The sequence below is a fragment of the Furipterus horrens genome, unplaced genomic scaffold (assembly GCF_987537825.1).
Source record: "Furipterus horrens unplaced genomic scaffold, mFurHor1.1.pri manual_scaffold_4, whole genome shotgun sequence".
Classification (NCBI taxonomy): Eukaryota; Metazoa; Chordata; class Mammalia; order Chiroptera; family Furipteridae; genus Furipterus; species Furipterus horrens.
The window spans coordinates 196,865,708-197,009,886 of record NW_028327174.1 but is presented as its reverse complement, the minus strand read 5'-3'; the positions used below and the strand labels follow the sequence as shown (position 1 = coordinate 197,009,886).

General features: G+C 45.6%; 2 protein-coding genes, 1 long non-coding RNA gene, 1 other non-coding gene and 1 pseudogene across 13 annotated transcripts in view; 3 read left to right on the top strand and 2 right to left on the bottom strand.

The window, feature by feature from the left end:
* Positions 1–23,634, top strand: part of MAPKAP1 (MAPK associated protein 1) — a 231,243-nt gene extending 207,609 nt beyond the window's left edge. For all 4 annotated transcript variants that reach the window (XM_090274729.1, XM_090274727.1, XM_090274730.1 and 1 more), the window contains 3 exons: positions 1–48; positions 18,211–18,308; positions 23,104–23,634. The exon at positions 1–48 is cut by the window's left edge and continues 90 nt beyond it. In XM_090274729.1, coding sequence (XP_090130855.1) covers positions 1–48; positions 18,211–18,308; positions 23,104–23,226 — 269 coding nt within the window. In that variant the 3' untranslated portion in view covers positions 23,227–23,634. The remainder of the gene's footprint in view (positions 49–18,210; positions 18,309–23,103) is intronic.
* On the top strand, positions 10,886–11,016 carry LOC150013728 (small nucleolar RNA SNORA38). The gene has a single exon (XR_016511020.1). It is a non-coding gene; the product is annotated as a small nucleolar RNA SNORA38 (small nucleolar RNA).
* A 49,079-nt stretch (positions 23,635–72,713) lies between the features above and the next one.
* LOC150013726 (uncharacterized) lies at positions 72,714–77,210 on the top strand. 2 transcript variants are annotated; one of them, XR_016510826.1, is made up of 3 exons: positions 72,714–73,373; positions 74,789–75,071; positions 77,064–77,210. It is a non-coding gene; the product is annotated as an uncharacterized LOC150013726 (long non-coding RNA). The 2 variants fall into 2 exon arrangements; XR_016510825.1 differs by having other exon boundaries at positions 72,714–73,391.
* A 4,461-nt stretch (positions 77,211–81,671) lies between these two features.
* Positions 81,672–143,679, bottom strand: GAPVD1 (GTPase activating protein and VPS9 domains 1). 6 transcript variants are annotated; one of them, XM_090274721.1, is made up of 27 exons: positions 143,553–143,679; positions 139,149–139,258; positions 124,092–124,309; positions 122,482–123,325; positions 120,609–120,695; positions 119,265–119,399; positions 118,931–119,120; positions 115,931–116,091; positions 112,861–112,990; positions 111,644–111,769; positions 109,578–109,751; positions 107,537–107,677; positions 102,991–103,125; positions 102,391–102,510; positions 100,874–100,951; positions 99,984–100,354; positions 98,114–98,201; positions 97,046–97,126; positions 93,051–93,173; positions 91,944–92,073; positions 90,349–90,458; positions 89,924–90,083; positions 88,854–89,041; positions 87,787–88,000; positions 85,863–85,935; positions 84,837–85,034; positions 81,672–83,611 (listed from the first exon to the last, which is right to left on the bottom strand). In XM_090274721.1, exons 3-27 carry the CDS (start codon positions 124,274–124,276, stop codon positions 83,471–83,473), a joined length of 4,383 nt encoding a protein of 1,460 aa, XP_090130847.1. In that variant the 5' UTR covers positions 124,277–124,309; positions 139,149–139,258; positions 143,553–143,679; the 3' UTR covers positions 81,672–83,470. The 6 variants fall into 6 exon arrangements, with proteins under 6 accessions (XP_090130847.1, XP_090130849.1, XP_090130850.1 ...); XM_090274723.1 differs by having other exon boundaries at positions 112,924–112,990; XM_090274724.1 differs by lacking the exon at positions 97,046–97,126.
* Positions 96,102–96,191, bottom strand: LOC150013725 (small nucleolar RNA SNORA32; annotated as a pseudogene).
* Positions 143,680–144,179: the final 500 nt, after the last annotated feature.

The window sequence follows — 144,179 nt, the reverse complement described above, 5'->3', positions numbered from 1 at the left end:
ATTCTGACCTGCTCTGTGCCTGTGACCTTGCTGAAGAAAAAAGCCCCAGTGAGTAGTCCCTTTTATTTATGTCTCCTTCTCTCTTCCCCCTCCCTTCTGTGTGCTGGGTGCCAGGAGAATCTATTACCACCGTGTCCTTTTTTCCTTGGGTCTGTTTAATTCATTACCAGAAATTTCTTTTAATCAAAGGGAATTGTATTATGCTGCCCAGAGCCTGACATGGGTCCCCATCCTGCTCAGTCTTGATGGCAGCAGGGGACCTCATAGCGCCTGACCCCAGTACCCTCCCCTGGGGGAAGGGGGGGAGGGCAGATTGCTGCTGAGAATTTGCAGTCACCAGAGCCCTCACTTCGCTTTGTGCTCCCTTCCTCTTCCCTTCTGGGGGACTTGGCCAGTTAGACCCGGACCTGCCTTCCTTCCCTGCCAGACCAGGGGAAGCTGGGGCATTTCCTGTGTCAGAGGAAGACTAGATTTAGATATCCATCATGCCGGAAGTGTCAACACCCTCCAGATTATTGGCAGTTGCACGACCTACCAGCTCGTAATTAAACTACTGCCTGGTCCTGCAGAAGCGATTGCTGCGCGTTGGCAGTCCTCTGCTTAAATTATGAAAGTAGATACAGTCTGGTTGTATATTTTGGCATATTATATTTTTGCAGTTAAGTAATTGAGTATAGCAGTTAGATCAATCATGTTTAGGACTTTGGTCGCATCGAGAGACAGAAAGGACGCAGATCACACTGAAATTCCTTCGTGGAAGAAAAAAGTTTAAACTGTATAAAGACTTGTTAGTCAACTAGAGGCTATGAGACAGTGGTTATCAAGGTCTGGTTCATCTCAGCATTGCCTGTGGAGTTTATTCCAAATGCAGTTGCCCGCGGCCCATCCCAGCAGGCTCTGATTTGGTAACTTGGAGTACAACTTGCGCATCTAATTTTTGCTAATCCCTTTTTTTCCAGTGTCCACTAATTGGAAAACAGATGTTATAAGGAATGATAAGGGATGTAAAGGCCAGCAAGTGTTTATAATGTGGTTCAAGTTCTTGTGATAATACTGACTAAACAGGGGCCTACAGACTGGGCACATGCCACATTGGCAAGGAGGCAGAACTTAGTGATGGAGGGGACAGAGGGAGGCCAAGTCCACCCCCCTTCCCACCATTCCTGTCACCCCAGTGAGGTCTCAGCTCTGCAGTGGCCGCTGGAAAGGGTCAGCAGGAATATTGCCCACTGCTCTGCCCCAACACCAGCTCCCCACCCAAGACTGCCAGTTTCCCTCTGCCTTTAGATAAACATCTTCTTCCTAATCCGTCTTCCTCCAGCTGGTTGGTCAATAAAGATGTCATTGTTCTGGCATCTTTCTTCCCAAGAACTCAGGATGCTTTGAAAAGTAACATTTTATAAATTATCCAAGTGCCTGAGAAATGAAAGACAGTCACATCCATGTGCATAGAGGGACAAGCTGGAGTGGGAAGGTTAGGGAAAGAACTAGAAACAGTATTCAGGTTTCCCTTACATTCAGCTCCCGACTCTCACTGTGCCAAGGAAGGCTCTGCCTCGGGTGCTGAAAGGCGAAGGATGTAACGCACCCAGCTGGTGGGGAGTGAAGCAAAGATGCACAGCCACCACCTCCCAGTTGCCTCTTGGGATCATTTAGTCAAGAAGTAAGTGCACCTCTGTGAGTGAGGCCAGGCTCCAAGCACTGAGGTTCGGAGCAGACACGGGCCCTCCCATTTCAGTATTGACACTGCAGCATGGGAGCCCTCTGTCTTATTTTCAGATCTCTAGATGGTTCTGCGTGGAACTGCACATGTGGGTCTTCCAGAGCTTTCCTCCTCTCTCACTCTGGGTCCATAGACCTAGAAACTATGACACTTTCCTGAATAAAGAAGCACACTGCCACAGTAAAACACTTCCTGAGTCCCCGTCCCCTGCCACTTCCTCAGAGCTCTAGTTCTCGGGGGGCCTCAGGGACGTGTGTGTGTGTGTGTGTGTGTGTGTGTGTGTGGCAGAGTTGGGCATTTAAGGCCTCCCCTTCAACCAAAGGAACTCTCCTTTTTCTAGTTGGGGATTCTGCATTTAAAAAGTCAACTGATAAAAAAATTTTGACTCACCTTTTGTTTTTCAGTCACAGTTGATGTGCAATATTGTATTAGTTTCAGGTGTCCACCCCAGTGATCAAACATTATATAAATACTAAGTGTAATCATCCAGATAAATCTGGTACCCACCTGACACCACACATAGTTATTAGAATATTATCGACTGTATTCCCTGCGCCATACTCTACTTCTCTATCTGTTCGCCTTTGTCACTCGACCCCCAACCACTCTCCCACCTGGCAGCCATCAGAATGTTCTGTGTATCTGTGCGTCTGTTTCTGTTCTGCTTGTTTATTTATTTTGGTTTTTAGATTCCATTGTTGATAGATATGTATTTATTGCCGTTTTATTGTTCATATTTTTAATCTTTTTTTTTTCTTCTTCTTTTTAAAGAAGACCCTTTAACATTTCGTGTAATACTGATTTGGTGATGATGAACTCCTTTAGCTTTTTCTTGCCTGGGAAGCTCTTTTATCTGTCCTTCGATTCTAAATGATAGCTTTGCTAGATAGAGTAATCATGGTTGTAGGTCCTTCCTTTTCATCACTTTGAATATTTTTTTCCAATCCCTTCTAGCCTGCAAAGTTTCTGTTGAGAAATTAACTGACATTCTTATGGCAGCTCCCTTCTAGGGGACTAACTGCTCTTCTCTTGCTGCTTTTAAGGTTCTCTCTTTGTCTTTAACCTTTTGCATTTTAATTATGATGTGTCTTGGTATGGGCCTCTTTGGGTTCGTCTTGTTTGGGACTCTTTGCACTTCCTGGACTTGTATGTCTACTTCCTTCACCAGGTTAGGGAAGTTTTCTTTTTTTTTTTTCAAATAGATTTTCAGTTTCTTGCTTTCTTCTCCTTCCAGCACCCCCATGATATGAACGTTAGTACACTTGAAGTTGTCCCAGAGGCTCCTTACACTATTTTTTTTTTATTCTTTTTGCTTTTTGCTTTTCTGATTGGGTGTTCTTTGCTTCCTTATATTCCAAATCACTAAAAAAAAAAAATCCTTGAGAGTTACAGGCTTACAGAACGAAATTCAGACTCCTCAGCATAGCCTTTACAGACAGTGACCACTCCAGGCTCGTAGCCCCTAACCTCCTATCCTGAACTTGGCTGTGGTCACTGTGAACTACTTGTACGCAACATGCCTCAAATTCTGTGCTTCCGCCTGGAATATACCTTCATCCTGACCCTCTAACTTATGGACACCTCCATTTTCCCGTGCCCGGCCACCCATTTTTCAAGACCCAGTTCAAATGTCAGGCTCTCCCTCTAAAACTTTGCCCCCAGGAATTTTCACACACTGCGTAACCTCACACAGTGTTGTGTTTATCTATTTGGGGTTTGCCCCTCGCTCCCACCCCCTCTCCATACTAAACTGATTGACTGAGGACCTGGTTTCTGTATCCTCAATCCCTAGCACAGTGCTGTCTTGAAATTGAACTTAATGAGGCCAGAATTTAGAAACCCAAAGTTACTCAGCATAATTTATGTTGCAAAGAGCCCAAACAAAGATGTATTAAATGAGTCAGCTTGATGCTGTTTTTTTATGGGTTCCAGTATCTTCATCAAATTAATTCAGTGAGTTAATCTATAAAAAGTTCATCTTCAAGACCATCATCAGACCACAGAATTAATCTGCTGAGCTGCTGCTGTTTCTTTTTTTAAAGGATTAATGGTAACCTTTTTATCTTTTGTGTCTGTTGAACCCTAGAAAAAAGTTATTTTAACAGCACTAAAGAAATGAAAGTCACTATATTTCATAAGTTTAGCCCGTGATTTTTATCAGCATAGTGATGTATGTTTGTAGCTACGTTTACATCAAAAATTATTCTTGGGGCTTTCTTGAATGAATTATGGCAAAGAGAGAGAGTCTAGAAGTAGATAAGGTTTTTGATTTCTGCAATATATTTCCTTTTTCATGTTTTTATCTCTCATAACACAAGTGTCTTGCTGAAGACTGGAACCTGTGACCAACGGGAATAATTTAGCTGTGAAAACAGAGCGAACGTTTATTAAACAGCCTTCTTTACAAAAGGCATTAAGTGTTGAGAGGATAATGAAGTTGTTCTCGGTCTTACTTGAGACATGTTTGTCAGAATTGTGAACAAAAAAGAAATGGTTTTTAAAACCTTCAAATGTGGCCAGTTTGCAGTGTTTATTGAGAACTCGGCTGTCAGACCATTAATTTGGTCATCATAAGGAATACAGCTCAAGTGTAATTGATGCCACATCCAAAAAGTATGTGGACAGCTGACGTGGCAGCGGGACCGAGCGTTAGAGCGCCTGCAGTGAAACGCACAATTACGTACGTTGTGGAATCAGAGAGACCCAGGCTCTGAAGCCGTGCTCCATAAATAGCAGTTCTGTGGCTCTTCCCTTCCCCTACCTTCTCCCTCTTAGGCCGTGTTCTCAGAGGGAAGATTTATTGCTCTGTCCCTGTGAGTGTTTAAGAACCTGGAACTTAATGACTAAATAGATACATGCCTTTAAAAAAAAATGGACATATAAATATGGACTCTTACAAGAGTAAGTGGGAGAAATCTGGGTATCAAAAACCCTGACAAATTAAGAATAAACTGTCTAGATTTTTTTTTTTAACATATGCTGCCATTATTATTCAAATCAGTGATTTCTCAGTCTGATATTGCCACTCCTTAGGATATCTTTTGCTGTTTTGAAGGATGTCACAAACCTCTAAAAAATGAATTAATTTTAATTCATTTTTACTGAACAAAGATGTGTATGGCACCTAGCGGAGGAGAATGTTTCTATATCAGAAACTACATGGTTAAATCATCTTAGAGAAATAATTTTCCATCGTTATACAGGTCTAGACATAGGCTTTGAATGCACTGGGCTCCTTTTTAAGTGCTGGCCTCAAATTCCAACACTGAAGCAAAAGCAAAGGACCTTTCTGTGAAACTAGCACCCATCAGAAGGAAGTACCGGAGTCAGCCATGCCAGGTCTGGTTTTATCATAAGAACGTTGTGCAGGTTTAGTCTTTAAAGGAAGCAGCCTATCATTAAGAAATCAGATTTAAACCTTAATAAAGTAGCTGTCGTCTTTATAGCTGAAAAAGCTCTGTATCTCAATTAAGTGTAGGTAATATAAAATCTTAAGGAAGCAACATAATAGAGGTAACCTGATTACATTCTCTTGCAATAGTATAATTTAAAGGAAATCTGATTCTGTTAATGTTGGTTATGTTGGTGGAGGATTGTTTGTTTGGGTTTTTTGTTTGTTTGTCTTTGTTTGTTTGTTTTTGTCCGAAACACTGTTTGGACACAGGATAGCCACTGGGCTATGAGTTAACCACAACTGCAGGAGACCGTTATGCCCTCCTCGTGTGAATAGAACCCGCTGAATATTTGCAGTGAGAGTCAGTTAAGGTTGTGAGGTAAATTAGCTGGGCTTGCTGGTGGCCTCCCGCTTAAATGAATCTTTCTTTTCATAAGTACTTGACAAGATCTGTAAAGTAGTGTATTTAATTTACTAATTAAATTAAAGCTCCTGAATAATGGTTTGTCCACATTGATTTGGCTTAAATAGAAAAGATCAGCATTGTTGTGATCTTCAGGAACCGTAATGGCCAGGCCAGTGAGACACAAAGGCCTCTTGTGTTTTATAGGTCAGAAGCACATAGGTAAGCCGGGCTGTGATTGAATCGCCTGTGCTGCACCCCGCCGTTGCCGATTTCCTGGGCCTCCCCATTCCATTGTTGCACCGCGGCTTAAGAGAATGTTAACGCGGTAATAGGCACAGGGGCCTTCCCCATTATACCTCTCGCTATCGAGCGGTTCTGCATGACTAGTTAAAGAAGATGGCAAGAAGATTAATGAAAGCAAGGCTAATACAGAAGGGGGTACTTTTGCAAGACTTCTACTGAGGAGATATTAGAGCTGAACCAGAGCTTGGCTTTTTCTTTATCCTGTGACCTTTGAACCCGCCTTACTGTTGAGAGCTGCCAGGGAAGTCGACATTTTGATTGATGTTGGTACACGAGTCAGTCTTTCCCATTGAATTCCACATCTGCACGAAAATAGCTTTTCCAGCAGAATTCATACTGGCTAGAAGTGATAGCCAAATTGATGGCTGAAATGCTTTTATGTAGTTTTCATTTAAACCTGAAGCTATTTGATGTTTTAATTCAGTTTTCAGTTTTCATAGATTATAAACATGCACTTATATGTCCTTAATGGGTTCATCAACTCATAGTGAAAAAACAGTATTAAGAGTGTTCAAAGGTTTGCAAACAAAGCTCCAAGGAGGCTTTATGGGGTAGTAAAAGCAGTTATCAAACAAATCCTTCACCATCCTTAAAAAAGAAAAATCAGACTGCTGAGAGCCCAGGCAAACTGACTTTAAGGTTTTTGTAAATAAAGCAAAGCGTCTGTTTTTGGAAAACTGTAGATGGGGAACTCTGAAATCTCACCTGTGTGCTCAGAAGTTCTCTTGAGCTACCCAGACGTTGGGTGCCCTAACCTTGGCCTTGGGACACTAGCATTCCATCTGAAACAACCCTGTGTACTCACTAATTCTCTCGTTTGTGGAGCTGCAGGCCCCTGGTGTGTGCGTCCTCCACCCCCTCTCCCAACAAAGGGTGGTAGAGGGACTCCGGCGTTGTTACTGAGATTGACTTGGGTACACCCCAGCCCATGCATTGAAGTTTTTGGCCACCCGATTTCCTTCCTCCCTATTTGACAAGGGTAGCATGCAGGCACTGATGTGACAGGTATTCCCGCTCCTGAAGGGGAAGGTGCCCAGGAGTTTTGTCATATTCTTTAAATGCTCATGAAAATGTGTGAAAGGGAAATGAGGGTGATGTCAGCCACCGCTGAATGAAGGAGCTACACCAGAGGTGGCCATGTCGTTGGACTGTAGACCCCATGAAGTAGGGCCCTTGCATTTATACTCTCACAGACCTGCAGCCCATCCTCTGGCTCTGTCAATTCCCAGGACGTCCAGACACTTCTAACATTAGGTGGGCAGCTATGCTGTGTTTTTATTCTCTGACAAGGACTTATTTCATAAGTTCCAGATCAAATACGGTAAGTACTGCTCGATTACAGAACACAACGGACTCTAACATATTAAATGCCCCAGTTATTGAATTGCCTTTTCATAAGAGTACTCTGGAGCACAATCAGGAGCAGGCAGTGCCTCATCCTTTTAACAGATATGTTTCCTAGCCCTATTAAAAGGGGTCTTCATCTATCCTGTCAAAGAGAGTCTGCTGGGGTTTTTTAGTTTAATTACACTATCCAATTAAAACTCCTTGCTGCATTTGGATGCGCCTCTCCTTGGGCCTGAGTGGATATGACATTTACAAGGCTCGCCTTTCAAGCAGACAATAGTGTGATTGATGAGGTGCACGTTCAGTGAAGGAGGCAAGTGCCTGTGGAAGTGCTGCTTAGTGCATTTTGATTTATTTATCATCTTCTTCCAAAACAAGGGAGCTGCTGGGAGATGGGTTTAGGCAACTGGGGGACCACCTCAATTTTTCCAAGCGTATGGGAGGGAAAGACCTGGAGTGTGCCGTGGAACAAAGGTGGAGGAACACTGTAAACACAGAGCCAACGTGTGTCAGCCAATGCCAGGCTGCATGCTTCAGTTCTGTGACTCAGTTCGGTTTCCAGTAACCGCAGGCTGCAGTCCGCTGTTAAATCGGCCATCTCTGTGTTTCAAGGAACATTTCTCTGGGGCTAGACAACATGGGCCAGGCCCCTGAAAACTAGCCTGTGGGAGCCAACCCAGCATGTGTCCCATTGACTGACCTGGTCATCAACTGGTGACACCTGACGTTTGCACTAGGCATGCCTATTTGTGCTCCCAGCTGCTTCCTCCAGAAATTCAGCAGCTTCCATTCAGAGGCTACAGTCAGTGCTAGATGGCTCTCTAACTCTGCCTGGGCATTTTGAGCATTTAAAAGTTGCTTCTGGAATTTGGAATTAGCCAAGAGCAGGTATTTGTTCTCTTCAACAAAGAAATATGAAGGAACAGTGGAGAACTTCTCAAGGTTATAGTGAAAAGAAAAACCCAGCATCTTGTTCTTAACCTATTATTGCTGTGTACCCCGAGCATATGATAGATGAGGCCAGTGTGCTTGTCTCGGTAGTTCCTGGGGAAGACGTGTTTTGGTAGCGTGTGTAGTCTCTGGAAGGGTCAACACTCTGAATTTAGAAGGCAGGAGATTCTTCTCTGACCCCTGTTCGGATGATAAGAACCTCTCACCCCTTGTATTTGTTATCATATTCTATGGGTTGCTCATAGGGACTCTTGGGGGCATGTTTGCTAACTGTGTAACATGTAGGAAGGTGTTTGTGATCAAAATTGGCTGGTGGGTTTTCTTACATTTCCTGTAAACTTTCTTCATTTTTCCATAGGACTTATTAATAAACAAGAAAGAATTTACTTGCCTTGAACAGAATATTAATATTTGTTAGAACAGAAAAAAGTTTTGAGGATATCAACTTTTTTTCCTCCTGGAAGAAACATTCTTTTTGCTACTAAGTTGTCCCCTAATTGTTGACCCAGACCTATGGACCCATAATAAGAAAAAGAGTTATCTAGGTAAAATGAAAAATTTGATGCATTTCCATTTTTCTAGATTTGCATTACCATTTCCTTAAATTCTTTCTTGATTTTAACATCAGAAGAAATCCTAATTAAGAAGAGGGTAAGGGCACAGACTGTTTTCTACTGAAAAACTCTATGTGAAAGATTTCTCAGCTGGATAAATGATGGGAAAAAGCTGTTTCCCTTGCCTCCTGCCAAGCTCCAAATTGTGTTTTCATAATAAATAAATGGAGTGCTTAGATTTTAAGTTATTCTTATAGACATGGAAAAAGTAAGCCATTCTTTCATTAAGTCAAAATGTGTATTGCTTACAAGACCTCCCATAGGCTACTTCCAGGACAGGGTAACTGCTAACAGATTAGCCCTTCTATCATAAGTGACTGGAAAACTGCACAAAATAAAAGAACCTGTTTTCAGACCCTGGCAAACAGGCAGTACAAGCCTATGAGCCTTGAGAGAAGGAAAACAAATGAGGTGAGACCCACTATCACTTGAGCCTTCTTCCAGAGTTTCCCAGGGAGAGTGGAGCAGTCTCAGTGAGTTGGGAGGCAGAGATTAGAGTGGGAGGAGGCTGAAGGCAACTAAAGTTTGCAAAATAAAGGATGGAGAGGAGGAAACTACACTGAGAAGGAGCTCCAGAAAGAGGCCCTTGAATCTTTTGCTGTGTTCTGAACTATGTATGCCTAGAGTGGGGCCTCGCAGGCTGGTCAGAGAACAACTATTGAGTTCTGGCCAACCAGATGGGTGCATCCTGAGCGTTTAGTAGTGACTCCAGAAAGGACGATGGCTAAACTAGCCCTGTATTAAAGCCTGCTCTAATCTTTGCCTAATAAAGTTTTAAAAGGAGGAAACTGATCCCAAAGTCAGTTAACTGCCTGACAGAATAAAGCTCAATACTCTTTAAAGGGTGACAACAAAATGCAAACACCCCACAATATAATGTTTATAGTGTCCAGCATTCAATCAAAAATTACTACACATGCAAAGAAGCAGGAAAATGTGTTCTGTAACCAAGAGAAAAATCAATCAGTAGAAATAGAGCCAGAAATGGCAGAGATGATAGAATTAGCAGATAAGTACAGTAAGTCTTCGATTAATGTTGTCAATAGGTTCCTGGAAACTGCAACTTTAAGCAGAATGATACATAATGAAACCAGCTTTACCATGAGCTAATTGATATAAATAAACATTAGATTACTACAACATATTTCTGGTCACAAAAACACCAAACTTACGAATAAAGATCCAAAACACTTCTAATATTAAACATTGAAGTAAATGTGAACTATACATACTTTAAAGAAAGATTACTAAAAACAAGTAAGATAATTATTTTCCAGTTCCTTTATTCCAGTCCAATCTCGAAGGTGGCCAGAACCTGGACAGGCTGCCCCTCTGTCGCAGGGCTCGCTCACAGCCCCATGCTCAGACAGTTTAGACACACCTGTTACCCTAATGAGCACATCTTTCAGATGTGGGAGGAAAGCAGAGCCCCTGGAGAAAACCCATGCAGGCATGGGCAGAACATGCAAACTCTATGCAGACAGTGGCCCCAGATGGAAACCCGTGTTTTTTCTCATCAATGTTAATGAAACAGTGTGGAACAAAATGATGTTATTCAATGACCTGGTGTACTTTAAAATAGCTATGATAAATATGTTCAAAGATTTAAAGGAAAACAACTCGAAAAGAAGAAAAATAGAAACTATTTAAAAAAAAAGAACCAAATGAAAATTCTAGAGCAGAGAACTAAAATACCTGAATCAAAAAGTTCACTGATGGGAACAGACTAGGAATATTAGTTTTTAAAAAGTCAGTGTGTTATCTGTTGTGGCATAAGTTGCCCCAAGACTTGGTGGCTTGGGACAATAATTGACATGTATTATCTCATAGTTCTGTGGTCAGGAACCCAACGCAGCTTAGCTCAGGGTTGGTCACAAGACTGCAATCAAGGTGTCACCCAGGGCAGGATCTGTTTCCCAGCTCACTAAGTGGTTGCTGGCAGAATTTATTTCCTCGTGAATATCCTTAGTTCTTTGTCATGTGCGCCTTCCTGTAGGGAAGCTCAAAAGGCGGCAAACAGCTGGCTTCATCAAAGTAGCCAAGAGCAAGAGAGTACTAGCAAGGAAGCAGTCACAGTCATTTGTAACCTAGTCTCAGGAATAAAACCCCAACAATTTTGCTATATTATTCATCAGAAGTAAGTCTAACCCTTCTACAAAGGTGTGTCTGTGGTCCTCTGTTTTTGGACACATCAGAATTGGAGGCAAAGAAATATGGACTTGAGGAAGTCTGGGACCTGCTTGTTCCCTGCAGGCTCAAGAGCAACCATCCTGCCTGGGAAAAAAAAGAAACACTGTAGGTCTAGCCCACAGGCAAGAAGATTACCCAAGGTGTGGAAAACAGGAGCCATTTCAGAATCTGCGTACCCAATCCGTGAACTTTAAGGTAGGGCAATAGGTACTGTTCAAACAAGCACACAAAGAAAAAGTGGGTGAAAAGAGCAGAGACTATGGAATAATATCAGCTGTTCTAACGTATATGTCATTGGGTTCTCAGGGTTGGAGGAGAAAACTTTTCCGAATTTGATTAAAACTATCAACTTGCTGATTTTGGGAGCCCAGTGAAGGCTAAACAGGATAAATATAAAGAAAACTACATCGAGGCACATTGTAATCAAATTGCTGGAAACCAACGATAAAGAGAAAAATCTTAAAAGTGGCCAGAGACACCAAGATAAGAATGATTGCTGACTTCTCATCAGAAATAATGCAACCCAGAAGACAATGGAGTGACATTTCTACAGTGCTGAAAGAAAACTTGTCAACCTAGAATTCTGTATTCAATGAAGACACCCTTCAGAAATGAAGATGAAATAAAGACATTTTCAGACACTTAAAAAATGAAAGAATTCGTTGCCATTAAACCTACATTACAAGAAATGTTAAAGGCTGGAGGAGGGGAAACAAACCAGATAGAAACACAGATCTACACCAAGAAATTAAGAGCACTCAGAATGTCACCATTAGCAACTGTGTGGAATGAACCACAAGGAAAGGAAAGCAAGAGAGACCTCTTGCTAGGGCTTGGCAAACCCTGGCCCGTAGGCTCAGTCCAGCCCACAGCACCCGTTTCTGTATGGCCTGTGAGATAAGAGTGGTTTTTACAGGTGAACATCTGCAATCGATTTGATGATAGAGAATACCAATTTTGGATTTCATTTACTTATTATGTCCCTCGGGGGGTGGGGGGACAAAAAAATCTGTCCTCATTAGTAAACCTGTATTACCCCCCAGAAATGCGTTTGATAATTACATTTTTAATTTTGTCAATAAAAATAGGGAAGTTTTTTCTCCCTAGCTATGTAAATATTTATAAAATATCTTTAATTTTGTGTCTTGGCTCACAAAGGCTAAAATATTTACTCTGTGGCCCCTTACAGGAAAAGCTTGGTTATCTTAGAGAACGAAGGAAAAAGATAAAGGGACCCTACCGTGTGCCAGGCAGTGTCCCAAGTGTTTCATGCGCACAGCTTATTCTTGCAGCAACCCTGTGAGGTTTTATAATATGTACATGTATTACAGAATTCTAGGGTTGTTGATTTTACCCTAGCAACAACTCCATGAGGCAGATATTATTCCCAATTTATACATCAGAAATTGGGGTTCAAAGAAGTTACCTAACTTATCCAAAGTTACATATAAATGACGGTAGAGCTTTACATTCTTCCCTCTGCCACTGACATGAAGCCAAGGCACTTAAACTGCTTTTTTGGATGGAAGAGTATCCCTATCCCTGACTCAGAGTCTATAAAGGTTTTAGCAGATTTTCATCCATGCTTGGTTATCTGGTTTCTCTTCCTAAAGGGTATTAAATGCAGAAAATTAGAAGAGGGAAGAAGAATGATAAAACTTAATAAGCGACATGAAAACTAACAAGAGCTGACCAAAAATTAAACAAAGCAAAGCAGAAACTATTACAGAGCAGTCCAGGAACTTAGCAAGCACAGTAATGTGACAGTATGCGACTGTTCTGCAGCAACAGTGGGAAACCGTGATACACCGCACGCAGCTCGTCCACGGACAAGCACTCGTGTAATTGTTGGAGTCGCAAGCTGAACTAGCTGTGTGTCCCATGCACACCGTTGCTACTTGAGAGCAACTGGCAAGCTATGGTGGTTCAAATTTGAGTATTTAGCAGATATTTTCTTGAAAATGAAGGAAGTGAGCCTGTCACTTCAAGAAAAGCAAGCGATAGTATTTGATGCCAGTGAGGAAATTCAAGGGACATTTCAGGTGACAGTTAGAACTTTGGGCAATTTGTATCCAGCACTGTGAGGCTGGCTTCTCTTAGCTTATTTTTCTGATGAGATCAGTAGTGATATTAATGAATGTGATTTTTTTCGTATCATATAATGAAACGTGCCAGCATTCGGAATACCTGCATAACTCAGTGAACCAGTGTTTTCCAGGCTGCTGCATGATGTTACAAAATCATGCAGGCATAAAAGATGCATTTAAAGTGCAAGACAGACCCGATGGATTTTACTGTAACAGAATACAACAGGTTTATAAAAGTGGTTGTAGATCCCACGTTTCAAGTAATCTTTGGGAAACTAACATTTATCAAGTTTGGTATGGTGTGAAAGAAGAATATTTACAAAGAAGAGTTTAAAGAATACCTCCCTTTTACAGACTTCTCTCTCTGAGGCTGGCATTTCTTCATATGCTTCAGCCAAAACTGTGTTACAACAGGTTAAATGCAGAAGCAGTTAGGGGAACCCAGCTGTTTTCCGTTAATCCAAATAGTACAGAGATTTCAAAAATATAAAACAATGCCACCCTTCTCGTTAAACTTTGGGGAAATACAACGTTGTTCCATTAAAATATTTTTTTCATGTTCGCTTATAATGGGTTTATTATCTTTAATGAATTAATAAATAGTTTTGAAACTTCTCAGTATTAAACCAGAAGGGCTTTAGACAAAGGTGAGCCACAGGCTCCGTTGGGAAGCCCCAGCCCTGACCCGTCGGTGCTGGCAGGTTATGTTGGAAGGGAGCCCCTTCTAGTCACCTCTGTCCCATCTGCAGTGCACATTGGAGAGCAGCTCCTTCCACAGAAGGGTATAAGCTGCTCTCCCCCTTTGCTTAAGCTGCCCCGTCTTGTGATGATAGCAGCTTCAGAATGGCCGCTCCCCTGACCTGACCAGGGGAACCTGACGTTTCGCACAGCCTCTTGTTTAAGAGGATAAATTATAGCACAAAAGCCCAAACATCTCCACTTGTGACATTTGTACTGCTCGGTTCTGTGTTACAGTGCACCTTCTGTGTTTCACTTTGCAGGGAAGAACATAGTGAAGTACGTTTTTACGTGTCCAGACCCCCGTTCCCACATCCAGAGGCAGGTGTACAGTGTCAGTGTCTGCCTTGGGCATGTGACCCGTGTGCCGATGCCACCATTGGTACTCCGTTGTATCCCACTTAGTCCCACAGCGCTGTAAAACAGGTCTGCTCAAAGAGGTCCCGGTTAAAAACAAAATCTTCAAAATAATGATTTTTATCTTGAAACACCAGTTCCCTGCAGCGGCAGGAGTGATCACCTCCGCCCGCGGAGCCCCTGCTCCGTGCCGGCACTGGGTGAGGCACCCGAGTGGTGCTGCCTCCTCCGTGACCGCCAGGCCAGCACCGAGGGTGAGCCCGGCCGGGCTGGGGTCCCATCCTAACCGACCACGGAGCTCCTGCTTCCCCTCAGCCACCCCAGACTTTTCTCAAGGCTTAATTCCCAAACAAATGTAGCAAGCCAAGCAAAATAATTGGAACTGATTGGAATATCAGACTTAGCATTTTCTTTTAAGTCACACTGGTATTTAATTTTTTTTCTCAGATGACATTTACAAAAATAGTTTGCCCCTGTGGCTCACCCCTCCCTGTGAAAACTGACGATGATCTTTGACCTTTCAAGGGTTCCCTGCCCCTCTGATTCCCTCTGATTCCCCAGGACCAGTGCCCTGTGGGCTGTAGCTGAGGGGCCATTGGATCCCTCCTGCTCCCTTACCTGGGGTGAGCCATGAGGTGCCTGAAGCTAACACGGGGTTTGATACAGACTTTTCGGGTTCTGTGTTCTTACTCTGTTCAGCGAATGTGGAGGTGCCAGTGATTCCTTCTTCCTAGACATCTGTGGTGGAAATTCACTGCGCAGCATAAATTACTCGTGTTTATTGACAGATTTGTTTCCAGCAAGAGGTCAGTGAACTTGTTACACTTTATTATCTAGGTTTTGGATTGGGTGAAATTATACAAGTGTGAATTCTGCTTATTAACTGATTCACTATTATAAATGAATCCCCAAGTCCTGCCAGCATTCCCTTTACAATTCTCAAGTCACTTCCTTTCTCAGCATCCTTTCTGCTCTGGTCAGTTCGAAACCAAACATACTCCTACCTGGGTGACTGTGGCACAGGTGTCCCTGCCTCCGGGCCTGAGGAGCCAGGGTGAACACCAAAAAGCACAATTAAACCCTTTACTTACGCTGCCAAAGTAGCTTACAACCAACCCACTAGTTGCTTCTTCAGCTGGTGACGCAGGCATTCCCAGCCCTTTGTACCTGCCCTGTGTCATCCGGCTGTCCATTGTACATGACCTTGTCTTCTGCCTCCTGCCCCTGTCCACATTCTGTCCTGACCCTGTTGCATCCTTCTCCACCCCCAGCTTTACCCAGCTGACCACCCTCCCCACCAGGGTCTCCACAGCAAATTTTGCACTGGCTTGTGCCCCTGGCAGGGCCTGAACTGAGTAAAATTGCCCTTCTGGCCACGAAGCAAAACAGGGATCCCTAGAGTGCACCACCCCAGTGTGTGATAAAACATGGCTGCTGATGTTAACCTGAGCTTATGCAATAGAGCTTTCCCTGGAAATGCCCCCAACAGAGCAAGAAGGGACTGTGCTTTGGCTGTCTCGCCACACCTTAACCCAGTTATTAACATCTGCGGCTCTGCAGTGGTCACAAAAGGGCTGCCTCGTTGACATTCAAACACAGGTACTCCCGGTTACGTTCTCTGTGCTCTCAGGGACATGAGTGCTTTCACTAGAAAGGACAAACAAGTCAGAGGTGTCAGAGAGGTGGCGAGGGCTGGGGCTCTTTATCATTCCTGTCCACTTCTCTTCTCCTAGGGGGCTCCAGAATGAGCACTGGGGACAGGCAAGGGACACACACAGCCCCCTAGCACAGCAAAACACAGAAGGCGGGATGTTCGTGGTCACCGGCCTGTGTACGCAGCCTTTCAGGAGACTTGACTTAGGATGATTGCTTTCTGGTTTTCAGGGGACTGTTGTGCAGACCGCAGCCTGCCCTCTGTGAGCCCACAGTGGATCTTCTCTGTGGAGACAGTGTCAAGGCTCCTTCCAGACGCTCCTGGGCCCGTTCAGACTGCACAGCTCTCACACCACGAATAGCTTTAGCTCTGACCGAAGAGCGTGGCAAAGGTTTTTAATGGTGTCTCAGTTGCTCAGGCGGAACATGCTCGAGCATCTCGAGGTTTGGTTTTGTCAGTGACGAGTGGGAGCAGGTGGTGTAGACAATTCATGAGATCGCTTATCAGAGTGGTCAGTGAACCCCGAAGCTCCAGGTCCACAGGCCTCCCTGAGACCTTCTGGTCCTTTCAGCCCCAGGCCCTGGAGTCTGTTCTGTCATGGCCAGGTGTCAGCAGCAAGGCCTCCTGCACGGGTGTCTCTGTTTGTCCTTCACAGCCCCGTGACCTTCATGGATGGTTCTGCCTGCTAACAGCGTGGGCAGCAGAGGTGCCCACATGACTCTGCCTCACAGTGACATCACCAGGACTCCTGTCCCAAGAGGGGTCCTGGGAAGAGAAGGGGACCCACACATGCACAGACATGCAGATCCATCTATTTATGGGGCATTCAGTTTCTTATCAGAAACGAGGAATTTATGTATTAACACAATGATTCGTTTCTAGCTAAGAATTCTGACAGTTCAGTACCACAATTTAGAACCAGGTTAAATTTGTCAAGTGACTGAAAGTGAGGTTTTTCAGAAATTATTAGCTAATATTTTCAATGTGGAATTTATAGTCACAATTAGTATATCATAATGATGTTTCCAGGATAAAATACCAGCAGCTCAACTTTTCATGCCACAAATGTACAACATATATCAGTTTATTTTTGGAGATCTGAAGAATTACCTACTGTAAATAAAGTCCCCAAGAAAATTTCTCCGGGAAAGAGGTGAACTTACAGTAATATGGGTGATATATTATTAATTAATAACCGTGACTAGCTGCTGCTTCAATTAAGAGAACAACGGATGAGAAGGCCTAATAGAAAGGATATGCTGAATTTTAATCTTGTAAGCACTGAGGTCTGCAGAGCAGACTAGGCAACGGTTGGTTCTGAGGCCTCTATGTTAGAGATGTTCTAAAATAGCCTAAGCGGAAAAAGGACTTTTCTCCTTAAGAAAGAGGGGCCACAGGGGTCTCCCAGAACCCAAGGACAGCTGTGCTAATGGGACAGGGACAGCTTCACCCTGGACTGAGCAGGCTGGCATCTGTCTCCAGAGGAGGGAATCTGATTGTCATGTCTGGCCCAAAGGACAGGCACAGGGAGTGCAGACACGGCTGCAGGTGACACGAGACAGGTGTGCGAGGTGACACGAGATGGGCGTGCGGGGTGGCACGGGAAGGGTGCCTAGGAGTGTAGCTGTGAAGACTCACTCGAGGAGGTCCAGTTGAGCCGGGCCTCCCAGGATGGGCAGGTTTTTTCTGAGCAGGTCAGTGAGAAAGGAGACCCCCGGCCGGGCAGGTGGGGTGCAGCGCCGTGGGCCGGCCAGCGGCACGTGCGGGCAGAAGCCTCGGGACCAGGGAGCAGTCGCAGAAATGACGTTACTCTGAGGGTGCTAGGAAGGGGGGGTGAGAATTTGGGTCTAGGAGAGTTCAGAGGTTCTGCTTTGGGAGGCTCCAGCTCTCCATGGCAGTCTTTAAAGCACCCCCCCATCTCCCCACCCCACCCCCCACCCCCGTCCTTCCATCCTTACCCTGCAGAAAGGAGGCCTGGGCAGCAGCTCCCTTGCAGGGGTCACAGGCGCAGGGCTCCCCCTCCCGGCAGGAGCTGGGGCCTGTGGCAGAGGCTCATAACAGCATTACTATCGGCCTTCCTCCTTCCTGTTGCTCATTCATTTGACTTGAAGCTGTTATTTTTAGAGTCATAATTTGGAGTTAATTCGCCGTCTACCCCACAGATACTGCCTTTTCCACGTAATTATTGTGTGCGGGAGGCTCCGCAAAGCCTTCCTACCGTGATGTTTCCCGGAACACACTCCGTAGTAAAATGGGGCCTCACTAGCCATCGGACTTGATTTTGTCTTAACTGTCTCCCCAGCCCGTGATGAGAGACATGAGCGGCTCCTGCGAAGAGTAGTCGCCGCACAGCCTCCACTAGCTCTCTCTTGGGCTGGAATGCTAGGGGACTCTGCGGGGTCCTTCCCCGCGGGGAGCCTCACCACTACCTTTCCTCTCTCTCCAGGTCACGCAATATTTAAACTCACGTATCTAAGCAATCACGACTATAAACACCTCTACTTTGAATCCGACGCTGCTACCGTCAATGAAATCATGCTCAAGGTGAGTGTCCTTCTCCGCCCGGCCCTGGGGGAGCAGGGCTGGCGTCTGCGCGACCAGCACACCCCCTGGCCGGCTTTGCAGAGGAGGAAGCCAGCCGGCAGGTACTGCGCCCAGGGCTGCGCCGCAGGTCAGCTGTCCTGCACGCACTGCAGCCAAAGCAGCACCCCCTTTGGCTTCCTCACAGCCCCCAGTGATCCTCATTCTTTGTGTATTTATTTATCCTTTTTAGGCACCATTTATTTCCTTCATCCATTGTCAGGAGCCCCTTGGGACTCCTGGAACAGACTCTGAGGAAATTATTGTTGTTGTTCGAAGACACCTTAGGGTACCCAGGATAATTTTAGCAACCTGTTCTAAGCACACCCACCTTGCTGCTAGAGTTGTATGCTACCCTTTCTCAACAGTCCTCACTGAGCACCTTTGAGAGCTAGGCCAGCACTTGAGACGCAGCGGTGACACCCAGTCCCTGCCCTCAGAGCTTTTCCTCTCTCAGAGGTCACAGACGTTAAACGTCAAACCACAAGCAGCCTGTGAAGGGGCAAAGGGTCGGGTCCAGTGCAGTGTGGCCAGGGGCTGCACCCAGGCCTGTGTGGCTGGAGGAGCCGGGCCACACAGAGCCTCGCCCAGCGGCAGCCTGGGAGCAGCTCCCCTGGGGTATCTTCAGTTCAGGAGGGCCAGGGCACAGGACGGCTGGCATTCAGAAGGGCTGGGGTAGGGCCCGAGATGTGCACTTCTGAGGGGCTTCCGGGTGCTGCCCAGGCCAGGTCTGCATGCCTCGCTCTGAGTAGCACTGGAGCCGGAGTTTTCAAACATCCAAACTGAGAATCCTTTCTTTAAACTGATTCTTATGTAGATGATCAGAAAAAAAGAAAAAGAAAAAGCTGCTTTGGCAGAGCAGGTCTTAGACCCAGACGAGCTCAGAGTTATGTGATGTTGGCTGGTCACATCAGCTCTGAGGGCCTCAGTGTCTCTGCCTCTGAACTGAGGGTCGTGGCAGCTACACTGCCCCCCACCACCACAGGTCTGTTAGAACACAGTCAAATGAGATGTGATAAACCTACCTAGGTGATTATTTTTTCTCTTCTTAAGTGTGGAAGTCATCAGTAATAATAATAGACAGTAGCAAAGATGCACCAAGGGATTGCACAGTGCAGGGCCCAGGCTAGGGACGCATTTCACCGTCCCTGCACCCCTGAATCTTCACAGCGCTCTGGTGCAGTGATGAAAACTGTGCCCATTTCCGAGATGAAAACTGGGGCTCAGGAAAGAAAAGTCACCCGGGACCATGGCTGGCAGAGCCAGAACTTGACCCCAGGGTCAGGAGGTTCCAGAACTTGTGCTCCTGATCCTCCAGAGGTGTGTAGACTTCAGGAGTTGAATGGGGGGTTTCCACGAAATGGAATTGTTTTACAGAAATATTTCAAGGCAAAGTCCTTATGGCTGTGAACGATCTTTCAAAGTAGTAGATGAGAATTAAAAAGATAGTGCTGCTGGGAGGACAGTCTGGAGCCGAGACAGGAGCATGGTCGGTGGGTGGCAGGGGCGGGTCCAGAGGCCACCTGGCCCCCAGCTGCCCCGCCCCACCCCACCGCCAGGCCGCAGGGACAGGGTGCCTGCCTGCAGTGCTTCGGACCAGCAAGTGAAGAGTTACTTGCTGCGTCGGCACTGGAGAGCACAGGGAACTTGTGCAGAGTATTCAGGGAGTAGGTAGAGAAATATTCCATCACCCCGTCAGGGGCTGGGCTTTTTTTATAGCCAGCATTAAAATATTCAAGACTTGAGAAGGATTCTAGTAAAATTATAATCCTGTGTTTGACATCAAAATAATTTTCACAACAGCAGATTGATGACAGAAACACAGGTTTATGACTTCAGTATGAGACTGTGGAAGAGCAAGTGCAGAGAAATCATTTTACAGGACCAAATGCTCCCCCGAAGCAGATGCTTTCCTGCAAAATCCCCGAGGCCCATCGCCGCCCCTAAAATGTCTGTTTTCATATCAAAATGTTTGTAGAAATATTGCATCATGCATGAGACTCCAGGAGAGTCACAGTGTGCCCAGGCCTGATTTAGTTAGAGAGCTAACAGCCACGATCTTGATGGAAGATTAAATTTCACTTCTCCCACCTCTGATTTTAATAGCAGTTTAAATACTTAGCCTTATCTGCCACTCCCACGGTGTCTGTGTGAGCGTCACACTAATATCCAGTGACTGAGGCCCCTGCCCCTGTGTCCAGTAATTTTGTAGAAATGTCTCCATCAGAGGCTCCCAGGGGTCAGTCTTAGACTCCAGTAATGCAGGGGGTGGTTCTAGAATTCAAGTGTTTGACATAAAATGAGTGCTTTCGACTGAAACTGAAGGAGGAAATAAGGGCCAGAGGCTGATGTCAAAGAAACTATGAACAAGCAACTGTCCATCAGGTTATTTTATCATCTTGTTCTGTGTGTAGAAACATTAATGTCTCCCATTTACTGAGCACCGCCTGCATGCAAGACGTTTTATATATGTTACCTCACTCAGTCTTCACAGCTGTCCTGCGGTGCAGACGCTCTTATCCCCATTTTATAGACGAGGAGACAGAGGCCTGGGGAGCCAGCGGGAACCCTGCCCTGAGGAGTTCCGAGCCTCCCTCCGCGCCCCGCCATGTCACTGAGCCGAGCCCTGTGTGTCCCTAACTCTGCAGGCTGGGAGACAAGTCTCAGAGGAATCGTTGGTCTCTTCAAATCAAGTTCTTCTCATGATCGAGTGATGGAAACTGTGGCTTTATTGGCCATGAAAACTCCCTATATTTTTATGCCTCGAGCTATAAAATGCATTGGAAGTGAAACACTCTATAGTGCATAAAATTGTGCAAGTTTTAAGCCACAGCGTATTAACCAGCTAATGGCAGACCAAAGGGCGTTTTTATCTTTTGATTATTACATTAATCTTCCATTAAAATTATCTATGTGATTATCACAAAGCACGGAAGATAATAAATTTAGGAAATAGTTGACTTGTTAAGGATCGCTTTTAAATGCTTTTGTCAAGTTATATATGCCCAAAATACACTGAAAACACTAGATTGGTCGAGTGTGCAAACAATATAATCCAGAGATTGCTCTCATTAGGAATGATAAAACCTCTTACTTCCATACGTCTCTGTAGTGTCCTGAGTCGTCAGCCCGGCCCTGCGGCCCTCATGATTTATTGCTCTCAGCTGGTAGCGTGGCAAGGCGGTGGGCCAAGCGTGTCAGGCCTTCTGTGCGCACACACCAGCCTTGCGTCCCTGCTGCTGGCGACTATCAGAGCAGAAAGTTTGGAGGGGACATGGTGTTGGAGCCTCGGCCCCCTGTCAGGTGTGCCATCCTGCACTGTCCCCGCGCCACCCCCGAACCCCACGGTTCTTTCTCAGAGTCTGCAGGGGACTCCCCTGCTGTGGGGCAGGACATGTGGCCCTCAGAGGAGAGTCAACAGGAGGTGGCTGGTTTCTCCAGCCAGAGTATTCAGCGTTCTAGTCATAACTTTACCTGTTTGAGAGGGAAGGGAAATGGTGTTTGCTCTCACACACAAAAAAACCCTCCAGCCAGAGACACTGGGGGCAGCAGGAGGCGTGCGTGGTGTCTGAGGAGGCGAGGGGTGGGTGTCTCTGAGGGGGCGGGGCCTGCAGAACTGGGAGGTCTGTCCATCAGGGACCTGCGCCCCTGGGCCAGATCCTGGCCCAGGCACTAGCTTTGTGAACTTGAGTCAGTGACATTACCATCCTGTGCCTCAGTGTCTTGTCTGTACAGGCAGGATGATAACGATCTCGTAGGCTTTTGTGAAGGTTAAATGAGCTAATCCTTGAAAAGTACGCCTGCCCTCCTGCTGCCGCCCACTGCCCAGCCAGGGGCTGGTCCTGACGCTGGGTGCGGGTCTGCTGTGCCTTGGTGCATGCTGGTTCTCACCTGCCAACCCCTATCTATCTCGCAAAACCTGGCTCTTCCATTCCCTCCGCAAGCAGTCCCTGCCCCCCGCCCCCCGAGCAGTCACCCTGTTACTCTGTGCTGCTGCTGTATCTGTTGTCACACTCGTCATGCTATTGGACACTCACTAGGCTGTGAGCTCCTCAGGGCACAGACCAAGTCTTACTTTCCCTCTGTCCCTTGAACCGGGCATGGGTCAGCCACCCAGCATGTGGTGGTCTGTGTAGGGGGATATTTTTTTAAAAAGATCCAAGAGCAGCAGCGTGCAGAGGGCAGAGCTCCTTGTCTGAGCCGTAACCGGGAGGCAGCCCAGCTGTGTGTTCTTCCCCAGGGCTTTCCCGGCCTCTATCCCAGCTTTGCCCCTGACCTCCCGGTGGTCCTGGTCAGCTCCACACTCCCCGCTGAGCCTCACTTTCCTCTTTACCACACGAGGCCTGGCTGGTAGGGAGGAGCATTAGAGGAAGTCCCGTAGTTGGGAGCTCTTTACCTGCGGGTGAGGGCAGAATAGAGAGCCTTGTTTTGGTTCAGTTTTTGTTCCTGCGATGTTCTCGTCTCTCAGACGAGGAAAGTGGGGCCCAAGGAGGCAGCACGGGTGAGCAGAAATGCAGGCTCTGCGATCCGAAAAGTTCCCCCACTGACTGACAGGCCCAGACGGGCACCTGTGCCCTCCCGCCTCCGTCTCCCATCCTAGAGCGCCTCGGCCCCCACCTGCCAGGCTGCTGGGACCACCGGACTCCAGGCTCAGGGGAGCGCCTGGCCCACGGCACCCAGCCCGAGTTGCCTTTGGTCGCCCTGGGGAGCAGAGAGTGGCTGCTGGCAAGTGACCCGGCTGTGTCCTCTTGCTTTCCAGGTTAACTACATCCTGGAATCGCGAGCAAGCACTGCCCGGGCTGACTATTTTGCTCAAAAACAAAGAAAACTGAACAGACGTACAAGCTTCAGCTTCCAGAAGGAGAAGAAGTCAGGGCCGTAATGACACTGGCCTCACTCTGCTGCCATAGCTCCGAGCCTGCCTGCCAGGGCCAGGGGGCCTAGATCCCCTGCCGCCCAGGCTCGCGGTCCCCGGGGGTAGGCCAGCCCCTGGCTCCCCGGCACAGGGTTGGTTGGCTCTTGGGTCAGGGGCCTTAGAACAGAGCTGGGGGCATTTTCACGGGGCGGAGCCTGAGCAGCAGCAGCAGCTTTAACTAGCAATGCCCAGGGGCTGACGGCGCGGAGGAGCCGTGCGCTGGCCCAGCCCCGTCTCTGACTGCCTGGCGGCCCGCCCGAGGATGTACACAGCCATGCCCAGACTTGTCCTTGCAACTTGATCAAATTTCTTAAACGAAGAACAAAAATGTACATTTCTTTTTTCCTTTTAATAAACAGGTTACTCTTTATCATGGTTGGTATGACGGACCATTTTTGGGGGCAAAGGATTGATTATGTTATTCACTTTAAAATCTGTTCCCATATTGAACAGGCAGATTGGAAAAGCTGTGGCTCGATTTCTCAGAAGAAATGTTTAGGGCTTAGTCAATAGCTGTAACTATGCCATTTGTTTAAATGAGCACAGTGCTGCGAGGATGGCATCGTGCCGAGTTAGGAGGTGTGCCCGAGGCCACGCCGTTTCCCCTGCAGGGGCGTCCTCTCCTCGGCCGTCCCAGCAGCGCCCCTGCTCTCAGAGCCGCGGGACTGCACGGGAAGCGGGTCACCCGGTGCCCGGCCGGAAGTGTCTTCTCCGTTCTTAAGCCGCAGGTGTCCCCGCTCAACTAGCAGTTCGCTGCACGTGGGCTGTTCCTGGACCGCCTGCGCCCTGCCGACTCGGAAGGGCCTCGGTTCCCTTTCCCCAGCTCCTCACGGTCACGGTGCCAGCCCGACCGGCGGGCCGGAAGCTGCTGCGCTTCCCTGCATCGGGGAGAACCGGGGGAGGCACTCGGGGGCCGGGGCAGCCTGCTTCCGCGGCGGGAGGGCGGGACGCGCGTCCTCCAACGCCACACCTCTGCGGTCCTCACCAGCCTCGGGGGTCCCTCCCAGGGCGACATCCTTTCACACTGACCCTGGCCAGGGTCAACGACCAGACGTTTCACTGAGGACCTGCATTTCCAACAGTTTTTCAAATAGTTGTAGAGGAAGAGACGTGACGAAGACAGCATCTCAAAGTCAAGCGTGTTTCTTTACACAGGGCTCATTTTAACAAATTCCCCTTCCATTCCGATCTTTGTTCAGTCAACGGAAGCATCCTTTTCTAGTGTCTTCCATCCCTACCCACCCAAAACCAATAAAAGAAATATTTGTAGCTTGCTATCTGTATTTGAATTTTTAGCAATTTTATATTTAGATACCTTTGAAAACTATAAATGACTAATTTGGTCATTGAAGCTGGGATGTATTCAATATTAAAATAAAAAGTGATATACATACCATTTTTGGGGTAGTGCTTTGAATGCTTGAAGTCCTGAGCACATTATCCTAAAGTCAGTGACCCTATGCTGAATCACTGGGTGGCAGTGGATGTGGTACTGACCGTCGTTGTGAAATGCCCTAAGGCCTCCTGAATACTGAGCAAGACAGGATGACCCTCTTCACTCACAGGTGGCATTGCAATCATCAGCTCCAGTGACAAAATCAACACCCTCCTTGTACACATGCAGTTCTTATAAGACGGGTCCACTGAAGGAACAAGGTGAGCGGAACACTAGCCACCACCCATGTCCACCAAATGTCCAGGCTGTTCAAATTCCCTCCCTCCAGCCCCTCTCTTGTACCCACACGTGGACTTTAAGACAAGACCATGAGTTCCTCAAAGACAGGCTTTACAAAGTAGCAGGTCAGCACCCCGAGTTAAACTGAAGTGACTTCACAGGCTCCATGTCCCCTTGCCAGCAGCTTCTCCTGACCTGGCTCCAGTGTGAACCCCAACCCAAGGTGATGATAACTTCACAACCAGGACTTCGCCAAGTGTGGGTAGTCTGGCAGGCCCGGGCAGGAGTCCCTGGCGCCCTGGCCTCAGCTGGCCACTGAGAACTGCCTCCATGGCTGTGTGCCTGCCCTTTTTAATATGCATGAGCCCCTATGATCCCCACAGCCAACCTGTGACAGGTCCTGCCATCACCTCCGTGGCAGAGGTGAGGGCTTGGGGCCTGGGAGGTCCTCACCTTTTGTCCAGGACACACTGTGATGGACCCCACAGCCATGCCCTTAACCACTGAGCTCTGCCCTCTGCAGCTGGCGTCTCCGTGGCCCTGAGCCTGGCACTGCCTCCCCAGGGCCTCCGTTTCCTCATCTGTAAATGAAGGTGCTGGATTAGGTGACCTCTGTAGACCTTTCTAGAAAATGCTGTAAATGCCTCAGAATCACAGTGAGTCTTCCCTTCCTTCCCGGGGTTTCAGTTTGTCAAATCCTGCGGGAGCTTCTCTGCTTCTGAATGAGGATTCGAGGAGCTGAGACATACATGGTGGGGCAAAGGTGCGTTTACAGTTGTTTGTATGGAAAAGAATCCAGTAATGACAATACGAGAATAAACTCACTCTGGCCAGTGTGGCTCAGTGGGTTGGGCATCGTCCCACAAAGGGAAAAGTCTCCGGTTCAATTCCCCATCAGGGCACGTGCCTGGGTTGTGGGTTTTATCCTGGTCGGAGCACGTATGAGAGGCAACCCATTTACGTTTCTCTCCCACATCAATGTTTCTCTTCCTCTCTTTCTCACTCCCTTCCCCTCTCTCTAAAAATAAATTAATTAAGAAAAAAAAGAATAAACTTCTGGTACTCAGCACTGTAAACCTACTTTTGCCCCCCCCACCCCCCACCCCCGACGGTGATAGCATTCAGTCCAGCCTCTTTTGGGGAAATAACTGCATGTTCTCTCCCAGAGCCTTGAGCCTCTGCTTGCACACCTCCAGCAACAGGGCGCTCAGCACTTTTCAGGTTGTTGCTTTTCCTTGTTGACCCATCTGGTCACCTTCCAGAATTCATTCACCACCACACTGCTGGCCTCTGTGGGTCGGATTCCCCTCCGCAGCAAGCGGTGCCTCCTGAGCCCACTCTACCTGAGCCCGCAGGACCAGTGTCCCTTGAAGACCCATCAGCTGTTTGAAGACCACATACACATCCTTCTGAGTCTTTTCTTCATGCATTAAAAAGCTGGAAGATGGTCTCCGCCCCTGTCGTGTCCCTGAAAACCTGCCAGACGCTTAGGGTTCCTTGTTCCCCGGGTCAGGAATTGCAGAACATCAGCGCTCAACAGGTGAGCAGAGAGAGACCCGACTCCACGGGCAAGACGCTCACAGTGGTGAGGCCAAGAGGTGGGCAGGTGACCCACAGGCCACACCGCAGTGAAGGCCAGGCAAGGGCCGCGGTTACCAGGCAGAGAAGACAAGAGGGAGGAGAGAACAGTGGGGCGAGGACCTGGAGGCCTCAGCCACGGGCTGCAGCAGCCAGGCCGGCACCTCACCTAACCAGCCCTGCTGGAGCCAGACAGCCACAGCTTCTCCATGTCCCCCTGCGCACTGTGTGACCTTCCCCTCGTGGAGCTCCGGGACACCTATGACAAGGTAAGGCATTGAGCCAAGGCTGGGAGGATGGGGCAACAAGAGGCCCACCCGTCCCACGAGGGAGACGCAGGGGCTTCTCCCAGCCTGGGGAGGATGGCGGCTTCCGTGTGGGCAGAAGAGGGTCCCCGGGATGGGGGAGCGGAGTCAGAAGTGCGGGGAAGGGGGTTGTTCTTTCTGTCCGAGGCAGCCCTGCCCAGCTGCCCACTCCCTGCACCCCAGTGCCCACATCCCCATGTGGCACAGTCTCCTGCCACCTGACTCGTCAGGGCTGCCATAGGGCTCCCTCCTGGAAGGAGGGAAGGACGAGCAGGAAAAATAAGGAAAGAGCAGGGGCTTCCCCCACCTCAAGCTCAGAGGCTGAGGGTGCAGCCGTGGGGTCAAATCCCAGGACCCCTGATCCCTGGCCTGTCACATGGTGTTCCTGCCTGCGAGTTGGGGCTAAGCATGGGCCCCCTCCCACTGCTCCCCATGGGCATCGGCGGTCCCAGGGTGGGCAGGAGCACCGTGTGCAGGCTTCATGGCTGCGTCCCATCCCAGCTCCTCCCCTCACCAGCCTCACAACCTCCAGGTAAGTGGTTGACCTCTGTGCCTCAGTGTCCCATGTCCGTAAAATGGGATGAAAGTGCCCGCATCCCAGGGCTGGGGTCAAGATTGAATGAGACAATATGTGCACTGTGCCTGGTGCATAAACTCTTGATAAATGGCAGCATGACGTTGACATCTGTCATCTCAATCCTGTTGTCTGGATGCCATGAGCTTCCCAGTAGTCCCCTCTCTATGGGGAACCTGGCTGTGCCTAGCTGTCCCCCCCCTTGAATTTCAGAGCCCAAGGAAGTTGCCCATGGCAGCTCCCAAGGCCAGCTTCCTCAGTGACCAGGAAGAGGGGCACACGGGAGCCAGGCCTCAGCCCTCTGCCCCAGGGACAAAGAGCTTGGTTGGGGGCATGGCGCCATGGGCCTACACCCAGTCCAAGTCCCAGACCCACCCTCTTGAAAAGCAGACCCTGGAGTCGGGCAGGTGGTGCTCAAAGCCCAGCTCTGCTCCTGGTTGATGTGCCCTTGGATGAGCTACTTCTTTGAGCCTCAGTTTCCTCTTCTGTAAAATGGGGCCAATAATACCCACTTCTAAGGGGCATTGTGAGGATTACTAGATGAGTTTGCTAGTCAGGATGGGCTGGGCTCTGCCGCAGCAACGAACAGCCCCAAAGCCTCAGTGGCTTTACATTTCTCTTCACGCTCCCATCAGCTGTGGGTCCAGCCATCCTCGGGCTTCTACAAAGGCTGAGGCAGGGACAGAGGACTAGAGAATGAGCAGCAAAATTGAGATGCTGTGGTTTGAAAGTGACACATGTCACTTCCCACTTCTACTTATATCCCAGTGTCCAGAATTAGTCACATGGTGATGCCTACTTCAAGGGGACCGTGGGGTGTGGCTTTCTAGTCTCATACCAGTGCCTGCCCCTGCCTCTTGTTAAGCCCTCAAATAAGGCTGTTGACTATTTTATTAACCGTTTTCTTAGTCCGTCCTCATGTCCACCTAACCCTCATTTTACAAATGAGAAAACAGAGGCAAAGAGAAGCAAAGCCCCTTACTACAGGCCATGCGGTGGGGAAGTGGCGGAGTGGGCCCTCCCACCTGCCCCCACCAGCTTTTCCCAGCTTCGCAGGGCCTCTGTCTTGGCGGATGTGGCCCAAACACCCTAGATCCTGAAGCCCCTCCCCCCACAGGCTCCGCTGGGAGGACCCCTCTCTGGGAAGCAGCCAAGGAGTGGGAAGGGTTAAGCCTGTCATGTTGTGTTCCCACGAAACAGCTCTGCCTAAATGCAAAACCCGGGGGGGGGGGGGGGTCCCTGCAAAGGCCCTCCCAGTGCTCTGTGAAGGGCCGTAATCTCCTCGCTGTAATGGGAGTATATTTCAAATCACTGCTCCCGGTTTGTTACCCATTTAAACTCCTCTGACAGAGGAAAAGTTACATAAAACGCTCTCCACAGCCCTCACCCGACTTCCCCACTCTACTCCCTGATTAGACAAACAGATGCTGAGGTCTGAAATGAAAAAATAATGTGCCCATTTATTCATTTTTCTGACAAGTCACAATAGATTTCTTAACTGCCAATGAGTGACCTCCCAGAGGTGCCCACCAGGCAGCGGGTGGTCATTTCCACCAGCACGGGGCCCCCCCTGCCCTGGCCGGGCCGCTCCTGGGACCAGAGCTGGCTGCAGACTGACCCCTCTCCTCACTCTGTCCTGGCCCAAAGGGTGTGTGACGCCAGGGTGGTGGGCACGGTCTGCGGGGCTCTCAGCTGTCAACGTGCAGAGGGGCTGGGGGGCCTCCTCGGGGCAACCAGGACGCAGCCATGGCCTGAAGTCACACCGGCCTGGGTAGGGATCCCAGCCCGGCCCTTGTCCAGCAGGGGGATTGAGGACAGCTTTAATCTCCCGGGGCCCCAGCTTTCGCATCTGCAAAATGGAGGTAGTGAGAGAGCTCATCTCCCTACTGAGGGCTCCAGGGAGGGCTGGAGCTGGGCTGTGCTTAGCTCCCACTTCAGGTTCCCTGGGACGGCTGTGACAGGGAGGAAACAGGCCACCAAGTGCCAGGCCCTCCCTCCACCCTGACGGCTGGTGCCTTTGAGCTTTGCGGACAGGCTGGTCACTGGCTGGGTCACAGGGTCACAAAGCTGGCAGATGTAGGAGCCCCTCCGGCTCCCCAGCACGTGCCCACCTCCCCACCTTCCCCCCCTCCAGGAGACAGATCCCCTGACCCTGGAATCAGTCAGGGAGGGCGTCAGTGTAAAGACAAATGATCCCCCAGTGACACCAGCCCTGGCTTCCCTGGGGCCCGCACACGCCTCACGCTGTGGACGGCGCAGCCAGTCCCGGCTCCGATCACCCTATGCACGCCCCGTCTGTGGCCCATCCTGGAAAGGACTCAGCCCAGATTTCCTAAAGGCAAACCCACTCCTGGGAGCCGGGGGACAGGTCTGAGTTATATTTGGGTGCCCAGCCCCAGCCCAAGGCCTGGCACGGAGGTGGTGGCAGAGAACACTTGCTATACATGAACTCACCCCTTCACCCCCAAATATCTGAGCACATCTTCTGGGCAGGGACTGTTCTAGGCCCTCAGGCTGCTGTGAGTGGGAACCCAGAAAATGGTGTCCTCTGGGCCCCTTGCCTGACTGAGGGGCCTAGGGAAGATGGAAGCCAGAGCTCCAGGGTGGGTGGAGGCCGGGCCAGGGCTGGGACCCACGGAAGCCCGGCACCGGCCCCAGGGAACCAGTGACAGCGGGGGCAGCCAGGTGGGCGGATGTTCAAAGAGCCTCAAGGCTGAGCTGAGAACCTACAGAAGGAATGAAAACCTTCCTCCCTGCTGTGTGCCCTTGGACTCATGACTCAACCTTTCTGAGCCATTTTCTCATCTGCTCAATGAGATAAAAGTACACGTTCAGGGAACCGGATGAGGAGTAAATAAGATGATGTCAAAAGCCCCCACACAGTAGGGAATCAGGAGCAGGCAGCCATGGAGACAAGGGTACCTGTCACATACTCACTGAGAACACACAGACCAGGGCCTCTCTCTGCAGGCAGGACCTCGGGGCTCAGGGGGCAGTCCCAGCACCCCCGGGGGAGCCCCAGGTCCAGCCGTGGGCCTGCGCCCTCCCTGCAGGGTCCTACCATCACTTCTCTCAGGGGCACTGCGTGCTTCAGCCCCGCCCCAGGCAGGGTTCACATCTTTTTGTGTTAACTCTATGAATACGTAAGAAATACTGTGAAGCTAATTCTTTTTAAAATGATAAAATTTGTCTATATTATAGCACTCCAGCCCCCAGCTTCCTGAAAGCTAAAAATATTTTAATGTCATATTTCCATGTAAATTTTACTTTAGAATTTAATACCCTTTTAACATACATTAAATTTTTAGCATTCTTCAAGCCTTTGACTCTTAAGGGCCTCGCTGATAGGCGTTGGAGGGAAGGGCTGGGAAGGCTGTAAATTAGCAGAGAACGTTCAGAAGCAAGGTTACCCCCAAACCTTCATGCCCGTCTCATCTTGGGAGTTGCTCCTCCGGGCTGGGGAGTGTCTGAGCCAAACCGTGGAATCCTGGGGAGCTGTCAGAAGTCTCGGTTTCCTTACAAGGAGTGGCTGTGGCTGGTGGCTTTTTGGGGTTCCGGGAGGATTCACCACAGCAGCAAGCCAGGTCGGGGGAGCCAGGATGGCTGGGGGCCAAGAGCCTGGGTGCTATGGCCAGGTAGCCAGGTTCGGATCCTCATTGTGCCATTTGCTGATGAGGGGCCTCAGTCTGCAGTCTGCTTTCTGTGCCATTTTCTCGTCCAAAAATGGGACCAAGGTCAGAATTCGTGAGCCAGTTATCAGCTCCACAGAGGAAGGGCCTCCTGGGTGACTCGGCTGGCCTTGCTGAGGAATCCAGAGTGATGGCATGCGTGAGCCAGAGCATATCGCTGTGACGGATCTGTACCCCACTCCAGGTCCTAAAGAGAGAACTCAGTCACCCAGCAATGCAGGGACTTTGCAAAGTCAAAGTTGTCTTTGCAAAGCCCCATGATTGGCCCACGAGCTGCAGCCTCCCATTAGTTCTTGCCCTGGGGCTGGGTCAAGGGCAGCTTGAGGAAGGCTCTGAACATGGCAGGGAGGGGTCACAGCAGCCTTTGGGGGAAAGTGGGGTGGGGGGTTCATGCCACCCTGGGCTCACAAGGCTGAGGTCTGGGTTCTGCCTGGAGCATGCAGCCCACCAGCCTCAAACTCCAGGTTCTGGGGCTGCACTGACCTGGGTCCACACCCTCTGCCATGAGTCACCATGCCAGCATCCTTGGGTGAACCCCCCAATGTCTCTGAGGTCCCAGAAATGGCAGAAATAATCAAGCCTTCCTCATGGGCTTCTGGGAGGGCCGGTGAGACATGCATGGGAGGGCCCAGCACAGCCGTCTGTCCAAACAATCATTAACCAGGATCAGGAACTTACAGTCTGGGGACACGGAACTCAGTGAGGTGGGCAGCGCTGCTTTCTCATCATTTGCAGGGGGTGATATAAAGCATCGGTCAGCAGGGAAGACCCATAGTTTGGGCTCCGACCAGCATCTGTGGTGAAAGCAGTAGGCTTGTTAACCTAGATTTACAAAGCGCGCCTCCATCCTGGTGACAGGAAGGCATGGGTGGGAGGGAGCTGCTGCTGGTGTGGGATGCTGGGGGGACCTGGGAACCAGGTAGGGACACCTCCTGAGCCTTCCCAGAAAAAGCCCAAGGAATGCCTCCAGGCGGCCACTAAGAAGATAAGTTTCCTAATGGGGAGTGAGTTCCCCGACTCTGGAGGAATGTAAGCGCTCAGCATTTATTCAACAAGGACAGAAATGGCCAGACTCAGAGCCTCTTTGCGGGGACTCACAGCCCGTGGGCTGAGACCCATTCTCTAGGGCTCGGGTGACCAGATGTCTATAACAGGACCTGCTGTGCCTAGGGACTGCAAGCAGACACATCCTTCTCCCCACATACCTGAGGACACTCCTGGGTGAAGGCTCACCCTGGCTCTGATGGCTCTCATAGGAGTTGATGAAATGCTGGTGGATGCCTGGGGGGGACAGATTCTGAGGCCAGGAACCCTAAGAGGGACTCTCTAAGCAGGAGGAAGGAGAGTGCCAGGCAAGTGCGACCCCCTCCACGGGAGGTGTGTGGGCTCAGGGGGCCTCACTGTGGGGTGGTGGCTGTGCTTCCACAGGGTCTGGGAGCACAGGGATCAATCACAAAGACCCCTGCTGAAGGGTTATCTTCATCATTACCCCATAAATCCTCCATTGACTATGGAAAGTGGGGTTCTGGTGGCTACTCCCGGATCACTGGCTTCTCCCATCCATGTTGGGAAAGAAGGGGGATTAGGGGGAGGGACTTGCCTTGTCTCTGCCTAGGATGCTGTGAGGGACCCCTGGGAGCAGCTCCTAGCTGACACCCACACCTCCCCACACCGAGACCAGCCTTTCTTCTTCTTTTTTTTTTTTTTAAGTATATTTTATTTATTATGTTGCTATGGTAGTTTCAATTTTTTTCCCCTTTGCTCCCCTCCACCCAGCATCCCCCTTCCCTCCAGCAATCCTACCCCCCCTTAGTTCATGTCCATGGGTCTTGCATATAAGTTCTTTGGCTTCACCCTTTCTTATATTGTTCTTAACATCCCCCTGTCTATTTTGTACCAACCGATTATGCTTCTTAGTCCCTGCACCATTTCCCCATTTCTCCCCCTTCCCCCTCCCAGCTGATAACCCTCCAAATGATCCCCATACCTATGATTCTGTTCCTACTCTGGTTTGCTTAGTTGGACTTTGTTTTTACTTTTTAGATTCAGTTGTTGATAGTTGTGGGTTTGTTGTCATTTTAGTGTTCTTAGTTTTGATCTTCTTTTTCTTAAGGAAGTCCCTTTGACATTTCATATAATAATGGCTTGGTGATGATGAACTTCTTTAGCTTCACCTTGTCTGGGAAGCACTTCATCTGCCCTTCCATTCTAAATGATAGCTTTGCTGGATAGAGTAATCCTGGTTGCAGGTTGCCTTTCATCACATGAGTACTGCTTGCCAGTCCCTTCCTGCCTGCAAAGTGTCCTCTGAGAAATCAGCTGATAGTCCTATAGGCACCCCCCTGTAGGCAATTCTCCGCCTCTCCCTTGCTGCCCCCTGGACTCTGTCTTTATCTTTCACCTTTGGCATTTCAGTCATGATGCATCCTGGTGTGGTCCCCTCTGAGTCCAGCTTGCCCGGACCTGTATGTCCATCTCCTTCGCAAAATTTGGTAAGTTTTTCTCATTTTTTTTCAATTCTTGCTTCCTCATTCTGCACTGGTTGACTGTTTTTTCTTCCTTATGTTCCAAATCATTGATTTGAGCCCAAGTTTCCTTCTCTTCACCATTGGTTTTGTGTAGATTTTCCTTCATTTCACTTAGCATAGCCTTCACTTCTTCCCTTATGCGTTTGCCATAGTCAAGCGTATCTGTCAAGCCTATGAGCATCTTTATCACCAGTGTTTTGAATTCTGCATCTGTTAGGTTGGCTGTCTCCTCTTCATATAGTTCTCCCACTGGAATCTTGGTCTGTTCCCCCTTTTGGGCCATACTTCTCTATCTCCTCATTCTGACAGGCTCCTGTGTTTGTTTGCCTCCATGTCCCAGGTAGAGCTGTCGCTCCCGTTACGTTGTAAGGGGTGGAGCCTTAGGGATTCATCAGTACAGGGCGACCTGTTTCACCACGTTGTGGCGCTTTATGTGGGGGAGGGGTCTGAGAGGGAACAATGCCACCTGCTCAGCACTCGCCCCTTTTCCAGGCACCTCGCCCACTTCTGCATTGGACTGGTGCCTCTCTAGCTGCTGCCCTGGCCGTCGTTCCCAGAGTGGGTGGGTCTGTGGATATTCTAGGATCATGGGGCCCTTTAAACAAGCAGACTCTGCTGAGACCAGCAGTTTCTGCCTCCGCCCCAACCCCTACTGGTCGGCACAGTCAGAAGCAATGAGGCTTGATTTTCTCCAGCGCTGGGACTGTGAGCTGCACAGTCTGGTGAGGAGCTGGGAACGCTCCCCAGGTGTCCCTCCTGACTTTTTAAAATGTGTGACTGCGCTTTCTGCCAGCCTGCTGTTGCTGCTGCCACCATACCACGTCCTTTCCGCCCCAGCTCCGCCCCTCCTACCTGTCTGGATGAGTATTTTTCTTTATATCTTTGTTTGTTGGACTTCCATGAGCTCAATTTTCTGGAACTTCTGGTTGTCTCTAGTTTTGAGGTAGTTGTATTCCTTCTTAGTTGTAGAGGGAAATGCAGCATATCTGTCTACGCCTCCATCTTGGCCAGAAGTCAGAGACCAGCCTTTCATCAATGCAAGTGTCGCTGGTAGACAGGAATTCAGCAGCCGCCCAGCAGCACCGTGATCACCCTCAGCTCTGCTGTCCCATTTCTGGGCTCATTCTTGCCTAAGCGGAGCATCCCCCACATGGCAAGAGAGACATGGACAAGTATTCAGAGCCTCAGGAGGGACTTCTCTCCCAAATACCATACAGTATTTCCTCACTTATCACCAGTATTACGTTCTAGAGCCCCCCTCCCCGCAATAGATGAAAATCCACGGAGTAGAGACCTTACATTTATTTTAGTATTTATATATATTTAAGGCTTTATAAACCCTTCCCACACACTTATAAACCGTCCCAGTCCCTTATTAACCTTATAGTGAAAAATCTGCGATAAATAATTAAATATAATAATTTTTAAAATCCCGCAGTACAGTGAGGCCGCGATAAGTGAACCGCGATATAGAGAGGGACTACTGTATACATACAGATCCCAGGCCACGTCTCTGATTAGCCTGGCAGGGGTCACATGTCCATCCCTGGGCCAGTCCTTGCGGTGAGCTTGAACTGCTGTGACCTGCAGCCCCTCCAGGGCCTCAGGGCTCAGGGGAAGGGGCTCTAGCAGAGCAGAAAGTGTGCAGAGGGCCAGTAAAATCAATGGACCTCTTCAGCAGTTATTAGGTGCCAACCTTGTGCTAAATACCCTTTTGTGTTTTCTCAAAATCACCAGGAAGCAGGGGCCGATAGCATCATTTCACAATGACAAGGCTTAAAGGGTGAAGGAGCTTTGCCCAGTGAGGAAAGGGCATTCATGGGACACAGACCTGCTTCTAAGTCCAGTCCCAAGTGTCTGAGAGCACAAAGGAGAGGGAGGCCTCCCTTCAACCTCAATGTCCCCCAGGAGTAGTGGTGTGAGAGTGTGCGTGTGTGTACACGTGTGAGTAAATGTACAGGTGAGTGTGTGCATGTGTGTGCATGTGTGTGCTTATGTGTTTATGTACTGTGAGTGTGTGGGCACGTGCATGTGGGTGTGTGTTGCCTGAGTGTATCCGTGTGCGCATTGTGAGTGCATGAGTGTGTGCATGTGTGTGTGCATTGCATGTGTGTGCGTGCGTGTCCATGACTGCAGGTGCGTGTGAGTTTCAGCCCCGGCGGCCGGCCATGCGCCCCCTCCCGGGCAGGGGCACGCATGCCTGTGCTCGGCCCAGCGAGGCTGACGGCGTCGGCGCTCGGAGGAGGCCGTGCTCGGTCTCTGAGCCACCCTCCCCGCAGCCGGGCAGCTGGCCACCATCTCGGCACACGTTTCCTGTCACATCTGATTTGCAGAGTGATGTCTGTAACAGACCCACAGGAGTGTCCAGTTAGGGCCTTTTCAGGTCAAGAAGTGTTTTCCACGGTCTCTAGTTTTCCTGAGGAAAAAAAGAATAAGAACAGCCCTCCTGCCTCCCGTGGGCTAAGGCCTAAAGGGTCACCCTGAGGGTCTGTATTATCCCATTTTACAGATGAGGAAATCGAAGCTTGGGAGTCATATTTTCCCAAGATCACAGAGCAGTGCCAGGGTTTGAACAGGGCATCCCTGGCCCCCAAGCTCTTGCTCGTCACCGTCACGTCCACAGCCTCCCTGCAGATGCCTGAGCTGGGCAGTGCCTGCTGGCCTGACCTCAGGATCTCCTCCTCCAAGAAGCCTGCAGAGCTAGCACGGGCCACCTCAGCTCCTCAGACTGTTCACCACTGCTTTACGGAGCATCCAGGAGGGTACAGAGCTGGGCAGCTTTGACCCTTGATGTCATGGTCTTAGCCAAGGTGCTTTGACTGTTGGAGTGGAAGCCCATGGCGGATGTGGGCAAAGGGGCTCCCATAACACAGCCAGGCCCTCGAGAACCAAGCCATGTTCCCTTCTCAGAGGCCTAGGTTGTCAGTCACCTCTCCTCCGTGTCTCTGTTTGGTCACCCAGGTAGTGAAGACACCCATACCCCGGCCCCCCCACCCTCACTGTCACCGCCTCACCTTTGAGTACTAACTCCCAGAGGGCTGCAGTGGACCAGCAATGCAGCCCTGAATGGGCGAGGGAGGGGCTCCTATGCAGCATGTGTCCCTCTGTCCACAGGAAGTCAGGAGCACACAGGTGGGTGAGCACGCAGCCACCGACCGTCTCCCGCCCAGACATGCTTCGATCAGGTGAGGCCGACTGGCAGCTTCCTGGGAGCGGGGACGACACCTGCTTTTCTTCATCAGTACCTGGCGCATAGTACGTGCTCAGCAAATATTTATGAATGAACACTAATTAATATTAAAAGGTGTCCTGGTCCCCCAAAGGGTTCTGTGAACACAGAGGTTTGGGAAACGCTACGTTGATGTGTCCAGCAGGCTCCTCTTCAGCAGGACCCCTCAGAGCCTTTAATAGGCCACCGTGCATTGTGCTCCAGGAAGGAGTGACATGCAGTTTCCCAAGCACCCTTTCTGCCAAGGCACGTGTTCCCATTTCCAGAACAGGGGTAGCTCAGAACAGAGGTAAGCGATGCTGTTTCAGGCAATCCAAGGGACACCGTGGGAGGTACTGGCTGAGAACATGGTCTCCGGAGTCAAGCAAACCAGTCTGCGACCTTGGGCGTGTCACTTCGCCTCTCTGCGCCTCAGTTATCCCACGGACCCTTCCTTGGGGATCATCAGAGGCACTGCACCTTCATCCATGCTGCCATCATCACGCTCCCAGCACACACAGCAGTGGCCTCCTCCCTGACCTCTGTGGCTCCCGTCTGTCTCCCACACCCGAATATGAGCTCTGGGCCCAGAGGCCTCGAGTCTGTCTTGCTCCCCACTCACTGTATCCCCAGCTCCCAGAGCAGACCAGGCACAAAATGACATTTGTCAAATGTATGTGTGAGTGAATGAATGAATGGGCATTCCTATGAGAATACTCTGAGTTTAGTCTGCAGCAGGCATGGCCTGGCCAAGCAGCCCCTGACCACCCCCACCCCCTCCCTACCCCTCTGCTCTACCTCTGTTTGGCTTGAACCTCAAGGAAGCCCAAGTCCCATCCAGAAAACATTTACTCAATTTGAACAATTATATCTTATTGGGAGTTGGCAGACAGCAAAAGATTGGGAGAAATTCTCATATGCACATATAAACTATAGCCTCCACCTCTCGAGGGTGCTAGAGGCTCCAGGCCTGGGCTCAGGACCCAGATGCATTGGCTCCCTGTGACAGGACTCTAGGACTGTGCCCATTATACAGATGAGGAAAGTGAGGCTCAGAGTGTTCAGTGACTCAGCCACGCCACCCAACTAGGGGAAGCGGGACAGAAATTTCAATCCAGGACCCACCATCTTAAACCTTCATTGTTTTTGTTTTTTTTTTTTCTGAGCAGCATGGGACCCTGGGAAGAACAGAGTTCTGGAATCTGGATTGAAATCCAGGTTCCGCCTCCCCTCCTCTGTGTGGCACCAGGCCAGCTTTCCCCTCTGCGAGCCTCTGTTTCCTCACCTGTAAAATGGGGCTAATAATCCCTTCTCTATGGGGCCATGAGAATTAAATGACCAGTAGATGGGAGAGAGTTCTGAGGCAGAGCCAATTTTGTGGCTGTGTCTGTTCAGAGGGACAGAGAAACCTAGGAAACAGCTGCCTTGAAGATGAAGCCCTGCCCTGACTGGTCTGGCTCAGTGGGTTGGAGCATCGTGCCATAACCAAAAGGTCACTGGTTCAATTCCTGCTCAGGGCACATGCTGAGGTTGAGGGTTTGATCCCCAGTCAGGGTGCATGCGAGAGGCAACCAATCGATGTTTCTCTTTCCCATTGATGTTCCTCTCCCTCGCTCTCTCTCTCTCTCTCCTCCTTCCCCTTCCTCTTGAATAAAATAAACCTTAAAAAAAAAAAAGAAGATGAAGCCCTTGGCTGAGCCCAAGGCATAGGGCCCAACACAATGGCTGGCACATAAACAGTGCTCCATAAACTTTTGTGGAAGGAGTGATTGTCTTCTGCTGATGTTGCCAACTGTCCTGGGACACAGAGAGAGGCGCAGAGGCACAGAGCTTGAACCAGGGTCCCCTTGGACACATAATGAGAACACAGAAGATACAATGGAGCGGTGCTGTTGAGGCCAGGCCCCGCCCAGACCTATTCTCCGGCTTCAGGAGCTCTGTGTGTGCGCGTGAGCCTTGCTCTGTGTCTCCCAAGACAGCGGCCATGTTAGGCAAGCAGGCTGCCTCGACAGTCAGGACGACCCCCGCACGGCTACCATGTCCACCCCCTAATCAGGGTGCACTGAGCGCCAGAAGCCCCACCACCACTGGTTTCAAACAGAAAAAAATGAATTATTAAATTGTGACCAGACTCCAGATGGAGTGAGTCAAAACCTCAGGCAGCCTAAATTCTCAAACAAGAAGAAACAGTCAGCCTGTCCCTGTGCCCCTGAGAATGCTGGGTAATTACTTTTTTTCCCTTTTTGTTACTGTTTTCTTTAGCAGATCCACCCAGAACGGCCACAAAAATCAGTGAAAGCTTCCAAAGTGCTTCTTTCCACCAAAATCTTTTATAAAAGGTAAAAGATTTATAAGACCTGCAGAGCAAAGCAAGCAGGATAATTGTTTTTGGAATGACCCCAATATTTTCACCCCAGCGACCCTGGGTGAGAACTTGCCCCATATTTATGATTCCTGGTCCCCCACATGCCACTGGGTGACCTTTCTGAGGCCCCTCTGCCAGCCCCCTGTCCCTTATCGGTCCTGTAACCCACCCTGACGTTATCTCTCAGGAGGGTTTTATACACTTTAATTTAACTCCCCTCATCATTATTTCCTGGACTTCAAGGGTTTCTCTTTGGAGCTGCCCTTCCTGGGACAAGCATAATCTGTTTGCCATCAAGCCCAATAAATATGTTTGTGTGGGAGACAGAACCACTGGGGAGAACAGCTCAGACCTGGGAAGCAGCCTCCGCTTTCACCCCGTTCTGGGCAGCGAGGGCTGGGTGTGTGTCCTTGAGCCCCTGTCCCAGTGTAAACCATGGCCTGACTTCCAGGCCGGGCGCCCAGATCGAGCAAGTGAAAATGCAGGATACCCAGTGAAGTCTGAATTTCAATTAGCAATGATTTTTCTTTTTTAGTATAAGGATGTCCCATTCAATATATGCTAACAAATTATTTGTTTATCTGAAATTCAGATGTGATGCATGTGTGTCCTGTGTTTATCTGGTGTCAGCTCCTGGGGGGCTGTCCCACTCACTCCCCAAAATGCGGATTAATATACCAGAGAGTGTATTAGTTTGCTTAGGCAGCCATGACAAAGTACCATGTGTGATTTCCCCACCTTCTGGAGGCTATAAGTGCAAGATCAAGGTGTCGGCAGGGTTGGTTTATTCTGAAGTCTCTTTCCTTGGCTTGTGGGTACCGTCTTCTCCCTGTGTCCTCAATGGTCTTCCCTCTGTGTGTGTCCTAATGTCCCCGCCTGACAAGGACACCAGTCATGTTGGATGAGGGCCCCTCGTTTAACTCAATTTCCTCTCTGAAGACCCTATCTTCAAATACAGTCATATTCCAGGGCACAACAAGGATTAGGGCTTCAACATAGGAATTTAGGAGGACACATTTCAGCCTGTAATGAGGAATGTCCCACCATCCCCCACCAGAAAGTCCCAGAGTCTGGGGTTTACATGAGTTCAGCCCTGTGAAGAGAAGGCCCTTGACTGTCTGGCATCCATTGAACTTACTCAGACCATCCAATCCTAAGCCTGCCTGCCATGCCCGGCCCATGTCTTCCCACAATAAAGCTTCTTTGGACGCTGCCCAAAACAGGGCCCATGGATATTTGTTGAATGAATAGAATCAGCACAGGTTTCCTAACCGTGGTTTGTGCCAGCTGTGAAATAATCACCTGAACGCCTGACCAAAGGAGCCCATGAGAACTGCCCAGACTTCACCCTCCAAAAGAAGGCAGACTCAGGATGATACAGAGAGATCTAAGATCACCGGGGAGAAGTAGGAGGCTGTAGAAGGAGTGTGCCCAGGCAAGGGAAGGCAGTCTAGGATGGGATTGGCTGAGAAGCTGAAGCCTCCAGGGCCAATGGAAATAAAAAGATGGCTGGCTCTTTGGCTGATGAGCTTACTGGCTCCAGAGCTGCCTCGCTCTCAGGCTGAGTCTCAGGCTCTGGGTCTGGCTTGGGCTCTCAGGTTCTTCTTCCTCAAGGATGTCCGGATGGATAATCATGCACAGCTGCCTGCATTCCCCAACGGATGGTATTTTGGATGGGAAGGAACTCCAGGCACAGCCTAGGATCAGGCTGGCCTGGCAGAGGGTGGCAGGTTTATTCTTTGGGTGCTCTGGTGGGAACAGGCTCTGAGGCAGAAGCCTGCATTCTTCTGGAATTGTGTAGCTTTTATGTATTTTGTCATTTCAGTTTGTAAACTAACCCTATAGAAACTAACAGGGGGAAAGATAGGAGATTCAGGTGTTAGAATTTAGTCTTAATTGATAGGCTTCAGTGATTAAAGCTGTGACTTGATCGGCTTAAGTGACTGCTTTTGAATAAAGATTCCTTTTCCTTTATCACCAATCCTCTGCCTCTGGAATTTTGCCTAGAGGGTGGCGGTGGGCAGCAGGACCCCAACTTGCTGTTTAGGAACAAGGAGAGCACAAACTGTTACATACAGTTTAAGAACAGACACATCTACTCCGTGGTGCCAGAGGTCAGAGCAGCCGTGCCGTCTGGGGAGTGCTCACACGTGAACGCTCGAGTTCTGTGCACCTCCCATCATGGAAGTTAGGTCTCAACTCAAAAGTCAGGGAAAACTGAAATAATTGTTAAATGCATCTGAGTCACACAAGTCTGAACACATGGGATTAAAACATCATAAAAACATGAAATCTGAGTTAACTCTGTGTTTCCATGACAGGGTTGTAACCAACGCAATTTCCTGGTTTTGATGTTGTATCAGAGCCTCGCAAAATCTTACCTTTGTGGGGAATTTAGACCAGACTCTCCGTACTATTTTTGTAACTCCAGGTCTATAATTAACTTCAAAATAAAAGATTTTTTAGAAAATTTAAAAGTGAGAAATGTGTTCAAGAAGTCAGAACCAAATCTTTATAACAGAAACCCTAGTGAGAATACAAAATACTCTAGTCGCCCAGGTTGAACTATGAAAGATAAGACAGACATGATTTATAAACTCAAAGAACTTAGTCTGTGTGGGAAAGGTATTAATACATAACAAGGTTAACTGATGCTCGTGGAAAGAGGAATGGCGAAAAGAATAATAGGGGAAAAAAACATAAATGTTGCATGGAGTAGTAATCTCGTGTCTCGGTGCTGCCTGATTTTCTCTCCTGACCCCAAGATTGACAGGTTTTCATGATCATTATCCAATCATGTGCCTCTTTGAGGTGAAGGCTTGTTTTTACTTTTTTAGAATATTCTATCAGCTTCTAATATTTCTAAATATTATTAATTAATCTCTTGGCTTCTGTACTGGATAGTCCAAATGAAATAAAAACCAAATGGAAAATTATGCCGGAATCAGAGAAAACAGTACAAGAACAAGAAAGTTGAGTCAGCTGAATCAGTAAGACAAAGGCTTCCTCCAGAGGAGAGGCTATAACTCCGGGGATTTGGGGAGGGGGGCGGACAGGAATCTGTCTGTCTGTTTGTCTGCCTGCCTGTCTCCTCAGCCCTTATTCCCAGAGTCTGGCGCAGAGCAGGCACACAATGTGTATTTGTTGAGTTAGTGAGTGAATGGATGATGCCTCAGTTGGACTTCCGCCCATGGCCTCACTGGCTGCTGAGGCTCCCTGGGTTGGGTGCCCTAAGACTGGCACCCACAAGTAAAAGTATTGCCATGCCTGAGCCTGGGAGCCAGGGGCAGGCCCCGCCTGTCCATCCACGGCCCTGCCACCACAGCAGGGAGGGACACTCGGGCGGCCTGGCCTGGGCGCCCAGCTATCCGGGGAGACCTCGGGCCTATAAAGACACCACGCTTCTGCGAGGGTCTCGGGTGCAATAAAAGATTATCAGCTAAATAAAACAGGAAGTGACTGGGGCCACTATGCCCTGTTGGATTGAAATCGTGTGAACAAAGTGGTTTTCTCTGAGATATTTATTTCCTGCGCTGGCTTCGCTGGTCTCCCTCCATTTGGGGGAGGAGCACAGGTTTTCATTTAGTCTTCCAATGAGCTGGAACTGGGAAGATGGCGTGAATGGGCATTAATTCTGAAACAAATTATTAAAGTGCAATCTGGGATTCCGGGAAAGCCATCTACCCCTGCCTGTCTGCTACTTCCCCTCACCGGGGCCATAAAATCCTTCCTCTCCCCTCGAACCCCAATAGCAGGCCGCCAGGCTCTCGCATGCAGGCTGAGGAGAAAGGCCTGGAAGTGACCTGAGCGCCAGGCCTGGCGGCACTGCCCATGCCCTCAGGCCTGGACCGTCTGCCCGCCCGGACCTTGACCCCCGAGAAGGGCCCCCATACTTCCTGTTCCGTCATTACCTATATTTGTGCTCAAGGATGGCTAGGCAGCGGTGGCCGCCACCTCTCACGTGGGCTTGACTGTCACCCGCCTGCACCACAGGTACCTTAGCCACGTTGGACCTCCCGGCCCCTTCCTGACACCCAGCCCAGCCCAGCCCAGGCCAAGTGTGGAGGCGGCTGCTCCCCTAAGCTGTCGGGCCCCCCACACCCCACTTCCAGGCCCTTATGTTGCTGAACCCAGCCCAGGCCCTGCTCATCTGAGGCAAAAGAGACCTGGAATTCAAGTGGCGACCCAGAAAGCATGGTCTGGGGGGGGTCCTGGGGCCTCTGCCCAGACCCTGGTGACAGAGGAGGGTCAGACCCAGCGCCCCCTGGCGGCCGGCCTGGGAGACGGGAGACAGCCATTGGTCAGTGACTTCTGTTAAGAAAGCACACCAGGCATGGGGTGGCATACAAAGGGATAAACTGAGTCAGCAGGGTGCTGCGGTGAGCTCAGGGGGGCTTGCAGACAAGACTTCTAACATAGGCATTGGAGGAAGAGAAGGGTACACCAGCTGGACCAGGACATTCTGGGTAAAGGAAATGGCAAAGGTCTGCTGGTAGAACATTTACTGGGACTTCTAACATCTATAGTAGTAATAATAATAGTTCTAATTTATTGAGTACATATTGTGTGCCATGCCAAGTACTTCACGCCTGTCCTCTAATTTCAGTCATTCCAACAGCCCTACAAGGAGGTAGGAATTACCATTATTCCCACTTTACAGATGAGGAGACTGAGGTTCAGAGAGGCCCAGTTGCCCAACATAGAGCCAATATGTAGGAGAGTCAGAATTTGAACCCAGGTCGCTCTGATTCCAGAGACAATGCTCTTCGGCCTCCTCTGGACCGAATCCAAGCTTCCCCGATTGGCCCGTGCTGTGGAGGACCGGCAGGCTTTGAATCCAGGTCTGCTCTCCTGACCAAGACACCCAGGAGCCTGGGGCCTGGAAAAGCCACCTGGCCTGGCCCTCTCTTCTTCCCTAGTCCCTTCCTGTCCCTCTAAGGACAAAGCCCAAACCCCTTCCTATGGTGTAGGGTCCTGCACGCTGTCTTCCGCAGCATCCCCTGCCTTGGTCCCCACCACTCACTCCCTCTCACCATGGCTTGCCTCCCTGTCCTCAAAAATGACATCCTTCCTGCTTCAGGACCTGCAGCTGCCTGGCTGGTTCCTCTGTCTAAACTGTCCCGTTGGACCCTTCATTGTCTCACCCTTGAGGTCCCGGCTCGAGCACACCCAACGGAGACCAGGCCCTGCTATAAGTTCTTGAGCTTCTTAAAATCAAATAATGTGGAATTGGAGTTCAGCCCATGGCAGACTTGGGCCTCTCGGGAGGCAGGGCCCATGACGCTCAGCACGGCCCCCAGCAAACAGCAGGTGCTCAATAAGTGACCATTGTAGCATAAAGAAGAGCGCCAGCCCCCAGCCCTTCTTCAATGTCCCTCAAACCCTCCCCATGTCTGTCCTCTGTAACCAGCCCTTCGGGGGCCGGGGGCCAGGGGAAGAACCATACGGACCTGCCCCCAAGGCGCGCAGATCTGCCGGAAGGTAGGGTGAGACAGGCCAGGAGAGGGTAGAGCACCACGGAAGAGGGTGTGGGCTTGTGCTCCCCTTCACCTCCCTCCATAACTTCCCGGAAGCAGCAACAGCTGACAATGGCCAGCGACAGGATCACAGACAGGACAAGAACCAGGTACGTGGTAAATAGAAGTCGTCATTCTTTTGTTCTCCATCAATGGAAAGAAAGCACATTTTTCTTCAACCTAGACAACAAAAACAATGGGGAAAAAACAAGCATTTGGGAAGAACCGAGTTAACTCTCCAGCTGGTGGTGTGCTCCCCTCCCTGTCTGAGTAGCTTGCTCAGGTCAAAGTTTGCTCATCGGGACTCAAATGTCTTCCGCCCTTTGTCGAGGACAGAACGCAGGCTTTCCTGCTCATTGCAATTATCAGAAAAGTGTGGGTGAAAGATGGGCCACATGCTAAACCTGACAAGGCCAGGGGAGGCCTGCATGGCCGCCTTACACACTCAGAGACCAAAGTAGCCACACAAGATGGTCCGAACACAAAAACTCGTAAGCAGAAGCAAGTGGAGGCAGGTGAACGTCCTAGACCGATAGCTTCCCTGACAAAGGTCAACCTTTACCTTAAGCGAGCCTACCTACTGTCTTCCTGCCTCAAAGATAGCATACCTTTATATGTCACAGCCATCCCCTTTTCCCAGACCCCTCAGGGCGCAGCCTCCCGCCAGAACACAGGCCACAGAGCCCCTCGGTGTTATCCTGTCCCCGGGACCATCTCTCTGCGCTGTGAATGTTAACTACCCCGTACCCACCAACATTACACACGTGTTTCTCTACTTTGCCTTTTATCCAGGCCCAGAGATCTCCCCGCCTTGCTTTCTCCCACCCCTTCCTCTGCCCCCCACGGATTTCATGGAAGCCTCCTGAGGTCTCCTCCTTTGATCCTAATGTATAAAGCAAGCCGCAAGGCTGCCGTTCTCCAGAGCATTGTCTCAATCCGTTCTGTTTCCTGGCAGTTGTCATCAGTCTGGCTCAAATAAACTCTTATAAGACTTTTTCTTAGACTGGATGTTCTTTCATCAACAAAATGATGACAAAACCCCAGTGTTCCTTTATTCTCCTGGTCCCTCTCAGGGCTCTCTAAGGCCGGGAATGCCACCCCTCCCTGGGTCGGAGTACCTGGGAAGGGGTGTTAGAGATACAGGCAGCCGCAGTGGGTGATGATGGTGATGACGGCCCCACCCCAAAGGCTTTGGTCCCTCCACCCTGTGGGAACAAAACCTGAGGGAGGAGTGACGAGGGGCCACCAGTCTGGGTCAAGAGGCTGGATGGAACTTCTTTGAACAGGTACTGATGACCAAACTGTGGCTCACAAGAGTCTGGCCCTTTCTGGGTACCAGGCCCTGCGGTGCCACAAGCCCCTGGTGAGACGAGCACTTGCCATCCTGTAGATTAGGAAGCTGAGATGAAAAGAGGGTGGGATCTGCCTGCAGGTACACAGCTAGGAGAGAGGGGAGCCCTGATTCAAACCCCGGGCACCGGGCCCCCACCACTCTGCCAGACCTGGTGCTCAGGGGTGCCAGGGCCAGGAGAACCCAGTTCACCCAGCACAGAAGGGCGAGGGGTGCAGAGGGACAGAAGTTGAGGAGCAGACAGGGCCCTGAAGGCAGGTTAGGGACCCAGGACCTGGTGCAGCAGCGATAAGGAGTCATGTCTGGGCTCTAAGCCAGGGAGGCTCAGGGTCCTGCTCGGGTGTCAGAGCGGCCCGGCTGTCCTGTGGAGAGTGGGTTAGAGAGAAGGAAACTAAAGGCTGTGAGGACAGGAAGAGGCCGGGAGTGGCCAGAGAGAAGGGGCGAGGAGGGAGGGGTGGTCAGGACAGCCCACAAGTGTGACAACAGTCACTGATGGACTCCAGCCGGGTGATCTGAGCTGACAGGGATCTGGTGGGGGGCTCAGAGCATCCCCCGCCCTCGGTCCAGCCCAGCGGTTTCTCTGCCTCCTCCCTCCCTTCCTGTCTCCTGCTATCCTGGTCCCTTGTCTCCTGGCTGGAGGAGGGTGCTCTGCACCCTTCAGGGAAGCTGCAGCCCCCTACCCTGACCTGGGTAAGGCAAGAATGGGGATCCCCCCCATGGCCCTCCTTCAGGCCTGCAGCCCCTCACTGTGGGGAGCAGGGGAGGTTCTTCTGGTTCCTGTGGGAGCAAACCCACATTTTCTTTTTTCCGGCGTTGAGGACCTCCAAGCTCTGGCTCCTGCAAGGCCCTCGCCTGCTCCCCTCCTCCTCGGATCACACTCTGCCCCCACGTGCACCCACTTTGTCCTGCCTGCTCTGCTGGACCAGGCATACCTGACCCAGGTGGGGTTTCACTTCTCTCTAAATCCCCTCTCCCATCCCCTCCCCCTCCCAGGGCAGAGCCAACCCTGAGGGCAGCTGCTACAGAAATGCATGGGTTCTGGAAAGAGCTGGAAAGGACCTGAAAGACCCCAGACTACAAAACCTCCAGATAACACCCCCACATTCCCCTCAAGGGGGCCCCAGGCTTCCTTGGGCCTCTGGAGTCAGGAAAGCCCTGGAGAGCAGAGGGGTTCTGCAGGCCCAGCGCACATTCAAGAGGATGCCAAACAAAGCCACACACGCACACGCACACACACGCACACGCTTCCATTCCCTTCAGCTAGGGATGGTGACTATGGCTCATTCGTAGGGCCTGGAGGTGAGCAGTTGATGGGGGAGGAAGAGACACCCCGTATCTCCCCCTGCCCTTGCCCACTGCCCCGGGCCTGCAGCTCCTGGCCGGGGACCTTCCCTGCCCTGCTCATGCCGCAGGGCCTGCAGGGGAGGAGGGGCAGGAACAAAGGAAGCCTCCCCGTCCTGCCACGCACCGGTGCCCGCACTGACCCCGCCCTGTCTCACAGCCGGGCACACCACGTGCCGGTCTCCCTGCTGGCACACAGCCCCAAACACGCCCCTGTTCCCACCCGTGGCCACTCTCACGTCGCGAGCGGATCTGCCCTCAGAGACACGCAGCCACCGGGACTCCCGCGCACAGCAGCTGCGACGCGCACAGGGCGGCACAGAGCGACCCTCCCCCCCCCCCCCGTGGGTCCGGAAGGCCCAAGGGGCCCGCGTCCCTGCCGCCTTCGTCGCTAAGGCCCTGCGGTGGCAGCTGCGGGGACGGTGTACTGAGAGGGTGGTCGGACGCTCGAGGGTCCGCCTGTCTGATGTCCGCGTGTCCGCCTGGGCCTGGGCCGGCCGGGGTGCGACCCCTAGGACCCCAAACCCTCGCAGGGGTCTCCGCCGACCGACGGACCGACAGCGAGGGTGATGGACACGCGGGACCAAGAACAGCCAGGACACCCGGCAGCGGTGCCCGCGGCCCTTGCGTCCCAGCCCCGCGCCGCCCAGAGGCCCGGGCTCAGGAGCCGCCAGGGAGCTCCAACCGCAGCCTCATGGCGCCACCTGCGGTCCGGATCGCGTAGGCTCCCCGGCCCGGGGCGCGCAGTGGCTCCGTGGGGGAACTGAATCATCTCTTGCAGTGTCTCTCTTCCTTTCCGGGGACCGCCTTGAGGGCCACTGTTCTGCAAACCCCACCCTAGGTCACAGCAGACAGCCCTCCGAAGTCCCCGCGCCCCTCCTGGGACTCAGCCTGGTGGGGCTGTCCATCAGGTCCAGCTGCAGAGGCCATTTGCGCACCCTGCCCTGGCCTGGCCCGGCCCGGCCCTGGCACAGGAAACTGAGGCTCGGCCCATGACCCAGAAGTGGGGAAGCCAGGAAGGGACTTGGACTCCGGCACGTGTGGATTTGGGGCAGCAGAACCTGGCCTGGTCCCTCCTGGGCCACTGACCATGGTGGTCTCCTCAGCTGTACCACCTGCCTCACCCAGGAAGCTCTGCCCACCTCCAGCCCTTCTCTGAGCCCCCACCCCCACCCCCACTCTGTCCTCAGGAACTGCTCCCACCTCTATCGCTGTCCTGGAGTCTTAGAAAACTCCCACCAGGAATAAAGACCTGGTATCTCCGCCCCTTTGCTCTGGCCTGGACTCTGAGTTAACCTGGTTGTCTGTCTAGACTGAGCTCCTACAGCGCCCCCAGCAAATGCAAGCAGGGGTATTTCAGGGGAAGATACGGGGCTTAGAGGCCTGAGAGAACTCAGCTAGTTTCATCTGCACCTTGGTCGTTAAGAAAATGTGCTTGGGCACTAGGTAGGCTTGGGTCTGAGTCCCAGCCCTGCTGTGTGACCTCTGGCAGGTGACATGACCTTTCTGAGCCTCCATTTCCTTATCTGTAAAATGAGAGGAATGATGATGTCCTCAGACACAGGGCAGTTTCAGGGTTGGCACAGGGCGGGATGCGCAGGATGGGACACACAGGTGCCCGGCAGGGAAGACTAGACTATTGATAAGGAGCAGTTGGGGATACAGGCCAAGAATGACACGGTGGGTAGGTCATCAGAGGTCAGACAGACTGCCGAGGGACCTTGAATGTCAAGCTGAGGAACTTTGCTTTATGCTGAGGGCAGGGGGAGGTATGGAAGGGCTTTGAGCCAAGTTACAAATGTGATTTGTGTTTTAGAACGTGCCCACTGGGCAGGGGCTCAGGTGCCCTTGAGGCAGGATGGGGACAAGGCCCCTGATCTCTCACCCCATCCATGTCCCTGCCCCTGGACCCCCATTCCCAGCACCTTCTGTGAGGCTGAGAAGCTGCCCTGATTCTGAGGCTGAGCCAGGGCTGGGGAGAGGCCTGTTCTGCAGCCCCCTTTCCCACCACCCCGGGTACCCCCTGCCCAAGCACCTGCACCCCTATGGCCAAGCCCCTGTTCTCCTCAAAGCCACCCTGCCCCCCACTACACACAGAGACACACTCTGCAGTCCCCATTACAGGGAAAGGACAGGCGGCACCGCCATAATTTCTATTTCCTTCTAAATAGATGCTCCTGGGCCTGCTCCCACAAAACCAATTAAAGCACCTGCCGGGGACGGGGCTTTGTCAGCAAATTATTTCCAGGCTCCGAGGCCCAGGAATAAATCTCAGAAGGATGAAGTGGATCGGGTGAGGACGGGAGCTGGAGATGCACCCCCACTCACAGCAGGTAGGGGGAGGGTCACTTTTGGGTCCAGGCAGCTGCAGGCCCCTGTCTTCACTCGAGCCCCAGGCCCACAGCTCAGACCCCAGCACCCACCCTCTACAGTTCTGCCAGAGAAGCTGTCTCCAAGGAGTTGCACATCCTGGCTCCAAGTCAGGAATTCATCAGGAAGTTGCTTGAAAATGACTTCCAGGGCCGTGGGGACAAGGGGTGGGGTACGTCCAAGTCCTTGTCTCTATCACCACTCTGTCCCCACCAGTCAGGACAAGGGCTCCTCACTCACCCGTGGGACCTTAGGTAAGTTGCTCCCTGCTCTGAGCCTCAGTGTTTCTATCTGTACAATGGGGATGGATAGGAGTTTGGCCAGCCCTCCCCGCCCCACAGTTTGAGGCACCTATGAAACTCCATTAAGGCCTCCTTGTACAGGCCCAGGCTGGCCTTCTGCTGTGCCCATGGACACCCCTTGGGCAGGCAAAGATGAGGGGCTGTTGTTGCTGCCCCCAGGAGCTCAAGCCTCACAGAGGGGAGGAAATGGCTGAGGGAGCCCTGGACAGGGGAGTGGGCAGTGACTCCTACACAGAGGGCAGAGGCTTCCTGAGGAGGGATCGCTGGAGCTGGGCTTTGAGGGATGAATAGGAGTTCACTGGGTTGAGGTGTCATTCCCCCAAAGTGGAAATGAGTCTGGTTCACGTAGCATCTCTGTGAGAATTAGGAACCTGCCCTCTGACTTCCCTTTACTTCCATCTTTCAGAAAGTTGTCCTGACTTTAGAAAATCTACCATGATGATAACATGAACAGCGAGCAACTCCAGGATGGCGCAGGCGCAACTCTGATCGCTGTACTGCGGCTCTGGGAAAATCAAGCCAGAAGGGGCAAGGAGCTGCGCACCCCGGCAGCCCGGAGAGGGATGGAGGCAGGCAAGGGGGCCTCCTGCCAGCAGAGGAGTACAAGGGGACTGCCTCCAGGGGTGCCACCAGATGTGCCACGTCCCCAAAAACTGTGGATTCAAAACTTTCAAAGGTACCAAGAGGGCCCCACCAGCCTTGGACTACGACCCTCAAGGACGGGCTGACACAGTCATGAGTCCTCACCGAACCCAGCAACAGGGGACAGTGGGAGAAACTGAGGACTCTGGAAATAGTCACAGAGGGACTCGGGGCCCATGCTTGGGCCCCAATCCCTCCCTGTCACCTCAGTGTGAGCTTTGATGTGGGACAGTCAGCCAACATCCAGCACTCAGCACCACCCCTGGTCCAGGGTGAGGGCTCAGTAATAAACATGGCCATTCGTACCGTTATGACAGCAGCGCCCCTGTCTCCAGACGGCCAGGTTCCTCTGCTCTGGGCCACATCCACACCACTTCATGACCGCCCACCGGGGCCCAGCCAGGTCAGGAAGGACTTTGCTGCATGGCCGAGCCTGCGAGCTAAGTATCATCATCATCGGCATCATACACCTGAGGAGACCGAGGCTCAGAGAGGTTTAGCCCTGTGCTCAGCATCACACAGCTCCTGCACAGGGGGACAGAATGTGCATCCAGGTCCCTCGAAGGGGGAATCTGCATTGGATGCTCAAAGGGGGTCATGCCTGGGCAGGGGAGCTGCCAGGCACCAGAGGTAGAAGGGCACCAGGGACTCAGGAGCCTGCCAACTGCCCCAGACTAGAGGTCACTCAGTAAGTGGCCTCTACAAAGTGCCTGTGTCAGCCCCTGAGGCACCTGGAAGCCCTGGCCTTGCTCTCCATCCACAGCCATACTTCCCTAGACCACAAGGGACCCGCTCAGGCTGCTGATGTTGCTGGTGATGATAACAAAACAATAACAAAATAATAACAATAAACAAACAAAAAATAATAACTGCAGGTGGTACCCCATCCTCCGGGCCTCTGAATTAGCTGAAGGCACACTGCCAATAAGCCGTGAGGTGGGACCAGGATTGTCCCATTTTAGAGGGAAGAACATTGAGGCTCAGAGAGGAGATCCCTCGTCCAGTGTCACTCAGCTAACAGACGAGGAGGCACAGTGTGAACCCAGCCCACTGCTGATGCCTGGGTGGCAGGGACAGCCTCTTAGGAGCACTTTTCACTTTAGCAGTTACACATTTCATTTCCCACGTGTCTGACAAATACAACCAGACCTTCAAGCCCAACATTCCATGGATATTAAAAATAAACTTTTCTGAAGCAAGAAAAACCATAAGTAAATGAGAACAGGTGGATCTCAGGGGGATGGAGGTGGGTAACTTCAGCATCCACCTGCCTCCTCTCCAGTTGCACACGGGCGACTGTGACCCCAGAGCCAGGGGACGCTGGCCAAAGACCCGCGCGGCTCGTTGCGTGTGACTCTGTGCCAGGCTGCCCGCGGGCACTTTGACCATGGTTCTGCCTGAGTCACAGTCATGCCGGGCTCCGTGGGGAGCCAGAGACCCTCTGGGAGCCCAGCTCCTAGACACGGCTTCTCATGTGACAGAGGAGAGAAGCAGGCTCGGGAGGTGAGGCCACAGGCCTCAGTGCTCTCGGCTGGGAAGCTGGGGACTGGGATTCCAGGACCCGCCTGCCTGTCCTGGGGCTTAGGGACGCTGGGCTTGCCTGAGGACGCTTCCCGGGCCAGCGGGGCCACCCCAGAGCCCCCCAACCAGCCCTGCCCTTGTCCAGGGGACCTGGAGGTGAGGAACTGTTTTGTTTTTTGTTTTTAGTAAGTTTTCTAACTACAGAGGTTATTATAAAAAGCAGCACAGCACAATATAATGAGAGCTCAAAGAGCTCCTGGGCTTTCACAAGCTTTGTGACTCTGGGGCACATTACTTAGCGCCTCTGAGCACCAGCTTCATCATCTACAAAGTGGGGCTCCTCATCCCCCTTGCAGAGGGGCATTCGGAGGATAAAATGAAACGATGGATGTGCATCAGTCAGCGTTCAACCAGGAAAACAGTGTGTAAACTGGGCGCGTCTGACCCAGGCATAAACCGCACAGGTGACAGAGGAGCTGAGAAGCCAGATGGGATGGGGCATGGACCGGAGATGACTGTAGCAGGAAGCCATCCCCCTCCGAGCCAGGGGGCCCCAAGGGAGGAGATGGGTTCCCAGGGACCACCTGCCAGGGAGGACCAGCTGCAGGGGGAACACTGCCACCCTCAGAGGCTGCCCATGGCACGGCCACACAGGGAGAGATGCCCTGGTTTCTCCCTTCTCCCTCCCTCTTGTTTCCACCAGTGTCTCCCAATGGCCATTTGAGGCACCTGGGAAATTCAGCCGCGGGGGCAGGCCGGGAACGCCCAGCAGAGTGAGGACAATCAGGGAGGGATGGATCTGGGGACACTTTCACCGCCCAGGTGCAACATGGCACGAGGCGTCCAGCCCAGTCAGTCAATGGCCGTGATTCCTATTCTTTTCCTTCACATTATTGAAGTAATACATGCTCATTACTTTAGGACTAACTTTGGTTGTAACAAAAACTCACTCAAACCAGATTAAACACTAAAAAAGGGAATTTAACAAAACGCTGCAGGGGAGTCTCCTGAATTCCAAGGGCATGATCAGGACCTGGAAGCAGAACCAGGAAAGGTTTCAGGTGTCCCCAGGGCTGTCTCTTGCTTTCTCTACAGACTTTTTATGGCACCGGGGTTCCTTCTTCAGCCCATACACGCAGCAGAAGGTGGCCCCTGACAGTTTCCAAATTCAGACTGCATCTAGGATTCCTCAGTCTCTTTTCCAAAATCCTGGGGAAGACATTCTGATTGGCCCCAGCTTGAGTCTCGGACCTGTCCTCATCCAATCAGCTATGGCCAAGGGGGCAGGGTCACACGGCTGCCCACCCTTCCCCCCTGGACCTATGAGCTGAGTAGGCACTACAAATCCTGTGTAGAAATACAGAAATCTTAAAATATTGTTTGAATTGTAAGTAAACGTTTGACACTTCAGATTTTTCTATTTTTCTATTTTGGTTGTCCCTACTGTTGTTTTCCACATAAAGGGTGCTGCAACAGGAGGCCCTCCCTCCATGTTTCCTGAGGATGTTTTCCTAGAGGTGGCTTGGTTTCAAGTCCATGGGCCATGGCTGATGGGCCCCATTACTGCGCCCCAGGACATAAATGGGCAACAGCTGGTGGGATTTTCTTAAATGATTGTTCTTTACAAGGAGAGCCAGAATTGAGGTCTTCAGAAACAAAAGACAACTGGGCCTCTCGGTGACCCTCCCTTCCCTGGCTGGTTTCCTTTTTTGCATTTTACACATTTATCTGATTAATTATTATTCCAGACTCCAGTAATCCATAATGCAAACTCATCCAGACAATGGCTGGGCTTCATTAAATGGACCTTTGACCTCAATAGAGAGAAAGGAGTTTATTTAACAAGAGGGTAACACAGTTCATGGCAGCTAGTGGGAATGATGTCTTTTCTTCCCAATTTTTATTATAAGATTTTTCAAAACAGAAAAGTTGAAAAATTGCACAATGAGCACTTGTATACCCTCCACCTGGATTCAACACTGATTCATACTTTGCCCATTTTCCTCTTTGTTGCTCACTCTGTATCTGTCTCTCTACATATGTATATATATCATATGTTATGTTGTATTTTATACATAAAAATATGTAACTTTCTCCTGAGCCATTTGGGAATGGCAGACATCATAACCCTTTTACCTCCGAACTTCTTTTCATCTCTTAATAAGGACATTCTTCTACATAACTGCAATGGCATTATTATACCTAAGAAAATTAACAATGATTCTAGAGTTCCATTAAACATTTCAGAGGGACTCATTCAACTTTCAGGGAGACTAATTCAAATTTCAGGGAGACTAATTGCTGTTAATAAGCCATTTCAAGGGATAAATAATATATGTAAAAGTACCCCGCACAGTGCCCGGCGTGCACAGTAGGAGCTTAGTAACTGTCAGCATGCCCCACCCACTTCCTCCACCCCCACATTTTAAAACACTGAGTAATTCCAAAGGGCTTGGCTTGGTGGGAGGCCACGTCAGGGCCGTGGGGCCAGTGCAGCAGTGCTCCAGATGGGGCTTCCCCAACCCTGCCCTGCAGCCACAAGAGCAGGCACTGAAGGCAACAGGAAAATTGCTGCAAACAGAAGACAGAGTCACAGGGCGCTGAACTTGGCCTCATCAGCCTCCCCGTAATGGCGCCAGGGAGGGCATCAGTGCCAACCAGTGCTGCTCAGCCACGACGTGGCAGACAGAGCTGGGCTCCTGGCCGGGGTCCCTCCATTTACCAGGGCAAGAGTGGATTTTTAAAAAAATTGTTTTCAAAACAGATTTCATGTGGTCCCAAAATGAGACCATGATTGTAAATTAAAGTGTAATTAGCCTTTACGCTTTTATATTCATTAACTCTTCTCTGTTAATGATGCTAGGCTGGAGCAGAAACCCTGCATTATGAAACCACATCCAGGAAATAAAATAGTGATTTAGATAATGGCCACAATGTATTGCTACTTACACATAATTAAACAAATGCTCCATTTAAACTTGGAAACATGACTGAATGTTGATTAACCCTCGCCCAGCAATTCTGCTCGGAACTGGGGAAGGGGAGGCACCGTGAGCTCGTCCGTAACAAAGTGTCTGGGCCAGCCACGTTTGCCAGCCTCATCTGCCCGCCACGTCCAACAGCCACGTCCACCAGCCACACCTGTGCAGAGCGGGTGCAGGTCTCGGGCCAGGGAAGGAGGTCATGGATGGCAGTGACCAGTAGAGTTATCCTGGGACCTCTTAAGAAACCATCACACTAAGTGAAATGAGCCAGACACAAAATTACAATTACTGTATGATTGCACTTGTATAAGGTACTTAGAGTAGTCAAATTCACATTCGTAGAGAGAGAAAGCAGAATGGTGGTTGACAGGGGCTGGAGGAGGGGAGAACGGGAGTTAGTGTTTAACAGGGACAGAATTTCAGCTTGGGAAGATGAAAAGGTTCTGGAGATGGCTGGTTATGATGTTGGCACAATGGGAGTAGACTTCATGCCACTTAACTGTATGCTTAGAAATCGTTAACATGGTCAAATGTATGTGTATTTTACCACAGTTGTTTTAATTTATTTAAGGCATAAATAAAAAGATGAAGCCACCACATCCCAGCCCAGCTCTGCTACCAGCCACGTACAGAAAGCCTGAAGATCACCTCTGAGAGATCAACTCTCTCGGTTCCACATTGGGCCTGATGGGACCTGACTCAGGTTTGGGGGGGGAACTTTTATACTTTTTTAAATTATAATGAAGAATTGTTTAAAATGTAAATAATTCAGACAAGTACGGAATAAAATGTTAAGTTTCTGGTTCTCAAACTCATTCCCAAAAAAGCAGTAAATACATTGTCATTTTTCTACGTGTACTTTTTCCAATAATCGTTGTCTTGCCGGGGTTCCCCTCGAAGCAGCCCCTGAGACAGGAACTGAAGGCAGCTGGGGTCTGGGAGGCGAGCCCAGGAAAACCAGAAGAGGAGCAGAAATAAGATAAGGGCGAGAAACAATGAATCAGGAGTGCATGACCGTACTCGTTATTTATTGCTGCGTAACAAACGGCTCCCAAATCCAGTAGCTTAAAACAACAGCGATTATTTGTTACCTCTCGTGGTTTCTGCGGGGCAGGAATGCAAACAGGCATGACTGTCTCTGCCCCACACACCTGGGGCCTCAGCTAGAAAACCCAAGGGCTGGGCTGGAATCTCCTCACAGCGGATGGCTGATGCTGGCTGTCCATTCAGGGTTTAGCTGGTGCTGTCAGCTCAAACCCCCACATGTACCCTCTCCAGGTGGCCTGGATTCCTGAAACAGAGAGAGAGAGGGAGGGAGCCAAGTGGAAAGGTGGAAACCATGTTGCCTGTAATGACCAGCCTCAGAGGTCATGGGGGAGAATGGGACAACTGTGATAGAACAACAATAAAATAAAATAAAGTAAAGTAAAATAAAATAAAGTAAAGTTCAAGAAGGAATGTCAATGAGCTATTGTAGCAAAAGCATGTGGGGAAGTACAGTCGCCACAGTTCCCAGGCACGCTGCCCCTGTAGGAACTCAGTACCACTGGGGACCTCTAGGAGGCAGCCTGCCACACCATTGAGCATTCCCTATAGGCCAGAGGCTGTACTAAGGGCACAGATATTATGGCTTTTACCCAGCAGTAGCTACTATTACTGCCCCCATTCTAAAGATGAGGAAACTGAGGCTTAGAGGGTACTGGGGCAGAGACAGCCCATCCATCCCCCAAAACCTGTCTTTCCCCCTTCCCATACACACAGCCAGAACGCATTCCCCAGGCTCCTCGCTGTTAGGTGTGGCCACATGCCTACACTCTCTGCAGCAGATCGTGAGCCAAAGTAAGGGGCCCTTCAGGCCTGGTCATAAAACCTCGCACATGCTCCTGCCTGCTCTTCTCCCTTCTGGGCAGCTGGGACAGTGTTAAACACAGCAGCCTTCGAAAAACACCTGTTAACAATGTCAGCCTCTTCCTCAGCCTGGGTCCCTGAGTCACCTCCGGGAAGAGAGCCCCTCCCCTTCATTTGTCTCATGCCCCAGGAATGTTTGGGTCTGTTTGTTACCATAACTTCATCTGCTCTAGTGCAAGTGCATAGTATTAGATCGAATCACCTGGAATTGTCATTTTACTGCTTTGAAAGTCAAAAATGGTCAAATGTCAGCAATGTCAGGTGATTCAACCTAATACACATAACTTGTCCTTTGCGCCCCTGGGTCGCGACCACTTGCGCATGCACCAGAACTTAGTTGACCACCTCCTCGCCTTTTAGACGAGCATGTATGTTTCCAGTCTTTTGCCCTTCCCAACGCTGCTGCAATTAACATCCTTAATGACAGGGGTGGGCAAAAGTAGGTTTCCAATTGTTCCTACTTTTTCCTGCGTGGAAGAAGGCATGCAGGTTATGATTATGACAATAGCTTTATTAACTCAAAAGAATGTCACAATGCACATGTAAACCTCCTTTTGCCCACCCCTGTATTTGTCCTTATGAATCTTTAGGAGCATGTTATCTAGATTCCACCACATAGGATTGCTAAGTCGGTGCCACACATTTAAAAATTTGATATGTGCTACTCAAATCACTCTCAAACATTATTAAACAACTGTTTGTATGTTTAAACAAATGTGAATATAGGACTTGCTATGTGCCAGGCACTGTGCTGTGTTCTCTACAAATATTAATTTATTTAGTCTTCACAACGAGCCTGTGTAACAGGTACTATTATTACCCCCATTTACAGATGGGAAAACTGAGGCCGAGGAGCAACTTGCCGGAGGTCATGCAGCCAGTAAGTGGTGGAAGGTGGGGCTGGGGTTTGAGCTGGAATCCATCTTCATACCCAGCAGGTCCTGCCCCAGAGAGGCCCCAGATGTGAAAATGTGGTAGCCAGACTGGGCCCCGGGAGCAGGTTCTCTTCCCCTTCAGAAAAAGTGAACAAATAGCAGCAGGGTCACTGCCATTGTGGTAAGGGCTGTGCACGCTTAATACAAGCCAATTAAAAAATTAATCACTCACCCTGGCTGATGTGGCTCAGTGGGTTGAGCACCGGCCTGCAAACTGAAAGTCTTCTGGTTCGATTCCCCGTCAGAGCACACGCCTAGCTTGTGGGCCAGGTCCCCAATTGGGGACGTGCAAGAGCCAACCAATTGATGTTTCTCTCCTTCTCCTTCTCCCCCCCTTCCCCTGTCTCTAAAAATAAATAAATAACATCTTTTTGAAAAAATGAATCACTCACACGCGTGTTCTCCCTGATGTCTTGTTCTTTCTCAGACGCCTGGTTTCATCTGTTCTTCGGCCTCTGGACTCAGACCAAGCTGAGCACACATCCTGGTCCTGCCACCAGCAGCCGTCCCCCCGCCCTCCCCAGGGAAAAGCGGGGAGAGTAATGGAACTGGACTCCAAGGTTGAGAGGATGCCCTGGGAGTGAAATAAGGGAAAGCGCTACAACTTCAGTCATTTGCTCAAGAATTTCTAGAGCCCCTACTGTGTGCCCTTCACTCTTCTAACCCTGTTGGTGGTGGTTTGGGCCATTTTCAATTCTTTCTGTTGTTGTTGTTTTTAATTTTTTTTTTATTTATCTTTGGAGAGAGGGGAAGGGAGGGAGAAAGAGAGGAAGAGACACATCAATATGCGGTTGCCTCTCGCATGCCCCCACCTGGGGACCCGGCCCACAACCCAGGCATGTGCCCTGGCGGGGAATTGAACCAGTGACCCTTTGCTTCACAGGCCAGCACTCAATCCTCTGAGCCACACCATCCAGGGCGCAATTTTCAATTTTTTATGAACACCACCAGCCCCAACACCAAGTGAACATCCTTGTGTATACGTCCGTGCATTTATCAAATTATTTCTAGGGATACATTTCTAGTTGTAGAATTGTTGAGTCAAAGGGCATGGTAATTTTTAAGGCCATCACTGAACACTGCCCGCTGCCCTTTGAAAGGCCACACGTGCTGCCTCAGGCCCCCCCAGCAGGCTCTGAAAGGCAGGACCTGGTGACTTCTCTGCTTTCTCTTGCAATGGACACCAGATGGGAGCCTGTGATGGTGACCGTCCTGGCCAACCAGGGTCCAAACTGGATCTATCACATGAGAACTGTCCACAACACAGAGCAAAGGAAATCCCTAAGTCAGGATTGATCGGGAAGGAAGGCTTGGCTCCTGAAAGGCAGCCCCCACGTCCCTCTCCTCAGCCGTACAAAGCTGTGGGACCCCACCCCCCAGTGGAAAGCCACCCCACCCAGGGAGCGCAGCCACGCTAAAGGGACTGGTCCTGGCCAGGCCAGCTCAGGCTGCGGAGCAGGACTCCTGGTTGCACAGTGATAACTGGGGGGGTCTCTAATCCAACCGAGCCTGCTGAGCGCTAAGCTGGAGAGTTTAGGGGACCCTGCCCTAGGCCGGCGGCAGAAGAGGCCGCTCTGAAGAAGCAGCATTTAAGGGGGCAAAGTGAGTGGGCAGAGGGAGCAGCCTGTGGGAAGGCCCAGAGTTGAGGAAGAAGAGCACTGAGGACCTTGCACTCATGTTAAGGAGGCTGGACCACATCCGCAGGGCAATGGGGAGCCATGGCAGAATTTAGAGGTACCCCTCTGGCCACTTTGTGGAGAATGGGCAAGGGGCTGAACCTGGAGGCAGGAGTGAACTCAGGAAATAGGTTTCTGCTTGCACCTTCTGTTTACACCATGAAGACTAAACATTTCTTTTTATGAGTACAGATTCTTTTTAAAGTTTATTGAGGTAACATTGGTTAATAAGAGTATATAGGTTTCCGGTGTACGTTTCTATGATACATCATCTGTATATTGCAATGTGTGCCCACCACCCAAGGTCTAATCATCTTCCATCACCATATATTTGGCCCCCTTTACCCTTTAATACCCCACTCCCCTTCCCCTGGGCAACCACCGTACTGTTGTCTGTGTCTATAAGCTTTTGTTTGTGTTTCTTGTTTGTTCATTTGCTAGTTTCAGTTTTATATCCCACATATGAGTGAAATCATATCGTTCTTAACTTTTTCTGATTTTTAAAAAATAACTTATTTATTTATTTGTTTGTTTGTTTATTTATTTGTAGAGAGGGGGAAAGGAGTAAGAGAGGGAGAAAAACATCAATGTGTGGCTGCCTCTCACTTGCGCCCCCAACTGGGGACCTGACGTGCAACCTAGTCATGTGCCCTGACTGGGAATCGAACCAGTGACACTTGACTCACAGGCTGACGCTCAATCCACTGAGCCACAGCAGCCAGGGCTTCTGATTATTTTTAAAATTTGTTTTTCATTGTTGTTCTATTATAGTTGTCCCAATTCCCCCCACCCTTGCTCTCCACTGCCCCTCCCTCTGTCCCCACAGTCAATCCCCACCCTGTTATCTGGGTCCATGAGATTTATTTATCTTAGCATGATATTCTCAAGGTTCATTCATGTTGTCACAAGTAGCAGTATTTCATTTTTTCTTATGGCTGAGCACTATTCTATTGTATATAAATACCATGTTTTCTTTATCCAATCATCTACCAAAGGACATTTCAGTTGTTTTCAAGATTAATTATTTCCTAACCTGAACAAGAATACCCTCCTGAATAATAAGAATCATCCTAGAAATCAAAGCTTGGGCAAGCCCACAGCCCAAAGTGAGGGCAAAATTAAAAACTCACCATTTCAGGTGTGTACCCCACGTTTGTGTCTGCTCAAGTCATTCCCTCTGTCTGGAATGCACCTCACCCCCCACCAAATGCCACCTGTTTCAGTTCTCCTACCATGGAACCTTCTGCAGGAAGTCCTCCATGATTCACTGACTGGCACTGGCCTTACTTCCTCTGAGCTCCCTGCAAATTTCTTACTGGGCTATCTAAGGGCCCTGAACACATTCACCCATGCATGTAACAGTCACTTGTCTCTGCCCAACTCCCCAACCCAGCCTCTAGCCAGGGCCCTGCAGAGAATAATTGTGGCAGCAGCTAACCTCCTCGGTCTCACTTTTCTCTCTGTGTTCCCCTCACCCAGCACAAGGCCTGGCACCAAACAGGCATCGTTCATTCATTTATTCATCCATTTGCCAAACACATACTGAGCGCTGCTCTGTTCCAAGTTTGTGCCAGGTGCTGGTCACACTGTGATGAATAGGACAGACCCAGCCCAGCGTCTCCGAGCTCACCGACTTCTGGGAGAGGCGGAGCTGCCATCACGTAGGCCTGGGGGTGGCACTGGGACAGCAGAAGCCAGCCTGGGAGGAGGAGGGGATTTTCAGACAGGGAGATGTGCTCTTGGTGCCAAAATACGTTACCCAGAATGCCTTCCTGTCTGGTTCCTGTAAGTGAGATTTGGAAGGTCACAGTAGTGAGCTGGGGAGACAGGCCAACCCAAAGTGGCCCAGGCAGAGAACAGCCAGCTCTACATCCTGCCTGCTGGCCCTGTTGACCAATAGTGGCCCCAAGCCCACCCCTTCACATGCCTGGCTCCTCAGACTGCCCAGTGGAGGCTCTTCCTCTGACCTCCAGTTCCCCCTCTGGACCTCCACTTCCCCAACTCTGTCCATGCTGTGTCGGGCCTGATCCCTATGACATTAAATCCACTGCCCAGAGCACTCACAGGGGCTCTGCTTCCTGACCAAGCCCTGCCTGACACAGTTATTGGGAGTGGCAATACTTCCAGGGGAGCAGAAACTTAGAGATAAGAATCTGGCATTGGTGCTCTGATCTGAGGAGATCAGAGGCATTAAGGACACTGTTGTCATAAGTAAAGGGGACACTGGTGGTCCATGGCATACGATAGTGAAGCAGTCACTTAAATGATCACATTTAGAGCCATAACCGCCATGGCTCAGTGGATTGAGCATCGCCCTGAAAAGCAGGCAATGGTCGCTGGTTCGGTTCCCGGTCTGGGCACCTACATGGGTTGTGGGCCAGGTCCCCAGCTGGGAGCATGCGAGAGGCACCTGATCAATGTCTCTCTCCCTCTTTTTCTCCCTCCTTTCCCTCTCTCTGAAAATTAAAAAAAAAAAAAATCTTTAAAAAAAATTATCACTTTTACCCCTGGAGACTCCTGGAGTCAAGGACTATAGAAGGAAGACTTTGGAAGATGGAGGCCTAGACAAACAGGCTCCGTCTCCCTCCACATCTAAGAAGAAACACAACTACCTCAAAACTAGAGACAACCAGAAGTTCCAGAAAATCAAGCTGCATGGAAGTCCAACAAAGATATAAAGAAGAAATACTCATCCAAACAGGCAGGACGGGTGGAGCCGGGGCGCAGAGGACGTGGTGTGGTGGTGGTGGTGGCGGCAACGGTGGCAGCGGTGGGCTGGCTGAAAGTGCAGTCAGATGTTTTGAAAGTCAGGAGGGACACCTGGGGAGCGCTCCCAGCACCAGACCAGATCACGCAGCTCACTGTCCCAGCACCAGGGAAAATCAAGCCTCATTGCTTCTGACTGTGCAAACCAGTAGGATTGGGGCAGAGGAAGAACTGCTGGTCTCTCAGCAGAGTCTGCTTGTTTAAAGGGCCCCCATGGTCCTAGAACGTCCACAGGCCCACCCACTCTGGGAACAACAGCCATGACAATAGCTAGAGAGGCACCAGTGGGAGAAGTGCCTGGAAAAGGGGTGAGTGCTGAGCAAGAGGCATTGTTCCCTCTCAGACCCTCTCCCACACACAGCGCCACAACGTGATCACCCTGTATTGATGAATACCTAAGGCTCCACCCCTTACAATGTAACAGGTGCAACAGTTATACTTAAGACACAGGGGCAAACACAGACAGGAGCCTGTCAGAATGAGGAGACAGAGAAGTATGGCCCAAAAGAGGGACCGGATCAAGGTTCCAGTTGGAGAACTAAGCGACAAGGAGATAGCCAACCTAACAGACATCAAGTTCAAAACACTGGTGACAAAGATGCTCACAGGCTTGACAGTGTGCTTAAGTACAGCAAATGCATAAGTGAAGAAGTAAAGTCTATGCTAAGTGAAACGAAGAAAAATCCACACAAAACCAATGGTGAAGGGAAGAAAACAAGGGTTCAAATCAATGATTTGGAACATAAGGAAGGAAAAACAGTCAACCAGTACAGAATGAGGAAACAAAAATTTTTAAAAATGAGGAGAGGCTTGAGAACCTCTGGGACAACTTTAAACGTGCCAACATCCGAATCACAGGGATACCAGAAGGAAAAGAGGAAGAGCAAGAAGTTCAAAGCTTATGTGAAAAAAATAATGAAGGAAACCTTCCCAAATTTAGCAAAGGAAATAAACATACATGTCCAGGAAGCACAGAGTCCCTAACAAGCTAGACCCAAAGAGGACCACACCAAGACACATCATAATTAAAATGCTAAAAGTTAAAGATATAGAGAGAATCTTAAAAGCAGCAAGAAAAAAGCAGAGGGTTACCTAAAAAAGGGTGCCTATAAGACTATCAGCCGATTTCTCAAAAGGAACTTTGCAGGCAAGAAGGGACTGGCAAGAGGTATTCAATGTGATGAAAAGCAAGGACCTACAACCAAGATTACTCTACCTAGCAAAGCTATCATTTAGAATGGAAGGGCAGATAAAGTAAAGCTAAAGGACTTCATCATAACCAAGCCCTTATTTTATGAAATGTTAAAGGGACTTATTTAAGAAAAAGAAGACCAAAACTATGAACATTAAAATGACAACGAACTCACAACTATCAACAACTGAATCTAAAAAATAAAAACAAAATCCAACTAAGCAAACCAGAATAGGAACAGAATCATAGGTATGGGGATCATTTGGAGGGTTATCAGCTGGGAGGGGGAAGGGGAGAAATGGGGAAATGGTGCAAGGACTAAGAAGCATAATTGGTTCATACAAAATAGACAGGGGGATGTTAAGAATAATCTAGGAAAGGGTGAAGCCAAAGAACTTATATGCACGACCCCTGGACATGAACTAAGGGGGGTGGGATTGCTGGAGGGAGGGTGGGTACTGGGCAGAGGGGAGCAAAGGGGAAAAAAATGGGACAACTGTAACAACATAATCAATAAAATATACTTAAAATAAAAAAGAAGAAGGAAGACTTTAACTGAATAGCTACTGCTACAGCCCAGTGACAGGGGAACAGCCCTGGTGGGGGGCTGGGCAGGGAGGGTCCTGCCACACGCAGATGAGGAAAGCTGGCTTAGGAAGGTGAGTAGCTTGTCCAGGACACCACGGGAAGTAATGGGTGAGGAGCCAGACCGCCCAGCTCTCCAGCCCTGCCTGGGGAAGGCAGTGTGGCTTAGTGGCTGCATTAGTTTCCTAGGGCTGTAACAAAGTACCACCAACTGGGTGGCCTCAGGAACTGAAATTTACTGTCTTACAGCTCTGGAGGCAACTTGCTAAAGGCGGACGTGAGCTAGAGCTAATGCGAGGTTCGAAATCCCTATGAGCTGCTGACCCAGGGAAGTTCCACTCACTTGCAGGCTCTGCTCCTTGCACCTTACCCGACTGGGGGCAGGGCAAGTGGCCTCCTACAGTCACTGCAGGAAAGGCATGAAGCCCCCATTATCTCCTTTCCCTCTCTCCTACGGCACAGGAGCCTTAAGCATCAAAGAGCAGGGTAGGACAAGCCGTCCAGGTATAGGAGAAGACCCACTGCAGCTGAGGGATCAAACAGAAAAACACTCTTAACTCTGGGAGAGGGGTAGAAATATGTCTTGGGCCCAGGGCACTAAATTTCACCGGCCACTGGGGGATGGGCAGGACCCCTGAGACCCAGCTCCTGCCTAAAACTGCAGCTGAGTCTGAACAGAGAATGCTCTTCCGCCTGCCAGGCTTATAAACACTGAATAACAAGTAGCAGGTCTGCTAGAGGAACGAGAAGCCCTGAGGGTAACCGGAGCAGCAGAACCCAGACTCAGCTGAGCTCCAGACTAGACTGCGTCAACTCCCCAGATGACAGGCCCAACTAAAGAAGTGCCCACTTCCAGGTACAAACACGATTTACCAGCTCAGCAGCGATAGTCAAAAGGAGGAGACCGTGGCGTGGAACCCTCAAAATTATCTAGGACTGTGACTTCCCACCTAGAATATTATACCCAGCCAAGCTATCGACCACACATGCGCAGAGAATAAAGTCATTTTCAGACTTGCGAGATTCTCGTATTTGAGGCTGTGATCTGCCAAAACGGGACAGAAGATCAAGAAAGAGGAAGACGTAGGATGCAAAGAGCAGGGGGTCCGAGGCTGGAGAGGAACGAGGGGCACCTGGGGTGACAGTTGGTCAGAGGCTCTCACAAGCCATCAGCCCAGACTGGGCGGGACAGAGGGTTTCAGGAGAAGGCCACCAGGGCACGGGAACTCAGCAAGGCGTTATCAGATCACGCGGAAAATGGCTCTGAAGGTTGCCCAGGTCTGCTGGAAAGTTGGAGCAGAATTAACACTTAGGACATGGAACCTAAGGAAATGAGAATGATGAATATCCAAAAAGATATACAGAAATGGAAACGCGATCAAAATTTCCTCCAACTTCCGGCCAAGATGGAGACATAAGTAGACGAGCTGCATCTCCCTCCACAACTAAGAAGGAATACAACGATCTCAAAACTAGAGACAACCAGGAGTTCCAGAAAAGCGAGCTGCATGGAAGTTTAACAAACAAAGATGTAAAGAAGAAATACTCAGCCAGGGCAGAGAGGGGGGAAGGGAGGGAGGAGAGGGAGAGAAACATCGATGTGAGAGAGAAACATCGACTGGCTTCATCTTGCACACTGCCTGGGACTGAACCTCCAACGCAGGCCTGTGCCCTGACTGGGAATAGAACCAGTGACCCCTCACTTTGCAGGCCAATGCCCAACCATCTGAGCCACACCACTCAGGAGAGAGGGGAAGAGAGAGACATAGAGAAAGAAACATCAATGTGAGAAAGAAACACGGATCGGCTGCCGCCTGCATGCTCCCCAACTGGAGAGTGAGCCTGCGCTGTGGACATGTGCCCTGACTGGGAATCGAACCTGCGACCCTTCAGTTATGGGACAACCCTTTAACCAACTGAGCCATGCTGGCCAGGGCACCTTTTAAATATTGAATAATCCATTGTATTTACCACATTTTGTTTATTCATTCATCTGTCAGTGAACACTTGGGTTGCTTCCACCTTTTGGCTATTTTTTCTCTCATTAAACTTTGTTTTAATGGGTCTCAAAAAAAAAAATTCCTCTGTGGCTCAAATGTGAACAATACTTATATAGATGCTGAACGCTGATTTAACAAATATTGTCACATACCTACCTTGTTAGCACAGAAAAGGGAGAACTGAAGTGGGCTCGTTCGAGAACTAAAGTTTCATGTTTCACTGTAGGAAGTCAGTAGACAGTGCCTAAAGTTGATGAATTGAGAAACAGTGGTATAAACATTTGATTGAGAACTATGAAGGAAATACCTGTAAATTGTTTAAAGTGATTGCCTTTGGGGAAAGGGGCTCAGGAAGGAGGCAAGAATGGGTCTTTTGAGGGGTGGGGATGAAATACTTAAATTACAATAAAGACGACGATACAGTTGAACAGACTGGTCTCAGAAAACCTTTCCAGACCTGCCCCTCTGTGGCTCTGCAGCTGCCATGGGAAATGGGACAGTGAGGCCATCTGACCTGGGCCAGCCCTCAACGTCCCATTACAGTGGAGCCCAAACCTTACGCCCAAGAGCCAGCTCCCAAAGTCGGCCAATTCTGTTAGTCTTTGCCTAATATTATCATTAACACTTTAATTACATAGATTGATTGGAGAAGGTGTCATGGGTTAAATTGTATCTTCTAGAAAGACATGTTGAAGTCCTAACCCCCAGTACCTGGGAACATGGCCTTATTTGGGAATAAGGTTTTTAGAGGAATGATCAAGTTAAGATGATGTCGTTAAGGCAGGCCCTAATCCAATATGACTGGTGTCCTTTGAAGGAGAGACACACAGAGAGAAGATGGCCTTGGGGCAACCAGGGAAGAGGCTGGAGGGAGGCAGCCGCAAATCAAGAAACATAGAGGACTGAGGGCCACCACCAGAGGCTAAGAAGCAGAAAGAATTGTCCCCAGAGCCAAGGAGGGAGCTTGACCCTACTGATACCTTGACTTCGGACTTCTAGTCTCCAAACTGCAAGAGGATAAACTTCTGCTGCTCTGAGCCACCCAGTCTGTGGAACATGGTGGCATAGCCCTCGGAAACTGACAGAGAAGGGATGAGTTTGCCATTGAGCCTTGTCCTTAGATCGCTGTAGAAAGATGGCATTGTTATAACCATGTTTGTATTGTCAGGGCCTCACCAAGTACCCAACCAGTGGAAGTGGGCCAGCGTCCTGCCTTCCTGGCCGGGCCTGGGGAACTGAGCCATGGACCCTCTGCCATAGGCAGCCGCCACCCTCTGGCTACCTCCCTGCAGAGGCTCTGGACATGCTCCTTCTGCCTCAGGGTAGGCTCCTGCAGGGCTGGGAGCCTGCTCTCCCAGCAGAAACCAGGATATAGGCCGAGAGGGAGCGGCTTGTCTACTGTCCAAGCAATCCACTCTGGGGGATTCCCTGGTGACATGCAAAGTTCAATGCACTGGGAGTGTGACAGAGTTGGGGGGGTATTAACAAGAAGTTCTCAGGGACCCTCTGCCCCCACAGACGGAGGGAGCTGACCTGAAGCTGACAAGCACACCTGGGGCACCTGGAGATGACCTTGGTGGGAGCCCCCCTCACAGAGGGTCCTGCACAGGCTTTCCCTTGAAGAGGCCTCTTGTCCCACTCTTTCTACCCCTCTCCCCCTCCCTGCCCCCACCCCCTCGGTGTCTCCTGGCTCAGTGCTGCTGATTCTGTCAAATGAGCTCATCAATCCGGGAGGCGGGTTCACGGAGAGCTCCAGAGCTAGGACCGGCCTGGAAGGGTGTCCAGGCAGGTAGGAGCACAGTGCGTGAGGTCAAGAGGCTGGGCTGTCTGGAACTCAGGTGCAGGCCTGTGTGTGTGTGTGCATGTCTTGTGTGCACATGTGTGAGTGGTTATGCATGTATGCACATGTGTACACATCCATGCATACCTATCTGTGCATGCATGCACACACATGTGTCCGTGTGTGTGTGTGTGTATTGAACCAAAGCAGAGGAGATCTATAAATCCAATGAGGCCAACCCCAGATGGCTTTCCACCCCAAACTTTTCGTACAGGAAATTCACTGAAACACTGTTCTACCGCCTTTCTTTCCCCCCCAACCCCCATTGATCACGACGATCCCAGTTCCAGTTCTCTGTTCAGAAAGTCTTTTTCAGTCTGGTGCTCACCGGCTCATGACCAACTTCCAGGTAGAGTAAAGGATTAAATGGAAGGCACAATAAGAAGTGAAACAATTAGAATTTCTGCCTCATTATCATGGTAATCTTATCAGTCGGATAATGAGGTATTAATGGAGATTTAATGTGCATCTCATAACAGAATCCCTTGGAGAAAACACACAGGGAAATTGCTGTAAATCCACTTAATGATGGAGAAGTCCCAAAACACCATATTCCAAAGGATGAAAAATGCAGGATGCAAATGAGCAAGAATCAAGGTCAATAACACCACGGGGACGAGCCTAATGGCAGATTTGGATATATATATGTAATAAAAATTGCATGTTGCTTTTAAACCTCACCCTCTGTTGTTTTCAAATGTGCATTCCTCATAATGAAACACAGAGTGCAGCCAGAATGATTTGTATGTTTTAGAAACCATAGGGGGGATGGAAACATGTCTCCAAACCCATCAGGCCCCCCGTGGGGAGCTGTCGGAACCAGGGTGTTTTACCAAGAGGCCCCCAAGGGAATAGGGGCAGGGGAATGGGGGCAGAGGAAGAGCGCCAAAGTTGGTGAAGGAGGAAGCAGCTTATCTGAGTTCAAGGTCATTTGGGAAACCCCAGCAGGAAGCAGATGCATTTACTTCTGCTCCTTCATTCAGCCAACATTTGTTGGGCACCCGCTGTGTGGTTGACCACAGGCAACTCAGAACATGGAGGGGCACTCACAGAAATACGCCGAAAATAAAAGCTCTTATTCAGAGATCACCTACTGTGTGCCGTAGTAGACACTACTTGGATGATCTCATATAATTTCAATGGCAATGCCAGGACATAGAAACTACTAAGACCCCCATTTTTTGGATGAGAGACAGAGGCTGAGAGAGATTAAGTTGTCCCAAATTGCATCGTGGCCTGAACTTCACCATTATCATATTAGATTGAACCATATGAAATTGCTGATATTCAACAGTTGGGAGTCTACAAAAGGGGTAATTTCATATGATTCAAGCTAATATATTAGTGTTTTAATATTTCCTAGCTAGGGACCCTGTGTAGATACAGAATCCTCTAACAGAAGCAGGAGAAGGGGACAGAAATCATGCACAAAGTTGAGGGTCACAGAATGCAAGGAGCAGGCAGCTTTGTGGCCTCCCAGAGGACAAGGGACAAAGAGCCTGCCGAAGCTACTGAACCCCTATTTCACACCAGCTCTGGGGCTCAGTCCAGGGTGCTGAGTAAATGAAAAAAAGCCCCCAAACACACATCCTGTATATTAAAAGTGTTTTGTGATTTGGGAAATGCTAGGCAAATGTTGTCTGTTTCATTCTTATAATTTATTAATGATAATAAATAACCCTTGAGCCTCCCAGATGTTTACAAAGATCAAAGGTAAAGTTAGTTCTATTTTGAATTTATTTTAGAACTTGGAAAAGGAGAGTTTCATGAGCTCTGAAACTGTCCTGGTTTTAGTCCTGAAAATCCCATGTTCCAGTTAACTCCTTAGTCCTGGGCAAACGGAAACAGTTGGTCACCCTCTCCGAGAGGGGACCCGGACTGCCAGGGCCGGGATAGAAGACAGCAGGTCTGTTCCATCCTGTGCTGGGCACGCAGCGTCTGTGTGCCTGGCTCTGTGCCAGCCCCCCAGGGTGGCAGAGGACGAAGTCATTCCTTGTCAAGGGTCTCTGTCTTGGTGACAGTCCATGGTGTACAAGGGCGGAGGAGGAGGGCAGAGGACAAGTCTTCACCACGCAGCTACTGGCCGGGTTCTGGAGCAGCCACCAAGCACCCATCACCTGCCCCATTCATCACAGGAACCCCGACAGCCAGACGTGTGTGAACCACTTCACAGAGGAGGAAACCGAGGTGTGGGCTGGTGAAGGGACTGGCCCACAGTCACAAGCAGCCGGTGAGCATCTGAAGGGCTGGAGAAGGAGGGCAAGGCCCGGCGGGGGGCGGAAGGGGCCCCCGGAGAAGAGGTCAGTCCGAACCAGGAAAGGCGGACAGGAGAGAACATTTCTGGGGTCCTACAGCTGTGTTCCGTTTAATCACAGACTGCAAATTGAATGGAGTTAAGACGGTGCTGCCTCTTTGAATTTCCCCCAGGCCCTGTTTAATGAATAAATAGGCATGATTTGTAATTAGCTTATCCATTGTGCGAACGCTTCTAGAGCACCTGAAGTGAGTTAAACATGCCCCCTGCAATCTTGTCGACAATATTAATTCGCTCCGCAAACCTTTATTCCTGGTCCACGGTGCCAGCGACCGAACGATCACATATTGCTCCGCGGTGGACATATTGAGAAAAATTGGGATTTTTCGGCCTGGAAAGATGAAGACACAGTCTCCTCATCACACCCGCCTCCCGGCGTGGGATTTGGAAGCTACAAGTTCATTTTGTTTTCATCAGCCAATGCCAGATAACCCACGAAACGAGCTCCCATCTCCCCTCTCAACCAGCCTTTAAAAACCCCACAGATGCTCGCAGGAAAGGCTTCTGGTCATTGCTGCCACCTCACTGAGGGGCCCTCGCTGGGGACAGCGCCAGCCCAGGCTGCCTTTCTTGTGTGCGAGCTGTCGTGTGTTTGCAGGCGCTGCCTGCCCGCAGCCGCTGTGTGAGCCCACCGATTCCTGCCAAGCTAACGGGCGTCCTGTATCATTTATCCTGTGATCGGGGCTGCTCGTCATGAGTTTTTGCCTGGCTCCCGTGCTAACCATGTGGCGGCGGCTGAATTCCGCATCCTAACATTTCCCTGCTCCGCGCTGCTGGGAGGGCCTGTCAGCACAGGGAGCCATCTTGATGGCCTCCGCGGTTTCCAGCAAAGGGGTTTTCATTCATCTTCATCATGGGCTCAATCTGTGCGCAGAGAGGCGGCGGCTGCCCCGGTGGGGTCTCTCCACCCAGTCACCTGGAGGCTCTCCCTCTCATCTGTTCCTCTGCGTTCGCAGCCGCATTTATATTCCGCCTGCCCTGCTGCGTTCTTGTGGGGTCTGGGCGGGAGCTCCAGGAACCAGGCCCTCTGCCCCTGGCAGCGCCCGGGGGAGCCCAGGTGCCAGCCTGTTACAACAGAGGAGGAGAAGGTCACCCCTTCTGAACGAGGTGGATCAGGAGGGGCAGACAGCCCGTCTATCCTCTCTGGGGCCATAACACCGGGAAGTGGGCCTGGGCAGTGGTGGGGGAGTGGGGAAGTGGGCTTTCCCTACCCCCGAGACTCAAAGTCAGGCCAATCTGCTGATGCCCAATATGCGCCAGGTTCCATGCTGGGCACTGGGGAGGACACTGGTGTCCGGCCCCGCCCTCAAGGGGCTTACGTCACTAGAGGAAGTGCCTGCCAGGGCCAGAAGAAGGAACCGTCAGGGGCTCTGTCCTCTACAGTTTGCAAAGCTCCTCCCACTCCCACGATCCCCCTCAACCCCATGGGGCTGACACTTCGTAGAGGGGCAAACAGAGTCCCATTGCAACTAAAAAGAAGGTCCCATCTCCTTCCAGCCCTGGATCAGATCCTGGTTCTACCGTGTATTTTCTGTTTGGCTGTGGATAAACCACTTCCCCTCTCCGAGCCTCAGATTCCTCCTCTGTGAAATGGAACACATCCTGCTACCCAGCTCACAGGTGAAGATCCTGTGAGGTCATGTGTGTAAAGTACTCAGCTCTGTGCCTGGCACGTGGAAATGGCCTCAGGACTCAAGGCATGACTGTGACTTTTACCCTTGGTAGCCCCTCCCTAGGGAAGGGGGTGCTGTACCCAGCCTGGCTTCCTCGGGTCAGAGACATGCCGAGCCCCGTCTCAGCCACTCATTGGCTGTGCAACTCCGGGCTCGTTTGTAAAGGGTCAGAATCACCTTGTCATTGGTCTGCTACCTCACGGGTGGGCAAAGAGGAACCTGGTGTGTTTGTGTGTCTAGGGCAGGGCACGTGGATGAGTTTGGGGGTCCATCTAGAGCTGACCTAGTAAACAGTTCAGTGCAAGGCTAACTTAAGGGGGGTTGGTTGGTACTTCCATGTCCAGGAGCCTCCCTCTCTTCTGGATATCCTGACCCCTCCTCCAGAGAAGCCTTTCCCTAGCCAATGGTTAGTACCTGTCTTGGCCACAAGATGTCACCCAAGGAACAGAAAAGCAAAGCCTGCAGGGACCCGGGATAGCCCAGACCTCAGTCCAGGAGACAGCACATTCCAGCCACAGCCCCCTCACGCCGCCCCCACCTTCGGGATGCCTGGAGGGAAGAGCTCGCTCCCGAAGGCAGGCAGGCAGGCATGCTGGCGTGGGTTCGCATCCCAGGATTTCCTGCAGAACAGGGACCAGCACCCGCGTTCCCAGAGGACACTAGGTGGAGACCCCTCCTAAATAAACAAATAAATACGGATACTAATCCTGACTTCACAGAGTAGGATTAAACCGTGCTGCGGAAAAGGCGGGGCGCGGTACAGACCTACAACCACACCTGGTGTGATTGGGGCACTCGCTCGGAGGGTACCAGAGAGCCTCCTCCCAGCCTGTGCCTGGTGGGGGGTGGGGCGCAGAAGCCGGAGAAGCACCACCAGCACATCCTCCGCCCCTGGGGCGGGCCCGGATGGCCCAGGAGGGCCCTTACCAACTCTTCAAGAGGTGGCCACCTGGCGCCTGGATCTGGACCGACAAAGTGTGGCGGGGAAGGGCCTGACCCTCGGCCCTGGTCCCCCACCCACCCCGGAGCCGCCTGCAGCCCCAGTGGACCAGAGGGGCGGCTCAGTTGGAGGCCGGGGACCCGGCACCCGGCCGGGGGAGCGCAGCAGGATCTGCTGAGGCCCCCAACAGGTGTTCCAGACTTGAAGACCAAGCTGAAGCAGAGAACCAGGCGTCCTGGAGTCCAGCCTGAGCCCCCAGGGTCCGCAGACCCGGGCTGGGCCCCCAAAGACCGGGGCACGCAGCCGGAGCTCCTGGTGTGCTGTACCGGCACTAGGGTGGGTGCCGAGTGCCAGGTGCGGGGCTCCTTAGCAGTCCTTCTATCAGCTGGGGCGTGGGAGGGGAGACCTCGGTGACCTGGCCTCTTCCTCCCCAGGGTTCAGGGTGCCAGGCAGGGTGGTGGCCTGGCCGCGCGGCGCCTGGGGAGAGGAGTGCGGGAGGGGGCCCAAGCCCAGGCCCACACCCGGAGCAGCAGGGCTGGGGCTGCGCAGGGCCTCCATCACCTAGTCTACCCGGTGGGTGCAGATCTACCTGCCATTTGGGGTCAAACAGTCCCCAAGGAGAGCACGGGTTCCAGGGAGATGACTACTTTGTAGACAAGTGTCTGGGGCTGGGGCTGGGGCCTCTTGGTGAAGAGGGAGGGAAGGCTGGGGCCTCGGGTGAGGCCGAGGAGCAGTTAGGGGCAGGCAGTGACACCAGAGGAGCCAGGCTCAAAGGCTTAGAGGTGGCAAAGCATGACTTTCTTTGGAATTTGGGCGATCCAGGGATTGGGGCAGGAAAGAAGAGAGGCAGGACGGGGTGGGGCACTTAAGGGCTGTAGCATCCAAATCCAGAGGGTAGAGGTTTCAGAAATCATCTCGCTGTGGCTGTTATTCATGACCACAGCATAGTAGAATTTAAGTTCACAACGGAGCCTTTTAGTTAAAAATGGGTTGAGCCCTGGCTGGTGCTCCATTGGCTGGAGCCTTGTTCCATGCACCACAAGGTTGTGGGTTCGATCCCACGTCTGGGCATGTAAAGGAGGCAACCTATGGATGTTTCTCTCTCACATCGTTGTTCCTCTTTCTCCCTTCTCACCTTCCTCTCTCTAAAAATAACAAACACATCCTCTGGTGAGGATTACAAAAAAAATGGGTTGAGTGATTTCTGTGCTTGCAGGTTGTTTCACGTGTTTCCGGGGTGTCTAGAGGCATGGCCAGTGGGTGCCCTTCAGTGAGGCTCTGCTGGCTGATGTTGGACGGGAGTGCCACTCCAGGATTTCCTTATCAGTCACAGTTCAAGTTCATTACACCAGATTGGAAAAGAGCTTGGTGCCTAAATTTGTGTTCACCGGCCAGAATCCCATGTCCCACCTTGAGTCAGCTCAGTGGGCAGCCTGCTTCTTCTATTAGGGGCTGCAACCACTCAGGTCCTCGGGCCACCTCCACGGTGTCACGGCACTGAAGCCACACCCCTCAGTGGAATGTGAGCACGGGAGAAATATTTCAAGGTGATATATGTAAATTATACCTATGATAAGACCAGAGACTGAAAGGGGGCACTGTGATAAAATAGCCCAACTCAGGAAAAGCCCTTCAAAGTTGTCACTTGCCTTAGGTCTGGTTAGTGGCAAAGTTAAGATTAGAAAGAATATCTTTAGGCTCCTGGACCCGACATTATGACCACACAACAATCAAAATCTGTGGCTTTTCAGGAAGGAGCAAGAGTGATTCCAGGAGAGAAAGAAGAACCTCTCCAGGCCCGTTGGTGTGGTCCAGCTTTGCGGTGCAGGAAGTGCCCCCCCTGACTTCCCTTCCGATCATCTGTCACCTGCCTGTGCACTCGCTTCCTCCCACCTTCCTCTCCAGCAGGCTGGCAAATCATTCCCCGTTTGCCATCCCAGGCCGCAGCAGACACAGCCTCACTTGTCCTCTCATGGCCACAAGAGAAGAAAACCAGGGTTGCTGGTGATCAGAAGTGAGGAGGGCCCGAGGGAGGTAAGCAAATTCAGGAGTTAAAATCCACACCTCAACGGAGGGGACCAGAAACAGGAGGGATGAAGCAACGGTTCGCAGTTGCAGCAGAGGAAGGCCAGGCTGCCCCTGGGGAGCAAACGTTAAGTCAGGAGCCATGGTCTGGGGAAACCGATGCTGTCATCTTTCATGGGACATGGGTTACAAATAGAAACGAAACAGCAGAAATTAAACAGCTGTTATGAAGGCTAAAACAATGAGGAAAGTTAGACAAATACGAATTTTTCATACAGGAATTTGAACACTGAGACTCTGCAGATGTTGAGCAATCTGAGGTCTGGGAAAGAGCTTTTACGTAACCTGACAGATGATGAGCACAGGAAACACTTGGATTTAAGCAAATAAAAAATTATTTTTAAAGGATAAGTTGAATTGGCTTGTGGGCCCTCCTCATTCACGCCTGCTCCCCCTGGGCGAAAAGGAGCCAAGCCTTTGAGAATTGAGCGCCTTCTGTGGAGGATTGCACCAGAGTCAGGTGGGGAGCTTGCTAGGGATGCAGAGTCCTGGGCTCTTCCCCCCAAATTCTGATGCAATGGGCATGGGGGGGACCATGAGTCTGCAGGTCATGAACGCTCCCAGGAGGCTGGGCCACTGGCTCCTAAGTGAAATGTTGGCTCTTGTGGGGCTTCTCAAATTTCTGTGAGACTAAGTCCCCCAGAGGACTTGTTTGAAGATTCCCAGTTCCATCCCTTGTGGATTCTGATTTACCAACAAGAGTATCAGGTGATACTCAATAGGAAAGTTTAGGAAACAATGATTTATAGACCACCCAAGAGTACTCAAAAATGGACCATTTAGGGGTCCTATTCCCAGATATTCATTTGGTCAGAGTGTGTCAAATCAGACCCCTTCACTAAATTTGCCAGGAATTATTGATCCAAACATCAGCAGCTATGATTTTTTAAAAAGATTTTATTTTCAGAGAGAGGGGAAGGGAGGGAGAGAAAAAGGGAGAGAAACATCAATACACCCCAACCAGGGATGGGCTGCAACCCAGGCACGAGCCCTGACCGGGAATCTAACCGGTGACCTTTCACTTTGTGGGATGACACTGAACAAACTCAGCCACGCCGGTCAGGGCAGCAGATGCGTATTTGAATCATTCGCTCTGGTTACAAGTTTTTTCAAAACTACAAATTAGGAGGCCTAAGGAAAGCTGAAGTGAACGGGTCCTATTTTTTAAAATCACATTGGATACTCTTTTCACAGGAGCATAAAATGTAATGGTTTGAGCAGCAATATGTTAAATTCCTAGTTCACAGAAATGTGACCACCACGGCTTTCTGTTCGTTGTCGACCACAGGTTCAGTGACTTGGAGCTGAGAGCTCTTTCCATCTTAACACAAAACTTGGGAGGTGTTTTGTGGGTCCCCACAACCTCTTTAATTTTTAAAAGTCAATGCACTGCATTTTGTTACTCTAAGAAGATGAAAAAGAATGCTTCTGGGATAATTTGCCTGAAGAGAAAGCTCCTCAATGGATGCTTAAATCTCTAGGTAGAGGACACATTTACAGTCGAGAGGAGCTTCTGACCCAGTTGTGACACATTTCATAGGCAGCACTGTAGGGAGGCCTTGCTAAACACTGTCCCTAGCTCAGCTTCCTCTGGGAAAAGCTACAGAGCCACTGACTTGGAGAGAAGGTGGAGTTGGTACATATATAATAGGCATCCAAGAGACAGAAAATTTCAAGTTGGCAAGAAAATTTGTATTCTGTTTTCAGTTCCAGGCAACTCATAGCATTAATTTTAATACTGAACAGACTGAGTGAAACCTGAGCATTAACCCTGGTCAGTGTGGCTCAGTTGGTTGAAGCGAGTTCAATTCCTAGTCAGGGCACATACCCAGGTTGCAGGTTCAATCCCCAGTCAGGATGCATACAAGAAGGCAACCTATCAGTATTTTTCTCTTCTCCCCTCCTCTCTCTTTAAAATCAATGCGGGGACTTCCGGCCAAGATGGAGGCATGGAGAGACACACTGTGCCTCCGTCCACAACTAAGAAGAAATGCAACTGCCTCAAAACTAGAGACAACCAGAAGTTCCAGAAAATCGAGCTGCACGTATGTCCAACAAACAAAGCTATAAAGAAGAAATACTCAACCAGACAGGTAGGAGGGGCGGAGAGGACACGGTGTGGTGGCGGCAACAGCAGCAGCTGTGGCAGGCTGGCGGAAAGCACAGTTACACATTTTAAAAAGTCAGGAGGGACACCTGGGGAGCACTCCCAGCACCAGACCAGACCGTGCAGCTCACAGTCCCAGCGCCGGGGAAGATAAAGCCTCATTGCTTCTGACTGTGCAAACCAGTGGGGGTTGGGGTGGAGGAAGAAACTGCCAGTCTCTCAGCAGAGTCCACTTGTTTAAAGGGCTCCACAGTCATAGAATGTCTGCAGACCCACCCACTCTGGGAACGACAGTCAGCGCAACAGCTAGAGGGGCGCCAGTCCCATATGAGAAGTGGGAGAAGTGCCTGGAAAAGGGGCAAGTGCTGAGCAAGTGGCATTGTTCCCTTTCAAACCCCTCCCCCACATACAGCGTCACAACGTCTTGAAACGGGTCGCCCTATACTGACGAATCCCTACGGCTCTGCCCCTTACAACATAACAGGAGCAACAACTCTACCTAAGGCACAGAGGCAAACAAACATAGGAGCCTGTCAAGATGAGGAGACAGAGAAGTATGGCCCAAAATGGGGAACAGATCAAGATTCCAGTGGGAGAACTAAGCAACAAGGATATAGCCAACCTAACATACATCAAGTTCAAAACACTGGTAATAAAGATGTTCACAGGCTTGGCAGATATGCTTAAGTACAGCAAACGCATACAGGGAGAAGTGAAGGCTATGCTAAATGAAATGAAGGAAAATCCACACAAAACCAATGGTGAAGGGAGGGAAGGAAACCGGGGTTCAAATCAATGATTGGGAACATAAGGAAGAAAAAAACAGCCAACCAGTACAGAATGAGCAAACAAGAATTGAAAAAAATGAGGAGAGGCTTAGGAACCTCTGGGGCAACTTTAAACGTGCCAATATCCGAACCATAGGGGTGCCAGAAGGAGAAGAGGAAGAGCAAGAAGTTCAAAGCTTATGTGAAAAAATAAGGAAACCTCCCCAAATTTGGCCAAAGAAATAGACATATAAGTCCAGGAAGCACAGAGAGTCCCAAACAAGCTAGACCCAAGGAGGACCATACCAAGACACATCATAATTAAAATGCCAGAGGTGAAAGATAAAGAGAGAATCTTAAAAGCAACAAGAGAAAAGCAGAGAGTTACCTACAAAGGGGTGCCTATAAAACTATCAGCTGATTTCTCGAAATTTTGCAGGCAAGAACGGGTTGGCAAGAAGTATTCAAGGTGATGAAAAGCAAGGACTTACAACCAGAATTACTCTATCCAGCAAAGCTATAATTTAGAATGGAAGGGCAGATAAAGTGGTTCCCAGACAAGGTAAAGCTAAAGGAGTTCATCATCACCAAGCCATTATTATATGAAATGTCAAAGGGACTTACTTAAGAAAAAGAAGATCAAAATCATAAACATTAAAATGATAACAAACTCACAACTATCAACAACTGAATCTAAAAAATAAAAACAACATCCAACTAAACAAACCAGAATAGGAACAGAATCATAGGTATGGGGATCATTTGGAGGGTTATCAGCTGGGAGTAAGGAAGGGGGAGAAACGGGGAAATGGTGCAGGGATTAAGAAGCATAATTGGTTCATACAAAATAGACGGAGAAGTTAAGAATAATATAGGAAAGGGTGAATCCAAAGAACTTACATGCACGACCCATAGACATGAACTAAGTGGGGAGTGGGGGGGGGGGGATTCCTGGAGGGAAGGGGGTTACTGGGCAGAGGGGAGCAAAGGGGAAAAAAATTGGGACTACTGTAACAACATAATCAATAAAGTATACTTAAAATCAATAGGGAAAAATGTACTCAAGTGAGGAAAAATAGTAATAGTAATAATAATAATAAAGAAAAAATTAAAAACTGAGCCCTGATTGGATTTCTAAATGTTTCTTCCAAATGAAGTGCAATCCATATAGGGACAGCACCTTCCCACCAGCGAGGGAAGCCTGGAGCGTGAGCCAGCCTGTGGGCCGCGGGCTCCTTGTCCAATAGCAACTCCCCTCAGCTGAAATGAATGAAGGCTTTGGAAAACCATGATTAGCAGCTTTGTTCTCAGAACTCAGGCTGACAAATAGCTACCGAATACAGTGGTGAGCTGGGAACTGTGTTAAAACAGTAAATATTCACAGTCTTGTTAAATAACCACTGGCTCCTTCTAATTCCTCCCTGTACCACACTTAGCAAGTGTCCTTAGACGTTCGGATGAAAAAGACAAGTGTGACCTCATGGAGAACATGAGTACTATTTGAGAAGTCAAGTTTTCAGAAATGTTTGTGTGTTCAGAATAGATCGTGGGACATAAAACCCAGTGAATTCAACCGCTTTCCCCTTTTCACCAGTTTTACAGGCTGTCACGCATTAGTAATCACATTGGGAGACTGGATGGGTTTCCTCTACAAGGTTGTGTGGCTTCTGCAGGTTGTAGCAGTTTCAACAGGAGAGGCGGGACAAAGCTTTTTAATACAGGTGAGGCTCGTGAAGACAGGGTATCAGCTCAGCAAAGGGGAATTGTGAGGGCGTGTGGCCCCTGCCCACAGTGCCTGCCAGCGGCCAAGTGGAGAGGACTCCTCTCTCGTGAACTTTAACCTTCACGGGCGCAGGCCTCAGGGACACAGCAGCTCCACGGTGACTCCACAGCTCAACCACATCAACCTTGACACTGAAGTAAAATCTATCTGCCTTTGTCCAAGTGCTCTCCAGAGTAATATGATTCCTGGTCATCCTGCTTCTTGGGTGACCTAGATCCTAAGATACATTAAGTAATAACCTGACAAAGCTGTCAAGCATTTTGGCGTTCACAATACCTCAAATAGTGCCAGTAATCTACTTAAGAATTCTTTGAACTTCAAAACTGTTTGATTTCCCCCCTAAATTATGGCAATTGCATACAGAATAAATCCTCTAGATGAAAAAATATAAAAGCTTTTCTGTGCTAATATAGGTGTTTTAGAACGTAAATTGAAGAATGGATCCAAAAGCTTCAGAAAGAGGACAGCAAAAAAGATCTAGTGCGATTTTTAAAATATCATATAGCTGAAGCTGATTTAAAACAAAGGCATTTGACTAGTTTTCAATTTCAAAAAAAAATTTTTTTAAAGTAAAGCAGAATGGAGAGAGGAAGAGAAGGCCCAGGACACACGTGGAGGAAGCCAACATGGCCACATTTCTATCACTTCTCTGCCACCAACAACTGAGTGTAGTCTTACATTCCCTTTTCAGACCTGAGAGCATCAGAGAAGGGAGTTTTTAAAACTTCATTCATTTAAAATACCAGCTGACCATTACTTGGCCAAAGTGGAACTCCCAGGGCAGGTACTGCTCAGCTGGGTTCCGACAGCGAGGTCCCACTGGGGCTGGGCTTCACCTTCCTGCTTACATGCCTCAGGAGCAGGTGTACTGAAAGTCCTCGTCAAACAAAGGCTTCCAGGAACAACGGGTAAGAAATCATGCACCACAGCTCCGGTCCATCCCTCACAGAGCCTAACCCTCTTACTACAGTGATTTAGTATCTGTATAAAACAGGCTTTCATAAGTAGGCTTTTAAAAAGAAAAAGAAAGCAACAGTTGTGACTGAGATTTTTATCTAAAGTGGAGAATGTTTACCAGGTTTTTTGGAAATAGAACTTTACAAGGAAAGACCATCTTAAACCTGTATTCCTAATACCTCTCTCCAGAAGCAGAATATTAACACAAAACACGAACTGTAAGGTTAGTTGAATTCTACAAAATTTCAGTGAACTGAGCCGCTCACTCTGCGTTTAACATTCAGTAGCTCCGGAAACTCCGGGTGATAATAGGTGACTACTGAGGGTTTCCAAGGGGTGACCTGGGACTTTTGCACTAATATTTTGTGTAAAAGCAGCACTGGGAATGAGGGCAGTACGACATTCAAAGAAATATGCCTCTTTCCTGAAAGAGCTATGTCAAATGATTCCCTACGCCGCACCCCACCCCTGCCATGCAGTAGTGACCAATCCTAAATACCAAAGTCAACGCTAAAATAAATCCCCTTGGGAAACCCACCCAGTGATGGTGAATGGAGCGGCCCTTGCTCCTGAAGGTTTCCAGAGGGAGCCTTCGCTGCCCCTTCAATGGCTGGGCTGTGTCTCTGCTGGCACCTGACTCAAGACCCAAGCACCTGCTTCCGTTTCAGAGGTGTGATCAGGATGCCAAAGCTCTGGGGCTCTGCCCCGACCACGGACGCGCGCCCCGTGGAGCCAGCTCCTGCCTCCAGTGCTGCCCTGCAGCCCAAACGCCACACCTTCTGCTCCACAGAGGAGCGCTGTGCAGTGTCCACATCTTCGTATTTATTTCCGTGGTGAGAACATGGAATAGACTCAGCAACCACTGTGGAGGGAAAACACCTCTCGTCGACTTCCAAGTTAAACCCCGTAACAATGAATTTCAACTGTTCCAAGTCTTCTGTTGACTTAACGTTTATTGAATCAAATGCTGAAGAAAATGGACTCGCTTTTAGATCTTGGCATGTTAGACAGGTGCCTTGTAAAGTATTTATGGTGGGATTTGCCTTCTAATACCTGGGCAACTTTGACAGTCACAACCCCACATAGCACACGGCTCTGTACACAGATGTCTTGCCCTAATATCCCAAAAGGACATTTTGCAGTACTAATTTTTCTCTCTCCCTAAAAGGCAGAAACCACATCCCACACTCCTCCGTAACTTCTTAGTTCAGTGTTTTAGAATAAATGAAGAAGAGGTGGGGGTGAGGGTAAAGAAAACCCAGCTTCCTGAGGCACAATGAGACAGAGACTCCGGAGAGGAGGAGAAGACAGCCTCTGGAGTCACCTGCTCAAGGTGTCGTCACAGTTCCCTTAAGGCCTGGAAGTGCTGTCAGCGACAAGGGAGTCAAGGGATGGGACTCAGTTTGCTGTAAAAAGAAGCTAAATGTGACTAGGAAACAAAGGGAAGCCATCAGTGGTGACAACGTGCAAGACTTGTGCTTGAGGCTTTGGTGTGCCTCTGTGGCCAATTTTTCAGACACCAGAACCGATTCCTGATGAATTATCAATATATAATCAAACAAAATATTGAAACACATATATTTTTTCAGAAGAGGGAAATAAAGGCACAGAAACCTGCCAAAATAGATTTTTTTCCATAAGAATAGTATGGTTGATTAAAATAGTTTATCACTAATAAAACTTGTATCACTAGAGCAGACAATACAAATTAGTTTTTTTAAAAATGACATTCACTGAATTCCTGGTCTGTGCATTCAATGTGAATAATCATCAAAAATATATTACAATTATAGGGTTGTAAGGAGTTCTGTTGGTGGTTTCTACACTATATTTACTATTTCAGATAAGTACCACAAAAAAGTATTAGATATCTACTGTTCCTCTGTATGTAACACATGGTGACTGAGGGTCTCTCTCCTACTACAGGCTCAAAGACGTCCCTGGTGAGAAACGTCTAGGTGACTTACTCATGATTTTTATACCTCTCATCAACGGCAGCCCTGGGCATCAAACTCCACACCTAGACAGTTCAATAAACTGTATTACACTTTAATAAATATTTCTGTGTACTTTCTTGTTTTCTGATTTTAAGCTCAGCTTAAATCTTGTCAAGGAAGCCATTTCACAAGAGGGTACATCACAATCTACTACCAGCAATATCCCTTGTTTATTAGAATCTGAAGATGTCCATATTACATCAAATATAAATATATATTATATTTACATTTCCTTCTTAGCTGTTCAATTTAGGTGAGTGTATTTATAGATAATGCCACTAATGCCACCACCATTACAATCCTCAGTGCAACTCCTGCTTCCCTTCCACTGGATGTCTATAGGATTAGACAGCGTCTTAAAAGAGATATTGTCCTTTTTTGTTAAATAAAAGGAAAGAATGGGTATCCATGAATGGAGATCTAGAAATTTTCTAGGAGATTTTGCTTAGTTTTTTAGTATTTCAAATATCTGGAAAATGTGGTCCCTTTTTGCAATGCTATTCTCTACTTGGGGACAAGAAAATAAAATATGTGACTCAGAAAGGGAGAGAGCCCAAAGAAAAGAGAACCTGCTTGTCAGCTCATTAATCTTTTTAGTAAAGATCTGTTTTAAAATGTCTGAATGCTATACACTATTATACAAAATCAATCTTCAGCCTTCAAAGCAGCTGGTACATTTTCCTAGAGATCTGTTTGCCCGCCTAACAGTCTGCTGCCTGCGGGGCCCTGGGTCTTGGTCACTTCCGGTCATCGATAGTTTTAATGAATTCCACTGCTGCTGTGAACTGCATCCACCAATACGACTCCTCTCCAGTCAGACAGCTGGCATAAAAGCTACTGATATACTGAACAGTGGACAGTAAACAGGGTGGATTTGCCTAGAAAAATGAAAAACAAGAGAGTCAATTCGTTAGATGTATACCTCTGCAAAAATCATTTAAGTTAACATCTTCAAATGTTTTTCTCTGAAAGATACCAGGCCTTATGTAAATACTCCCCAAATCCCCTTTCGGGAACTGTTCTGTAAACCCGAGCTACTCTGAGCAGCAATGGTACCCTGCAAAGGCAAGTTGGGTTCTAATCCCAGGTGAACTACCTAGAGCTTTCTATGCTGCAAGTCACTTAACCCCGCTGGTCCTTAACAAGGCCAAACCGACCCAGTGGACTTACTCAACATCCCAGGATTCCAGAATGTTAGATAAGGAAATAATTGCTGCAGGCAAATTGGGTTACCACTGGTTAGTAAGTGCAGGCAGAATCAGCTAAGAAAGAAAACACTAAAAAACAGTGTGTGTCTTCTGTTGCAAGAGGGAACACAGAACACCTGCTTTTTCACCTTCTTCGTGTGGCAAGAAGGACACAGAGGTGTTAAGTGGTTAGGAAGACAAGCCAAGACCTGTTCCTTAAAGTAAGCTTAAACTGACACACCACAAGCAGAAGCGAGAAGAGCAGGCCAACAGGAGTTACCAAGGCGGATCACTCACTGATCCTGGGGGCTTCTGACTCAGAGTTCAGGCTGCAGAAATACTGCAACATTCAGAATCAGTAAGACATGTGTTAAATGTACCCTAGGCCTCAACAGATGGGCTGACTGGACCACGTGAGGCGCCCCAAGCACATGGTCCTCCCCAAAATGTTCAAAATAAACTGTTCAGATGATGAAATTTCCATTTCAAAGACAGAAAAGGACAAAATGTGTCAGTACTTTTAAAAATAATACGGTACAATTACAAAATACGAGGCTAAAGGAGTGAGATGATCGCCAAATGTAGTTTATGTGACAAGTACTATGAAGAATTCAATGTAAAAGAAGATGGTAAAAGCACATTTATTCTTTCACTCAATATACTGAGCCCCAACCAAGAACTTCAGGCACAGCTTTAGAATCTGAAAATATTCATCTAGGCATCTGGTCCTGCCATCCTCTCTTTTGAAACCCCTGACTTCTGGACAGAACAACACTCAATGTTAGACACTTTTTTTCTGGGTAACACAGAGCTGGAGGCTTGGAAAAAAGCCAGGGCCTCTAACATCCTGTGACACCTGCGCCACCCGCTCGGAATGCGAAAGCAGCTCTTGTCACTGAGAGAGCTGAGGGCCCACCTTTATCAACACGAACACCAGAACAGGGACGAAGTCATCCGCTCCCGGGACGGAGTCCTCGTTGGCCAGGCTCAAGAGGTTCATGATGGTGGAGCACATGCGCAGGATGCACTGCACTTTGTCCCGGGGGGTCTTGTAGGCGCTTATCGTCCTGATTTCCGACTGCGCTGACGGCCACGGGGCCTCCCGAAGGTACACCTGAGCGAGACCACACGCAGGCACACAGAGCTCGAACCTCACGGCCGGGCTGGCAGCGAGCACAGCAGCCCCGTGGGAGGCCGGAGGGGAAGGCGCTGTCTTCCCCTTCCCTCCCTGAAGCCGGGCTGCGGTCCCTTCGCCTCCCACTAAAGACTGAGCTTAACTCCTTAACTTCTAAATGATTTGCCTTGAATTTTAAACTAAAACCACCTAGATAGCCACTAACAGAGGCAATGGCATACAGTAACACAGAACCTAGAATCCCTAAAATTTCAGCCTTTCTTAAATAGCTAGAATGGAACTTCTCTACATGTAGAAGCTGATTCCAAAAGCACAAACAAGTTACTTTTAAAAGAAAATAAGTTATAAATTAATATGTGCATTTGCTGCAGTAATTCTAGAAATGACAGATTTAAACAAAGACAATTAAAAAGTTTATGCTAATCGATGTTCCATTAGTGGGGATTTTAATAAAACAACCTGAAATTTTCCTATTTCCTAAGAGCTGTATTTTATGAGGTTAAAACTCTATGATCAACAATTAAAAGGCAATTTGGTGTCACATTCAGGTTCAATTCCCTCCTAGAGCCGAGGTGCCTACGTCCCAAGGCCCTGCCTGTGCTGAGGGGAGCTCCCCAGCCACCCTCTCCACCCAAATTTTAATCCTCGGAAGGATCTTGGAGAACTTCCCAGTTACGACTGAAGCAGCTCTAATGCAAAAGGGCGCTACATATTTTGTACTGCTTCCCTGAAAAACCGGTGCCGCGCGCGCAGTACACTGAGCAGCTTTCAGTTCGCAGCCCCCCCACGCTGTGAAACCCGCGTTACCTCTGGTATCTGAAGCGCTCTGTGGTTTGCAGTCACTACTTTAGATAATCTCTGAATATGTTCATGAAGAACCCTGAAACCGCCAAAACAAATATGTAAATATACATTTCAGAAAATAAGGTACACAAAGAGTCATAACTGATTTTTGAAAACATTTAAAATATTTTAGACTTATTTCTAAATATAATCACAATTCTAGTTCAGACTATCTCTTAGCTGTAGGATTCTATCTTGTCAAAAAAGTCACATCCAGGATCTGCTTAGAAGCGCTGCGTGAGCGAGGTAGGCGGACAGAGTGGGGAGGCCCTTCCTTCCCAGACCAGGGCCGCATTCCAAGGAGAAGGGAGGGGGCCCTCAGCCCAAGAACTGCCTGGCCACACTGGTTAGTATGCAGTCTGCCAGGAGGCGGAGGATCAAAAGCCAGAAACCAAAGACACTTAGATGGAGAAGGAACTCAGAACACAAAAGCTCTCATCTCACCAGTGGAAATAATTCAGCTTAAACAGGTGAAGGTTTTGACTAAGGCCACACAGGAGCTAAACCCAACTTTCCTGGCTTCTAGTGCCCCTCCCAGAACACCACGTCAGCTCAGCCTTCGTATGTAAAACCTGCGGACATGCCACAGAGGAGAAGGCAGGATAACCTGCTTCAAAGTTGCTCTTTGCGATAAACAGTTTCACTGTCCTTCCTCCTTCCTCCTCCCCAGAAGCCGAAAGCTGGTGCCCTGAGGGAAACAGGTCCCACTTGGGGCACGGACAGAGGTTCGGGTGGGCTAGGCAAGTGAGAGGCAGGCTGGAACGATCCTAACCCGTTCAGAGGAAAGTGAACTCTCAAATATACATGCTATACCTTATCATTTTCATGAAAAAGTCTTGGGAAAACCACTCATTACCCACGCTGACATCCTATTACGTGGACCCCTTGAGAGTCCCTGGCACAGTAAGTCACTGTCACAGCGGGAGGACGGGGCACAGCGGCCACCTCAACATGCGGGGTCAGAAACGGGGCTGTAAAGTGATGTTCAAGAAAATGCAGAAGAAGAAAAGAGAATGCTAAACCATCTAGTCTCACCGCCCCCAAATAACCAGCGTTTCCATGGCAAGAATTTATTTTTCAAGATTAATTTTTAGGATTAGTTTTAAAAACCAACTTTACTGAGATATATACACCATACAATTCCAGGTGTTTTTCGATATTCACATATATAACTCTTCATTCCTAATGACCAATGAGCGTGTCCCAGTGGCCAAGCCCTGTGCTCGAGGCCGTGACAGAGCGGTGAGTGCAGGCACCACGCTCCCGCTCTCGTGGTGGGCACGCCCAGCGGAGAGCAGCACTCATCAGGTGGCCACACAAGCCAGTGCACCAGAGCAGGAGCGATCCTGCCCTCCACAGGACACCTGGCAGCAACTGGAGACACCTGTGGGTCCCATGACTAGGGCTGTACGACTGGTTCGAGCATGCAGCGCCCAGAGAAGCTGCTAAACCGCTCCAATGCACATGCCAGCCTAGCCCCAATGTCAGAGGTGCCAGGCTGACAAGCATGACTTTAACCAACGTGAAGCTGCCACTGAGAAAGGTCCACAGGCCTAAGAGCGCCGACAGGGACGTTAACCTCGTCAGAAAGGCCAGGAAAGGCTTCCTGGAGTCAAGACCTAAAGGAAAGGAAGAGCTGAGGCACAGGAAATAGCAGTGCCTTCCAAAAAGGCCAGACCAATGTATACACCCCTCCGCCTGATTCCCCACATCCCTGAAAACAGGGTGATATCATCCTTTTTGATCTTGTAACTCTGATGGGTGAAGATCAGTAACAAAATGCATTCCTCTTAGGTACCAAGTCTCATGTACAGCTTGTCTGAAACATGGGGCTAGCTGATGCATCCCTAGAGAGTCCCACCCAGGCACTAAACGCAGAGGCACTCACTGGTCACGAAGTATGTCCCCGTCCTGGTTAGGGTAGAAAGCAAGCTTGAAAATCCGATTCATCACGCTTCGCTCAATGGCCAGCTGAGCGTCCTGAAGCTGCTCCTCACTCGCATTCTGCCATATGACGTCCTGGGCCATCACGCCATAAAGGTACTTTAGGAAATCTTCTACCTGAGCAGTTTTATCATCAGCTGCTGTGAGTTTCTGAAAGTCTCCAATGCAAAATAATAATTTTTAAAATATACTATCCAAATAATTTTAAAAAGGAAATCACAGAAATCATTTTAGCTATGTAAGCAGTATATTCTTAAAGCCAAAAGTGTCTGGACCTGGTTTATTTTAGGAGAATATGCAACCAAATCACTAAAATCAGGAGAAAGATAAGAGATATAAGAATTTAAGAGCAGGGGGTATATTATAAAAGTGATGTACTTTGGTTTAAAAAGTGAGAAAAATTGTGTGGATCCAAAACTTTACCAATTTAATCTATTTTTAAATAAAAGTCAACCCAATAAAAATAAAATGTATTGTCTGACATCAAAGTTTAATTAAGAATCCAGCCACAAGGAAATAGTAGGAATGATCCATGGACATGGACAACGGAATAAGGATTGAATGTGGCGGGGGGTGGGGGGAGCAGTGGGGGAAAAAATGAGACAACTGTAATAGAAAAACAATTTAAAAAAATAAAACAAAATAAAAGAATCCAGCCCTAGCTGATGTGGCTCAGTGGACTGAGCACCAGCTTGCAAACCAAGAAGTTACTGGCTCAATTCCCAGTCAGGGCACATGCCTGGGTTGTGGGCCAGGTCCTTGGAACTGACTGATGTATCTCTCGCACATTAATACTTCTCTTCCTCCCTTCCCCGCTCTCTAAAAGTAAATAAACAAAATCTTTAAAAAATTAAAATTCTTTCTTAAAAAAAAAAAAAAATACATAAAATAACCGGGAATTTAAAGAACTGCTCTTAGACATGTAGGTACCCAAACTAGCAAAACAAAATTTCCAAATCTTCCCAGCAATAAGTGGCTGAAGGGATGCTCAATCTAAAGGTCTTCGGTTACCGTGAATGAACTCCCTGATCTTCTTTTCTTTGCTCTCAAGCAGCAATCTCACACAGACGGTGGTAAAGTACCGATTGGCCACCTCCTTGTCCCGCAAAACCCTCTGCAGCAGCCTTTCCAGATGAGCCTGCGTGGTCTGCAGTCCTTGTCGACAGCGAGTAAGATAAGCAATGTAGGGGGCCCTTTTCCTAAAAGGAAATACGCATTGCAGGACACCACCAGATAGATAGAGTGCACACTTTCTTTGAAGACTAAGCGTCCTAATTTTTCTTTATAAAAGAGTACTTCATAGATTTTGGCGTTACAAATCAGCACATTAGTCTGCAGACTGCGGTCCTGAGGACGAATTATGCAGCCAGCCCAAGAAACAGACCCACTCTCATGTTCGTGGAGGAGATCATGTTCTGGGCTGGCCACTTAGCGACCAAATTCACTAGCCATGGCCGAGTCCCCTCACCCTGCTGGTCTGTTCTATATCGGAGCACAGTCTCCACGCTGGCAGGACCTCACACATCATAACTAACAGGAAAGTGACTGCTACAGAAAACCAAAATAAGAACAAAATGCAGGGTACTGCATCACTGGGCCCCTAAACACAGCGCCACTGTCTGCACAGCCTAAACGAAACAATCACAAGAGCACCGTGCCCGAGGCCGCAAAGCCTTGTCACTTCCTAAGCATCTCAGTTACGCTGTTCTCCTTAACTGTGAACGAGGGGCTGGTCACAGACAAAAGGCAGCAATTCCCAGGCCTGCACCTGCCTCTCTGGTCCGGGGACGCAGTCTTCCCCATCACCCCTAAAAACATGAAAACGGTATCCTAGTCATCCAGCCACACCTCTGCTAAAGCTCTTCAGTGCGATGCTTAAGTAAACGGTACTTCTGCTTGTAAGAGCTGCTCATTTATAACCACATTTCCAGACTAAACAGCCAGTGTGCGCCTCAGGAATGCACAGCCAGGTAAACAGAGCCAAGCACTTTGCAGTAAGCCCGGGTTCATTTCCAAAATAAGGACTGGGAAGAAAGCACTGCTGGGAAACTAGGTCTGCAGGTGAAGGGCCGGCACGCTACCTGTAGTCCTCGGCGATGGAGGCCAGCAGTTTGCTGCACGTCCTGTTATCAAAGCGGCACACGCAGCGCATGGTTTCCTGCAGCTGAGCCATTAAGTTCTTATCTTGTAAATTAATTGCTTCGGCTATTTGAACTTTTAAGAAGCATACAATTTCATTGTCTAAACAAAAAAAATAAGAATTCTGTTATCGTTGAGAAAACCCATGTGCTCATGTAAACTGTATTAGAACTAAGCTGAGTTGCCGATCTCAGAGAACACGAATGACCCAGCAGTAATCCAAGTGCCCTTAACTGATCCTAATATAAATGTATTACAGTGAACCAGATGGAATTGCCCTAAAGCTTCAACAAAACTGAACACTGGCAATTTCATATGGCTCAACCTACAAATTTAGGAAAAAATAAATGATCATATAGCAACTTACCTTCTGGGTCTGTGTGGTCTGGTAAACCGTTCCGTGTTGAATGGGTTAGCACTGGGAAAGCAACAGAATCCGCAGAGCAAAGAGCAAGCCTCAGTTTCTTTTTTGCATCTCTGAAAAATAAGTTAGAAATCCATTAATTTGTATATCCAGATGTAGCCACATTTTATGGACATTTACTATCTAAATTAACATGCTGCCTCAGGACTCAAATGTTTCAAGTGGGTCATAAACAAAAGGTGATCTTAAACTTACTGACACCTCTCTTAAAGCAACAGGCTTCCTAGTTACCCAAGGAGCAAGGCTGTAAAAGTGTTCTGGGTCAGGGCCAGTCTCTGGTCAGCAGAGGCAAACAAGTGCCTTTCGCCCTTCCAGCACGTACTGAGATCAAGGACAGGCGCCCCTGGACAAGCTTGCAATGGGGCAAGAAGCCCTTTCTTATTGCTCTGGTGCTGGAAACCTTCTTGTGCTGAGCCAAACCTGCTTCCTTTCAACTGCCAGCCACTGACTTCGGTCAGGTGTCACCCTCCACAATAACGCAGCTCTCTTCACAGAGATGCCACCACCGACGTTCTTTGTTTTAATTTAACCTTTATTGTGTTTTTTCCATTACCATTCAGTCCCCTTATGCAGCCCCCACCCCCAGCAACCACCACACTCTTGTCCACGAGTCCTGTTTCCTTTTCGCTCAGTCCCTCCACCCCAAACCTCCCTGCTCCAGGCCCACCCGCCAGCCACCGACATTCCTTTATCTGCTAGTGGCTGTGGCCCTTTCGGTCCTGCAGGGCGCAGGCCAGAGCTGCTTCAGAATGTCCAAAGCTGCCGTCCAAAGGAGAAAGCTGAGACGCCCCCGAGAACAGGCCAAAGCCTGCTCCTCCTGCAGGACTACCACCTGTCCACCTCACCTGACTAGCTCTGCGTCTTTCCCTACCCGCTTGTTTCCTATAAAATGAAGACTTCACAGATCAAGCCTATCAAAGGTAGTATTCACCCAGTTTGCAAAGAATCATAAAATATATAATGATAAAGTCATGGCTAAAAAATAAAAATTGTCTGTTACTCCCCTCAATTTTACTGCAGAAAAAAAGTATAAAGCTTCAATAATATTTATAAATAAAACAATATATTGCTTGGAGTTTTCTTTAAACTAATTGGGGGGGAGGTAAATATAAAAAAATACTGGGTGACTGCTCAATCTGGTACCGAGAAGGATGATAAACTGAGGGGCTCCAGGAGGCCTTCGGGGGGCAGTGGGTTAGTCAACAGTTCCGCAGGGGATCTCATCTCCTACCTCAGGCTCCCCCAACATTTCTCACACGGGCCGAGAGCTTTGGGGGGGCAGACGCGCTGCCACTTGTTTCAGTTTAATTACTTATGTGGTGGTGTGAGCTGAGCGAGGTTTCCTTTCACCCCCAAATTAAACAGCCTTGATACACAGCATCCACGCATGAAGCAAAGACTTCTCAGGAACAGCCATTTCTTTCTTATCTCTCTGCTTTAACGTTTACTAAGGGACTCGACAGCCACTTGACTTTAGGTGCCCGCAACAGTGATGAAGAGTCCAACCCCCGAAGTCCTAAATCCTGCAAAAGAGGTACCTGTAGGAGAAAGCCGAGTCCTGCGGGTGGGCTACTTGGCTCGCGGAGTCCGGCAGGTCGTCAGCGGAGATGTTCTGCAGGGCTTCTTCCCGAGGGGAATCGTGTGCGCTTTCACCATCACCCATAGTCTCTGAACGGAGCCCACCCCCAGAAAGAACTAGCAGTTAATTCTGAGCAACTCAGCATTGTTAGCATTGTGCTTTACAATAAAGAGTTCTTTGAAAAAGAAAGAAAACTTGAAACATTTAAACAAGATATGGATAGTAATGATAATGTATCAAGAGATCACTTATTGAGAAGGAATGGCTTTGTTTTTCATACCAATCCGAATTGAAAACAATGAAAGTCTTCCTTCATTTTAAACAGATAATACTCTGTAATCAGAATCACTGAACCACGGAACTGAGAGGGGCCTCAAAAATCGTTTTACAGAACACATGTTGTGGGCACAGAGCCCCGCCCGTGGAAGGAGGCGGCTGCAAACCCCTTGACTGGCCATGGGTTGAGGAGACCGCGTTTTCAGGCCTCCAGCCTTCTCCCAGGGGCTTCTCCCACTGCCCCGCAAGGAGCTGGGGTGAGCTCACAAATGCAACCAGGACAGGTCTGGAGTTCTACGACAGTTTTTATGTGTTTAACTAATCAATTTAGATAAAATATGCATGTATAAAATTAAAAGGAATAAAAGTTCCTTAGCGTAATAAAGATACGGTGTTTATATAGGAAAAATATCTTTATTGTTAGGAGATAATTTTAAATGCTTCAGGAAAAACCACATAGAGAGAAATGTGGGAAAATGTTAACAACTGATGTCTAGGTAGAGGGAATATGGACCTGCACCGTATCATTTTTTTTCAACATTTCTGTTGTTTTCCCCTCTCCCTGGACTCCTCTTAAGTCTTCCAGAGACACTCTGAGCATGCACAAGCATAATACATGCAGTATACAAATTACACTTTTATATACTTTTGTTTCCTCTTCATTTATCTTGGGGATTGTACCATATTTTTCCCAAAGCTATTCAAAAGTAGCTATTAAAAGGCTACTTTTAATGCACCTCTATCTCTGTGATACAAAAGTTACTATTCAAATCTCGATCATGACCATTACCTGCACTTTCGCAGTTCCCCAGGGCTCCTTCACTGGGGCTGGTTCGCTTAATGGCATTCCTGTACTTGTCCAGAATGTCCTCGGCGGCCTGAGCCTGTGCGCTGAGTCTAGGGCTGGGATCGTCTGCAGGGAAAGGAGAGAGAGAATGAGCTCCCCTCGGTTTGTACCGACTCCGAGGTTAGTACGCCACCAGGAGCATAATCCCAAAGGCCGATTAGGAGGTAAGACTTAAAAAGAGCACATATCTCAATGTTAAGAGGCACCATGCAGCTGCCTTCTCCCATTTCTAGGTCTGAGAGCCTTGCCAAAGCACGGAAGTGGGAGGATTAGCCCCACGTTCTCATCAGCACCAGAACTCTGCATGACAGTGTCAAAAAGTCCAGTGCAGACTGAATGGATGATGGGTTTCTATAGGTGCTTACACTCAGACCGCTGTTATTAGCAATCCAGGCTAGCACACCTTCCAGCAATGCATTTTATATGCAGACGTCATTTATTCAGACAGCTCCGTGCTGAAGGAGCAGAACAAGTCTTCAACTGAGAATTCAAGTCTTCTCAGTAACAATAAAAACTGCCTTTCTCCACTCTTCCTTCCTGGTTTACGCCAGATTTGAAAACGTCAGGCTTTCATATCCTAGCTTGCTGGCTCTCACCCTGACATGCAGCTGCCAGAGCTGAGCACTCTCTGCATGCACGGGGGTCAGAAGCCAGACCCTGTTGGGGAGTGCTGGGATTGGACATGGGTGCACAGAGAGAGACCTTATCACAGTTACATAGGCAGTGCTATCCTGTCAGCAGTAGCAACACATCAAAATGTTTTCCTAATGTCAAATTAATTATCAATTAATAAAGCAAAGGACTGCTACAGATCTATGGGACACAATAAAGTTCCGTAGTGGAATGTAAACTCCTGAGGTGAATCGAGGCCAGGCAGGTAACTACTACAAATGTCCACATTCTAGTAGAATCTCATTTTTTAAAAAGTCTAAAATCACAGAAAAATCACTAGAATTTATATATATGTGCATGTTAATAGCAGCTAATATTAATAGCAGCTAACATTTATTGAGCACTTACCACGTGCCAGGGATTGTGCTAAGCATCTTATATAAACGATCTCAATCATTGCAACAACACTACAGGGGGGTACTACTATCACCCCCATTTTATAGAAGAGGAAGTGAGGTGTGCGAGGTTAAGTATTTATGTTCACAGGCTCTTCTTTTGTTTCCATGAAAAAAAAATGTGTACTATTTTTGTCTCCATAAAATTGTAGTGAACTGTAGAAAGAAAGGATTTCCAAAGTAATTTAATCTTTCTGCTATCATGGCATTTGAATGCATGATAAGAATTGTAATCTCATCTTCTTCAAAACTTAAAATGATAAAACCTTAATCATTACAAAATCTTTTTGTTGCAGGGGGAGTACTTTTTGCTTTTGGTTTTGAGTGCTGTTGAGGCTCTTTTGAAAAAAGAACAATAGAATTTGGCTAAACATAGTGAAAGCCATAATGTTGCTTACAAACTTTATCTCTAGAATACTATTCTTAAAATTTTTAATCCAGGAAAATAAGAAAAACAAAAAAATGCTACACATATGAAGCTGTGAGCAGTATTTTCATAATAAAAGTTGGATTCAATTTAAATATCCAAAAGCAAGAGAAAGTTCGTACTGCAGTAAAATGTGATAGATTATCTAAGAACCAATGAAAATTATTAACAAACCAGCTATGTCTAGTAGAAACTTGGGAGAGGGTTTCTGAAATAACATGTGATAAAAGAATATACTTACATGATTCAGTCATGAAAAGCCATGTACATATATGAAAACATTAGGAGAGAACATGAAAAAAGGAATGCTTAGGATGGTGGGGTTATGGGCAGACTGTTAGGAAATCTCCTTTCATATCATTTTATAATGGGTTTAATGATAATTTTCAATGGGTCATTCATTAGGACTGGGTAGAAGTTTCTGTTTCGGTAAAGAAGTTAAATGGCTTGAATTAAACACACAAAAATGAAATAGTTTATTTAAAAAAATTATTCTACTCTACGTAGCTTCCAGTTTAAGAACCAAGAATCAAGAAAAATGAATTGCCCAGACAAAAAAATAATTTGTAACTTCTCCAAAATTATCAATTCAGCATTATAAAAACATGAGGTTTCATTGAGAGCATTCCATTCTGTAAACATTGAAAATTCCTAACACTAGGAACATGGTAGAGAAACATGAGTAATCTTGCCAAAAGGATGCCTTTCCATCCTTTAGTCAGTCTGTAAGCTCCTGAAGAGCAGGGGTCATGTGTGATTTGACTTCATGTCTACACACTTAGCACAGTGCCTGGCATGAGTCAGATGTTCAACAAGTATTGGCTGATTGAATGAGATGGGCTGGATTGCTCTCAGCAGGAACAAGTGGCCTAGAAGCACAGCTCCTGCCATTCAGAGCCCTTTATTCCAGGAAAGTCATGCATCGAATCAGGGATGTACGCTAGGACAAGGAACCACACCTGAATAGATAGACCTAGACATCAGAAGAACATGCATTAAAATGGGATTCTCACCTGTACTATGCTGAACTTTGAGGAGAATGTTCTTTTGAAACTTATCTCTCTCTCTTTTTTTTTTTTTTTTTTTTTTTTTTGGTACAAGAAGTTAAAGGGTTGGGTTTTTTTAAACTATCTGTAACATAGGCATAATTATTTAGTTAATAAATTTTTATTTAATGAATTTTGCATGTTCTGAATCCTCCCACTGCCTTAGTTCTTCCTGAGTTTGAGTCTCAATCCCTTTTTTGCTCAATTCAGTGGTCATCACAGTCGATCCTATGTAACAGGAATAGAGATGATCATGTGATCTCAAGCTATTTGGTCACTGGGTTTGGTTAAAGTATTAGCTAGACAAAGGACATCTGGAAGACTCCAGAAATCTACGACAACTATTATACAATCTCACTGATTACCAATGGCTCATACAAAATCACATACAGCTTGTGTTATATTTATATTAGACAGTGCTGATCTAGGCAATGAAGGTAAGTAAGGGTTAATAAAATGTTCCCAATAGGCTGAAAGCCAGCAACATAGCAGAAAGAAAACCTAGTGGGAAAGTGTTTTGTGGTCATATCCATGGCAATGAAACCTATCTTATTTTTAAATAAAAATCTTCATTTTAATTTAGCAAAACATAATTTAAAATCAAGATAAGGAAAAAAGAGGTGAGAAGTTAATTTCCCTTAGATGCTCTACAGTCACTGGAAACAGTACACAGCCATCAAACTCAAGGCTGTGCCATTAACACTACTTCTCACTCTCTTTCCTTTCAGGGTTTCACTCACATTGAGCCAAAATGAAGCTGGAAAAGACGGAAATGCTGAATAAGGTAAGAACCCAACCCCTAGCTGTATTTTCTGGGTCAATAGCAATGCTAAAATGATTCAAGCTGTAAAAAATTAGTAAAGTTTATAAATTTATGATATTGTTTGAACAAACACCTTATCACGAAAACAGGAAATTAGGTAAAACAGAATTTCACTGCAATCCTGAATAATCAAGAGCTACAGATGGAAATAAATTTAGAATTCCACAATCAATGTTAGAGAAAAGGTTAGAGAAAACTACTCAGTCAATGGTCCAAAGAGAAGGCATGCAGAGCACTAGGCCATCACCACACTGTCCTACACGGCACTATGCGTCATCATCCCACTAAGATGTCGAGGTGTAGGGTGTGTCTAGAGGCTCAGGACCAGGGATCTCATAAACGGAAGCTATGATAATGAGGATGATGATGGCGGTGGCGGTGGTCTGCAGGAAGAGCACACTGAGATTCACTGTGGCCGCCAACTGGGAACCACAAAGCTATGAAGAACATACTCCCCACTGTACACACACAGACACACTCTTCTAAAAAGGCAACGCTTATGGCACCCGAGAAAAAGTGTCATGAAATATGTGCTCTGGGAATGAAGGAGCCAGGAAGTCCATGGGTCTACAAACCTGTGAGTGTTGAGAATCTGTCAGGCCCCAGATCATCTTTGTCTTTTTCTTGTTTTTCTTTCTTTCTAAATGGTATAGGAGCTGGAAATTAAATAAAGTCAGTAGTGTGACACATAACATACTGCACTGCTCAGAAGACAGCAGTCATTTGGGGTTAGCTGGCGTGCCAACATTTCTAAGTGAAAGGAAAGTGAAAAGTTTAAAAGCTAAGAAATCCCAAGTGTCAATTGATAATTGTTCATAAATAGCATTGAAGGTTCTTAAAGAAGCTTTCAGAGTCATCTGCCACAGGAAGGATGATTTAACAAGAATCTATTGGGACTAAATCAAAACCACTGCCCTCTCAACCTCTGCTCAAAAACAACACGTTCAGAACTCGGAGCCTCACTCGCCCTCCGCCTCCGCGGGCTTGAGCGCGGCGCGACGGCCGTGCTGCTCGGCTCCTGAGTGCCCAGGGCCGAGAGGAGGCCTTCGGAAGAAGTCCCTAGCTCTAACCCCGGATGGTCTCTCCTTTCAGGAAGAGATGCTTTTGCAAACTCAAATCTCAATATCTATTGGTATGATGCCAGCCTAGTCACAAAAAAAGACCAAATGATTTTATACAACTGCCTATCCAAATTAAACACTCACGAATAGTCAGGGCATAAACATTCTCAAAGAACATAAAACATTCAAAGCTTAAGTTTATTCCAGGAATGTAAAGGACGAACTTCAAATTATCAGTTTAATTACTAATAGCATCCCTATTTCCTGCAATAATTATTGGCAATACATATCGAAAGCCCTACATGTCTACCATCAGTGGCATATGGCATTTAAACAACCGTGACTTGCATGATTTCCATTTATGAAACCACTACCACTTCCTGCAAAAAATAAGAACTGTCATTTCTAAAGCTCTGCCTTAGCATTCACCTGTGCAAAACCATTATCTTCACCCTGAAAACAGCTAGAAACAAGCCCAGCAAGCCTCAGAGAGAGAGGAGTTGAGATATTGGCTCTCTGAAAGAGATTTTGGGGCTTTGCTTCTTGTTGCTAATATGGCATTCTGATATTGTATAAAATTACCTTTAGGCATGGCAGAAACAAAACGTTTTCTCCACCAAGGTCTGTTCCTGTCTGGTTTCTCATCATCGCTATCTTTGCGCTCTTCAGTCTGTAGGAAAAGTTTGATGCTTTATTTGGAGTTGGGTAGCAGGACAAAGTACTAGGAAAAGGATTTCATTTAGTCTGTGAAATACAAATACCACTCAGGTTTGTCTTAAAAGCAAAACTGTTTTCATTGCTAGACAGGGAGTTTCCGGAACATGGAAGTGAACCTTTCAAGCACCAAATGATCTGCTTGAGGGTGGGCACTATCTCATCACTGTTAGTAAACTGAGAGCCTAATATGGAGCCTAGCACGGAGAGGGCACTTAATACAACCTTACGGAGTAAACACAATGCAAATAAAGTCTAGAGGGGTAGTAGAGATGGTAGCAGTAGCAATAGTAATAAAACTGAGTCCGTACTATGTGCCAAACACTGAGTGTAAGGATATGTATTGTCTCATTTAAACCTCACAGTAGCCTGAGGAGATAAAAACTATTATTAAGCCCTTTTTATAGATGAGAGGTTGTCACACATCTTCCCCAAAGTTGTACAGCCTGTATGTGGCACAGCTGGGACTGAAACCTAGATCTGACCAACTTCAAAGTTCATGTTTTGATTACCAATTATGTTGAGATATCATTAAGACCACATGTCAAAGGACAGGAACTATAATTCCTTGACTAGCCCATCATGTGACCTTAAACAAATCATTTAATTTCCGTTTCTACAAAACTGGAACTAAAAATACCTTCTCTAAGGGGATCCATGTAGAAGGGGCCCACTGACCAAATCAGGGACAAAAATAAATGACAATAACAAACCCATTCATTAAAACTGAAAACCATGGGCGCATAGATATAATTAATAAGTGAGCAAATTAAAAATTTGATGAAGAACAGGTATTTACATATTTTCTAAGTACTCCCTCTCCCCCCAAAATACTTATTAATTACAAAGGAAAGTCGTAACTTGACAGTGGGGAACCTGGCAGACACCACCTTCATCAAATGATCCAAATGACCATCACAGGCAGTGAAAGGAACATGTTGTCACATTAGTGCCAAGGATGAATAACCTGAGAAAGCATCAAACAAACCCCAATTCTAGAAATGGGCCTGTCATTTTTAAGCATGTGAAGGATCATGAAAGTCAAGAAAAAACCGAGAAAATATTCTAGGCTGAGACTACAATGACAACTAAATACGAGATGTGATTCCAACCGGATCCTCTTACTATAAAGGATGCTCCTGGGACAACTAGGGCCACCTGCACGAATGGGGCGTGAGAAGCAGACGTAGTAATGGACTGCTTTTAACTTCCTGACGCCGACGGCCACACCACGTGCAGGAGAAGGTGCCGGTGCGTAGGAAACTTTACACCCAAGCACTCACAGGTGAGGAGCATGGCAGCATCAGGCCGGCAACTTACGCCCACAGGCTTGGCGTGAAAGGCGGTTTTTATCTACGTCCAACTTCTTGGTAACTATCGTTGTTTCAAAATAAAAAATAACACATTGGGAGGAAAAAAGAAAAATAACAGCTAACCATCTTGGAAGAAAACTGTGAGGTTTAAATGAAATTAGATGTAAAATTACTTGGAGAAAGTTTAAAATGTTATAAAAATGCAAGCTCACTACTATAAAACCAAAGTACGCTAGTACTTCACACGGATTATATGGTTGTGAATATACTAGGTTGACAAATCATCTTTCACTGTGACTGCTGTCCATCCCTAATCCTAGATGTCTATGATCCATGTTAATTTCATATATCCAGAGACTCAGGCAGACGGAACATTAAAGCTGGCCACTGATCGCAATTTCTCAGGCGTGGCCTGTGTCCCATACCTCTCCTCTTGAGGAGTCCTTACTCGGGGATGAAGATGATGAATGAGGTGCAGCCACCAAGGAAGTAGCACCAATGGCTGCGGCCGGAGGGAGCTCTCGCTCTTCATTCCCTGGACGTCGGTTCCAGCTGGGGTCACTCATGGGTCTCCGGACAGAAGATACTATATCAGAGCTCCTGCTGCGAACTAATCTCTCAGGGTAAGAATGCCTTTGCTTGAATGCCTCCATTTCAGCTAGCGTTAAGACATGGGAACCAAAGTTTGGCAGCCTGGCCTCATTTCCTCCCACAGCTCCTTCCAGGATCGGGGGGTCTGGTGGTGGATGCGATGGCCTGGCATAGTGAACCTTGGGCCTTACCACAGCAGAAGCCCCTGGAACACAGGAAACACAGTTGGCAACTGAGACAGAACTGATCCAACCAAGGCATGAGCAAAGGGTTTCGGTTGCATTGCTTCGTCCATGATAAGACAAGTCAGAAAGCTCACTTGATGCCCTGGCTGGTGTGGCTCAGCTGGTTGAGTGCCATCCTGCAAACCAAAAGGTTGCAAGTTTGATTCCCAGTCAAGGCACATGCCTGGGAATGTGCAGGACCGGTCTCTGGTTGGGGTGTGTACGAAGGGCAACCGGATCGATGTTTCTCTCTCATATCAATGTTTCTCCTTCATATCGATGTTTCTCCCTGCCCCTCTCTCCCCTTCCTTCCCCTCTAAATAAATAATTTTTTAAAGCTCACTTGATGATTATTTCAACATATATACAAATATTGAATCATTATGTTGTACACCTAAAACTAATATAATGCTTTATATTATATTATATTATAAATATAATATAATATTTATATGTCAACTGTATCTAAATTTTTTAGAAAATTCACTTGACTAGTTTACCTTCGTGTGAAGACAGTGGATCAAACATGGCAAGCAGAGACTCTGACTGAGAAGGGGGGGAGGTCAGCTGGTGGGCACCTAAAACAGACCAGCAAACAGTGAGACAAAGTCAGAACTCATGATTCAGGGAGCACTTCAACACGGTGAAAATGGTTCTGACATTTTCCCAGTTTTCGAACTCCTTTCGTCAGGTAGAACTTGGGCATTATCAGGGGAAAAAGAATCTAATGAGGATCAAATTCTTATTACTCCAAATTTATATTATGTTTTTTTTTCTACACACACGGATTTTAATTACATTTAAGTGGTCTATCCTCCATGTGCCTGTTACTTCTAAGGGCCAGACTGGGTCATGGTTAATGCAAAGGTGACAGAGCTGACGATGTAAAGCATCAACATCTCCACAATGTCACAACTTCCCGAGTCTCACCCTCCACCTCTAGAAATAGGGGCAACACTACCTGCAGAAGGAGTATAAATAAAATGTTGTAAAAGGTGAAATTCTAGTACTGCTCTCAGCAAATGACAATTATTTAAAAATTCATATTAAAATGAATACTACATTATATCATGAAACAAATTCGAATTTTTAAATGCACTGTTTTAAGCTACAGAGTAAAAGATAATTCCTCTAAACATGTCTAAACAATCAAAATCTGAAATATTAAAATAAGTGTACAGAAGCTAACACTTTCAAATATATAAAAACTGTTACTCTATAAACCTTTTCAGTCTGAACTACTTTTTGATAATGAATGACAGTGTTATGTGCCTTTTAATTTTTCCTTTTGTTCTATATCTTATATTTAACTTCCTTTACAAAAGTTACAGAAATAGAATATCATTATGAAAGATAGCTTAGAATATTCTCAAAATTTTGACCTTAGGACACCTTTACATTCTTTAAAATTACTGATTGATTATATCTATTGATATTTACAATATTATAAGTTAAAACTGAAAAGAGATATGTTTTTATCCATTTAAATAAACCCATTAAATGGTAATACAAATAACCCTTTATAATAAAAAATAACTATATTTTCCAAAATAAAAAATAACAAGAGTGACACTGTTTTACATTTTTACAAATACCTTTTCTACATGGCTAGATAGAACATAGCTGGATTCTTATATTTGCTTCTGTTTTGAATCTGTTGCAATATAACATTTTGGTTAAAGAATATAAAGAAAAACTGGCCTCAAACATGTAGTTGGAAAGGGAACGATATTTTAATAGCCTTTCCAGTAATTGTGGATATTCTTCTTTGATACTGCACCAAATCTTGACAAGTATTTCTTTAAAGTTTAGTTACAATGTGGAATCTGAAATTAAGTCAATGAACTTTTTATACTGGAACTATTCCCTTACGCCTGATTTTAAGACTAACTATATATATTGCCAAATTATGTCCCAAAGTGCTATAACAATTGATAATATCACCAGCAATGGATAAGTCTGCCCGTTTCACCATGAATGTGATTGTTTTAAAGTCATTCTCATTTCCCCTTCTTACCATGAGTTACTTCATCCATGTCTGGACTAGTGACAGAATCTTTACCCCCAAAATCAGAGCTGCACTCAGATCTCAGGTCTTCAATCTTATTGGGAATATCCTCAGAGGTTGCACTTATGCCTTTAAAAAGAAAAAAGAAAAGAAAAAGAAAGCAAAAATAAACAGAAGAACAAAATAACCACACATAAAGTATATGAGATTTGGAGAAATATAAATATTCTCAATTTTCTTGTGTTGCAGTTCTATACATGTGAGTTGTTTGGTGTTATATTCTTTATTGTACTATTGCTTAAATACATTTCCCTTGATTTGTCCAACATAACCAGAATTACCACGTGGTATCTAAATAGAATAGCAGAGGCTGCTAACAATAGACAAGGGTTATAGAGGGAACACATACAGGTTGCTGGCCAATGACTTCAACATGCTGTACAAAAGCCACACATTAAATCCTCACAGATTTAAGATCCTGTAGAAATAACTGGTTTCTGGAAATTAATCAGCTCTTAAATAAAACATCTCTCTTTGCTATCAACTTCATAAATGGGAAGGTGGGAACACACCTTGAAATCCTTATTCCTTAAAACAAGACAGACATACCCGACACAACACTGAGGCCTGGTGTGCTGGGGCGGGAACTGACCTCCCTGACATCCGTATCATCAGATGTGCTGCCCAGTCCAGAACAGCTCTCCAGTTCCTGCAGACGCTCCTCCTGCTTTAGATCTGGGGCCTCTAAACAGAAGATGTGGGGTGTCACATTAGTGATTCTGTTAGCCTGCCACCGTTTCAGCTTCTGACCCAGATGATGAAAGCTACTAGGGCATGAATAAAATCAGTGTAAATAGATTTCTAAATCTGGGCCAATTAGCAAAGTTAGTTGAAGCAAGTGTTAAAAAAGTCAAGGTTGTGATTTTCATCCCAATCTAGGCTAGTTCATTGTGCAAAGATGGAAAAACTGATTCCAGGTCACTAATCTCACAGAGTGTGCTCTTGGTTAGCAACTAAACTGAACAAAAGAATATGAAATAATAGCACTAAATCAACCACTTTCAAAAACACAACTCCTATGGACGTTCAAAAGATAGGTAATCCTACTGTCTATCTTCTTATGTAAAGGTCGGTATGCCGGAATGTGTTACATTATACAACACATATCAGGATCACTTAATTATTCTTGAGCCAAGTAGATCAGACATAACGTAATTCAGACACACAGTTATTTATATTTGTATTCCAGTAGTTGACATTTAGTTGAAGGCAAAGATTCATCTTCATAATCATAAGAAAAAAGTAGCAATGCAATACGTAAGAAAAAAGTACAAAAGTACATTAATAATAATCGTACACAAAGTAACTCAGTACTCAGATACATTAGGTATCTTTTTTTATTCTTATTTACTAATTATTGTATTATTTATTTTTAAAATTATATTTTATTGACAAGGCTTTTGCAGTTGTCCTTTTTCCCTCATTGGCCCTCCTCCATCCAGCACCCCCCATTCCCTCAGGTAATCCCCCCACCACTGTTCATGTCCATGGGTCACACATATAAGTTCTTTGGCTACTTCATTCCCTATAGGATACTTTATATCCCTGTGGCTAGTCTGTAATTACCTGTTTGTACTTAGTCCTCTCACCTCTTCACCCATTCCCCTACACACCCCTCCCATCTGTTGACCATCAAAATGCTCTCTGTATCCATGATTCTGTCTCTGTTCTTGTTTGCTTAGTTTGTCTTTTTAGATTCAACTGTTGATTGCTTTGTATTTTTTTTTCATTTTATTGTTCATAGTTTGGTGATGATGAACACCTTTAGTTTTGGGGTTTTTTTTGAGAATTACAAGTACTGTATTTTATTCTATAAAACAATTATGCTGTTTCATGCACCATAAAAAAAAGTTACAAAATTTTGTAGCCTTCTGATGACTCATTCAGAGCATGGGGAATATTTCATGTGTTCATTAAATGAAAATCATATGTAACTATTTATGTGTCCCTTCTACTTCATAACCAGGAAAACACGCATGTCAATTTTCTAAACAAAGTGATATTTTACACATGAGTAAATTTTAGTGTATGCTTACTAGTTTACTATTTCGTTTTATCTTCCGGTACAGAAAATTTGTGATACTCCTGAAAATACCTTTAATATAATTACTTTGATCAGAATTTGTAATATATAATCCAGTTTGTGATGGTGAATAAAATTTTCTGATCTCTTGAGGTATGTGTTTACTTTTGAAATTTACAGAAGAAATAATAGCCACTAACATATACAAGCAATGTGATAAAATAATAATCTTGCCACTAGTACAATATCTCTAAAATTCAAGTATAGGAATCCAACAGTTCTCAGTGATAATTCCTTCTGGCCACAGACCATCAGGTAGACACCTGTCTGGCTGAATATTTTTTCATTATTTCTCTGTTTGGTGAACTTCCATGTTGTTTGATTTTCTGGATCTTCTGGGTTTTTCTAGTTTTGAAGTTGTATATTCCTTCTTAGTTGTGATGGAGACTCAGCGTGTCTGTCTATGCCTCCATCTTAGCCGGAAGTCCCCTCTTTTAGTTTTTTCTTGTCTGAGAAGCTCTTTATCTGCCTTTCAATTCTAAATGACAGCTTTGCTGGGTAGAGCAATCTAGGTTGTAGGTCCCTGCTTTTCATCACTAATATTTCTTGCCAATCCCTTCTTGCCTGCAAAGTTTCTTTTGAGAAATCAGCTGACAGTCTTATGGGAATGCCCCTGTAGGTAACTAACTTCTTTTGTCTTGCTTTTACAATTCTCTCGTTTTACCTTTAACTTTTGGCATTTGAATTATGATGTGTGTTGGGGTGGGCCTCTTTGCATCCACCTTGTTTGGGACTCTGTGCTTCCTGGACTTGCATGTCTATTTCCTTCACCAAATTAGGGAGATTTTCTTTCATTGTTTTTTCAAACAGATTTCCAATTTCTTGCTCTTTTTCTTCTCCTACTGGCACCCCTATGATGTGAATGTTGGAACTCTTGAAGTTGTCCCAGAGGCTGCTTATATTATCCTTGTTTTCTTGGATTATTTTTTCTTCTTGTTGTTCTGATTTTTTTTTTTTTTGCTTCCTTATGTTCCAAATCATTGATTTGCCTCTCAGCTTCATCCACTCTGTTGTTTCCCTGTAAATTGTTCTTTATTTCAATTAGTGTATCCTTCATTACTGACTAGATCTTTTCTATTCTGCTGAGATCCTTACGAAGTTCCTTGAGCATCCTTGTAATTAGTATTTTGAACTCTGCATCTGATAGATTGCTTATCTCCATTTCATTTAGCTCTTTTTCTGGAGTTTTGATTTGCTCTTTCATTTGGTCCATGTTTCTTTTTCTCTTTATTTTGGCAGCCTCCTTGTGTTTGTTTCTATGTAGAGCTGCTTTGACTCTGTGTCTTGGTAGTGTGGCCTAATGTAGTAGGTGTTCTATAGGATCCAGTGGCACAGCCTCCCTTATCACCCAAGCTGGGTACTCGAGGCTGCCCTTCCAGTGGGCTGTGTACACCCTCCTCTTGTAGTTGAGCCTTGGTTGCTGTTGGCAGATCAATGGGAGGGATTTACCCAGGTCAGTCAGCTGTAAGGACTGGCTGTGACCACTTACCACCAACCTCCATCCCCCATGGAGGATCAGCCGTGCAGGGGCAGGGTGGTGGTGCTCTGACGTGGTCTGTAGGTGTCCACTGGGTGCGCTGGCCCTGGGGTTTCCCAGGTGGTGCAGGCCAAGGTCAGCCCCTACCTGTGTTTTGCCTGGGGCTGCCTTGCCTGAGCTATAAAGCAGTCTGAGATGGTTGTTACTTATGCTGGGCTTGGAGATTCCCAGGCAGAACCAAGCTGTGAATCTAGGCTAGTTGCTGCTAGTGCCAGGCCTGGGACTCACTGAGGCCAGCTGTTGCTTGAGAGGATTTAGAGTGTTGTGAAACATGAGCCAAGACCAGCCATTTATATGGAAAAGCAGCTTGGGTGGGCCTATAAGTTGGGTTGGGCAGAATCTCTGGGGATCTCCAAGGCAGCCCAAATAGTGTTAGCCAGGTTGATGGGAGTCTCATTTATGGCAGCAGATGGCTGGCTCTATCGGGGAGGGGTTAGAAAAGGGACAATGGCCTCTGCTGGCCTTGATGTCAGACACTTCATTTCTTCCTGTATGTCCCTGGTGCTTCTCAAGCTGCTATCCCAGAGCTGGAGCTCAGAGGTTATGAGTCTGAGATGAGTCCCTGTGTGGGTTCTTTAAGAGAAACTGCTTAGAGCTCCAGAAGTTTCTTCCACTGAATCAATTCCCTGGTTTTTGCAGCCAGAAGTTGTGGGGACTTTTCTTCCCAGCTCTGGAACCCTGGACTGGGGGGCCTGGTGTGGAGTTGGGACTCCTTGCTCCCAAGATATCATCTCTCAAATTTTTATCCACTCCACATGGGTGAGGGACCAGCCTGTTCTGCATTTGCACCCCTCCTACCCATCTGGATGGATGTCGTTTCTTTTTTTTCCCCCCATTTTTAAAATTGTTATTCTATTCCAGTTGTCCCATTCCCCCCCAGATTGCTCTCCCCTGACCCACTCTCCTCCCCTAAGATGTGGTTTTTTTAATTCCATAGTTATCAGACTTCCATTCGACTCGATTTTTGGCGGTTCTGAGTGATGCTTGTTCTATATCTTAGTTATAATTCTGATGTGATTGTGTGAAGAGGCACTTGCGTCTGTCTATGCCGCCATCTTGACTGGAAGTCCCCACACAGGGTATCTTCTAAAGGGTCAAGTTCTCCCCTGGGATAAATCTAAACATGATTACCAGGCATCCAACCACTCAGGGTCCCTATTCTGTGGTGAGTCAATGGAGATACTGAACTCAATGTCCCACACAGAACCCTGATGAGTGTCTGTCATTTGCTTCCAAAGTAGCAGAACACACAGTCAGAAAGTACTTGCCACCTTAGCCTATGCCATCCTACACCATTTTTTTCTTGATGAACAGAGAACGCCCTCACTAATTTCCCATTTGAAATTCTCAGCGGTATGATTGCCTCACACTTGTTAAACATAAACCTGACAAAATGTCCATGATACAGAATTTGGAATACCTTACATTTAAAACTTCTGTGCAAATCAAAATGCAAATAATGACAGCATACTAACCTGAGTCACTTGGCAAAACCTCTACACTCCAAGCTTCACTTGTTGTCTCTGATATGGTAGAACCAGTGCAGGGGTCAAGAAGTACTGACCCTGAACCTGGCAGGCACAGTAAACTGCCTAACATGTTCTCTGCTGCTGCACCTGTATAACCAGTGGGGAGCAAAAGGTTAACAAAAGTCCTGAATGGGAAGAGCAGTGCTAATGGAAAAAAGCCAAACACGATGCTAACAAAATCTCTACTCTATCCACAAGAAATAAGCCAAGGTAAGAGTCATTTCAATCAATAGCACCACTAAAAACTCAAATTTCCCATTTTGGCCACAATGACACAAGCTCTTTTTCATTCATTGCCTCCTGCTCACCTTGGATTCTCCATAGAGAAAACACATTGTTAGGTCAAGTCATTTCAACTAGCTTTCAACTTGGTTTTTCAGTAAATTTTATGTGTGTGCCTAACATCTCTCTAAAATTTATAGTTCTACAAGGATTAAAAACAGTCAGAGACATTTAACCACATAAAGTTACACTGGCCGAAAGTGCATTCTTCTGGCACATTAGCCATATATTCAGTCAATAAACTATTTTTGCAGGAAAATGCACATTGCCTCTGTAGCACTCATTCAACTGCAGATATAGCTTATTGCTCAAACAGAACTTACTGCCAGAAAAAGTACTAAACACTTCAGCATCTGGAACAAAGTAAAATGCAAAGACCAATTAAGAAATCTATTTACACTACTTAAAATACAAATAGAAAGGATTCAACATTATTGTACACCTGTGTTAAACATACTCAAGTTCAGAATGTTCTACTCTACTTCTGGTTAAACCTATTAAAAGAACAATTCTACTCCAGTGCATGAAAAAACTTTTAGCCTGGCTGGTATAGCTTAGTCAGTTGCAGCATTGTCCTGTAACTGAAGGGTTGCAGGTTCAATTCCCAGTCAGGGCACATTCTTAGGTTGTGGGTTCCATCCCCGGTCCAGGTGTGGACAGGAAGGCAATCAACTGATGCTTCTCTCTTGCATCAATGTTTCTCACTTTCCCTTCCTCTCTCTCTAAAAGCAATGAAAAAAAAAAAGTCCTCAGGTGAGGATAAAAAAAAAAAAAGGAATAACAAAAAACTTTTGGAAAAAGGTTAGCGGTAAAAGTTACCTTTAAAGATATGTCATGACATAATTAAAAATAAAATAAAATAATGTCTGGAACCTGCCTAAACATAATGGGGGAAGGGGACACAGGGTAGTGTGTGGGAGAAGAGATGAAACAAACTGGCCACATGTATATGTAATTGTTGAAGCTCAGTAAGGACTACACGGAGTTTATTACACTACTGTATTCTCGCTTATATTTCTTTAAAACATTCCATAATTTAAAAAGAAAATGAACACAGTAGTTACAAGACCATATGAATCTTTCAGAACTCACAGAACGGTATCTTAAGAAGAGTGAATTTTAATGTTCATAGATTATACATCAATAAATGTGACATAACCAAAAAAAAAAAAAAAAGGACCTGGCTGGTGTGGCTCAGTGGATTGAACACTGAGCTAGAAACTGAAAAGTCGCTGGTTCAATTTCTAGTCAGGACAAATGCCTGGGTTGGAGGCCAGGTCCCCAGTTAGGGGTGCACGAGAGGCAACCACACACTGATGTTTCTCTCTTTGTCCCTCCCTTCCCCTTTCTCTAAAAAATAAATAACATTTTTTTTTTAACTGCTTAAAAATAAAAAGAACGTCCTAATCACAGACTAAGAATGGATACTATGCCCTACAAACAAGACTTGGTGGGAAGCTAATTCAAAAGATAGGTTTTTCTTTTAGGGGGAGGTGAAGGGGGTTCAATGTAGTCAGGGAAAACATACCTATATTTAGGTAAAGAAAAGAAACACACAAATGCCTTGTTACGTGCACTTATCTGTTGCCCAGTCAGTGCTCACACACACACCATGTTTGTAGGCGCACCGCAGTTCCCTCCCATGGAGGGTGATGGGTATGAATAACTAAACAGCAATCTTCCAGAGACATTAAATAGCAGTTACCTGCAATTTCTTGCAAGCGATCTTCATCAATGTTAGGGTCAAAATCACTTCCCAAGACATCTGTACTCCAGGTCTCGCTCACTGTTTCTGATATATCTCTATCATCTGTCAGTCCCATCATGTCACGAATTTCAAACTTCCTCAGCTTATCATCAAGATTATCTTGTGTTGTGGCTATCAAAAAAAAAAAATTAAGCACTTAAAAAATGGTAGCACAGCTATGATTTCTTAATCAGACTTAAGGAACTGTACGTCTTTGAACTTCATTTTTCATATTTTATAATTAACACTGAGCACATAATGGCAAAACACTAAATTACTCCTTCATGGACACAGTCTTTCCCTCCCTGAACTGAACTCAGGACATGGATTCCGCATCCAGGTAGATTAACTGAGGCCATCGATGCAATTAATCGTCTCCCGCTATCCGCGACCTCTGCAGTGTGACCCTGATCAGGGATTGGGATGTAGTCCCCTCTCTGTGAATCCGCATAGGCCTTGTTACGTGCTTGGGCCGAAAGGGTAAGGGAGAAGCCTGCCAGCTGCGAGGCTAGCCCCCCAGAGGCATTATGAACTTCTGCTCTCTGTCACCCTTGCTCCTCTCATGAGAACAAGCTTAGGCTAGCCAGCTGGAGGATGAGGCCCAAACTGGAGCAAAGCAAAGGTCATTCTAGACCAGCCAGCTCCCAACTGACCAATGGCCGTCAGTTAAGATTAGCAGAGCTCTCTACTTCTCCACTGGTGACCGTGGATGAGTGAGCCCAGTCCAAATCAGAGACCCAGCCACCTGACCCAAAGACTTGAGAGTGAGAATAAATGTTTACTGTTTTTAAGTCACTAACTTTGGAAGTGGTTTGTCAAATAACATTGTGCCAATAATTAAGTGATAAACCTATACTAAAAAAAAAAAGTTTTCTCCATTTGACTTGGATACAACACCCCCAATCCTAGTTTTCTTTCTTCCCTTGACTGATGAGAAGCGGTCTGCAATTTGCCTCAATTCATGTCTCAACCCAGCATTCAGACTGCAGGCTGCCAACCACCTACATCAGAACGACCTAGAGGGCTTACTAAGGAAGTGACAGTCTTGCAACTTGTCTTAAGCTATTATTATTTTAGTTTTTTCTGTTATTTTTAGAAAACTTAACCCTAATTGATACAATAACAAATTGACCCAGTAAAATATACCATTATTTTTATTCAACATACACATACCCTAGCTGGCAATGATCTTTTCCTCTCTAAAATGGACTAAACCGGGATTTCTAAAAATGAGACATAGCAAATGGCTTTTTTTTTTTTTTAACTAACTCTCCAGGTAATTTCTATGCATATTAAAGCCTAAGAATCACTGCCTCAAACCCAGTTGAAGGCATGTGCCCTCAACATTCCCTGGAAGGCCACCCAATGATCTTTAATAAACAAATCCAAAGACCCTTTTCAAATTAATCTTCCTAAAGCCCAATAGGGACCCAGCTGTTTTCCATTCCTTACCTCATGCTATTTCCTGCTTGGTAGTTCCTAAATAAGTGCTGCGTGCTTTCCTATCTCTGACTGGCTTATACTACTCCTTCGCCTAGAATGCCCTGTCTCCAGCTTCTGCCAATGCAATACCAGCCAGACTTTAAGGCCAGTGTTCTCTTCCAATAAGCTTTCCCCTACACTATCAACCTCTGTGTCTCTCACTCAGAACTGCTAAAGCACTCTTAGGATACTTTTAATCATTGGCGTACCATTCTCTCCCTATTCTAGGTTCCTTGGGCCCTTAAGTTTTATCTTTGTAGTTCTTAAAATTTTAGTATTACAGAATCGAAATACCAAATGTTACAGAATTCCAGCAATTCATTTTAATTATTCTATGTAAGTTAAGTCTAAAAATTCACTTACCAACTAAGCACATCTTTAAAACCTGAAGGAACTATGAATGAACGCAAGTTTAATGGTCATTATATAACCAATAAATTTATTCTTACTGAACACAGCCAACTTACACGGAAACACACTGTTTATCCTGCAACCAGGTAACTTCTTTGCCACCTGCCCAACTGTGTTCAACTTTTGCTCACCTTGCTCATGCTCCAATAGCTGTAGAGCTTCAACTCCATTACTCCCAGAAGGTCCTGCTCCAAGTTCTGATACAGACTCTCCTTCCAGGTCTAGAGAGGACACTGAATTGGAGCGATTTGAAGGACCTAAAAAAATGTTTCTACTGTGAGTGAGCTTAAACAGTCATGAGCCATCATGCAATTTTTCATGCCTTGATAAAGGACTAAAGACTAATTAAAGTACTTTTAATACTGCGTTTATTCCTTAAAAATATATATGCCCAATTAGGCATCTAGGGAATTATCCTAAGAACAATCCAAAAATTCATCTAAGGTTGTTTATATCAGGGCTTCTTATAAGTGCAAAGTGGAAGCAACCTACATGTTTAATCATAGAAGAATGTTTAAGTAAATTATAAAAGAAAACAGCCATTAAAAACCACATTATTTGAGAATGTTAAATCAAGGGAAATGTCAGTTATATTGTTAAACAACAACAAAAAAAGGTTACAAAACAGCATAAACCTAATCTTGCTATAAATAAACCAAAATGTTAACCATTAATAACAGAATGGTGAGATTACAGAGGATTCAATTTCTTTTCAGCATTTTCTAGAATAAACGCACATTACTTATGTTTTTAAAAAATATAGGAAAAATTATTACATTTTATGTTTATTTTAAAATGTTAGTAAACTTGAACTTTTTCATTAAAACGTTTGTCCTAGTACATGGAATGACATAGTCTCACTTCCTAAAGCCTGCCTTTAAATTTCTTTTTTATTCCTATTTCCATCGTATCTTTCTGCTTCATAAAAGGTGTGTATGAATATACAGAACATTAAAAGTACACACAGCATCCTAAAATACGAGTGAGTCCATTTTTTTCCATTTAGACATGCATTATATCCCTCTAAAGGAGCTCTATAAGCTTAGATATATATCAATGTTAGAGAAATAAAATTTGGTATTATTCAAGTCTCACTGAGGACGTGTATCTTCTCTATTGTATATGACCAAAGTTTTCTCAAGATCTTTAAATTATTTCTTCTTGCAATCTTAATTTTATTCAAAAACAATCTTTCAGCCAACTGTTCAAGATCATTAGAGGAAAACTTCATTACTCTCCTCAGTCAGGGGCACAGATGGTATAACTATAATTTATAAGGCTCCTTTAAAGAACACAAGACAATCTATCACTTCAATCACACAACTCCTTGAATGAAGTAACCCTTCACCTTCAGATATTCCTTCCAGATTATCACTGCAGAGGGAAAAGCGCAAGGTTTTATCAGGTTTACCGTGGAGTTTGTTTTCATCGACAGGGACATCTCCTTGTCCTCCATCCGAAAGTTGCATGTTTAGGACCTAGGAAATAAAATGCCATTGTTCTGTCACAAACTACAGCAAATGCGTATTTAAGTTTGTTTGTTTTTTATCTTAAATTGTCATTTTAAACTAAAAACCACTCTACGAGATTCTGATCAAGCTTTTAAGTGCCCCTAAAAGAAAAGTATAAGTATTAGAACTGAACCTCTGCCCTCCCGTTGCCCTGCCAGAGCCAGGGCTTGAACAGGCAATCAGACATCGAATGAGCAGCAGTTAGGATCGTAGGCCAGTCCTTCTGGTTCTGCCATGTGCCAACTATGTAATCTTGGATAGCTTAAACTCCCTAAACCTGTCTCTTCATCTATAAATAAAATGGTGATAACAGTGTGTATGCCATGGAGTTGTTGAAGTTTAAATTTAAAAATGCACATAAAGCATTTGGCATAGTTAAAAGATAATAAATTCACAAGTTTTTCAAAAATTAATAAACGAAGTCAGCAGGAAGAAAACGTATAAATAAATTATCTTGTAAGCACTAGAACTGAATCAGTCTAGTTTGAACCTCTACTTGATCACCACATACACATGGCTACGAAAGTCCATATCAGCAGCTGATGTGACTTGCAACCACCTCTAGCTTAGAGCTGATGGCCTTCTTATAATGTTTCTATTTGTCAGGTGATTTCCAAATAACATAATTACAGTAGTCCCTCTCTATATCGCGGTTCACTTATCGTGGTCTCACTGTATTGGATTTTAAAAAATATTATATTTAATTATTGCAGATTTTTCGCTATATCGCGGGATTTTGCAGTACTGTATACATGTTGTTAAAGTTAAGTAGGTTTAAGAGGGTAGAATATGTTTAAGAACATAAGTAGTGTTTATAAAAGTGTGGAAAAAGTTAATAAGAGACTGGGAACGGTTTATAAGTGTGTGGAAAGGGTTTATAAAGCCTTAAAATATATACAAATACTAAAATAAATGTAAGATTCCTACTTCACGGATTTTCACCTATTGCGAGGGGGTCTAGAACATACTCCTTAATCGTATCATCGGCAGCCATCCATCTCGAGAGACGATGGTGTAGCTTCTTAAGACCTGAAGCTACAGAGCCTGGGCAGGGTGATATGGAGGGTCTGCTGTTGCCCAAGCAGCAGACCCCCCCACTCTTCGCAGCTGAAGGATCCAAGGGAAAGACGGAGTCAATACAGCTTGGCTTCAGGTGCGCCGCAGGAGTTGCCGGTGTTGACTGCAACGTCAAACCGCCTTAGGGACTCCGGCTCCGGATTTTCTGTCGGGGTTTACTCCCTTAGCCTTTCCCCTGAAGAGGTATGCCGCAAGGCAGCGGAGGTTTTTTGGAATCAGAGTTTTCCTTCTCTGATGTGCCCTGACTGGAAGATCGAACCAGCGACACTTAGCTCGCAGGCCGACGCTCAATCCACTGAGCCAAATAACACCCATGACAAGTGAGGGAATACTGTACTTCTCACCCCCCATAAGCTTCATAACTCAGATTTGTATATATATCTCCAACCTAATGAAGAACTGAATGCTTCTTTGGAAAGCAGTATGTTTTAAGCATACTGGAACTTGAACCCAGTCATTGGGTTGCTAACCTGTTGCTGGAAAATGAAGAATAGTATCCTTAGAAAAAAACAAAACAAACACCAAAAACACCCTCTAGGTGCTGTTCGGGCCCTGCACTTAAATTAATAGATTAAAGGTTTTTTTTTAATGGCTCTATATATTTACTTGTGCAATGGTATTAAAAAAAATTTTTTTTTTCCTATTTGCTTAAAAGTAAATGCAGACATTACAATTTTACATTCGGAATTTTAAAATAACTCAGACCTTTAAATTCATAGTAAGTGGTGTACAATGACTGGTTAGGCAAAATCTGTCTAATGGCCTAGGGAGGGGTATGAATTAATGAAACAATGGGATCAGACCACTGTGCAGACACTTCCCTTCATAGGAGTACAGCCTGCTGTCTTCAAGGCTGCCACTGAGCTGGGGATTGGGGACAGTTACCATGGTAAGGTAAATGCCACAAAGTTCTCTGACACAGTCAGCTGTTCTTTACCCTCATTAAGCATCCTCCTGGTTGTTATAAAGTTTTTGATTACATTCCAGTGTTTCTAAAAAGCTGATTCTGACAGTTTTTGTGACTTCATTCATTTTTTTGTGGGTGTAGAGGGACAGAGTTCGGGAGTTTGACAGAACTCTTTCCTATGAGTGATGCACAGTTCTAAACACAGCCAACCACCAGCATCGCTTTATCAAGCACTCTAACTGGTCCCTAATTCTCAAGCCAGGACTAGGTGTTCTTGAATAGTACACAGTCACTGCTGAAAGTTCAGATGCTGCTTCTTTTTCAGGAGGTCACAATGCATGAACAGCGGCTCCTGCCTTTAGAATCAAGATTTCTTCTTTCCTTTGGGCCCTGCCCCAAGCTCGTCTACAAATATTTTAAAACTGATTCCCATATCCCCAATCCCATTTCTTCAAAATGTTTTCTTTTCGCAGTTATCTCTTCCATTTCTTCCTAACAGGCCAAAGAAAAGAAAGTATTTCTAAAGAATGTTTGACTCTTTAAAGCAAGAATAGCACTGGTATATTATTAAAAAAAAAAAGAGAAACATAAAACACTTCCTACAAGCCACTGTAAAAGTCTCTTCAATTTCCACACCACAATTTCCTGGCTTCCTGTCTCTTCTACTATTAGGAACATTTCTTTTGGTATGGACCTGGTCAGCAGCTACAGGGTCATACATGTGCTAATGTGAAGGGCCTCCAAAATTGTTCACAGGAAGTTTAGCGTTTGATGGTGTGTCATAGTAGGTCCACTGAAGATAATAAAAAATATACACTTAATGCATACTGATTTATAGAAGCAAGTGGCCATTAATGAGAAGAATAGAATCTAAATTTCTTAACACTGGTGGCTATAAGTTAAATGTAACAATACACTGATACCTCGTTTTCTGACATCATCCCTGGAGTTAGCTGGGGACCTGTCCCTAAGGAAATGACCAACACTTCTTCTGGCTGTACTTCCTGGATGGTTTCTTGAGATGATCCTTCATGGTCCATATGTAAGTCCATTAGCATATTGGAGCGGCTTCTGCTCCGAGTTGCTAATAAAAAAATTTAAACAAGACATTTAGAGAAAAAGATAAAATGAAGAAAATGGCACACTAAATACAAAAATATATTTTCTATTAATGTAGAACATTTGCACATGCACACAAAAAAATGGTGAAAATATGAATAAGAAAAAAAAATGCTGTATTTTCCCACTCTACTGATGACTACTAATACAGATTCTTCTTCAAAACTGATCATCAGAAACAATGCCATGTTCACCTGACAGGGAGTGACAAACAGATGACCACACATGCAGAACAGCAAACACATCCCAATCCATTTAGGACTTGGGATGACAGGAAAAGCATTACCTTATTTCTTATCTGCTCAAGACACCTTCAACTATTTCTCCTATAAAATGATTTAACTGCCACAGGCCTCCCATATTAATAACTCATAAGCACTAGAAAATTTCATATAGAAATCTGATAGCCATATAAAATAATATACATTAATTAAGCAGCTGTTGACAAAATCAGAACCAGTTTTTGAAAACACATTGTTTTTCCTGAAATGTATTAACCTCTTTCCAAAGATGGAGGAGAGATTTCCCTATGTTTGAATACAAGTTTCCTTTCTGCTTACTGGAAATGTTCTAAATTAATACAGGATGTAATTATTTGGGGATGTTTTCCTTATGTAATATTTTTTTCTAAAACAGTGCATCCTACAGAACTTCTAAAAGATTTGGATAGTTGGTAATAATTTCTCTATGAGTTTTAGTCTTCTGTGTTAAGTTTCTATTTTCTCCCAGAGGTCAATAAAATTCAATACAACCAAAATAGTAACTAGAAATTCTATTTCAGTGCAAAATAATCAAAAGTGCAGACACAAAGCAAAACACTCTATAGTACCAAATCTTTCAACTTCATTTGATTGAAAAAGATAGAAATATAAACAATCGTCTTGTAGCCACAATGCTGTAGATCTATTTATTAATCACTCTTACTTTCAAAATTCAGAGCACACATCAACTTTAAAAAATCAGGTTCACCTCACTATCTTCTACTGAATTGTGATCTTAAATTCAACCTCACGAACTACATCAATCTTAAGTAACAAACTTCATCCTTTATAAAAATGCAAGTAATCAAAATTCAAGTAACAATTGACACAAAGCAAAAGCAACATGCACATGGAGCACATTTTTATAAACTATTTTTTATTAGCAGTTATACAAGAAGAGGAAGAACAGCCTATTACCCACCAAATGGGGCTACTAGAGTAATGTGAGCAGAGAGATTGGTGGCTGAGGGGTCCCAGGCAGCGATGGCTGCTAACTGTTGTCCTGGGTTGTGAAAGCATTAAACAGAAAGAAAGTCAACCCTCTGAATAATGGACATATTTCTTAAAATATGAAATAAATTCAATGACCAGGTCACATGACTATACAAAATAATACTGAGCAAATATTTGAAACTTACTCTCCATTATATCCATATCTGATGATACTTCTGAATGATATGAAACGAAAGAACCAATGTATAGGAATGAATAGGGAGGTAAAAAATCTCTACCAAAAATCACTTATTTCTTCATGTTAAAAAAGTGCAAATAGCCTATAATATTAAAAATCACTGAGTATCAAGCTTTATTTTTTTCTAGTTTTAATTCTGAAAAATGACATTTTGGGACGATGAAAGCCAAAGACTTGAAAAATATGATGCCATATTCCTGTTGATGATATTATTCCATATTATGTTAAATGTAAGGTACATTCATTTTAAGAAACTAACAGTTCTTAACACGTCAGCTCGTGGAAGTTTAAAAGTGAAATTCCATTCTTCAAAATGTATAAAATATAGTAACTATTCATATTCACTACTGCTGAACTCCTCATTAGCATTAAAAAACTGGCGTTAAACTACTCTGCTCCCTTGGCCTACATACTCTTTCCCTGTCTTGTTTACTTTGTTAAACTTCCTTTCATCCTTCAGCAGAAAATGCAGGCTTCACCTGCTCCGGGGTTGCCTTCCCTAGCTCTCCCGGTAGTCCTCCGTGCTTGTCCCCACCAAACACTTAGTACACTGCGGGACGCGGCTCTCTTCTTGCTTTCCCCAACTAGACTAGAATAAGGCCATGTCCTGAGGTCTTTGTATCTCCAGAGTCTAACACAGCGCCCGGCCTGTAGGATCGTGATTATAATACCTACTCTCTTAGTGTGGATATCTTGCATGGAATAAATGACACACACTTATAAAGTGTTTACCCAGTATCTGGTACCACAGTTTATGCTCAATTAATTTTTTGTTGCATATCTATAGATAACAGATGTTTACTAAGTGAGTAAAACTTAAGCCTAATTCATAAATAAATGAATAAATGACTAAATAAAATGGAACTTTTGCTTTATTTTATAAAATAACTAGATATCTTAGCTCAGCTGATAAAAGACTGATTATTAATAACAATAATGGAAAAATAGTACCTACATAGTTTCAACTTTACTGACAGAAATTTTTAATATTATTTTATTATATTATTTATAACTTTGTAGAAAGGACAGGGCTACATAATATAAATAATGACTCCTTGTAACAAATGATACTTTCAAAATTTTCCAAGAAGAGACACTAAAATACAAAGTATACTGTAGGGTGCATGACTGTAATTCATTATAAAAGATATGTTTAGTTAAAGGGAAAGCCTAGTGCTAAACCTTAATTAATCTAGTATAATTACAAAAAAAATGGAATTCCTATCAGTATATGTGGAGAAAGATGTTTCCAAATCTTTTAAAACTATGTTTCACAACACTGAGCAATGACAAAGGCTAATAAAGAAATACTAAATTTAAGTCAAAGCCCTAATACGAGAAAGCCTCTTTACCTATAGGCAATCGATTCTTTTTATTTGCTGGAGTGGTTGCTGGAGACAGCTGAGGAGTATTGTACGGAGTCATTTCCAAACTGCTGCTTTTCCATGGCTTTGCCTGGGGCAGGTTTGCCAATAAATTGTCCAGAGCCATTCTATCTTCTCTCAATTGATCTCCAGACATCACACTCTTCATAAAATTCACCTGGCAAAAATAGAAGGACATTAGCTAGTGAAATCAATTTTTCAAACACAATGTATATTTCTCACACAATGTACTCATCTATGACTCTGCCATGTGTAGATAAATGACTTCTGAGAAAATCCTATTAAAGAATAAAGCCATTACCAGAGTAATAAGCTGACTGTGGGTTATATAAACCACAGTTCTGCTCAAGCCTTCCAGAAGATTAACAGAGGACATTGGAGGGGTCTCCACAGCACGGCCCCCAATCACAACATCAAGGAAAGCAGCAACACAGCTCTGTTAAAACAGGGAGAGGTCACAGTGAAAAACCACCTCTTTAAAATAAGGAAACAGAGTTAGGAGGCAATTCCTATGGGCCCTTCTGGACAACCGGGAGTCTCCACCCCTCCCCCCTTCCCCCTTGCTCCGACAGGCCCCTCGAGGTGGACCGGGAGTCTCCCTCTTACCTCTAATCCCTTTCCCTCCCTTCCCTCGAATAAAACAAAGAAAAAAGAAAATAAGGAAACAAAATTTCTGGTTAAGGTGAACTAGCAATGCAAAAAGTTTTTCTCCTTAAAAATTATATTAAACACAACATTAAAAAAAATTAAACTTTCTTTGAATTGATATAGAATAACCTCCAAAATACTCTGGTACATGAAACAAACATGATACAGAACAGTGTGCACTGTCTTGTCCAGGTAGCTCAGTTGGTTGGAGCATTGTCCTAATATTCTATGGTTGCAGTTTCAATCCCCAGTCAGGGCGCGCAGAAGAATCAACCAATGAATATATAAATAAGTGGAACAACAAAACGATGTTCCCCCTCTCTCTGGTTCTCTCCCTTCCTCTCTCTCTAAAAATCAAAACCAAACAGTACACGTCGTGCTACCATTTGTGAAAAGGGAATGATGAGTGACTGGGAAAATATATGTAGGAATTTGCTTGTATATGTATAGACCTCTTGGCGCATACACAAAACACATAACATCAAGAACCTCTTAGAGAGGAAATAAAGGCTAGAGATCAGAGGTGGAAGGGAAATTTCACTGGATAACTTTTGATTTTTTAAATAGGGTGGATGTTGCCTACTCAAATATGATTAATTAAAATTTTATTTAATTAAAGGAACTGAACAATGCCATAAATATTAACTTATGAAATAAACTTAAAAGTATGCAGTAATTGCTGATTTTAATGACAATTTTTTAAAATTAATCTTCTTAAAATAAAATAATTTTAATAGCTCCTTGGCTCTTACTATAACAGCATCTCCTCAACACTTCTATAAGTGAGAATTAGTCACCTTTAGTGACATCTTCCTTTAAATGCTGCTGATGCAACATTATATGCTCTATAGCTACACCAAGAAGTCATTGAAAGAATATTTAATCCTTTCTCCATCATTTAAGAACAAGACATAAGAAAGAGAATAGTTAGGTTCATTAATACTTCGGCAGAATTTTCTATAAACAGTATTTCCCACGACATAGTATTCATTCTTACTTTGTCAAATTTTCCAAGGCTGCTCTTTGTCCGGGGATCTCCCTCTTCAGAGCCAGTCATTGCTAACTGCTGCAAAAGACGGCCAACCTGCAACCCAAAGCACAGGCTGTAGAAACAAAGTCCTCTCTCCATGAAAGAACTTCCATTCCATTCTAAAAATCTATTTCACAATAATACTCATATCACCTGATCAGACATACAAAATAGCGTCCCAAACGTATATCTTGTCAACATCAGGTTTTACAATAACTAGAACGTTTTTGCTTTAACTTCTCTTTAAACGTATCAACATTAGGAAATAAAAATGTAACACCTTTGTTTCTGATATTGCACTTTTCATGTGCTCAGAAATTTTAAAATTAATTTGTAAAAGCTGACTCAAACTATTTCAAGTTACTTGTTAAGTACTTTTCCCTACAGAGTTCACAAAGTACTCAAGGTAGATTCCCTGCCCACCTCAGATTTAAAAGCAACAATTTTTACAAAACCTATGCTGTTTGGAAAGTCAACAAGAATTCAAAGAGCAGGTTCCTTATTGCCAAAAGTGAACAGTTAACCCACTCTCTTTAAGGACACTTTGCTGAACGTTAATATCATATAGCATCATCTATTTAATATCGGGGACGATCCCCTTCCCTTACTACTCATTTTGAAAATATGCGATTCCATCTCTGTTGAAATGAAAAGAAAAAAAAACTACAACTGCATTATCATAAGAACATATTTAGTATTTCACAGAGGATGAAAACTTTTTTATTTTATTTCAGGGATTTCAATATATTTAGTTGTTCAACACCCCGATATTAAAGAAGTGATCATGAAAAAAAACTTAGTTTTTTTAAAAACCTCTTCCAAAGATTCTATTCCAAATAAACTCAGTCTCTTCCTCACAGTATTTCTGGGTAATAAGATATGATTAAAAGACTCCCCTAAGAAATAATAACATGAATTCAGTACTTCAGGTAATTGGGGGGTGGTAGGGGAAGAGTGTTAACACAGGTCCAAAAGTCCTTTCTGATACTCTCAGGTCCAGAAGAGGTGCATATTTCAAAACTTGGAGATTTTAGGAAGGTTAGTCAGTACATATCTGTAACATGTTCAGTATTTAGAGTATCATCCTATAATCAAACATATTACCATTTCTACAGCAAAAAAATGAGTGTTCATTAGCACTAAACGGAATAACAAAGAATTGTAAGTAGCCTCATGTTAGTTCAGACTAGGTTTTGCTACCAAAAGAAGGATAAAAAAACTCAGTTTCCAATTATTCTGGATTTTGAAATCATGGGAAGTGAGCTTGTGAAAATCCAATCAAGTATACATTCATGTGTGTGAAGACTCCATTTAAAAACACAAAATATTTTATGACAACAATATTTTTTAATACCAATGTGACTGCTTTTATTTCTTAAGAAGCAAGTATTGCCCTGGCAGGTCAGACGGTTGGAGCGTCACCCCGAAAAACCAAGGTTGAGGGTTCAATCCTCAGCCGGGCACACACCGCAGTTGAAGGTTCTATCCCCGCTTGGGGAGTGTATGGAGGCAACCAACAGATGTTTCTCACTCACACGGATGTGTCTCTCCCCCCAACCCCCATTACTCTCTAAAAACAATGAAAAAAAGGTCCTCAGTGAGGATTAAAAAAAAAGAATCAACCAATGAATGCATAAATAAGGGGAACAAGTCAATGTTTCTCTCTCAAATCAATAAAAAAAAATAAATAAAAAAGGAGCAAATATTTAGGACAGTCTAAGGAAAAAGAATGGTAAGAACCTATGAATACTGTCAACATATTTTTTTGTTCCCACCCCCACTGCCTAACCAACTGATTTTAAAACTGAATGCCACATTAATAATAATAGCAAAAGCGTACCTGCATCAGATTGAATCTTGCCACCTCATTAATAGGAGCGTCAGAAATGATCCCATACTGCTCTGGATTGACAACGGCAGGACAAATGAAGCAGGCCAACAGGAGATCCGTGCACATGGCCCTGACCTCCCCAACTTCCAGTCTATCTACACAGGAGAGGGTTTTGTACATCTGTGACACGATCCACCTCAAACTATGTGGAAAGCAGTAAGTGTTCTGTTTGAGATAACCAATAAATTTGTTCACCAAAGCCACTAGTTTGGCCTCATTGGAATCCACCATCTCTTGAACCTTTTGCCTGAATCGATCTGAGCCTTTTTCTCCAAAGAGTTTTTCCTGCTGAGATGGGGAGAACCTCTCAATTAGCTTATTTGGATCTGTTTCCAGATGATCTTCATCTTCCACAAGCAGCTGCATGATTGGCTCATGTAAAGTAGCTGTGAGGAAAAGTTTGGCAGAAAACAGTCCTTCAGAAAAAAGTTTAAATAAGATGCTGAAGGCACACGTTCCTCTCCTCAAAAGTCGCCTGGGGTTGTCACTTTCTTTAAGTTCAAATTCAATCAAGTATCTCAAAACCTGAAGGAGGTAGCTTTCGTCTTCTTGCATTATGCAGTTGCCGTAGAGGGAGGTAAAAACTGTGTAAATAACACTTTGTGTGTTCTCCTGATTAAGTTTCTCTCCAGCAACCAGAGAGGAGGCAATAAGACGAGGATTTTCTCTTAACCGACTCAAGAATTCTCCATAAGCAGTCTCCTGAAATCCCAACTGCTTATATCCATCAACAAACTGTGTATCTTCCAAAATCTTGGCATGTTGGCAACATTCAGCAGGGGAAGCTTCAGCACTAAAAAATGAGCAAACAAACAAAATAATAAAATTAACAACAATAATAACACATATACTATACTGAAACACCGAATGTGAGCTGATTATAGTTCCAGCAATGAGATCACTCTGAATTGCTAAAATCCTTTAGACCACCAGCACCTAAATGTGTAAAGAAAGAAAAAAAAGGTACAAACAAGAACAAATTCCTCACATCAAAAAAGGTTCACCGAAAAGTGCCAAGAAGTAACCATTATTCTGATTTCTTTCATCAAAGATTGGGCCTTCCTCATTTTGAACTTCATTTAACATATTTCTACAGAGTATGTAGCCTTCTGTGTCTGGCTTCTTTTCCCAACATTATACCTCAGTACTACCATTCTTAGAGCTGAAAACTGCTTTTTGGAACAACAGAACATGAGGTATTAACACAGTGAAAAACAAGGTTTCTAAGGCTGGAAAGTAGATATACAATAGCAAAACATAGAAATGTACATATTAAAATGTTAGGAAAAAAGTAGAACACAAGAGAATTTACTCTACACTAATGAAATGTTGTACATGTACAAAGATAAAAACTTCATTGCTGTGGTATAAAATATTAATGCTTCAGTAATAATTCTCTATAATAGTACTTAAGTGATTTAATAAACAAAATAAGCAAAAATTCACGTTAATGTTGATTTAAACGATCTTAAACCAAGCACTTTGATGGAAATAGATTCACTTATTTACAGAACCACAGTGGTTTATAAAATGTTAAGACCTCAAAATCTTTTCGTTACCTGGTTATGATAAGCCGATCCAAGTTAATTCTCTGTTGTTTAGCAATCCATGCTGTACGATACAACTTTTCAGCTGTCTTAAGCACATCGGCATTGAGCCTCTGAATGAGCTGCTTCTCAGAGTTTACATATAAGCGTTCCTGCTTGAGGTGATGGGCCAGAGTATGAATATCTAACTTCACCATCTTCAAATGTGGAAAAGGTACAACAGCTGATCACTAAGGGTGAAAAGACAAATTTAAAAATGTTAGGTTACTGAAATTGTTTTCCAAATCAAAAGGGATTGAATATATTAAGAAAAAAGCTACTCTAATTTTAAAGTAATCTATATATTTTTTGTTATAGAAGCATTACAGGTTCGGTATAGATAAGCAAAAAGAAAAGCTCCTACCCTAGCTGGTGTGGCTCAGTGGATTGAATGCCGGCCTGCAAACCAAAGGGTCACTGGTTTGATTCCCAGTCAGGGCATGTGCCTGGGTTGCAGGCCAGGTCCCCAGCTGGGGGCATACAAGTGGCAACCACACACTGATGTTTCTTTCCCTCTCTTTCTCCCTCCTTCACCCTCTCTCTAAAAATAAATAAAATCTTTTAAAAAAAGAAAAGAAAAGCTCCTAATAAGGCCACTGCTCAGAGACAGCCACTGCAAAAACCCTATGTATAATCTTCAAGTCCAGTGCCCACTTATTAACGCTGTAGTTTCCTTGACGGCTCTTTCACACTGCAATCTATCAACATATCCTGTTGACTCTACCTTCAGAATACATCTCAAATACGACTACTTCTCCCCACCTTCATCACCACCTCTCACCTGAAGCTCTACAGCCACCACTTCCTAACTCATCTCCCTGCTTCCTTCCTCACACTACTAGACTCCGGTCTCTCCATAGCATCGAGTGTCCTTAAACTTCAGACAGATCACGCTATTCCCCTACTAGAAATCGTCCAAAGCCTCAGCATTTGCTGATCCCTCTGTCTGTCTCTGGAAGGCTAGCCCTCCAGATACCTTTGCGGGGTTACTTCATACAGGTCTTTACTTCGCACGGGTCTCTGCTCAAATGTCTATTTAAGAAGGCCTTCTCAGATAACTCTTTCTAAAATAGAAAATATCACTCCTATTCCTTCTTCTGGCCTTTTTTAGAAGCACTTCCCCTATCTAGAACTGTATTACAGATACCTCCTGCATGCTCACCGTGCTCAGAGCACGGCTCCCCTACAAACAGGTTAGGGCCACGCAGCTATAATTTCAGGGCTGAGGAGAGGGCCTGGTTCACAGCAGGAGTTGAATAAATATTTGCCAAAGGAATGAATGATATCACACAATTCTTGTTTATCTAGTAGCTAAATAAACTGATTAAAATAGCACACATATTTTAAAGCATTATTATTTAAGCTATGCCCTTGAACCTAGAATGCCTGCCAGACCTCAAATGTTTTATATCAACAATAGAAGTGCCTGTGGCTCAGAGAGCAGAATACAGCGTTGTGTCCAGACAGCAGGCAGTCATTAAATTAGAAAAATACTTCTCATTAAGAAACATCATGATTGCATACTCGAAAGTTGCTATGAGAATAGAGCTTTAATGTTCTCACCATAACAACACAACAAGAAAATGATAATTATATGAGGTGAAGGATGTGTTGAATAAACCTTACTGTGGTAAACATTTTGCAATATATACGTGTACCAAATCATCGCATTATATGCCTTAAATATCTGTCATATTTCAATTATATAATAATAAAGTTGGGGGTCGGGGGGAGTGGTCCCAGCCAATCAGATTCATAAGTGACCTTAATAAATCTATTTGGAATTGATCAAATACAATTTATAGTGAATTTAGATTCTAAAAGAGAAGACAACCTAGACCACAGAACTCTCAATGTGTCTAGAGAGCCAATGAAAACATGTTCACATATATAGATATTTTGGTGCTAAAAAAAAAAAAAAAAAATTAAACATCATGGCATCAGCTGAAAATATATTTAAAGCCAAATTATTTCAAGAAAAAGATTTAACAACTTTCAAATTAGTTTGGTTTCAGAAATTTTTTAACTTTATTTATTTTTATTTTTTATTTTTTTAACAAAGCTACTTTTAATACTGTGGGGTGAGCCCCACAGGAATAAAAACACTGGGAAGGGGTAACCTGCTCACCCCCAGGAGCGGCCCAGGGGAGAGAGGCTACCTGAGCGGAGGAAGCACAGAAGGGACCCGCTGCGGACACAGGGCAACGGGAACACTGTCGGAGCTGGAACCTGTGAGCGCTAGAGAAGGAAACCGAGCAGGGTGGGACTGGCTCCAGGCACCCAGGCGAAGGGCAAGAGCATTGCACACGAAGCCACAAAGCTACTTGGGGTCCTCCTTCTCCTCGTTTGCCTTCTCCTGCTTCTGCTGTGTGATCTCTGAGCCTCTGTGCCTGTGGGCAGCAGCAGAAAGCCCATCATCTCGGTGCTTCCCCTTAACCGAGTTGCTCTGTTTTTTCAAATTCTTCTGGTGGAAGAGCTCGCGCTGGTTACCATGGGTCACGGTGACGGCAGTGGGCCGGTCTGCCTCGGTTGCAATTCCTCGTTCACTCTCTTTTATTTTAATGAACTACTGATGACTAGGGAAATTTCAGGTATGACCATCTAATCTGAATTTAATTGCTTTCAAAAATTACTTTCTTGTACCTTATCAATTCCCTGCCAAACCACGCAAAGATGTAATTCCAAATCTCCTATATGGTTAAAGCCCCCAATTGCTTTCCTCTCAAAGATATAAGCATGTCTACTTCACCAAGACAATTTACTATTGGGCCCAAGGACATGTGCACATTCAAAAACTTGGTAACATGCGTCCATATACATCTATAACCTTACTAATTCAGTCTATGGAAAAAACAGACTTCCATGTGGGAACTCTAAAGATCCTCTAGAGGGCTCTAAGTCCATAGACTAAGAACAGAATCATGGAACAAATGGTTATAATTATGAGAAGTATTATAGTTAATGAAAACAGCACTGAAATGGGCCCTTAAAGATCTGTATGCCTCATTAATTATTTCTGTTAGCTTGGGCACGTAACACAAATTCTCTGAACCTCAAATTTTTCATCTACAAAATGTGAACGCGGTATCTACATTTATTTTGTGCCTGGTACAAGCAACACCTTAGGTACTAGGGACACACACAAAAAGGATAAAAACTAGCGCAGACTTTTTCACCTAGTAGGATGAGGCAGACGGGCAAGCAAATGGCTGCCCGAAACTGTTACGAGGATTATGCCACCACCCATAAGGCCACAATGTAGCGCAGGGACAAGAGATTAAGGAGTTAGATGCCTGCGCCGAGTCTTGGGAGACAAGTATCAGCCAGACATAAAGAGGATGGCAGGCGGGGGTAGAATTCCGGATAAAGGAAGCCCGCCAGCAAAGGCACAGAGGTGTGTAACACAGAATATATTTAGAGAACTAGGCATGGCGTGCTAGTTTGTGGGCACTTGTGTTTGGGTGTGTTAAGAGCGAGGTGGGGGGAGGAAGTGTATAATGAGAGAGAAGGCCACAGAGGCAGAAGGTACAGAGAAGCCAGAGTTAAGAAACTTGGACTGTAGGTGATGGGAAAAGTTTTAAAGGGAATTAACTTGATTAAATTTGTATTTCAGAACATCAACTCTGGCAGTAAGGAAAAGGATGAGGAGGTGGGGATGGGGCTGTGGAGATGAAACTAGAGGAAGAGAGATGAAGAAATTGCTCACAGGGCATATATGTTGCAGTAGCAATGTAAAGAACAGGACAATTTTGGGAGATGTGAGGAGGTAGAAATGAGATTTGATGACACCTACTTATGGTGAAGGAGAGGTAGAAGTTTCCCACTCGGGACAACAGTGGCTGTGGTGTTCTTTACCACTATTGAGTATCACATGAGAAAACATTTTATATACTGAAAATTGTACCTCGTATGGTTGGTTCTAAGAACTTTACACACTTAATCTTCATAATACCCCTCTTAGATAGGTAACTGCAGGTCAGGAAACTGAGGTCAGGGATATCAAATAACTTGCACAGGTCACATAGGTGAAAGGTGATAGAGCCAATACACTATCATTATTATTACCCTGATCTCTACAAGAATGACTCAGAAATCCCATGGTTAAACAGAAAAATATCGACCCCAGCTAGGTAGCTCAGTTGGTGAAAGCATCATTCCAATACACCCAGGTTGTAGGTTTGGTGTCTGGTCAGGGCACGTTCAAGATTCAACCAACAAGCCCTGGCTGGTGTGGCTCAGTGGTTGAGTGCCAGCCTGAGAACCGAAAGGCCAGTGGTTCGATTCCCAGTCAGGGCATATGCCTGGGTTGCAAGCCAGGTCCACTGTTGATGAGTCGGGGGGCACAGCATCTAAGAGGCAACTGATCACTATCTCTCTCACACATTGATGTTTCTCCCTCTCTTTCTCCCTCCCTTCCCCTCTCTCTAAAAATAAAAATAAAATCTTTAAAAAATCAACCAATGAATGTACAACTGGAACAACAAATTGAGGTTTCTCTCCCTCTCCCACCCCACCCCTTTCTCTCTCTCTAAAAATCAATTTAAAATATTTTTTTTAAAACCGAAAAATGTTATTTTTAAGAGGTACATGTATAAGTATGTACAAGTAAATTATTAAGATTTCTGTAACTTGTACATGGTTCAGAAAAAATATCAAACGTGATTTAAAAATGCAGCAAAATGTAAGTAACTGTTGAATCTGGGTGGTGGGTATATGGTGATCACTGTATCATCCTTCAACAGTTTCTGTGTGCTAGAAATATGTCATAATAATAAGATAGGAAAAAGTATTTCAGAAGTTCTCAAACTGTGCCCTTCTTGCTGCTTTAATAAAAATTAACTCAACAAAAGAAATTATTGAGTTTTGCTGGTGCCTAGCCAGGTCCCCTAATCTCAAGAAGCTCAGAGTCTAATTACAACCAAAATACTGTTCAAGATAGAGATGACACATTAAATGTTTCCAATGTCACAACAAAATATGAACCAATTCATGCAATTTAGAAATTAAACCTCCAAATGTAGCTTCAGTTAAAAAATTAACACTTGAAAGCTCCACCTAAAGAAGTCACCTTCCACACCCTTTAATAGTCCCAAATGTCTTCAAATACATTTTTGTAGAGATATTTTTAAATAAACCTAGAACACTAGACAAACTTGCTAAAAACTTTTCCTTTAATCTAGTTTGAAAATTATGAGCTTTACTGCTTTCCTTCCTATAATAAACTGGTTAATGATGTCAAATAGTAGGTAGTAGTTTCCCTTCCAAAATAATACATTTTTTTTTTAATTTATTGATTTGAGAGAGAGAGGAAGGGGAAGAGAGGGAGAGGGTGGGGAGAGAGGGAGAGAGTGAGAGAGAAACATCGATTTTTTGTCGTTCCACTTATTCATGTATTTACTGGTTGATTCTTGTATATGCCCTGACTGGGAATTGAACCCGCAACCTTGGCATATCATGATGACATTCTAAGCAACTAAGCTACCCAAACAGGGCCCAAAACAATACTTTTTAAAAGATCATTGTATAAATGTATAATCCTCTCATTGCCACACATATGAAAGTGTCAGTAAACCCTGGAATGCGCATGTGTGAACAATGACGTCACTGTACTAGTCAGTAGGAACAGTAGATGCTGTTGAGTGAGCATGTGTACTGTGTGGCTGTCACATTCAAAAGGACTGAGCATGTAGAGCAATGAATCTGCATCAAATTCTGCATTAAGCTTGAACTTTCCTCTGTGGAAACTATTCGGATGATTCAGAAGGCTGCAGCTATGGGCAGCTGGTGATTGGCAGCTTCATCATGACAAAACGCCCACTCATGTATCATGTCTCATGCAGAGTGTTTTGGAGAAACATCAGATTACCCAGGTGGACTCAGCCCCACTACAGCCCAGATTTGGCACCCTGTGACTTCTGGCTTTTCCAAAAACTATTATCACCCTTGAAAGGGAAGAGATTTCAGACCGTCGATGAGATTCAGGAAAATACGACGGGGCAGCTGACGGCAATTGGGAGAACTGTGTGAGGTCCCAAGGTGCCTACTTTGAAGGGGACCGAGGCATCACTGTCCTGTGTACAAAATTTTTTGTATCTTTGTCAATAAATGTCCCTATTTTTCATATTACATGGCTAGATACCTCTGGACAGACCTCATAAGCCTTCCCAATTCCCGCAAATCCCTTTTAAAAGCCATCAGTGACTCCTTATAGTGCCAGAATACACTAAATCATCTTCAGCGTCAGAAGGGAGACTATGTGCTCAATTAAGACCACCCCTTGATTAATTCTCCAGGCTTCCAACAGCAGGAGTTAAAAATGGAAACCCCAGAAAACTGTATGTATTTGAGAAGAAGATCCTCTCCTCTTCCTTCCACCAACCTTTACAACCAACTCCATCAAAATCTACCCTCAACCACCAGGTCTTAATTTAACCTGATCTGTATTTCCGTTCATGTCAATCACAAGAATTTGTTTCCTGAAATTTGCCAGCATTTTCCAAGTTACATAATTTCTTTTTGGAGGGGTCAAAAATTAGACTTTCAAAATCTGTAATATTAAATTGGGTTCTGCTTATCACATTTCTACAAATGTTACATCACATTTTAAGCTGTGTAACTCATGTTGCGAAGACATCACTGAGAGTTCAGTGGGAAGATTTTAGTTGAAGGAATGATGCATGCTGAGTTTCTAAATCCTTTCACAACGGCAAACCAAAGCCAGTGGGCCAAATTCAGCTGGCTGACTGTATATACAAAATGGTACTGGAACGGAGTCCAATTCGTTTATATATTATCTCTAACTGCTTTCATGCTACAGTGGCAGAGTTGAGCAGCTGCCAGAATCCATATGGCCCATAAAGCCTAAAATATGTACTATCTGGCCCTTGACAGAAAAGGTTTGCCAACTCCTGATAAGCAAACGTGCCTACTCTAATACAGAGCACAGAAAGGACACACAGCTTGATAAGGTGAAATGTGTGAATTAGAAAATATATGAAAAGTTCCAAGGAGGATACATACATTTAATATTGGGATGACCAAAAAGTTCGTTTAGTTTTTTCCATACGATGGCTCTAATAGTGCTTAGTGTCTTTAAATTCACTTGAAACAATTTTCTTAGGTTGTATTGTGACAGCTGTTATATCAGCGTGCATTTTTAAAAGAACATAAAAATTGGTGAGTTTTTTGTAGCCATTTTAATATTGAAGATGGAAGAAAATAAGCAACTTTTTGGCATATTATGCTTTATTTCAATATAGGTAAAAATGCAACTGAAATACAAAAAAAGATTTGTGCAGTGTATGGAGAAGGTGTTGTGACTGATGGAACGTGTCAGAAGTGCTTTGCAAAGTTTTGTGCTGGAGATTTCTCGCTGGACCATGCTCCACAGTCAGGTGGGCCAGTTGAAGTCGACAGTGATCAAATCGAGACAGTAACTGGGAACAATCAACATTATACCACACGAGAGACAGCCAACCACCAGGTCTTCATTCACCCCAATCAATGAAGTATTAGAGGAAATGAAAAATGTGTCTTTATTTTACGGAAAAAAACAAACCAACTTTTTGGCCTATCCAATACAAATGTTAGCAATTATGCCTGAACAAACTCCTGTGACCCAAGAGAAGGAGTCTAAAGGAGGACAAAATTATTTCAAATGTTTTATGGAATGAAAATCATGTGTCACGTTTTCTTTGTTGAAAATTTCTAAAGGCATCCCAGGTTAATAATATGTATCTAATAGTTCTAAGTAATAACTATACTTCAAGTAAACAAACTTATCCTCTCTTTTTAATCTAATAAGTCAAAGAGTAACTTTAGGAGAGAGTTACTTTCTTACTTTATATAGGGACTACTTAAACAACTCATTAAAGAGGATGCCAAAACTGCAGTCTGAACATCGGAAGCAGATGAGACCGGGTTCTCACACCTACCAGTCATGTGTTAGTCACCTCACCTAGGTAGCTAGTCACCTCACCTAGGTTTCCAATTCGTCATCTTCAAAATTGGGGTAATTTACTTATCAAGCTTACTACTAAACTGTACAGTTCACATCGGATGACTGTAAAGTGTAAGTGGCTGTCCCATGTAGGGCATCATTATTTTTGTCCATTAAAAGGTAGGGTAGTTTTTATCATTTCACTAGGACACAATGAGACAGACTCCATATCCATCATATGACTGAACTGACCAAAATGAAACCTGTCCATGAAAATAAGTGGGATATATCAAAGTCATAACTAAAGAGGTAAGATAGGTTACTTGTTAACATAATGGAACCTGCACTTGTAAAAGGCTTATTAAAATTAAAGGCCAACTATCTTTAATCTAAGAACATTTTTAGTCACATAATATGTAATATGGAAGTACTGCAAACATTTTTCAGCGAGAAATGTATACAGACTCGAGAAAGCAGTTGAGCAATAAAGTATTACTATCTCCAACCACCACCATCTAGAAAAAGAATTACCATTTCTCATATGCTGTAACGTCTAACACACTGTAGTGTTTAAACTATCACACTAAAAATACTTTTTCTTTCAATTCACTATGATCAGAAACAGAATCCAGAAACTTCTTAACATAAAATTTCCAGAGCTACATCACATTTTGCACTAATTCCTGGTCAGCTGAAGCAAGGCAAATACACTTCCCAGCCTGAATTGTTTAAAAAGTCATTGTAAATAGTAAAGGTTGGACTTGAAGAGTTTTAATTTACTGGCGGAAGCAAAATATATGGACACTCGGGAAATAAATAAGTAAAAAGAATAACTACCACACATTTCAGGAACCAACTAGGTGTTTTACGTGGATATTCTCATTTAATCTGTGTAACACTCCTAAAAGGTAGGTACTCTTATACACGTTTCACAGATGAGGAAACTGAGAAAATTAAATAATTTGCCTAAGCTCAGAGTAACAACTGGCACAGCTGAGGCGAGGAGGTTCCACGTGTATCTGGCTCACCCATCTTTCATTTACAGTCAAGATCACTTTTGATCATCCCACTTACTTTTAACTGCTATTAATACACCACAGTATCTGGACAATTCCCCCTTTCTTTGAAAGTTTCAAACTGTCTGACAAAGTCAACTTAGTTGGACTTCAGGATTAAATAAATTAACGTAAATTCCCTATGAAGGATATGTGAACGTTTAGAAAAAGTTGCTAGGGATTAATCCCTTAAGTCCTGTTTACATTCCCTACCTCATCTCCCAACCAGTCTCGACTTCCCCCTAATCCAGCGGTTCTCAACCTGTAGGTCACAACCCCGTTGGGGGTAGAACAACCCTTTCACAGGGGTCGCCTAAGACCACCAGAAAACACATATATAATTACATATTGTTTTTGTGATTCATCACTATGCTTTAATTATAATTTTGTTCAATTTGTAACAATGAAAATACTTCCTGCATATCAGATATTTACATGACGATTCAGAACAGTAGCAAAATTACAGTTATGAAGTAGCAACGAAAATAACTTTATGGTTGGGGGTCCCCACAACATGAGGAACTGTATTAAAGGTCGCAGCGTTAGGAAGGCTGAGAACCACTGCCCTAATCGGATGTGCTGCCATACTATTTTCTGAAGTCTTTCTAAGAGGCCCTTATCCTCCCTATTGTCAAGTGAACTCAGATTTTTTTTAAGTATATTTTATTGATTATATTGTTACAATAGTTCCAATTTTTTCCCCTTTGCTCCCCTCTGCCCAGAACCACCCCTCCCCCAGCAATCCCACCCCCACCCCCGTACCAAGCCCATGCCCATGGGTTGTACATACAAGTTCTCTGGCTTCACCCTTTCCTATATTAGTCTTTTAAAAATAATTAATTAATTAATTAATTTCTTTAACAATAAAAAATAACAATCCCCCCTCTCAGACTTAAGACCCTTTATAATCTTATAAAGGACAGTGGGCGAAGCACACCCCCACTCTTATTAAGGATTTCTGAACTCAGATTTATCCTTTAAGGCCCAGCCTCCAAATCTCTTCCCTCTGTGTAGCTCTCAGGGAACTGCCCCGGCCAACAGAGCGGCATCCCTTCCTCCTCCCCTGTGACACCAAATAATACCGACTCACTCAGAGGCAAAGTTACTCCACTGAGTCTCTTTCAGTCCTTCTGTTTAGATCATGGAGAAAATCTAAGCAAGGTGCCAACCTGTCTTCCACATTTCCCTAACACTTGCTAATCTGTCCTTCTAATTAAAGCACCTTCTGCGCCCAGTAGCCAGCTAGGTTTCATAACACTTTTGTTTTTGTTACATTTACGTTGCTTTCTGGCACACAGGCTCCCTCTTGCCCCACTTCTTCCCCCACAGGCACACATCTAAACTCTAAGGGTCCCCACAAGACTTGCAGCCAGGGGAGCAATGGCAGCACTGGTGGCTAGTCCCAGGCTGACCCCCTGAACCTGTCCCCGAGGCCCCCTTCTCTCTGACTTCCCAGTGAGCTAAGACAGCCCAGCCCAGGCTCTCTGGTCGCTTCTACACTAGGCCCTTCCTGTTTCACTGTGTCCAGCTTCAATAAACGTACCCTCATAGTCACCTGAGATTTTTAAAAAAAAAAAGGATACAAGTGATATATTTGAAACAAGAGTAAAACATTGTAGAAGGAAGAACAGACTTAGTAACAGCTGTTTCTGGCACAAGCACAGGAAATTGAAAGGCTGACTACTTTGAAGATGCAAGTAATATAAAACCAGGTAATACTCAAAATTCAAACCAGCACTACAGACTTCTCGTTTTAACACCAAAAATTCCAGGTTCTAACAAATAAATAAAACCCAAACAGATATTGATTTTATCCCCAATACATGACTAATTTTCCAGAGCTAAAGACGACAGGCTTATCACAAAAATAATGAAGCCATACGTAACACATGACTGTGGTTAAGCCACACTTCACTCTACAACTCAACAGAGAGAACATCAAACATCTGGACAGTTAATATGCATTACTTAACAAATACTAATGTATCCTCACTACTCCAGTTCAAAAAATCTTGACTTTTAAAAATATTCCTTGAAATCATTACCACTGGGATTGACAATATTAAAGATGGGGATTGAAAGACACTAACACAGGTCCTGGTACACCCCACTCCTGGAACACTACACAGTCCTTAAGAAGGCAGTAAAGGTACACAGAAAGATGTCCAGCATGTCCCATTAAGTGAAGAAAGCAAACCGCAGGACAACGCGCATGGTAAGGTCCCAGAGGCACCACAGGGGCTAAACCACGAACCCCGGAGCAAGCCTCCCTGGGCTCCAATCTCGGTGTTGCTGTGACTCGGTGCGCAGCCTTTGGCTAGTTACCTCTCCATGCCTCGGTTTCTTCATTTGCAAATGGACATAAAATAGAATTTACTGCATAGGGAATGTTCATAGGGTTGGGAGGGTTTAATGGGTTAATATATGTAAAGCACTTAGCAGGCACAAGCAGTAAGTATGATTTGGGGGGAGAAAAAGAAAAATCCAAAGCATATAGTATGTGTATGTATATGTGGGGAAGAAAAGCTTTCATTTTTTGCATTGTTTTTAGTTGCTGTTTTTTTTTTAAACAAAGAATATTTACTACTTTAGTAATTTTTTTTTTAAAAACCATAAAAATTTGTCATTAAGCTCTTCCCCACTGAAAGATCTGCTAATTCAACCACTTAAACACTCAGGACCAAACAAATTCTATGAATAATAGTACGTTTAATGTGAAATTTTTCATTCAACCAAAAGAACACAGTCCTTTCTAGACATACTTCAACAATAACAAGCTACACACCAATAAGCAGAATTGCAAAGGCATTAAAATCATATCCCTTTATTTCCCAGAGGCAATAAATGATACAAAAATATCCACCAAATCCAGAAATGGATATCAAGAATTTTCACAATTATATAAATGTCCATTAATATTATTAGTCTAAAATTAAATACCACCAATCTAATTTCCTATTCAATAATTTCTAATGACAACTTATTAAGACATATATAAATCTGGAGATCAAGATAAAGCAAATAACTAAAGAAAACCCTAAAACCCTTGGAGCCCTCTGCAAACTTTTGAGAGGAAGAATTCACCACCCACAAGCTTTGAGGAAGCTTTGGATAAATTTTGCTGAGCTGTAGTGCTGGTAAAGCCTGTTTCAAAACCCAAGAGTCCACCCTCAAAGTTAAGAGAAGCAACGTAAACAGCAGGCTGTCAGGCCCATTTCATCATACTTACCAGGCTGGTAGTTCATAAAATTATAAGTATTTATTATCAAATTTCAAATGAGATTATTATCATTGATTGTGTTAACCTAAAAGAAATTTCCTGGACCATACACACACAATATTAGTCAGTTAAAATATTTTTTCCAAAAGAAATAAACCATAAGGATGTCTCCACAGAATTATGGAATTGGTAATTTTAAATAGATTACATAATGCCCAGAAAAAGAAAAATAACTCAATAAATGTTAGCTATTATCATTACTATTATTATGATGTTTTGAAATGATGGAACAGAGAGGCTTAACAGGTCACTTTCCAACAGAATCCAAATTAACCCATCATAACCTTGAATAGTCAGATATTAAAAGACATTTTGTTTTAAAAGAATCAAAGATTCCCTGGGTTCTAAAGGAGGTGGTAAAAATAAAGTTGTTTTTCAGAAAGAATTCATTTATTCTTTCCTAAGTTGTTCTGGTACAGAAATCTGTATTTATAAACATTTTGCAATTCTGCCTTAAGTGCTATGACTTTTAGACCTAATGTATTTTTGTGAAGTAGTCAGGATTTATAAATAATGGAAGTAAAATTAAGAGATGGGTCACGGTCCTGTATTAGAAAGTGAAAGCAGACAGTTCGAAGTAGGTTGAAAATAAATTAACTCAGCTTAAGTCCTAAATACTTTAAAAATACACGTATTTGTATAAAATTAAGACTGCAGGCCCTGGCCAGGTAGCTCAGTTGGTTAGAGCATTGTCCCAATACCTCAAGGTTGAGGGTTCAACCCCCAGTCAAGGTACACACATACAAGAATCAATCAATGAATGCATAAATAAGTGAAACAACAAACCAGTGTTTCTCTCTTTCTCCCTTCCTCTCTTTCTCGCAAATCAATTTTTAAAAAGAACTGATGCCATACAATTAAAATTAAGATCGCCTGGGAAGAAAATTTGATTCTGATCTGGAAAATATAAGAAAAAGGCTAATATCCCTCTTTTAATTTTTTTAAAAGATATAATTTATTTATATTTAGAGACAGGGGAAAGGAGTAAGAAAGAGAGGGAGAGACCATCACAGTGTGTTAGCCGCTCGCGTGCCCCAAACTGGGGACCTGGCCCACAACCCAGGCATGTGCCCTGACTGGGGATCAAACCAGCGACCCTTTGGTTCAGACCAACACTCAATCCACTGAGTCACACCAGCCAGAGCTTAATTCTTTTATCTTTTAAAATTTGTAATAGGAAAACCACAATTTAATCCTCTCAAACACTCATAGAAAGTATATTGAAAATAGTAAGAAAAAAAAAAAAGAAAAAAGCACTGAACACGTTTGACGACATGCTTTCCACTAGTCTGCGGCGTGGGTGTACCGGCATTACACGGGAGCAAGACCAAGCAAGCAGCACCTTTAGGACAGTCGTCTTAGATTAATGAGCAAACATCTTGCCTGTTTTTACACTTACAACAGTATGCTCAAAGTCTTACATTTAAAAAATGGCTTACAAAAAAGGTGTATACATTGAAGTTTCATATTCAAACTTAAAAAAAAAAACACTATGAATACCTCTGGAAAAGCCTCTAAGTTTTGTTTTGTTTTTTTAAACATTTGCTCAACCATTCATTCATATATATTAAATTAGAGAATCTGAAGTATCAACAGATATTCACCACTTCCTTTGACCACTGCATTGCATGGTTCAAGACCCGGTTTCCACTTAGGAACGATGAAAAACTGCCCTACTGAAAATGTTTTTACAAAATCATAATACATATTAAAATGTTCTGAAAATTTCAGAAAATGTAGGTATGCATAAAGAAGGAAATAATTGCCTATAATTTTAACAAACAGATATCAAGTATCTAAAACCTCTTCTAAAATGTATATATGATACAGAAATTATTGGTCCTTGTTCCTTTACAAATGAAAACATCTTGATTAGGATTACTTAAAGAGTTAAAGCTACAAATAATTCCAACTTTAGGCAGTTCAAATGTAAAAAAAATACTGAAATCCTTCTTGCCTAAGAAAAAATTAACTCCAGGGAAGAACAGATCCGTGGTGAAAAAAAAGAAAGTTGAAAGGGAAGTTAAATTAACCATTTCAGAAAACTGTTTTCAAGTTCTGGTCTTTCCAAAGCAGGTAAGGAGGATTGCACCTACATCAGGCTTTCACAACAAAGTTTTAAAATATAAATAAATAAGTAAATCATACTTTACCTTGGAGGATCCTAGTATAATGTGTAACCAACTCTTCCCAATACACTCACACCCACAAAAATTTAAAAATTAGGTAAAATGGCTTACCATTAGGATATATCCACTTTCCCTCTTCAATTTTCTATAAATATTAAGGGTAATTTTTCCAAATAAGACTAATTTAAACTGAAGCACATCACATTTTTAAAGAGTGGCAGATGTGATGTGAATTAACCAAAAAAGAAGTTAATACATATTGTTACAATTTCCAGAATGACAGAATCAGGTTACCTCACCTTGCAAGGTAGTAAGCACTATGTGCCATCACTGGAAAGCAGCTCACACACTCACAGTGGAGCCAACTGGGTGAAGAGGGAAGTGATGGCATTGTGACAGTGGCCAAGAAGGCACCAGAAGAGTAGGGCTTGTTTTAAAGTCAGGGACGTGGTAACAAGGTAGAAAAAAGTGGAAGTAGTTTGAGAGCTGGAGACCCCAAAGATAACTAGCAATTACGGAGTGAAAGCCATGTTGCTGATGCTTATTAGATTAAATCCTATGTGGTAGGTATTTATCACTTCCATTTCACAGATGAGAAACCAGGTTTAGTGAAGTCACGTAACTTACCACCTATTCATTCAGCTATTAGGAGGCAGAGAAGGAATTCAAAACAAGATTTGTTTGCGCTCTGGTTCTTCTCCAGTATACTGACTTCAGATTCCCTGTGAGCAATTTCACTGTAGAGGGAGGGAGAGAGAGAGTGAGGGAGAAAGTGAAGGAGAAAAAAAAAAGACTTGATGATGTCCTATTTAATTTACAAACTGTCCTTATCTTTGTTCAATGGCTTCCTTCACCTGGAGCCCACTTCAATATCCCTATAGCCAATTACATCTATGATTTAAGGTCCAGTTCAAATCCCATCTCCTACTACATCCATTCCCTGATCTCCCACTCCCATTATTAGAAGTGTCTCCAATGTAAATTTTCTTTACCCTTTACACTGGCATGTCCGTTAACAATTCATGACTTTGAGAAAGTTTTTAAATTATCACTCCATGGATTACTTATTAAGTGCAAAAGAAAAAGGAGTGCCTTTACAATATAAATCTAGTAGACATTATCTTATTCAAATGATCAAATTTATATCAATAATGAAAGTGACATCTCCCGCCTCTATGTGATACAGTGAAAGAGACCTAAGGTCACCTGCACAGCATTCTAGCCAAAAATGTTTAACTTGAATCTGATCATGAAGAAACATTCAGATAAATCCAAACTAAGGGGCAGCCAGCTTATAAAACCTGATTTGGATACTTACTGTCATGACAGACCAAAAAAAAAAAAAAAAGAGGTGAAAAATGATTCAGATACAAGCAGGCAATTATATACGAGATCTTTAATTGAATCTTGGGTCAAAAACAAAAACTGAAAAACTAAGAGCAGTATTGGGACAACGGGGGAGATTTGGGTATATACTATATATTAAATAATATTACATCCATGTTAAATTTCTTGAGGGTGACAACTGAATTGTAGACATGTAGAAGAAAGTCTTTGTTCTTCTAAACACATCCTAAAGTATTTGGGGGAAAAGTGTGCTGATGGTATCTGTACCTAACTCACAAATGGTTCAGCAAATCATGTATACTTGTTTGTGAACCAAACATGGCAAATGTTAACAATTATTGAATCTAGGTGAAGAATGGATGAGTGTTTATTGTACTATTCGTGTTTTCGAAGAGTTGAAAACGTTTAACAGTTATGGATTAAAAAAAAAAAAAAAAAAGCAGAAAGGTACAAAAAATGATTTAGCACTTGTTTTGTCTCCCAGAATTGACTGTTAACAAACTGTCAAAATTGCTTCTAGTCTTTAAATAAAAATTGCAGATATCATCCCCTTTGTCACCACCTCCCATTATTCTTACAGCCTTTTTCAGAAATTGTGAAATTAGAGGGGATGTGTGCCCATTTTCAACTTTTCTAAGTACGGCAATATTATCTCTCAAGGCAGCTGTAACAATGAAAACTCCAGCAGTTTCTAAATTACCATTTCCAACCACATCTTCACTAATATTTGATACTATCAGACATTAAAAATTTTTATCCATCAAACATGAAAAATTTGGAGTCAATACCAACCTAGGATCACACAAAGAGCCTCAACAAAATAAGAACTTCACCCACACCCTTCCTTTACATCATAAAGAAAGCTAAGGATAATAAACCTACCTGGCAGCATACACTAAAGAATAATTAGGCCTATATGAAACCAAATGCCCACAAAGCACCAAAAAGTATTTGGAAAATAATTTCCTGTCTTTTAAAAAACATAAGAAAAATTAAATAAATAAAAATTAAAAATTAAAATAAATAAGATTAAAAAGTTCAAATTCAATCCAGCAAAGTTCAAATTCAATCCAGCACACATACTATTTACAAAATTTTTTAAATGGATGTTTTAGGGACAACTGTAATAGCATAATAAATTAAATATACTTAAAAAATGGATGTTTTATTTCTAAAAATGAAAAACCTAGCATTATAAATTAACTCATTCTTTTACTTACTCAGCAAGTATTTACTTGAGTAATTATTAAGTGCCAGCCACTGTTCCAACACACTGGTGAAATAAGTTCCTGTTCTCACAGAGCTGACATTTTAATGAGGAGACAACGATTAAATGCTAAATAAATATACAAAGTATATGATATCACATAGAAAGATGCTATAATTCAAAGATAGGGACGGGGGAAAGACTGACAAAGGGGACAGTGTAAGAACACAGAAAGTATCAGGCAAAACCTCTCTAAGGCAATGATTTGTAAAATGGTGTGTTCGATTCCACATAAACTATTTCAGCACGAACATCTGTTTCATACAAGACTCTTCACCTTTCTATATCCCCCACTTATTTTTTCCAAAAAAAGTTTGCAGCAGTAGTTTTCCACTATTACTATTATTTCAGAGGGGGGAAATCTCGCCCCAGATGCTGACATGTACTTTACAAACAGGTGCAAATTTCAAGTCACATACATTCTGAAAAAATGTTGAGTCATTTGTCAGTGAGAAGTCTGATGTCAAAATGAAGTTGAACTGCAAAAATGTTAAATGGGCCCTGACCTGTGTGGCTCAGTTGGTTGGGCGTCATGTCACAAAGCAAAAGGTTGCTGGTTTGATTCCCGGTCAGAGCACGTGCCTGGGTTGCGGGTTCAGTCCCCGCTCTGGGTGCATACTAGAAGCAACAGATGGATGCTGCTCGCTCTCTGACACCAACGTTTCTCTCCCTCTCCTTCTCCCTCCCTCCCCCTCTCTAAAAATAAATAAATAAAATCTTTTTGAAAAAAAATTAACAAAATTAAAAAAAAAAACTTACCAACTCTCCAACTCTATAATTTGCACATTTACTTTCCATCACATATGAAAAGAAGGTAATAGGAATAGGAAAATATATTTTAAGAGAGATCCTGGGGGTTTTCACTTAGGGATAGACAATTCTTTAAAAGCCACATTATCCATATGATTTAAAGAAAACCAGCACATGCTAAAACTTCCTATTACAGACTTATGCAAGAGTTTGAAGGGCTTTGTAACTTGGAACTAAGGGGTGCAATAATATTAACATTTTTAAATGAAAGTATTCACTACTCTTTCTTCCTCAGATTATTTTGCTAACTCCCCAGCACCCTGAATGAAAAATCTATGGTCTATTCTATCTTTCAAAACTATTTCTCTGATTTCAGCCAAGTCTTTTCTTTTACTTCCCTGGTTACAAAATTCCCTCTTTCATCTACACTTATCATTCTATCCGCTTGTTTTCTTTCTCATCCAATGATTCAAATACTCTTCCAGACAGACTTACAGATCCAAAAACACTTATTTCTCCTTTAGGAGTTCTTAATCTCTTTGTGCCATGAATTTCTTTGGTAGTCTGGTGGAGCCTATGGACACCTCTCAGATTGCTTTTAAATGCATGATTAAATACGTGAGATTACAAAGGAAACCAATTATACTGAACTGTTACCAAAACAAAAATTTTTTAAACCCTGATATAGTAGTATATGTGCAGCTTTATCATTACATCAAGTAACAAGGTTTAACAATATGTACCATAAATTTGAAGACATTGTAAGCATAAATAATATTTTGAGACATCTGCAACAACCAAAACGATGATACAGTATCTGTAATTTTTATGGGTGACAAAGTCACAGGCATTGCTAATTCTATGGTGGTTTGTTGCCTACGTTCATAACTGAACAAAATAATAAATTAGTTATCCCCATTCTAGCTCAAGGACCCCTCCCCCCACCAACCGGTGAATCTCGGGTTAAAAACCCTTTCTAGTTCAAAGCCTTGCTCAAACTGATTTTTGTCACCAATTTTAAAATAAAAACACTGAAATCTTCTTTGACCTACCTCTTACCTGAACAAATCACCATGCCTCCCTATTTTTACGCAGATTTATACACAGCGCCCTGTTCATTTCTACGGTTTGCCTGGCCAGCACCCATTTACATCTCGCCAGTCAATAAAAGGTGAGATCGAAGGAAAGGAGATGGAAGCAACCAACAGTCCCTCACTCCCATCCCTCCAACAGCAAGCGGAGAGATGCCAAGTATAGTGTGTGCTTACGGCAGGAGGGCTGCCCGCCAGACAGGTCAGCCCCGCTCGTCAAGAATCCCCGAAACACAACCTCTTCACCGGCGGCTCTCGGAAGACGTGCCATTTCATTCTCGCCTCCAATACTCCGTCCCCTACCTGCTTCGCCTCGCATCCCATCCCCCACGCGACCCTCCCTCTCGCCCGCCCCAGGCCGCCGGGCCCCAAGCGCGCCGCCACACTTCTCCCCTCCGTCTAACCGAGTCTCTGCTCACCCCCACTTCCCCCCGACACGAGAGGGAAGGGCCCAGGGGTCAGCTGAACCCTGCGGCCCGGCCGTCAGGCGCAAGCTGCGGCCCAAGGCCGGAGCAGCCCGGTCGCGAGACAGGAACCTGAGCACTCGGCGCGGGTTAACTGGGCACGGATACTCACCAAGAGGAGCAAGCAGAGGAAGGAACCGAGGTGTCCGCCCGATCGCCACTCGGCCTCGGAGCAGTCGCCCTCGCCGCGAACTGCCACCAGCGCCGCCGCCGCCGCCGTCGCAGCCTGTCGCTAGCTGGCTTCCCTGCGTCCTGAGGTGGCGCTGCCGCCACGCCATCGCGCGTGCGCAGAGCCGCGGGGACCACTGGGACTGGTAGTTCGGAGAGGCGGCCCGCGGGGCCCCTTCCGCTCTAGAGGGCCAAGTCGCCTCCCAGCTAGAGCCCTCCTGGGCGACCGCAGGATCGCCAAGCGCCTTCCGGGAAATTGTTCTTCACCAGACAGACTCTCGCTTCTGCTTACGGTACTGCTGGATGTGAAAAATGCGCAAGTATTAGGGTGAAGTGAAACAACTCACAGCGTTTACGTTTCCTATAACTGTCACTTGCTCAGGACACAGCATTCCAAACTCTGCCTCTCCTTTTCCCCTCCCTTCCTCCACCATCCCCTCTTTTTCTCCTCCTCTCCCCCGCTCCGCCCCCCGCCCTTTAGTGGTAGCTGGACTTTTAAGCCTGATTTCCTACTCCATTTTATCAAATTTTACTTACTGTAAAAACGTGTTCACAAAGACAATTCAGATAT

Bases quoted from the DNA above. Each gene is read 5' to 3' on its own strand.
- GAPVD1 (XM_090274721.1), bottom strand. From the start codon at position 124,276: ATGGTGAAGTTAGATATTCATACTCTGGCCCATCACCTCAAGCAGGAA. The intron at 120,696-122,481 runs GTACGCTTTTGC...TTTGGGTTGCAG, and splicing joins CAAGATTCAATCTGATGCAG to GTTGGCCGTCTTTTGCAGCA. The intron at 90,084-90,348 runs GTAAGTTGCTAT...TTTTTTGTTTAG, and splicing joins AGACCACACAGACCCAGAAG to ACAATGAAATTGTATGCTTC.